Here is a 123945-nt window from a genome sequence, read left to right on the forward strand (position 1 = left end):
ACCAGCAATGCCTTGAAACTCAAAACTCTCCTCAAATAAAGAGTTTTATTGTCAGGATCTTTGACTCTTGTGAATAAAGTACAAAGCAGGTGAAGGTGGGTGAACTGGCCCAATGCCAGAGCACCGGGGTCTCGCCTTGAAAATATTGGGCAATAATTGATTTTCAGCATGGAAAACTTGGCTTGCACAAAGAAGTTTTCAATTTTATTTTCTTCCTTTGACTATTTTTGGTAAAGTCACACCCTGTAAAACAAAGGGGGAAATTGCAGGGACAAAGTATGAAATAAAATGCTGCCTCCAGCCCATCATTAAGGACCCAGCAGTTTATTTCCCTCTTTGATTTCAGGCTGCTTTTCGTGAAGAGGGGCTGGTTGTCCTGACAATTTCTCCCCAGTCTGTGCTCAGGAAGGGAAAATAAAGGAATAAAGGAGTGTGGAGGTTTTGGTCTCTCCTAAATGAATTTCAACTCGGTAATTTGCAGACATTTTGCAAACTCTCCAAGGCTGTTGTGAACTGCTGCCTTGCTCTCCGGAGGGAGAACAGGCTCCCTCCTCCTTCCTTCCCCTGCCAGCCTCTCTGGGGATGCTGTGGGTGTCACTGGACACCCTCTGCATTTCCCTTGCTGTGTTTGTCCCTGTGCCTGGCCCAGCTCTGGCACTGCAGCTGCAGTGGAGCTGCCTGTGGGGAGCAGGGGACTGCCCTGAGCAGGAGACAGCTGCTGAGGAGTGCAGGGGAAGGGACCAGGCTGGGACGGAGCCTGGGCTCTGGAAACCTCGGAAATGAAGGAGAAACGGAGGAGTATCAGCTCCAGCTGAAGCATCAGGAGCGGGGATTAGGAGTTTAGACTTGGGACAGTGGAAATGAAGCTGAGTAAAATGTCCCACAGACAATGGGAGCAGGAAAGAATCTTAAATGCAAATCCACGTTTCACAAAGGATTTATCATTATCCAGCAGCGCTTTGAGAATTAAGTGTTTCCATCAGAATTCTCGTCCCAGCGCACTAACGCGACAGACGGCGTGAGCCTTTCCAGATGTGCGAGTGCAGATGGGCTCACAGAGCTGCAAAGCAAGATTTCCCCTCTCCCAAATGGATGAATGGGACTGTTACACAACCTGGGAGGAATTATCACTGCCGAGAAACCAGCGCTGCAGGAACAGACAATGGGATCTCCAGAGCAGAATCCGCTGAGAAAACACACAAAACACTTGCAGAAAGGTAAACGGCTGAAGAGAGGGAATCTAGATCATTGAGCAAAATATGGCCCTCAGGCTGCACCCCCAGTTTCATCACCATAGAACCAGAGGATCCCAGCCAGTGGGATGGAAGGGACATTAAAGATTACCCAGTGTCACCCCTGCCACGGCAGGGACACCTTCCCCTGTCCCAGGTGCTCCAAGCCCCTCCAGCCTGGCCCTGGGCACTGCTGGGATCCAGGGGCAGCCACAGCTGCTCTGGGCACCCTCTGCAAGGGCCTGCCCACCCCCTGAGGTGGTTAACTTGTGTTATTATTAAGTTGTAGGTGTGAAGGTTAAACATTATCAGAGTTTTCCATGAATAAATGACAGGTCTTTGTGATGAAATCAAAAGTGTAACATTTCCACAGATAAATGACTGCAAAGATCTGTTACTCCAGGTCAGTGGGTACCTCAGGGGAGCACAAACCCTCCCCACACACAAAAAGCATTTTAGTGTTTCTCCCACCCAAAAGGCTTTTCTGGCCCAGTTGCATCCAGTCCCAGCATTTTACCCCACTGCAGGAGTGGATTTCAGACTGGGGCTGCTTTCAAGAGAACGTGTTTTCCAAATAATCCCAGACGCTTGGCAGGGAAATTGCCAAAGCTGCTTGTAGGCTGGATGTAACTTTTAACACTTTTAACACACAAAGCAATTAGTGCCCTGGTTTCTCTGGCTCTGCAGAAGGATCCCCTCGGTGTGCTGGCAGAGGCAGAGGCTGCACCAGGCTGGTACTCAGCAATGTGAACTCCAGGACAGTTCTGGATGGAAGGCTCATCCCTGGGCTCCTCCCGCATGGAGAGCAGCCCTTGCCTGGGGACAAGGGGCAATATCACACACAGAAACTCCTTCTTTGGACTAGGCACAACCAACTCCCCCCTGGTAATGCTGCTACTACTTTATTAAAATGCATAAAGCATCCAGAAGCAAAGACACCAATAAATTCTTCTGTAAAAGCAGAAATGTTTTTTTCAAATGGCTCCCCTAACACTAATAATCACAGCTCTCTTATGTGTACTTGACTCTGGTTAACCTTTTTCTGGCACTTTTTAACTTCTCCAAGTCAGGTACTAATATGGAACTAATGTGGGGTTTATTTTCCCTATAGGAATAGCAGAAAGAGCAGTGCACATTAGCGTAATCACGCCGGCTCCTTCCAGAAACTGCAGGACTTTACATCAAAGCAGCCGCATTATGGCACAGGAAAAGAATTTAATAACAATTGGGGGACTAAGCATTTTTTTAATGTTAAGGGGGTTTTATTGAATATTAATCCTATAAAATGCTCCTGAAAGTTGGCAGGAGGAAAACTGATGTCCCAAATAGTTACCATGGCCTTCCTCAGTGGCGGCACGCAACTGCAGTGTAATCAGAATTCATCATGCCATTAGCAGAAGGACAACAGCAAAGGAGACACTTCCTGCTGCATCCTGGGGCTTGAACAGCCAGAGCTGAGAACAGGCTCAGCATTTACAGCCCCAGCAAAACTCTCAAAGTTTACATGGGTTTGGGTTCAGAGCTTGCAGCTTCTTTCAATACAACTTGATATTTGGACTCTGGATTTTATATTCTGCTAAAGATTTCCATTATATTTTCCTCTCTGAAAGGTTCAGAGGTGCTGGAAACATGTCTGTAGTGAAAAGGAACAAGAAGCATCCAGAGCTTGGTTTTTTCCCCCTATTTCTAACTGCTGTATACTCTCCTTTTTATTTTCTTTTTTTTTTTTCCAGGAGGAGGTCACTCCACTGCCCAGCATGGCTGCAGCCGTGCTCCAGCCACATTAATCCCTGCCCTGCTGAGCTGCTGGAGAAACAGGAATTCATCTGGCACCAGCAGGGGAAAGACAGAAGGAAAAATGAAGAGAGGAAAAATGAATAAATAAATAATTCAGGCAGAGGATGAATACTTGAACAAAGCAGGACCTGTGTGCAAGGGAATGCTGGGCTGCTCTGGAGCAGAAGAGCAGCAGCCCACAAAGGTGCAGGTTTATCCAAGCAGGAGCAGTGCTGGGCAGAGCTGTCCCCTGCACCACCTGGACACACTCAGTGTGCTCCATGCTCAGCTGAGTGCCTGGCAGAGCCTCCTGTGGGCACATCCTGGGTTTGTGCCAGGCAGCTCAGCTGCTCCTGGACAGACACTCAGCACAGCTCCTCCTTTCCCGAGTGTCTGCTGGCCTCCATTCCAGGCCTTAGGATTTTTGGAGTAACTCCTGAGGCTGGGCAAAGGACCCACATGTGGAAAAGGCTCCATCTCAAACACCCCTCTTCTCCCTTTTTGCTGAGCCAAGCTCTGCAGGAGTGGCTCTCCCAGTGCCCAAGTCACAACAAGGTGAGGAGCACAGGAAGCAGAGCCTGGTGCAGGAGGGCAGGGCAGCACAGAGCCACAGGGCCCCACACACAGACAGTGCCTCAAGTCACCCTTGGTGTCAGTCTCTTGCTCTGGGATGCCTCCAGCCTGTCCCTTGCTGGAGAAGGAAACTCCTTCATTATGTCTCACAACAGTGTGTTAACAGCTCACAGCTGAAACAAAGCAAGTGCAGAAAACACTTTCATCACCATTTCCTTCCATCACTTGGGAGTTTGCTGGCGCTGTGGAGACGTTTTCCCACCCATTTACCATTCAGATACCCCAAAACAATGAGTGGAAGAGTTACTGACCAGGTGCAATGCAAAAGATGAGCTGTTGCCCCAGTCCCAGGCCCATGGTCAGTGCCAGGAGCTGCTGTCACCAGGAGCTGCTTTTGGTGCCTTTGAGCAGCCCCAGCCCCGCAGTGCTGACACCTGATCGACCTGTCAGGAGCATCAAGGCCAGGGCAGAGCAAAGAACACATTCATAAATCTTGATATCAGTGTTTTATCAATGTGGTCTTGTAAGTTTACGAGCATTTGGCTTTGTTTTACACCAGACAGCTCCACACTGCTCCAGAGCAGGCTGCCAGATGTGCAGCATTTCATTGCTTGTGACTGGTCAAGTCCAACAGGAGCCTCCTGGGGAGCCCAAGTGCTCCCCTGCTGCCCCACAGCTCCTCTGGGCCCTGCTCTCCCCACAGGCTCAGCACACTTGTGACCTCTCTGGGAGTTACTGTGCAGACAATGTGCTGCTGCTGCCCAGCACCTGGGCCTGAGATGCAAACTTGTGGGTGAAACATCTGAAAGCCCAAGGAGGTGCTGCAGTAGGGAGGAGCTGCAGAGGCAGTTTCCATTCATACCCATGTACAAATTTCTCAAGATAGAAGAGTTAAGCTCACCCTCCTGCAATACCAAAATAATCTGTGTGCTGTCAGGTGCCCACAGGAATCTCTGCACATTTGGCATTTGGGAATGGTGGGAACATCAAATAGTTATGGAAATCTCAGCAGCATCCAGCAACCTAAAGGTAAGCATTTTATTGTAGTGGGGAAAAAATCATCCAAAGGGAGATTGCCATGTTGGCAATCTATTACAAAAACCATCCCAAGGGAGAGTTCTTGCCCAAGTCCCTGCTTCAGGTGCCATATAGCCCAGCTGAGTTACAGAAACAACAGACCCTCAAAAGCTGCCAACAGCTGAGGAGTTTAAAGTTGCTGCAAGGCAACTTTTTGGCAAGTGGTCATACAATAGTTTGTTCTGGACACCTGCACTGACTTCAGGAGTAGTGAACACAAAATTGTAGGAGTTTTGCTTAAATATGGAGCAGAGGGCAATGAATGGTCTCTGTTTCCGAGCAGTCTGTCCCAGCTTGGGCTCAACTACAAGAAATCTCTATTTTCAGAAGTAAACTTTAGTCTTATAACAGGTGTGTTAAAGCAAAAGCAGGTGTTGACTATTGCCCTTTTCACAAGGCCTTTGGAGATGCCCAATGCCACAGTGCTGAACACCTCAAGGAGAGGAGGGGACTCTCTGAGCAGACCCTGGAGATGGGCAGGGAAGAGCTTTGATGGATATGTGCATCCATGGAATGTCAGCATCTCCAAACTGCCTTTTCCAATGACAGCTCCAGACCAACTTCTGTTATAAGGTGTATCTTTTGTTATACCTCCTTATGTTAGAAGGAGGGAAAAGAAATGGGAATTAATAGAGTTGTGGATGTTTGAGCTGTCAGTCACTGACAGAAGAAGGCAGATGTCAAAGTCTCAGCTGCCCAGACTTTGGACAGCAACGAATGTATTCAGTATATTAGGACCAAAGGAAATTCCAAGAACTGGTTTATTGTTGGGTGGATATGACTATTTTGTTAATAAAGAAGCAGACAGGGCAGAAGTGGTCAATAAACATTTTGTTAGGAAACTCAACCAGTGCACTCAAATCAGATGAAGACTGTGAACCTATCTGAGAATTTCTAGGCACAGGGAGCATTAAACAGTCTAAAATCAAACAGCCTCTGAGTGCCTTGTGCTCCAGGAGAGATCCCTAATCTGTCAATAGGAATGGAGAAAAGTTACCAGAGCAGGAAAATCGTGGAACTCTGGAAATGCTGTAGATTATATCCACACTCAACCAGAGCAAGCAGGACTTGTAACTACAGGTTACTTAACCTGACATCAATCTCAGCAGAAAGTCAGGGAAGTTAATATAGAATTTGATCAATAAAATATTAGAGGATGGGAATAAAATTAACTCAAGTCACAAATGTTTTGTACAGAGTCTTGTTGAGCAAACATTGATTTTTTTTTTTGGTTTCACAGTGTTGTTTCAATTGACTGACTCAGAGTCAGAGCCTTTGGGCTCTCTGTGGTAGTGAGGGCCTGGTTGGGCTGTGATAACCCATGTGCTGTCTGGTGGCCATATCTCAGCCCCTGCACTGGGGACAGTCACCTGCTGCCACTGGTCACCTGGGCCAGGGCAGGGAAACCCCTGGGAGGCTTTTGCTGCATGGAGCAGCCCTGTTTGCCCAAAGGCTCTGACACTCAGATGTGAGGGCAACAAATCCTGCCCTTGCCTTAAGCTGATGCTCTCACTGAATCACAGGATGGGGCAGGGACATCGGGTCCAACCTTGCTGCTCTGGCACAGGACTGCATCCAGATGGTTCTGGGATATCTCCAGTCCAGGGAGACTCCACAGCCTCTCTGGGTGATCTGTTCCAATCCAAGCAGACCTCCAAGTACTGGGAGCACCACTGACAGAAGCAAGCTGGAGCTTTATCACTAATTGCAGCAGGGAACAGGTGCTGGTGGAACACTCCTCCCAGCCACCGCTGTGTCTGTGCTGCCCTCGGACCACAGACAGCGCAGCCAATCCCACAGAGAAAACAAGGAGCCAAACAGAAGTTTGGCCTTCATCCACTGAAAGCAGGGGCTCATCTGTAAGTGTTCCAAGGTGTTCCCATCATGGCCAGACTCCAACTCATGCAGAAGCTGAAATCATGGCTTTTCTAAAGGAGGCTGAGGCCGGTCCTTGGCTCGCTCCTGCCTGAGCTTCCAGAGCAGCAGAGGAGGGATGTCACTCACAGCACACTGGAGCTGATGGAGCCACAGAGCTGAGCTTCCCCTTGCCTACATAAACCCAACTTGAGCTGAAATTTGATTGAAGTTAATATTTACAGGTGATCAGATCAAAATTGTCATTGCAAGCAGAGAATGATTGAGCTGCTTCTTTGAAAGGTAAGGCAGAGCGAGCCCGGTGGCCTCGGGCAGCACTACAGTGGGACAGAGCCTGGGCTGGCACTGGGCTCTGCAGCAGCCTCCATTTGGGCAGCACAGCAAGGACAGGCATCTGCTGCAAAGGCTCCAACACTCTGCTGGGCTTCCAAAGCCATTACTGCCTGCAAAGCAGGGAAAGCTGGGGCAGCCAGGGGAGCCCTGCAAACACCAAGTGTGGGGTACCCTGAGGAGCCGTGCCCTTGCTGGATGGGAGATGAGGGCTGAGTTTTGGTTGGGTTTTCTTATTTAAGAGCATTTTCTGATGCTGCAAGGTCATATAGTAATTTAAACCATAGCACATTCACTGCACCCACTATTGCCAGGCTATCTGTAAATTATATAATAATAATAAATAAAAACTGCTGTGCAAACTCCATCCCTTCATCCACTCCCTTCACCTCCAGCCTGACACAAGACACCCACTCCCAAACAGGCACAAACCCCCAGAAAACGAGATCCAGCAATTGTAAGATTCAACTTCAAAGACATTAAGAGACATAACATTTTATTTGCCTTCTGCTTTTTAACTTTTGGGGTCCACTCAGGTAATGGTTTTGAATTTTAAATTAAAAATAAAAGCACGGCTGCTTCTGCTGTCATTTCACTTTGAAGTTGGACATTTAAATATAAAATCTGTTACCTGAAGACTGCTAAAGCTAAGAGTTTAGGAAAACTGCCCAAAACATATGTCTCAGCAGATCTGGACACTTATTATGGTTTGAGCCGGTTTTATTTTGCCTGAAACTCTTCCTGTACATTCTTTCAGCAATTTTAAAGTGATTTTGATTTCCATGCAGTTTTTCTTTCTGCATTTTAAATTTAAATCTGAATCATAGGATCACAAAATGGTTTTGGGTGGGAATGGACCTCGTTGCACACCCTGCCATGGGCAGGGACACCTTCCCCTGCCCCAGGCTGCTCCAAGCCCCATCCAGCCTGGCCTTGGGCACTGCCAGGGCTGCAGGGGCAGCCACAGCTGTGCCACAGGGAGGGATTTATTACATTTAATTCATGCATTAAATAAACAAATATCATGGGGATGAATTGCCTCCACCTCTATACAGTCCCAACCTCCTTCCCTTGTGGTGTGACAGTTCCTGAGGTCATGGTTCCATTGACACCTGGGACAAGAGGAGGCCAGGGGCTGGGCTTTCCTAAGACCTGTGCTGACAGGTGGGGATGGATGCCCACCTTGACAAAGCCCTGCAGGTCCCATGGGCCCCTCCCCAGGCCAGCAGGGCTGGCAGCAGTGGCTGAGAGTGAGCACAAGCCCCTTGTTCCTGTCCCTCTCCAGCACTGCAGCTGTAATGGGATCCAGCAGCAAAACGCTCTCTGCTGTATTTCATTGCTCAAAGAACTCACAACTTCTGAAGCCTCTCCTTAATTTTCAATGAAAAGCATTTGGTTCCAGGGTGACAGACGAGGCTCTTAAGAGCTGTTACCACCTCAGGTAATTATAAAATGACGGAAGGGAAAGGGAAAAAAGCGAGCGGGTGCCAGATTAACACCCGGTGTGTTTGTGCAGGGCGACAAAGGCGCTTGCACGGCTACAACAGCTTCCACTTGGAAAGAAAACTGAAGGAGGGTGGAAGTGAGGAAAGAAGAAATTGCAATTAAAAGCTGAAATGAATTCCAAAATAACACATGAACTGGAACGCTACAGAATACTTTAAAAAAAAAAAAAAAAAAAAAAAGGAAAAAGGAGACTTTTGTAGCAAACTGAAACCAGCCCAGATTGGAAAGAAGAGTCAAAAAACTCTTGTGTAAGATTGGGGCTGGCTCAGGCCCCAGGAGCTGGAGGAGAGCTGTCCTCTCCCTGGGAAGTAGGTAAATCTCAGCAAATTGGAATTTCACTTTGACACTTCACTTAATATACTTTATGTATAACTAGGAGGGGAAAGAATTAAAGCAAGACAAAACCAAGCAAACAGGCTGAGCAAAGCCCTATGAAATGAAATGGTTCTAGCAGTAATAATTAGTTCTTTAACTACTGAATCCCAGAATGGTTTAGGTTGGGCGGGACCTTAAACCCATCCTGTCCCCCCCTGGGGACTAGCCCAGGGTGCTCCAAGCCCTGTCCAGCCTGGCCTGGGACAGTGCCAGGGATGGAGCAATGTGGTGAAAGCCAGTGCAGTAAGAATACACAGACCACATAAGAAACATGTGGAGAAGAGGCACAGTCCTTTGGTAAGAGATAAAGCACAGCAGCTCTCAGTGACAAGAGGTGAGCCCTGAGGTGGGACCACGCACCGAGTGACTGAACAGGGCAGCAGCAGCAGACAAGGGGCATCCCCACGTTCAGTAGCCTTCAACTTTGGATACCCTGCCCCTAAGTCTAAATTAAACCAAAATAAAATGCAGGATTACTAGCCTATAGGTCCAGATAATAAATTCCTCCTGAATTCTGCCTCCTGCCAGCAGAGCATTTATAGCACTGCATGGGGAAAAGTTTGGAAATTCTGTATTTTGAGCGGCCGTGCCCAGCGCCAGCCCAGCGCCCACAGACAGCAGCTGTGCCACCCATCCCAGCCAGAGTGTGCACAGGGGCTGGTGCCAAAGAAAGGGCCTTTAATAAACCAGCAGCATAATCCAGGACTCTGTCCTCCTTATTTTTTAATAGAAGCCTTTCACGATATGGAACTAATTATCGCCATCTGCCGTCCCCGGTCTTATATTTCCTCTCTCACAGCTCATTCTTCAAAAACTCAGTAGCTTCCTCCCCTTACATTTGTAAATGCTGTTGACTATGGATAAAATCCATGTTTACTTTGTATTCAGGGCCCATAGGAAAGCTTGTTTTAATCATCAACAGATGTTACATACTGCTCTGCTGTGCTTGGCACACAACTTCAGAGGGAAATAGAAGAAAAATCTTTATTTTAAATTTAAATTGTAGATTGTTACAGACTAAATAAAATGCCAAATTGTTATTGGAAACAACATGGCCACTGTAATAACTGTAACTGACATTTACTTTTTACAATTAGGGTTTTTTGGTTTTTTTTTGGTGCTGTTTAACACAAGATGGTTTCCACATTTTGCAAAGGACTTTTTTTCCCTTTGCTCTGAAATGATTTGCAATCAAGCCACAGACATTTGTAATTTATTTTTATTTAATGTTTTCCTACGAGTTTATGAAATACAGGGATTATTATGCTATATGCAGTAGATAGTTTTTGAATACCTACTCTCCCTCTGGACTCATATTTCAATACACATTATCCTCACTGCTCACCCACTGACCAAACCACCCCTTGCCTTCAGTGTCAACTTCTCATTTCAGTTTTATTCCTGTGCCACTGCAGAAACTAATGATCAGGTTAATTAGAGGTTTGGTCTTGCTCAGAAGCAAAATGGAATAAAATGTTTGAAGAGGACAAACTGAAATATTAGGCAGGATGGCTCCTCATTGTACCTGACTATGACAGCGATTGCGAGGGGACATCTTCCACTAGACCAGGTTATTCCAAGTCCTGTCCAAGTTGGCCTTGGACACTTCCAGGGATGGAGAAGATGGATTTCATGCCAAAAGTTGTTTTAAATGCAAGCTTTGTGCAGCCATGAGCTTATGCATCAGAGTGTCCTGGAGTTTTTAGAGCAAGTGTGTAAGGGAGCAGAAGGAGCTGTGCTAGACCAAGATAACATAGTGACACTGCTGGGGCTCTGAAGGATCAGAGGTGGGGGCTTAGATGCAAGAGAATTAATTTACAAAAACACAACCATGCACACCAAGGTCAGACGTTGCACTTATTTGGGCAAATAATAAGCACAAACAATTTTTAAAATTTTTTCTCATGAAGCTTTGTCATCTAAAAAATAAATCTCAGAAGGGAATAAATTCTTTTCTTTTAAAAATTGCAAACTCCAGCACAATGCAAACCAGCTTGGAAAGCATCAGATGGCTATTTTACATCGCTGCTGAATACTGTTATGAATTAACAGCTCATTAAGAAAAAAACCTTTGCAAATCATGAATCTCAAAAGAAAGTCAGAGAAACTGTCATCTGCAATCTCCAGTGTGTGAATAAATCTAAAATCCACCCAGGGACGGAGTTCTTCCGAGAGCCAAACAGACAGGTGTCCCCTGGCCTCCCGACCCCGACATCAACAGTGCAATAAAACTCCTGCAGCCCAGGAGCAAAGCATTTGGTACCAGAGCATGGATAATACCTGCTGCTTGAACCACGGAAACCTGGATAACAAATGCCTCTGAAGGCCCAGAAGAAACAGAGACGTGCACTGTGAAGTATCCCCCCAGGAATCCTGTAAATCATACCCAAATTTCACTTGTCCTGGAACAGGTTTGAAAATCTGTTTGTGGTTTCTCCTGCATATTTTGAACTGTGTCTGGTCAGTTCAGAAATGAAAGAGTCCTTCAAACTCCAGTGGAAAGATCTCTGAACGTGTTATTTTAAAATAGCCTTAAACTGCAGACAAATTTGCTCTGCAAACTCAATTATTTTTATGGTTTTAAAAAATTTACTCCTTTTTTATCACACTTGATTGATCTGTGCAGTCAGATGCCATTGCTTCATCCATTCATCCCTCTGTGCCAGATGTGTTGGCGCTGGCACCCAAAGGACAGTGCCCCAGCTGTCCTGGGCTAGTCTCTGCTCCCTGAGCTCCAGTTCCCCAGCACAGCTCCAGCCATCTTGGGGCAGCTGAAAGCACCATGAGTTCTCCTGTTGGCTTCTCTGAGCCTGGTCCCATCTCAGCACCAGAGGTATGGAAACCTCTGCTCATGCACAGGGTCACCCATATTTAATTTCCCTGACTACCTTTCCATCCATCGATTTCTCTGCACCTGAAATGCAACACCAGCTTGGAAAGCTGTCCCAAGACAACCTTCAGGGGCCCTTCCAAAGCCCCTCTCTGGGGCTGCATCTTTTTAACTTGCTGGATTCACTTGGCACTGCAGCACAGCTCAGCCAGAGGAGGATTTTTAGCAGCAGTTTATTAACATGAAACCCTTTCTCTCCATTGTCCCAGCTCCTCGTGCTTTATCCCATCTCTACCCTAACACAGCGTTCACACACAGGTGTGGTAAACACCAAACAATAAAACACACAAACCATAAAACACACATTGGGACATGCACAGAAGGCAGCAGGATCAGAGCTGGGAGTGTCCCTCCAGCCCTCCATCACACCACGTGTGACATGGGGTGCCACCACCACATAAAGCATGGCAGATTTAACAGAAAAACAGATAGGAATATACCAAAAGGCAGAAACATCAATCATTTTTTTAATGATGTTTTCCTGACAGCTCCTCACATTTATTTTCTGTACTTTGTTTCACCACTGAAGAAATCCCTGTTTGGACAATTCATAATGATGGACTAACACATCATGAAAAACTAGAGCTGGTAGGACTGAGTGGTTCAAGAAAAAGGAAATTATTAGAGGTCGTGTTTATTCAGAAACAAAAGTGCCTTGTTAATTCACAGGACTCAAGACAATGATTTGATGATTTGATCCAACACTTAGCATAATACAGGCCACCAGAATTATCTGTATTACTTCCAGTTTAAAGCTCAATAGTTGCACTTGAACTACAGGTTTAGAAAATCATCCACTCTCAATATTAAAATATCCACCCTAACAGCCATTAAGTTGTTCCAGTGATTAATCACCTTCCCTGATTAACACATACATTATTTCTACTCAAATTTTTGTCTACCTTTAATTCAATTCACTAAATCTCTTTGTATTTTTTTCTTCTACTTTTAAGAGCTCTGTATTCTCTAATTCTTTTTGCCTGTGTAGGCACTTACTGACCAAGCTCAACCACCTCTTTAGTGCCTTTCTGATAACAGAAGAGGCATGATTTTTATTTTTTAATCTGTCACCATAAGATAAATTTTTCACTTATTTAATCCCCTCTGTGGATTTTCAGTGCATCTGTTTCAGTGCCTTTTTTCCAAGTGTCAGGCCAAGAAATGGACAATAGCACATGAAGGCACCAGAGGAGCTGCAGGGACTCCCAAGATTAACTAAAGGGAAATTATTAGCATACAAAAACTTTTCAGCAATTATTTTTAATTTTTCAAAAGAGCCATGTACTTTTAAAGTGCATTTCAACAAAAGACAGTATCGTTTGTTTTATATAAACAGACAACTTTGAAATGCATTCTCCTTAAAAATTATACCACTTCTTCACATCTTAATTAATGCCAAAACTTGGTTTTCTTTCTTAGCAGTGTATTAGAAAACTGCTATTAATGTAATTTAATTTTTGTAAGGATCAGCATTTGTTTTTTATTTTAAAAAATAGGTGGTTCTGAAACATTGGTCTGTCAACATCACTTAGAACATTCCCATTCCATGCCTCTATGTAATAAATTAAATCAGAGTTTTAATTGTGCCCATGCTTTGTGGTTCCTGGCAGTACAAAAAGATCTTCTGTGAATTCACGTCCCAAAAAGTCCTACTGAGTGATTAATTAGTGGTCTGGAAGATATAAATATGCTTTTCAGGGAAGTGAGTATGGGCTGCTGGAAGCTTTGGTCTCATATCTGGCTGTAGGTGTCTCTCACCCAGCAGACATCAGCCTAATTCAAACAAGATCCCAGTTCCAATATTTACTGGCAGCACAAACCCCTTCCTGTCCGCTTGCCCGAGTTAATTAATACAAGATCTAGAGATCTGAAAATGAGGAACATCAGATATGTCTATTCACATTTTAGATTTCTCTGAGTTTTCCTCAGCCTGGAAGAAGCCACCAGCACAGTGTCTTCAGTCCTGCACGTTCTGGCCAGCGAGGTTCCTCCAGAACATGGTTCTGGTCAGCGTGGGAGTAAAGCCCAGCTCAGCTGTTGGTCCCAAACCCATGGATCTCTTTCCTCCCCACGACTTAGGGCTGTCACAGCTGGTGGCTTTGCTCTTTCCTCAAACTCTTTCTGTGCTCCAAATCAGTTCTGGGGGTAACCTGTGGTATTTGCAGTCTGCTCCCATAAACACACAAGGAGAGGAGTTTTATTTTCCTTCCCACCAAAGCAACATCAATATTAAAACCAAAACCATCCCACCTGCACATCTGGAGCAAGTCAGGGCCACCTCAGCCAGGTGATAGGGTCCAGCTGGAGCTTCCACCAGCCCAGGGGAACATCTCCCAGCAGGGTGAAGAGCAGCAAGCAGATCAGACAGCAAAAGGAAAACTGATCAAAACAAGCAGTGATTTAAAGGACCTGGAACCACTGCACTTCTCAGAGCTGGCCCAGCAACACGAGGCACAGCAGCCCAAGTGGAGACTGCTGCCTAATGGCCTGGCAGAGGCAGCTGGGGATCACAGTCCAGCTCCTTGCTGCAAGGAACACCATTCATGTCAGTACAAGCAAGAACAGGACAAACAAAGACAAACAAAGACTGACTCCATCCTTCCTCTTTGAAAAGGTCTGTCCATAGTCAAGGAACAGAGTGAAATGTGAAAGAGAAATGTGTTCCTGTTTGGGGGATAGAAGACAAGAGCTTTGCAATCCTCTGAGCACCAAAATTCACTGAAATCACCGGGGCCATTGTGATTGCTCATTAACAATACACATCTTCCAGCTGACATTTTTCACTTGGACCTTGTGAAAACCACAAATCAAACATACATAAGAAGGTAGCCAACTTCAACCGAGGAAAGGTCTTTAAAAAACAAGAAAGAAAATAAACCTTTGATAAAATAATTGCTTCTACTGTTATTTTTTTTGCTATTGCTTCAAAAACAATTTCTCTTTCTTTCTTGTTCATCTATCTGGTGTCCTGCTGGTGTGCAGATGAAAGGTCCAGTCTCTTTAAAATTTCATGCAGGGCTCTTCAGAACATCTCAGTTTTAAATGCCCATGGCAAAGACAACAAAATGTACCAGTAAATGGGAAGCAGATGAAACCCCTGTTTGTCCACTCCATAAAGGTAACGTGTGTGACAGGGTCTGTTTGCACACCCAGGCAGACTGGCAAGAACCATCCTTAAAAACCACTAAACCACAAACCAGTCCTGACCACAGCTCAGCATCCCAAAAACTACTGAGACTTAGCAAATCCAGGTGGCTACAATTCTATCACTTGGTAAGGAAAGGTTTTTTTCTCTTTCTGCCCTTCCAATACCTGAAGGAGCCTACAAGAAAGATGGAGACTATTTCCAAGGAATGACAGGACATGGGAGAATGGCTTCACCCTGCCAGAGGGCAGGGCTGGATGGGATACTGGGCAGGAATTCCTGCCTGTGAGGGTGGCAGGCCCTGGCACAGTGCCCAGAGCAGCTGTGGCTGCCCCTGCATCCCTGGCAGTGCCCAAGGTCAGGCTGGACAGGGCTGGGAGCAGCTGGGACAGGGGAAGGTGTCCCTGCCAGTGGGACTGGATGAGTTTTAAGGTCCCTGCCCAACCCAAACCATTCTGGCATTTATGGTATCACTGACATTTCCTTCAAGTGATTTTGCCACTCACTAAGAACATGTTCTGACCAAATTCAAGACAACATTCTCACAATGTACTTCAAGTTTCTGCAGCTCATGAGCCAGCATGGTAACCACTACCATCTATGGCTCCAGTGTTCAAGTCTGACAGGTTTGTGTGGGTTTATAGCACCTTTTTCCCTCTAATAAGTCTAAAGTATTTTGCCAGAACAGTCACTGAATTTCCAACCGGAAGCCACAGCATCTGTTTCCTATCTCTCTGCTGTTGCTGCTCTCATTTACACTGTTCACAACTCTGAGCACTCGTGAGGAGATATTTCTCAGCTCACTGTGGAGTTGAAGCAGATGATTCACATCTGTGGTGCTGGAGCAGCTTGGGAGAGACCAGTGGACTTTCTGCTCCAAAGTGGAAATATGTATAATTAAAAAAAAAACAGAAAAACCCATTAGAGGGACCAGCTGTCAAATACTGAGACATTTGAGGAAGAGCAGAAATTTATTGACTATTTTTCATAGAACTGTTCCAATATCTAATGGCAATGTAAATTCCCCTTAGGAATAGGGTAGTTTTAGGTGCATAAATTCATTATGAGTGGAGTTGTGTTTTGTACACTAACAATGAAAAAAAATAAAAACTGTATCAAAATAGGTGAGCTAGAAGGTTTGGACTCTCAGCATCCTGACACAGAAAATGTTACCCTGCAGGAGTCACTTGCATTAATCAAAGCACTCTGGCAGTGAACTGCACACTGAGAACAAAGGGCAGCCACTCAGTGGGCCCAGGTGTGTGTTGGAGATGGCTCCAAGTGAGGAAGATTCAACCACAATACATCTCTGCTGCAGCCCAGGGTCGAGTTTGGTGAGCCCTGTGCATCACCAACAAGGAAACTTTTCAGGATCTGAATGAAGAAGCTGCTATTGAACAGGCTCATCCTGGATAACATTGTGCCAAGGCAGTTCCAAGGAGACAATCAAAATCATCAGATGTTCAACAGAACAGCCTTGCAGATGAAGGAGTGACACACCAGTGAGTCAGGGCTACTCAATGTGCTCTGGCCACATCCCTTTGTCACACGGTGCTAATAAGACCAAACCCCCCCTAATTGCATCAGCCACAGCAGAGGAAACCATAAAACTCCTTCAGCCAAGCCTGAGCTCCTACATCCAGAACAATGCTACCCCAAGGGATTTCACAGCCTTGCTGTCAGGGTATGAACAGGGACATGAAGCACAAGCCACTTTCTATATTACCAAGTAATGACAGAGGTAAAAAAGCTTGGAGAGCCCCTCCTGGGAATGAGTCCATTGTGATTTGCTCCACAGGATTTAATACCCACGAGCCCTGCAGAACCACTCTCAGGAGTCTCTGCCCCAGCTGGAGTGGACACTCTTCACTTTGAGTTTCTAAGGCTGAAAATAGCACAGATAATTTTACATGAGAATCAGACTGGTGCAATATTTCCACCCAAAAGGCATCTGTATGACTATAATGGAAGGTGTAAGTAAAAGGAACCTGTTACTTATCCCAGAATTTAATCCAGTGAGAAGGATAAATGGTGTTTTCTTTGACAACCATGTTTGTGGTACACGACCTGCTGTCACACCACAACAGCCTTAATGCAAAATTAAAAACTCAGGGCTATCTTCTGTAAGTACAGAAGTAATTTTGGGTTATCCTTTTAGCTCACTCATGCCTTATGGGCTCAATAGCCCAGTCTTGATTTTTCATTTGTTACTACTAATTAGACACGGTGTAGCCAGAGGCAGAAAACAATCAGAAGAAGCAGCAAAGATGCAGAGTCAATGTGTCCCCAGTCCTGTGCCCACTCCTGTGCCCAGCAATGTGCAGCCCATGGGCACAGGGCTGGCAGGAAGGCAGCAATCAGCCCACCTGGGCACAGCCACCAGACCCAGGAGCATCCTCATTAGAATCCTCGTTAGCTGCTCTCTGTAATTAGCTCCAGGCAGTTGAAAGCACATTTTTGCTTGGCCTTTCTACATCTGTGTTTTCCCCAAAGACTTAACTACCTGGTTTAATGCTCAAACACTAAAACTCAGCTCTCCTTCCATAAAGTATTTTAATCTAAAAATAATTTGAACCATGTTTATTTTTAAGAACTTTTACCCTCCCAAAAATAATGTTTAAAAGAAAGCAACTTTAACCATGAATACAGAGTAAATAATTGCTGTTGCTTTCCTTGCTAATAAATCACTTTTACTCTGATATTTTTTTTTTTTAAAGATCAAAAGTAACATTAATCATGCTGGCCAGGGAGCAAAAGGACATTCCCAGACATTAACTGCCTTCCAAATATGAAAAACATATTAAATATCTCTCTAAAACAAGATGTTTTCCTCATGTTTCCTTTGAGGGAAAGCTGCTGGGCACATTCCTGCCGGGCTAGGCTGGAGGGGCACCTGCAGTTTGCCAGCCCTCAGCACACCTGCCCCCAGGCCTGGCATCCAGCAGGCTCTGGCCCTGTGATGAAATGCTCTGGTGGCACCAGGCCACCTCCCCTTTACACAGGAATTCTGCACTGACAGTCGTCCTGACTGTGCAAATTGATTTTTTCCCAAACTTGTGCATGGAAACTCCCACTCATCTGGCTGCCACCACGGCACACGTGGATCAAACACCACAGATTGTGCACTGATTGAATCATGACCTGTGATTTCTGTTGCTGTGGGACTGGAGGCACAGGGCAGAGAAACCTTCTTGGGCAGTGTAGGAAATACAGAGTCAGACCCAGAAAAGACCCAGGAAAGCTGTTTTCCCTCAGCCCAGGCTCCCCCATCAGTAACTCCTCTTCCCCTCCATTTCCCTGCTCCCCCCTGCAGCAGCAGGGACACACAGACAGGGAGCCTGAGGAGCAGCAGCCAAATCTCTTGTTGGATTTGCTGTCTGTGTTTCTTTTTTACTGAAGTATCCCTAATTACTTTGAAAGTCTGTGGATTCTAGTTGCAGGAATGAGGGGTTTCTGTCAAAGCAATTTTCCAGAAAAAGTTGTTTCTCTGGAATAAGCTTCTCATCTGCTAATCCACCAGTGCTGCAGTTGCTGGCTGGCCCAAAACAAAGGAATAAGGTTTTCCTCCCAGATACCCTGAGGAAGAATTTTATTAGCAGCATACATGTATGATTAGAATAACAGAAAGAAGAGTCTATTTGTGAAAGAATTGACATCAAACCAATATCCAAGTCCTCAAAGGACAGGGTAGATGCCTTTAAGCAAGAAGCTTTTTTAAAAACTACCAGAAAGGACACAGGTCCCTCACTTTTTCCACTGAGCTTCTTCTGCGTGTCTTACTAAAATCCTTTTCTTTAAAAGCAATATATTTGAACTTGTACCAACTCCTGAAACACCCCTCATAAGCAGAAATTCCCATATATCCAAGTGGGGAAACAGCACACAAGACACAGCGACAAAAGCTCAGGAGTGTGACTCTTTGAAAGGTTTCCAGTGAAGGAGCCGGCAGTGCGGTAGCAGAGGCAGTGAGTGAGCGGGCTGGCATTTGGAACATGCCGGGTTCAGCACCTGCCAGGCAGCAAGGCAGCTCCTGCTCCAGCAGCAGCAGCAGCAGCGGCAGCGGCAGCGGCAGCAGCAGCAGCAGCAGCGGCAGCGGCAGCAGCAGCAGCAGCGGCAGCGGCAGCAGCAGCGGCAGCAGCAGCAGCGGCAGCAGCAGCGGCAGCAGCAGCGGCGGCAGCAGCAGCAGCAGCGGCAGCAGCAGCAGCAGCGGCAGCAGCGGCAGCAGCGGCAGCAGCAGCAGCGGCAGCAGCAGCAGCAGCGGCAGCAGCGGCAGCAGCGGCAGCAGCAGCAGCGGCAGCAGCAGCGGCAGCAGCAGCGGTAGCAGCAGCGGTAGCAGCAGCAGCGGCAGCAGCGGCAGCAGCGGCAGCAGCGGCAGCAGCGGCAGCAGGTAGCAGGCAGCAGCGGCAGCAGCAGCGGCAGCAGCGAGCGGCAAGCAGCAGCGAGCGCAGCAGCAGCAAGCGGCAGCAGCAGCAGCAGCGGCAGCAGCAGCAGCGGCAGCACAGCAGCAGCGCAGCAGGCAGCAGCGGCAGCAGCGGCAGCAGCAGCGGCAGCAGCGGCAGCAGCGGCAGCAGCAGCGGCAGCAGCAGCGGCAGCAGCGGCAGCAGCGGCAGCAGCGGCAGCAGCGGCAGCAGCGGCAGCAGCGGCAGCAGCAGCGGCAGCAGCAGCGGTAGCAGCAGCAGCGGCAGCGGCAGCAGCGGCAGCAGCAGCAGCGGCAGCAGCAGCAGCGGCAGCAGCGGCAGCACAGCAGCGGCCGCAGCAGCGGGCGCAAGCAGCGGCCCAGCAGCGGCGGCAGCAGCAGCAGCAGCGGCAGCAGCAGCAGCAGCAGCGGGCAGCAGCGGCAGCAGCAGCAGCGGCAGCAGCAGCAGCAGCGGCAGCAGCGGCAGCAGCGGCAGCAGCAGCAGCGGCAGCAGCAGCAGCAGCGGCAGCAGCAGCAGCAGCGGCAGCAGCGGCAGCAGCGGCAGCAGCAGCAGCGGCAGCAGCGGCAGCAGCGGCAGCAGCAGCAGCGGCAGCAGCAGCAGCGGCAGCAGCGGCAGCGGCAGCAGCGGCAGCAGCAGCGGCAGCAGCAGCGGCAGCGGCAGCAGCGGCGGCAGCAGCAGCAGCAGCGGCAGCAGCAGCAGCAGCAGCGGCAGCAGCAGCAGCAGCGGCAGCAGCAGCAGCAGCCCCACTCACCTGCAGCCCAGGCGGGGCACGGCTGCATCCTTGGCTGTCAGTGCAGCACCCACCGGCCTGGGAGGGGTTTGGGATCGGGCAGCACAACCCGACAGCGCCCGCCCTTGGCTGGGTGGGCGCTCAGCCCTGAGGGAACCAGCCCAGTGCCCAGGCTGCCGGCATGTGTGCCCTTCACTGAACTGCAGCACCAAAAAAGGAGCCTACAGAAATATTGTTTTCTGATTCACTCTTAGACTAATGCTCAAAGATATACAATCTCAAGTTATTTTCCAAACAGTAGGAGTAGAAAAAAACAAATATTTAATAAATTGATTAAACTTCTGTTGGGCAAAAGTACTTCAGAGCGTGCCCTGAGCTGTAAGGTGTGTCTATGCCACCTCCAAAACTGCCAACAGACCTCGTGCAAAAGTGCTACAGTGAAAAAAAAAAAAAAAAAAAAAAAAAAAAAAAAAAAAAAAAAAAAAACACCACCCAAACAAAAAGAGAAAATATAAATACATGAGGCTTTTTCTCAACCTGTTTTCCTTTCCTAGGAAGGAGACAGTTATCCCTGCTCCAGCAGGACAGAGATAAGCACACACAGAATGCCCACAGGCTACAGTTTTTCATTTTCCTCTTGGCCGATCTACAACTAAGCTGCCAAAATAAACAAACTTCGCCTTCCAGTCAGGCTCAAAATGAACCAAACTGAATTTTTATATCATAAAAGGAAGAAAAAAATAAGCAGGAACAGTTAAAATGCTTAAAATATCAACACTTTTTTCCAGAAGGGAAAATAAATTTCCAAAGACAAGCTATTAAGCACTGATTTGAGACACTAATTACGCAGTCCCAAACACATCCAATGCAGTATCTCAGTCACAGCTGCCTTCCTAAAGTCAATGAGGTGGGAAAGCTTGGCCTCATGACATCAGGGACCAAACCCAGACTTTTTAGGTCAGAAGAGGATCAAGCACATAGTTTGACAGCTACCTCATCTAAACTTGCTCTTTGCAGAGAAACAGCTTCATTAAATGACAAGTTTTTTTGAGTGACATTTTTGTGGCCCAATGAAAGCTCCAAAAAGAACTTGGAGAGAAATCCAAAGTCTTCTCACTGATTTAGAGCAGCAGGAATGCCCAGGGTCACCTGAGCAGCCAAGAGCCAGCTCAAAGAGCTGGTGTTGATATTTTCTGGAGACACTGAAATTTCTCCAGAGGACCCAGACTACTTTCAATTTTAGACCTAATATGAACTTTAAATGATTAAACAATGTGTACTGAAGACCTGAGGGATGAACTTTTCTAAGATGCTGAAAACACAATAAGCACTATGAATACATAGACCTGGGGACTGCCCCAGTGCCCTGCCATGCTGCCATCAGTGCATTTCCCTGCTCTGCCCAGCTCTGCCTCTGCCAGGCCAGGAGCCACCAGGAGAGCTCAGCCCAGCCTGTGCAGCTCAAACATCCTGCAGAGCCAGCTCCAGAGGTTTCCCTCAGCTGCTGTGTCCTGCACTGCCTCCATCCACCTGCCATTAGAAACTGTTCCTTTGAATTACCTCCTGCAAATGAACTCTTCTTCAGAGCTGGGAGGGCCAGTCCCCAGGAGGAAATGTCCATGCTGGCCACTCCATCAGGATCAGATCCCTGTGCTTTTGGCCATGGGACAGGGGGAGAAGATTGCTCCAGCATCCCTCTCACCTTATCTTGGAGCAGCCCAGCAGTGTTTAACTTCCCAACACCTAAGGCACCAGGGAAGTTGCACACAGGCAGCAGGTTATTTTGTAGGATATCAAGGAAAAGGAACCCAAGGAGCAGCCAAGATCTCAGAGAACCGTTCAGAGGCTTCCTGTTCCTGTGCTGTCCCCAGGCTCCACTGACCTGGCAGTCTGCACCAATCCACCACAATACCACATAAAACAGTGCAAAAATACCTATTTTAAAGAAAAGTCCATTTTGTGAGTCACACAGAAAAAAGTACAAACCACAAGTACCTGCTGTGTCATACAAAATACATAGAGCACAATCAGAAAAAAACACAGGAAAAATGGGAATGCCACACAAAGCAGTCTGGAGGAGTAACTTAAAATGACTGATGGGCTGCTTGTCACTTCTGTGTGTATTCTTACCGTTCCTCCACTCACTACACTCATTTCCCTTTTTAAAAAACCCTTTATTCAGTGTCTCTGATCCTTTCAGAGTATGACACAACATTAATAACAGAGGTAGACAAACATCCAGACCAAAACAGAGCGTGCAATCTATCACACTTGGTTCCTCACAAAGTACAATCTTTAACTAGAATCTGTCTGGCCAGCAAGACTGAATTATCAAATTAATTCACATGTTGCAATTTTTTTTCCTAGTTATTCTAAAAGAAAAAAACAAAAAGAGGAATTATTTCCACAACGTATGACATCTGCAGATCCAGACTGATCCAGTGGCTCCCCAAACAGGAGTGTCCAAAGCTTTGAGTCACACTGGCAGGATAATTTGCTATTCAATCTCATGAACATTCCAACTGACCCCTGCTCCTGACATTGCCATAATTAGAAGCATTTGACATTACACTTTGACAACATTCTTCTTAGTTGGCATTTTTGCAAGCAATTAATAACCTTGACTAAAAATAAAATGTATGTATATATACACTGTGCTATGAAACCCACAATATTTCAAAATAGTGTTTCATCTGGATGCTTTCTTGAGGTCATGTGGAGCATCTATCTCTTTATATGGATAACTAGAAGCAAAGAGGGATCTGTGGTGATAACATGCAAATAAGTACGGTGCATTCAGACGAGACCAAACGCTGGAGTAATAAAAAGGAAGGAAAACTACACAGCAGGACAGATATTTCCAGCATTAATGTAACATTTTCACCTGCTGTGCAGACACAAATTCTGTGTACATGAATTAACACTTGCTCTTATTTGTTTTCTCACCTCCTTTATAGACTAGAAGCCCTATGTGCGTCTTTACTTTCAACTAATATTAAGAAGTATCCATGGCTGCAAAGATTATTTCCATTTATTCATGTGAAAAATGGGGTTGTTGTGTACACTTCCTGAGGGAAAAAAATTTAAATAGTTATGCCAAAAACTAAGACGAAAATTCTGTTAGACTCTCATCATTTTATCACCAAGATACCTTTTAATAAATGACTCTTACATCCAAGCCTTGGTCACTCTATTGCCAATAATAAGGGCTAAATCAATTTAATCACAGAGCTCCTGTACTTGCTGGCTGTGCAAAGCTCAGCAGGAGCTCCTGGGCTTCATGGAGGTAGAGACTGTCCTCTGATTTCTTATCTTAATGTTTTACATTAACATTCTTTTAATATTAACAGGAGCCTGAAAACAGCCCTGCATGTGCAGCTGGATCATGTGCTTATTTCCACCAGCGTTCCTCTCGCAACCAGCTCCTTCAGATAAGATTGCTAAAATAATTAATACTCTGATGGAGCCAGCTATGTTTTAACGTCAGAGACACGCAAGGAGATGCCTCTGAGGGAAAAAAAGCCATTACCTAAACAGGTAATATTTACTGAATTCCCGAGGGGCTGCAGCACGCGGAATTCCCTCAGCTGTGCTGTGTTTGCTATCAGAACATATACACCTCACTCAGCTTGGCTCGTAAAATCTGAGTGTGTTAAATCTCTGGTGATAGAACAGTCCTGATTGCCTTTGTTCTGCTAATTAGCAGGGAAAAAACGCTTGGAACAAGTTTTTCCCAGCGAGTGCGTTAGGGCACACACAGCGCAGTAATAGCAGCACAAGAAACTTGTGTAACAGAATTCTGGCTTCCTGCTTTCTTAAGCCTGACACAAAGCTGGAATAATTAGGGTGATAAAGTCGAAGCAGCCCGAGTAAATTCAGCTAAATCTGGTATCACCACAGTTGGGACACTTATTTGCATGTTTAAATTACTCAAGTGACTAATTTTATAATTTCCTTTTCAATTGCTGAATGCCTTACGTCTCAAACGAGTCCCCTGGGAGGCAGAGGCACAGCGCACGGTGTGTTAAACTTACCAACATGTTCTACTGCACCAGATTAGCATAATATTGCACACGTTATTCCTTATTTAATAAAAATTTAATTGTGCATATAATTTGATAATTCAATACCAATAATTTGCCATACAAATCTAGAATACACTCATTTGGTTTCTTCCTTGGAAAAAAGTTACCTGAGAGTTCTCTGTGACTAAACATTCTCACTAGAACACCCAATTTTGCCGTATTTTACCTGCAGCCTCCCTACACAGGGTACAGCTCACAGGCAGGGAAATCCAAGCCTTTTATTGGCACTCAGATGTCCTTAAATCCAGCCCCGAGGCTGCGGCTCTTTGTTAATGATGTTCTGATGCTACTCCCCGGGCACATCCCTGAGATAAACCAGAGGATGAGCAAGAACGTGGCCAGAACATTCTGTGGCCAAGTTCTCCGCACAGTCTGGTGCCATGTGAGGATTTCAACCACAGACTGCAAACAGCCACTGAAAACATCTTGAAAATCTGTGGAAAATCCCATCTTTACGTCATTCCCAATTAGCATCCCTGGCAAATCAGCCTCTCCACTGGTTTGTTGACATGCAATTCGGTTTTCCATGTCCTGGGGGGAAACGGTGTTCTTGGGAACCTCCTAATGAAAGTAAAACTCACTCAACAGGATCACAGGAATGACAAATTCGTTCTCTTCTGTAGAAATTGGCAGCAAATAGCTGTCTCAGGTGTTCTCCTAACCTTTATTTCTTCCGTTTTCTAGCCTGTCCCTCTGGAGCTTATGCAAAGCTTGTGACCCAGACAGGACAGCAGAGAGCAGCTCTGCAACCCCCTGGCAGCCCTGGGGATTTAACACCCACTCACCCTCCCCGGGGGCCCAGATCCCAGCAATGCATTTTAATTAAGAGCAATCATTCCACTGATAGAGGAATGCCAGAGAATGCATTTTTTCCATTGAAAAATAAGTTCTAATAAACAGCCACCTTCACACAGGTGTTAAACCCATTAACCCCCAGAGCGGAGAGAGGAAAGAGTTCTTTCTCTCACATGAAAGCAAACTTTTTAGAGCAGGCAGTTTTCGCAGAGCTGCATTAACGTGCTCCCACAAAGGTCAGAGGAGCTCAGCCCGGAACCTGCTGAGAAACCCTTTAGGTCTGCCGAGCCTGTTTGCAATCTCAGAGCACCGCACAGGTCACCTTCCTAAGCTTCTCTACCTTCTCTGCATTTCAATTATTAGTAGCATTTTATTTAAGTTTCCAACTTGCCGTGGTGTATTAGCATATTAAAATTAACTCTGCTGGCTGTAATCATTTTACCTTAATAAAACAACTTACCAAGGCAAATTTGATAAAATTATAGTACCCCCTTGTGGTGTTACCTTCGTGCCCCAATCGAACACCTTTTAATATTATATTTTTTTAAAAATCCTTTTTTTATCAAGCTCAGTGGAGAATGAATTAGCCTTTTCTAGAATGCAACAGGAGCAAAGTGAAGTAAAGGGATTATCACTGGAATCCAATAATGGATGAGCTAAAATACCACTTTTCCATGAACCAAGGAAGGAGAAATCTTTACTAAAACTAATTCGTTTTTACATCAACAAATACAGTTTATGTCACTTCCATATGAAAACATCACTTGGGCAATTGTCTCCCTGATGTAAAATCAGTAAAGAATGATTTCCATTAAAAAAACCACCAAACTCAACAGCCAGAACACAATCAGCCCAATCAGGTTACCAATTAAAAAGTCTTTTGGGAGTTCACCAGTGATTACACCCCAAGGAAACACCCCCAAACTGTACACACAGATCTCAGAGGCAGCTTCTCATAGCTCCTGTATCCTGAATATCCTGTCCCATTGCACCGCTGCTTCCAGCACTGTAAAACCTCATCTGGGGCAGGTTTAGTACCCAGGAGCTCAGGTGCCCTCCAGAAGCTGGAGATACAGGAATGAAGGTACAGGGAGCATCCAAGAGCCTGCTCAGCAGAATTCCAGAGTCAGGGAGCCTCGCGGGAGAGCCTGGGCACAATTCACAGCTATTCCAAACCCATCACCTGCCAAGCACCACCCATAACCTTCCACCACAACATTCAAAAGTGACTGTCTCCTGTTCATGACAAATGGAGCTTTGTTAACACAACCTTCCCAATATTTGGCTGCAGTCTAAGAATGGAAAAGAGAAAAAGTCTGGCAAAAATATGCCTAAGGAGATTTTATTCGGGGAAGGGAGGACCTCCTGCTTCACACACACAAGCGATTAAGAATTTTACAACCAAATCATATGGAGCTGCATGGCCAGAATCTGTTCCTATTCCCTTCCAGCAGCCCTGATAAAGGAGCCTGGCTCCAGGCTGGATGTGTTTCCTTCTGCTTCAGGACTCACTCTGCCTTTCTTTTTCCTACTGCCTTTCTGAAATTCCATGGCAAGCTATTGTTGTTAAACAGCAGTAAGTGTTACTCTCCCAGCAGTGTACACTAACAATAATTCAGCCCTGTGTCAGGGGAGGCTGTGAGTTCCTAGCTGAATTTATTTGAAAAATAAAGTTTGTTCTTTTTCTCCAAGATCTTTCCTTAAGCCAGCATGGAACTCTTATAAAAGAAAAGTGCCTCTAAGTACCAACTACCCAAAGAACAGCCTTTTTATTTTATTTTTTTATTCCTTGCTCACCATGACAACATAATAAATGAGCCCTGAGAGACTTGCAGTGCTTAACTATTTAAAATTGTGTATTTTATCTTTCACTGTAGGCTTCCAGACATAACATCCATGATCTGTTTTTCAAACCCTCTTCAGTGTCTCTGAGTGAAATGCACCAATTTTCACCTGCAATACGCAGTGATCAGAGGGGCACCTTGAGCAGGGACTCTGGTAACACTTTACAGAGCTACTTTCACATTATTTTTGTGATCTCTTAATAATTACTTGCTCCTGTAAAAGAAAGGCAACAAGGCAGTAGTTTCACCATCTGCTTTTTCCATTTTTGTTTGGAATTCTGCTGGATGGCTCTGTATTCTTTCATACATGACTAATAGGAAAGATACAAGACTAATAGGAAACACAACTGCAACTTCACTTAGGGTTGGTTTCAGTTAACAGATGGGCTTTAAACTATCCAACATAAAAGCATTCATTTCAGAAAAACTGACCCCAAAACTGCTTCATAAAATGAAGTATTTCCATTTTTTTCCCCCTCAAAGCTTTAGGATATTTCATGACACTACAGTATAAGAGGCCCCTGGGTTAAAAAAAAAAAAAAAGCACACACACACTTACAATTTCTGACCTTAAATATCAGAGACTAAAAGTTTTGCAATAAAAGTATCAGCAGTAACATACACGGCTCTACAGAAAGCCTCCAAGACCACAGCTTTCCTTGCTAAATTTCAAGTGCCAACATAAAATTACATCAAAGAGATCCCCAAAATCCCTTTTTTGGGTCTAGTGAATCTTAGTTGTCCAGCAGCCATCCAGCAGCTGCGGTGGTTTCTGTGGATGAGGAACTCCTGAGCGCAGAGCCCTCGGTCACACGGACTGCGGGAGCAGCACCGTCCTGCTGCCAAACAGTCGCACATTTCAAACTGTACTCTGCTATTTGCAGCTTGGTTCTCCCACTTCTGTCCCAGAGGTGCCAGTGCAACCCCCCGGGCTCAGAGGGACGGGGCTGCCCAGAACTTCCAGGCAGAGCCCGTAGGTGGCGGCATTTTCGTAGGGAAAAACCAGAATTCCCTTTTTACAGTCCCTGTACTGTCAGATTCTGAGCCCGGTGGTGACAGAGCAGGATTCTCCCCGGGGCCGGGCAGTGCCCAGAAGCAGCAGCATTTCCCTCTGGACCAGAAGCCAAACTTTCCTCTTCACAGCATCCCAGAAATCACCAAAGCACAAGTTAGAAGCAGAGAAAGCAAGTGAAGCTTTCCAAATCTCACTGTACCCCATGAGCATGGCTCTTCATTTTGAATACTTTTATTACTTCCTAACCAGAATTCTCTGAGCTTTGCAGAGAGGTAAAGAATCACTCAAAAATAATAATAATAATAAAAAAGAATACACCAAACAAAACTCCCCAAAGCCTGTAGTTTAAAAAAATGCTGTTAAAATTTTATACAAGAATTAACAATGAAAAAAAGTTAGCAAATAATACTAAGTAGAAAGTAAGTTTCTGTGTTTCCAACAGTGGCTTTGCCAGATGCATCATCACATCTGCATGTGAGCAATTTTTCATTATTTATAAATGCACTAAAGGAACATGGCCAAGCTACAAACCAAGGAGTTCAACACACATTAAAAAAAAAAAAAAAAAAAAAAAAAAAAAAAAAAAAAAAAAAAAAAAAAGAAAACCAGGGAATGTGTCTTGGTTATGGAACAAAAGAATTCATTTTATCACTTGGCTTTAGCGCTGGAGAAAATGGCTCCTGGTGTGCTGAACCCCGTGATGAATGTGCCCCCTCCAGATCTTTATTGCCCCTGTAAATCACAGCACTGACAGCACTTAATAAGAAAGCTTTGGAGTGGGTTTGAAGTTTTGCTTTGTACAAATAAAATCTCATATTAAAGAATTTGCTAGTCCTCAAGGTGTGGAAAAATAAGTATGACTAGAACCTGTTGTGCTTGCTTTTTTTAACTGTTTGTTTCCACTATAATTTTTTAAAAAAACATTTTGTAGCAAAGGGACCTGAATAACATAAGGAAAACAGTCTGTATTAAAATAAAAAAATTAGAGTCAGGACTTAGCTATTAAAACCCCATATTTCTGATGTTTCTATACCCTGTGATGTCTGGACAGGGCAACAAAATCAGAGGCATAGAATATAAAACATTAAATATCTTCCATGGTGTGATATGACATATTGACAATACTCCTGGTTTTTAACTAAAGAAAGTGAGGATTGGATGTCCACAGTTATCAGTCAAAATCCTACTCTCTGAGAGAGGGCAGGATTATCTGAGTCACCTGCTACCCCCCAGGTGGGAACAAAAGGCTTTAAATCCCTTGGCAGCAACTGCAACAATATTCACAGATGTGCTCAGTAACAACTTCTACTCATATCATGTATATATATATATATATACACACAGACAGCTTTGGTCAAGCACCCTATAGGGAAACAGAGAAATAATAAATTACTACAACACAAATATTTAAAGTTCATATCAGAAAGTGAATAGATTGATTCATAATTACAAATGTAAACATTTGCTTTAGAGATGACATTCTAGAACAGATATTTGAGGGGGGAAATGGTGATTTGGAGGTGTTCAGGAGCAGCTCAGGCCATCATGCACTGATAGACAGTGTCAGCACATCACTGAATTAGTTTAACCAAAAGAAATCACAATTCATGTGCTGGTGGCTTTCAGTTCTGCTTCCATGGCTTGTGTTATCCTTGCTCAATCCCAGGCAGCATCACTCCCTCTAAACCAGTTTATGGCACACCCTGGCTGAGGAAATCTCAACAGGAAACTACAGTTATTTGGACAAAGCTAAATGTATTTTTAGGGAAATAAATGTATTTCCTGTTCAAGCTGGGAGCACAAAGGTATTATGTGACAGACTATCTGGAGGTCTGGAGGAAGCCCAGCTTCTCCTGATGGAGAGGGCACGTTTGAGAAGTTACTTCAAGGAAAATGCACGCTAGTGGACATGGTGTGTACGTGTAGGAAAAATGAAGGTTTTCCCCTAAAAACAAACTCAACCAGTATTAAAGGAGCACATTAGTAAGAGTCCTTTAGGATCCAAAGTATCAGGTATCAATCTTTTCCAGCTGCATGGATCTCTCCACGGATCTTTTTGTGCCTCTCACCTGGAAACATCTGCAATGATGTGGCCCCTGTGCCACCAGAAGGAGTAACCTGGCACTTGGGGCCAGTGCACAACCCCAAATCGAGCAAAAGGAAGAGTCGGGGCAAATGGAGGAGAATCAGGGCACACACAGCTTTGGAAGGAAGCTCCAGGCTCATCATATTCCCCTGAGCTGGACACGGACCCAGCACAGCCCCCTCCCCTTCCAGGGACATTGCCCTGCTGCCCACTCCCCCTGCAGCTCACCGAGGCAACAACTAGAGCCTGCTTTAACATTGAGAATCATTTCTTTGATTTTTAAACTACTTTAAAATGGTTTAGTCTTAGTTTCCAAACCGGAACTATTCTTAAACCTCTGAGAACAGTCGTGTGTAACTTTTGGGGGGTGTGTATGGGTTGGGTTGGGTTTTTTCCAACAAATACTGCAGGAATCACTTGTTCCATTTGAAAGAGCAGGTCCCAGGTGCCCTCCTCCTTCCATGCCCACTGCAGGTGAGGTGCCAGTGCTCAGGGACAGTGCCAGCCCAGCACTCTGGAGAAGGATCCCCTCTCCGTGTGGATATTTGCCACTCCACCGCTCAACCACCTCATTAGCTGCTTTTTATTACTAACTTCAGTTCTCTGGTTAAGCACCACACTGCCAGGATCCCCAGCCTGCATCTGCCAGCTGATTAGCTGAGTAATTCTGCTAATCTCAAACCCAGAGGGCTGGGAAGAGGAGGAACTGCAATGCCTGGGAGCTGGCTCCTTTCATACCTTTGTGTACAGCACCAATAGCCCGAGCTGCCAGCAGCACGCCAAGCTGGAGGTAATTTCAGTGAAGAGCTACAACAGGTTGTTCAAATGCCCCTTAATGGTGCGTGCAGGGCAGCGCTGCTCTGGCACCCCGTGCAGGTTTGGGAGCTGCAGGGGAGCCCCGAGTGGCTCTGGCACAGCCCCTGCCCTCTGCCCCCGTCACCGCCTGCCGTCATTTAACAACTGTAATTCCTTATTTAACGATGTCAAAGGTTTTTAGGAAATTGACTGTATTTCACCAACGATATATTTCTTCTCGATGACAGAGTGGTTAAAATGATTTTTAAACCAAGACAGCAAAATAAAGCAGTAATAAAATCAATAAAAGGTGCTTAAAACATTCCTTCTATTAGGTAATGGCATTTAAAATATCCGTAGCTTGTAATGGCACTTAGGATATGCCCGAAAATCAATGAGCTAAATTACTTATTGAACTAGTTAATTTGAACATTGAGTTTTATATGTATATTGATAAAACAAGCGACAAGAACCCTGGCTGTGTTCGAATTCCACGGTCAGATATCTCCCTCTGCCGGGAAAAAACCTCAGAAAACTCCACTGGAGACTCTTTTTTTCTTTTCTTTTTTTTTTTTCTTTTTTTTTTTTTTTTTTTTTTTTTTGTTTTAAGCAGGAACACTAAAGGATGTAACTGAAAACTCCACGAGAGGTCTGACTCTGCAGGGATTGTAAATTATGGTTGTTTTTACCAAAATCTCTGAAGTTTTACGATGCTGAATAGCAACACAAAACCTTCAATTGCACCCAAAATACCATTTGGTATTTTGAAATACCAAAATATTACCACTATATACAGAAATATACAAAAACCATGTGGAGCAGTGTCCAAAATAAGGGGATGTAATAGTGCTTTAAAAACTGTAAGATCACCCTCAACAACTTTGATATGTTTCGTGCTCTCTGTAGACTCTGAAGTAACAGCCTCAGGTAATACCTTTTTTTTTTTTTTTTTTTTTTTTTTTCCTAGAAATAAAGTGTGAAAGACAAGTTCTGAGTCAGCTTCTGCTCCTGAGGTGCAAAAACCTTTCTCCAAAGTCTCACCTGAGCCTCTTTCACCTTTATACACAGCAAAAACCTCTACGAAATCTGAGAGTCTAAAGGGCTTTGGCTTTACCTGACACGGTCCCTGGAAAGAAACCAAACTAACAAAGATTTCTACCTATTTTCGTGAGCTTTTATGGCTGCTGTACGGGATTCCTGCCGTCCCCTGAGGCGCTTTCCCGGAGGGAGGATTAAAGTGGTGTCGGCACTTTCAGTCTATGCCGGGCCCCCACCCCGTGAGGGACGGCGGGGCTGGGACGGACACGAGGGGATCTTCACCCCCGGAGAGGTGCCAACCCTGGGCAAGGAGAACACCGCCCTCATCTTCAGGGGAACAGGGGCCCCAGAGCCCGGCAGGACTGGGGACACTTGGGGCAGGGACGGGGGAAAGTGAGGGGAAAAGGTGGGGGAAAGAGGGAGAAAACTAGGGGAAGAGGAAAGAGAGGTTTAAAAAAGCGGGGGAAGGAAAAGAGGGGTAAAAAAAACTTGGGGGATAAAAAGAGGAGAAAGGAGTAGAAAAGAGGGGAAAGCGGTGAAAAAGAAGGGAAGGGGGTTAAAAAGAGGGGAAAGGCAGAAAAAAGCGGGAAGGTGAGGGGAAAGGGAGGGACCCGCCGCTGAGGGCCGCTCCCGTCCCGCCCTTTCGTCGCTTCGAGGCGGAGCAACGCCACAGCCCCAAGATGGCGACGGCACCCTCCCAAGATGGCGCCGGAACCCTCCCAAGATGGCGAGCTTACCTTCTCAAGATGGCGGCTGTCACGCCCCCATGTGGCGAATCCCCTCCCAAGATGGCGGCGGCCCCGCCCCGCCCGCGCGCTGCACGCCGGGCGCTGGGCGGGCTGAGGGCGCGGGGCCGGTCGGGCCTGGTGCGGGCGCGGCGGTCGGAGCGAGCGGGGCCGGGCAAGGCGGGCGCCATGCCGGAGCTGGCCGTGGACAGGGTGGTCGTGCACCCGCTGGTGCTGCTCAGCGTCGTGGATCACTTCAACAGGTGCGGCCGGGCGGGAGCGGCGCCGCGGCGCTGAGTCACGGCCGGGCCGGAGCGGGGCCCTCACGGAGGGGACGCGGCGGGGAGGGGACCCGCTCCGTCCGCACCCCGGTAACTCGGGCCTCAGTCCGCTCCCTGCCGCCGGTACCGAGCGGCTTTAGCTGTAAATAAAGCCTCGGTGGCAGGAGGTGCCGGTCGGCGCTGGGGAACCGGCTCTGGTCCCGGGGCACCGAACGCCCTTTGTGGCTGTAATCAGCAGCGCTGATAACACAGTCAGATCCCCTCTCTTCCACCCCCACGGGTGGCGGCTCCTTCTCCCTCCTCCCCGTTCGTGGCACGCACTGACAGGCGGTTTTCCTTCCAGAATAGGAAAAGTGGGGAATCAGAAGCGAGTGGTTGGAGTGCTGCTGGGCTCCTGGCAGAAGAAGATCCTGGATGTGTCCAACAGTTTTGCAGGTGAGTTCAGGTGCCCTGCCGTTCTCCAAAGTCACTGAATTATTTAGTGGAAGGATTGTGTTGGAGTTTTCGAAGAAACCCTTGATCCATCCATGCACAAATCACCCCGTATCCAACAACAAATGCAAACTGCTGTTGACGCCCCTAAGCAAGCCTCACTCTCCTTTAGCAGCCAAAAATACCCAAACCCAGAGCATTTTGATAAACATTTTAATTCAGGAAGTTATACTCAAACGCTGGTGTTTTGTTTTATTCCCAGTACCTTTTGATGAGGATGACAAGGATGATACCGTGTGGTTCCTGGACCATGATTATCTGGAGAACATGTATGGAATGTTTAAGAAGGTCAATGGTGAGTTGAGATCTGTCAGTCAGGGATATGCTCCCAGAGACTTTAAGGGAAAAGGGAATTCCTATAAATCACAGAATCCTTCACCTTGGGAATGACCTATAAAATCATTGAGTCCAACCATCAACCAGCAGCATTGTGTTCTCCACTACCCATGTCCCACAGCCATGTGTTTTTGAACACTTCAGGGGTGGGGTTTGCATCTCCAGATGTGAGAGGTGCAAGCTGGCCGACCCTGAGAGTGACACAATTAACAAGCTGTTAATTACCCAGTGAAGTGCCAGGGGAAGAGCTGTAGGTCAGGAGGGGTGGTGAGTGAGTGGGTCACTGCTCAAGCCATCTCTTGCCATCCACTTCCCCCTCCCCACGGATCAGACCCACCCAGTCTCTGCCCAGACTGTCTGCTGGTTCCCCACGCTCCTGATTGCAAATCCTTTGTGCCTTTGCTCAGCCAGAGAAAGAATCGTGGGCTGGTACCACACGGGCCCCAAGCTGCACAAGAACGACATCGCCATCAACGAGCTGATGAAGAGATACTGCCCCAACTCTGTAAGTGGGGCCACCTCTGGCCTCTGGGGGTCTTCTTCTCTCACCTTCCCTGGAAGGGCCATCTGGGAAGCCTTGTCCCCCCCCTTTTTGCTGGTGACACAGCATGGTGGCTCTAAAGTGATTGAGCAACTGGGATCAGGAGTTTCTTGAATCATTGTCTCAGTGCTTGAGGTTGCTCCTCTGAGCAGCCTCGTGCTGGTGCTGAGGAGGGAAGAGCTGACTTGGGTTTTTTTTTCCTACTCCTTGACCAAAATCCCATTTTGTTTCTCCCCGAGGTGCTGGTGATCATTGATGTGAAGCCCAAGGACCTGGGGCTGCCCACAGAAGCCTACATCTCTGTGGAGGAGGTCCATGATGTGAGTGTTCACTCTGTGAAGTGTCACAGCCACGGCTGGGAGTGCTTGGAGCTGCCACTCGTGGGTGTCACTGGCTGCAGGTGCTCCCAGGTGTGCCCAGTCATTGTGGGCCTGCCCTGAGCAGCTCACTCCCCACTGAGCCCCGTGCAGACAAACAACAGCCAGCAGTGAGTCACTGTAATTACTGCATTTTAATTAATTCTGGATGCCTGTAAAGTACTGGATCCTTTTGCCTTTCTGGAGCCTTCGCTGCACAGCAGGAGCTGCTCTCCCAAAATGCAACGAGGTTGGATCAGGGAAGGGAGAAGTAATTGTTATATTGCTCCCCACTGGGCACAGACCAGCAAAATGCAGAAATGGGAAGTTACCCAGAGCAGGAGAGATTGCTGGGCAGTGGGTGGCACTGATTAAATCAAGGACATCCCAGCTAGAGCTGTTCCTCCCAGATCCCTCGTGGCCTGTGTGGGGCTGTTTTTCTGCTTTCCTCAGTGCAATCCCTGGTCCCCTGGCTAAAATCCCCTGTTTGTGTGTCCCTTTAGGATGGCACCCCGACCTCCAAGACCTTTGAGCACGTGACAAGCGAGATTGGTGCTGAGGAGGCCGAGGAAGTGGGAGTGGAGCACCTGCTGAGGTGAGGGGCAGCTGTCCTGGGGTCCCAGCAGCCCTCAGCCCTGTCACATGGAGAGGGAAAGGTCCCAAGGGACGGTGGCCAGCAGGGGGAGGTTCTAACCCCAATTCTCTCTGGGTTTCAGGGACATCAAGGACACCACGGTGGGCACGCTGTCCCAGAGGATCACAAACCAGGTCCATGGCTTGAAGGGACTGAACTCCAAGCTTCTGGACATCAGGAGCTACCTAGAGAAAGTAGCCCTGGGCAAACTCCCCATCAACCACCAGATCATCTACCACCTCCAGGATGTCTTCAACCTGCTCCCAGATGTGAACCTGCAGGAGTTTGTCAAGGCCTTTTACCTGAAGACCAACGACCAGATGGTGGTGGTGTACCTGGCCTCACTCATCCGCTCCGTCGTGGCCCTGCACAACCTCATCAACAACAAGATTGCCAACAGGGATGCCGAGAAGAAGGAAGGACAGGAAAAAGAAGAAAGTAAAAAGGAGAGGAAAGATGAGAAGGAGAAGGACAAAGAGAAGAGTGATGGCAAGAAAGAAGAGAAAAAGGAGAAAAAGTAAAAGGTGTAGTTTTTTTTATTTGTAAATTAAAAATCTTGTAAACTAAATCCCTGGTGCTGAGTCTCGTATGTTGTGCTCAGCACTCTGCTCGTCACCCAGGCAGGGGTGGGGGGAGCCCATGTGGAGCCTTTTGACCAATTTGATTATACTGTTACTGAGCACTTTTCCTTCCCCTGGTGTGTCTTTGGGGGTGCTGTGGCCTCAGCTCACACACTCTGCTCTCACTGAGCATATTCCCGTGTTCAGGGTAATCGTTTGCCATCAGCCAGTTTCGTGCACCACAGCCATCCCTGTGTTTGACTGGCTCCGTGCCTCAGCCTCTGGGGGTGTGGCACAGCTGGGACATTGTCACTGCTGTCACAGCTCAGTGCCAGCAAGGCCCCAGTCCCTCCCTGGGGACAGTGCTGGTGGCCCTGTCACCCCTGGCCAGGACGAAGCTGCTCTAGGGGCTGCAGGAGGCTGCGAGCCCGGGGAGGCACTGGGGCCATCACCACTGACACAGGGCAGGCAGGGACAAAACCCACGGGATTTGCAGTCCCGGTGCCATTATGGCCCTGGAGCCCCTGCACAGACCCCAGCCCGGGAGCCAGGCACTGAGCCAGGGGGCACAGACGGACCGGGACACACACAGGGAGCCGCACACAGGCAGAGCTCGGCAGCTGCTTTGTCGTTTATTGCACAGGAAGCCGCGCGGGGAGGCGGGGCCGGGCAGAACCCGCCCTTCCCAGCCCGGAGCTCGCAGGGTCCCAGCTCCAGGCCCCGGGCACACGGACACAGCCACGCGGCTCTGTCACCCACACATCGGGACAGGTGACAGCCTGGTGATGCTGCCCTCAGTGCAGCAGAGGGAGCACAGGAGGTGGGCAGAGCCCAGGGTCTGAGCGGGGCCCGGAGCCCCCGGGGCTGCTGTGGAGCACCAGCTCCCAGCAGAAACCTTAAATCACTTAAATACAACTGCCCAGGGGCTGCACAGCCAGACATGCCACTGCCACCTCAGCCAGGCTCTGCTCCAGTGGCTGCGGGGCTGCCTGGCAAGGGGCTCAGATGGTGCCCAAGAGACCCTCAGAAGCATTGGGGGTCCCTGTCACTGTTGCTGAATGCTGGGTGCAGGATGGGGCCCAGAACTCAAACTGAGAGCCACCTTCCCCCTCACTTGCCATGACCAAAATGCCATGAAAAGTCAGAAAACATGAGGAGGAAGAGCAGCCTCTAGCAAACAGAACTGTGGCTGTGGGGGAAGCAGGGAGCCCCGTGCCCCCTGTGCTGTCCCTCAGCCCAAGCCAAGCCCTTGTGCCGTCCTCTCCCTCACACCTCGCATTTCCTTAGGGAAGGGAGCAGTGCCCTGTTCCCCCAGGGCCGTGTCAGTGCAGAGCTGGCCCAGAACAAGAGCCAAGTGTCCACAGGGGCCTGTGCCCATCCCTGGGCAGTGCTCCGGGAGCCCCACAGCTCCATCACTCCTGGCCAAAGCCTTCCGTCTCCTCGATGGCGTAAAGCAGCTTCTCCTTCAGCTGCTCGTAGCTCTTGTAGGGAGGGAGATCCAGGCGGTTGAAGCTGGGGAGAGAGCAGAGGCTGCAAGAGCAGTTCCATCCCATGGGAGTGAGAGCCCCTGCAGCCCCACAGAGTCCCCATGTCCCCACCTCCTCCAGCCAGGCTGAGGAGCACTCACTCACCACGTGTGGCTCCGTGGCAGCCACGTCTCTTTGCCAACTTTATCGATGCAGAATTTCTGGGGCCCGTTGCTGCCTGTTAATGACAAGCACAGCAAAGGTCTTTACACCAGGAGCTGAAAAAGAAACCCCTCCCACACACACTGAGATCCACCATCGTGGCCCTACAATCCCAGGGGCACACAGGGCGTAAATCCATGGCATCAATCCCTGCCTGTTTGCAGACGATGTTTACAAAACAAAGGAGAAAGCAAAAAGCAGATTCACAGCACAGAGGGGCAAAAGCACCATCTCTGAGCATGACGGTTCCGTATCAAGTGCTAAAACTTAAGTGATCTGTAAACCCTCAGGATTGTGCAGTCTGTCCATCCAAGAGTTTTAAAGGATCTGGCACAGGAAGTCTGAGTCACTGAGGTGGCTTTTTAACACATTGGGAATGCTGGAGAGGTTCCAGGGGGTGGGAAAAGCTAATACGCCAGCAAGAACAACTGAGTGGGTTAAGCAAGCTGGTTAGTTTGAGATGAACACCAGGAAAGGCTGGTATAGGCTCCCAAAAGCAGTAAATTATAGAATGAATGAAACCACACTGCGGTTTTCTGAAAGAGGCTTTGTCGCACAAGAATCAAAATTGAATCAGAAATCCAATCTCCCTCAGACTGAGATCACAAACCAGCCCCACAACGTTAACCCTGGCAGGACGGTCCCGCCCAAGAACGTGTCTGGAAATGGCACAGCACCAGCTGGGAGCACTGATCACTGTGCTCAGACCTTGCAGCTGCCTTCCTGCTCACGTGCTGCATGTGCTCTGTGTGGGGACAGGGACAGGCATAGGGCCAGGGGGTGGCAGCCCTGGCCCCTGGACGCACCGATGAGCTCGGCGAAGCCCCCGACGGGCAGGCGGCAGGTCCCCGTCACAAACTGCAGCAGCCGGATCCTCTTCTCGTTGTCCATCTCCTTAACCACCTGCAGCAGGAACGCAGCAGCTCAGGGGGATCCCGTCCCACCCTGCAGGATGGCTCCTGCCACAGCACCCCACACCCTCGGCTGGGCTCACACTGACCTGCCAGAACCACTGGATCTGTTTGCTGTTCTTGGTGTAGTGCCTGTAGATGGTATTTTTCTGCCAGTCGTTCATGTCGATCTCCTGCATCCCGCACAGCATCAGCTGGGGACAGGGGACACTCAGCAGGAGACACACGGGGCCCTGCACCCACACTCTGAGCACCAATCCCTCTGGTGCCAGCCTTCACCTGGCCCAGGCACCAGCACTGAGGTGTCTGGCACCAACTCCTCCCATCCAACAGGATGTTCTCTTGCCAATGGACCCACCGAGCCACCCCCAGACCCAACCCTCAGCAGCAGAGCTGATGGGCACAGAGCACGAGCAGGGTCACCATGTGCCACTTTCCATCCACATCCCCAGCCCATCCCCAGCTCACCTCCAGCTCTTTCTCATCGAAGTAGCGCAGCCACTCCAGTGGCACCACCTCGTTAAAGCCATCCAGGAACGCCTTGGTCTGCTCCTCCACGCCCCGTGTGAACCTCCAGTCTGTCAGCAGCCTGGGGAGGCACAGGGTCAGCACACAGCCAGCACTGCTGGCCTGCCACAGAGAAACTCCCAGGATATTCCCACCAGCAGGGAGGACCCCAGGACTGGGGGAATGGGAGAGGGGCTGCCTCAAAGCACCAGGGCTCCCCTCTGTCTCTGCCCCCAAATCCATGAGCAGCACCCAGACCCGACAGTGGCCTTGGGAGCTCCAGGGGTGCAAACCACATCCCCTGGCTGGAGCTGAGCTGGCCCTGGCAGCCCCCGGCAGGCAGGGGGAACAGCCATGGGACAGGAGAGCCTCAGCCTGTCTCCCCTCTCCTTTTTCCTGAAAGTACTGGCAGCTGCCCAGCCCGCAGCAATCCAGACTGCAGCAGAGCTGGGCCCGTCACAGCCACGTAGCCCAGGGCAGCAGCCACGTCCCAGGCCCCACGGTCCCACCCCTGCAGCCACTGGGGGTGGGTGCCTGACGGGACCCTGGGGACAGCCACTCACATGATGTACTCCTCCTTGTTCTCCTCTGTCACACGGATGCTCTCACCACCCTCCTTCAGCTCGTGAGTGGTCACCTTGCCCAGGATCTCCATGTCCTGGATGAAGTACAGCTCCAGGCCACACTCCTCCAGGCTGTTCTCCCTGTGGGGACACCAGGATGTGATTCCTGTCAGAGGCACCCAGCAGCAGTGAGGGGCTTGGGGAGAGCTCTGCAGCAGGGAGTGCAGGCACTCACTTGGTCCAGACAATGGAGTTGTAGAACTCGGGGTCGATGGACTCCAAGTCCTTCAGCGTCGGGCGCTTGTTCAGCATCCGTTTGTAGAAGGGCAGCGTGAAGCCGGTGTCGATGAACTTGCCGTGGTACAGAGCCTGTGGCAGGGCAGGGAGGGGACACCAGCTCACAGGGGACCCTGGGACACAGCCCTGGGGCAGCCACGGGGCACAAGGGACTCATTTGGGGTTCCTGAGCCGTGGCACTTGCTCCTGGCTGGCACACGTGGAGGGGAAGGGTGGGCTGCCCCAAAAGCACTACCAGGGCTGGGTGGGCTGCAGCCCCTCTCCCTCCCCACCACAAATTCCACTGCATCTCCCTCTCCCCTCACAGCTCTATTAAGAGCACTTGTTTAAACAGAGCTGCGCTGTGGCTTCCCTGAATCCCTGGCTTCCAGGAGCCCCGAGGCAAAGGCAGCCAAAAATAATGCAGACGCTTGTCTAGAACGGCCCAGCGGTGAGTAATAGTCTGGGGTTTTATTGGTATCCTGCGAGGCGGGGCAGGGCAGGGCAGGACAGCGGGGCCGGGCCGCCCCCGCTCACACCCCGCGGGGCTGCGGGCCAGGGACCCTTCCCGGGCTCTGCCAGCCCCCCTGCCAGCCCGGCCACACCGGCCCTCAGCAATCCCAGACAAACGGGAGGAGCTGCTCTGGAGCTTGGGCAGCTGGAAAATCTCACACTGCTGCGACTAAAAATAGTCCCCGGAGCTGCAGAGCCGACAGCACCTGGGGTGACAGCCAAAGACCTGGAGCCATCCATCCCTGCCACAACGCCTGGGAAAGCAGGTCTCCTCTGGCCCCACAGCCATTCCAGGGATTTAAAATGCATCACCCCACAGCACACCCTTGAAAGCCCATCTCCCACTGACCCACACGTGGGCAACAAGGGGCTCAGGGAGGGCAGCAGTGCCGAGCCCCGCACAGCCGTGGCACGCAGAACTCCCCTTGCCCTGCTGACCCCCCGTCCCTGCTCCCCACGGGGACACCAAGGGACACCAAGGGACACGTGGGGCCAGGGCACCCCCAGGCTCTCACCATGGCGATGAAGCGGCCGATGAAGCGGAAGTAGGTGAGGTGGTCGGGGTTGATGGAGGAGGCAGGGTTGATCTGCAGGCAGTAGTTGTTCTTGCCTGCGTACTCGAAGAGGCAGTACATGGGGTTGAGCACCTCATGGGACAGGAGGAAGAACCATTCCCTGGGATGAGACAAGGGGAATGTGGTGACGAGCAGCTCAGGACAGTGTGTGTCCCTGCTCCAAGCGGGTGCCCACCTCCTCAGGGTGCCAGGCAGATGCTGGGCACTGCTGTGGCTGGGGAGGCTGTTCCCCTTCCCAGGGTGCTGTGTGGGGTTTGTGAAGGGTTTCTGGAAATGCTGGCAAGTGCCACACACAGTCCCAGCTGGGCTGTCCCACACACACACCCCCCCAGTGCACCCAGCCCCTCTGCATATGCAGCCCTGGGAGCCCCACACCAAGCTGGGGACAGCAGCATCCTGGCTGTGCTCCCCCGGCCGTGCAGGCAGACAGGAATCCTCAGACGTGGAGGCAGCCCCGGCATCCCGTCCGTGGTTCTACCCTGTGGTAGAACAGCATGACGTAACCTACCATAGGGTAAAACCACTGGCAGGACACGGAGAGAGCTGGAGCAGGAGCAGGAGCCAGGGCAGCAGCCCCAGCAAGGGCACCAGGCGAGCGTGGGGTGGCAGCGGGCAGGGACACGCCAACCCAGCCCCAAGGAGATGTCCCAGGTGAGCCAGAGGGGGCCCAGGGACACAGCACCCCCTCCAGCCAAGCCACAGCCCTGTGGTAACATCATCCCAAGGCAGCAGCAGAGCTGCAGCAACCACATCACACCCTGTCTGCCCTGGCACACGCTGACTGCCTGGGAACACCAGGGCCTGCTTGCTGCAGGGAGACGAGGCCACTCAGCCCATCACACCCACCACTGGGGGTAGCAGGAGAGCCCCAGCTGGGCCTCCTGTGCTCTCACTGCCAGGGACAGCCTGGTGCCGTGCTTTCAGGGTGTTCCACCACTCCTAAAACCCAGTTTCCCATTTGAATGGCCCTGCACTTCTCTGCTCAAGGGCTGGGAGTCCTGAGTGCAGCTGCCTTATGCCTGTGCTGCCCCCAGGACACAGAGCACAGAGAGAGAATGGCCCTGTGGCCCGCAGGCCACGCTCACCTGGCAATGCCCCCGTAGTCCAGGCCCTCCTCCCCTCGCATGATGATGTACAGCCGGCGCCGCAGGTCGTACGGCTTCATGTTCATGATCTGGGGACAAGCAGGGCGGGGTCACCATAGCTGGGACCAGCTCCCCAGAGGAAGGCCAGCTCCCCTCCTGCCCAGCTCCCCAGAGGAGGGCCAGCTCCCCTCCTGCCCAGCTCCCCAGAGGAGGGCCAGCTCCCCTCCTGCCCAGCTCCCCAGAGGAAGGCCAGCTCCCCTCCTGCCCAGCTCCCCAGAGGAGGGCCAGCTCCCCTCCTGCCCAGCTCCCCAGAGGAGGGCCAGCTCCCCTCCTGCCCGGCTCCCCAGCCCCAGCACCTCCCTACCTGCTGGAAGGAGTCCTCGAAGAGCGTCTGCCGAGACACGCTGATCTTCACGTGGCTGGGCAGTGCATTTGACTGCAAACCAGGCAAAGGCACAGGGCTGTGTGAGGCTGGCACGGCTCTCCCCACCCACACTGCCCACAGGGCTCAGGGCACCCACCCAGCTGCCCACAGCCGCTCCACTCACGTGGCAGAGGAAGCGGAACTGGTGGTACTTCCAGCGAAAGCTCCGGTCGTACGCGCCCGGGGAGCCGCCGTGCTTGCTCCTGCCAAAGCAGCAGGGCCTGGGTCACATCCCAGCACCAGCCAGGTGGGATGAGGTCCCTGGGGTGCAGCTCTCCTCTGTCAGAGCCCCCAGAACCCCCAGAGCCAGAGCTTACCCAGACTCGAAGCCCGGGCGCGGGTCCTTGAAGGTGGTGGTGCGGGTGTTGTGGTCCACGAAGTAGCGCACGCTCTCGTTCGTGTACTTCATCTCCCAGCCCGGCGGCAGCGGCGGCTCCTGGATCATCCTGCTGGCAAGGAGGGGCTCAGCACACAGACCCCCCTCAACTACAGCTCTGTGCCAAGCAAACGAGCATTCATGGCATGGGACTGGCCAGTGACTGTCTACACCCCGGGAGAGGAGTCCTGCCTGGGCGGCGCTCCGGCCACGGCCCTGTCAGAGCTTCACTGTCCACCTGTGGGACACGCAGCCCCAGTGCAGGCCAGCTCCCTGGAGAAGTGCACCTCCCCAAACCCTGCTCCCCCAGGCCCTACCCCTGAGTGCGAGGGTCTTCCCACTGCGTGGTCCTGGTGTTGTGGTTCACGTAATACACTCGCCCATTGTCCTGTCTCTTCTCTAGGAGAAAAGGGAGAGGAAGCGTTAGCTGGAGTCCTGGGGACAGCCCTCCCCTTCCCAGCTCCCCCACTGCACCTCCCTGGCTCCTTTGGAAAAGGCAGGATAAACCCCACATTCCTTCCACGTGCCCCAGCTGCCTCACCCTGGCAGTGCCAGTGTGCAGGAGGTGCCACTGCACAGCACAGGGGCTGTGCCCAGGCACACAGCCCCACCTGGCACACACACAGCCCCAGGGCACACACACAGCCCCACCTGGCACACACACAGCCCCAGGGCACACACACACAGCCTCAGGTCACACACACACAGCCCCACCTGGCACACACACACAGCCCCACCTGGCACACACACACAGCCCCACCTGGCACACACACACAGCCCCAGGGCACACACACAGCCCCACCTGGCACATGCAGCAGGGACCCTCCACATGCACCCACAGGTGCCTCCCCAAACTCCCTGCACTGCTCCAGTGCACACATGTGTGAACACACACACCCTCCTCATGCTGCACACAGGCACAGAACAGCTCCAGCACACACCCCCTGCCCCCCCAGCACTGTGTGTGCCCCACACCTCCTCCTCCTCCATGTGCAGTGTCATTCCCACATGCTCAGCCCTGCATCATGCAGCCAGGAACACCTTGTACCCTCTCTGTCACTCTTCTGGCCAGTGCCAGCCCCTCGCTCCATCTCACTCCTGGACTTGGGCAGCAGCCCCCAAGTGATGGCCAGGACTGCATCCATCCCAAGGATCTCATCCTGGGGACCCCCACCCCAGGGTGCTCAGGCCCATGCAGAGCTGTGCCTGCCCAGCTGGCACTGGGGATGGGCCCCTTCTCCTTGCTAATGGGAGGTGGGGGACCCAGCAAGGGCTCCATCCCCATCAAGACACTGCCCCTGAGCAGCCCTGGCCCCTCTGTATTGCTCCAAGCCCCCACAGTTTTAACCCTTCTCTTGCTCTCTCTGGCACAGCCCAGCCCAGCCCAGCTGCACCCCCAAGCATCCCAGCCCTCCCTCTCCAGGGATGCTCTTGCCACGGAGGGGATCTCTCTGTCCTGGGGGTGGCACAGGGACTTTTCAAAACATCCCAGCACACAACGCTTGGGCCATGTGGGGACAGCCACCTCTGCTCCTGCCAGCTCCAGCCCTGCTCCAGACCCAGGCAGAGCATCCCAGGAGGCAGCATGGCAGTGGGACAGTCCCTGCTCACCACAGCAGGGACAAGGGACAAGCAAGGACTTTGATCCCCAAGCTGGGGAACTTCCCCAATCCAAAGAACAATCACAAGCACTTGTACATTCAGCAGCTGAGAGAGGCTGGGAACTCCTCCAAGAGAAGGGGAGAAAAGGGGGAAAAAAGCTGAAGTTCACACAAGAGATTGTGCTAGTCACAGACAGAGTCAGCCCCACGTGCAGCTGAGCACAGGGAGCAGTGCTGGCTCCAGGGCCACCCTTCACCCTCCCCAGGAATGGCAGGGAAGGGGCTGCAGGGTCCTGCTGCGGGTGACAGGAGTGTCCCCTGGGGCTACGCAGGGCAGGTGAGGCAGTGCAGTACTTACCCCAGCCGGGAGGAAGGGGCCCCAGAGGATCATTGTCCGAGGGGGCTCCGGAGGACTAGAGACAACAGAGAGAGCAAAAACACGGAATAAACCAGAACACAGAGGTGAGCCAGCCAGCCCCGCTTCCACTCGCCTCTCCTGGGCCCACAGCTCCCAGAGAACTAAAAAAAAACAACTTGCACACTCGAGGGGGGTTAAAAAAAGAAAAAAAGAAAAAAAAAAAAAAAAAAAGAGAAGATAAAAGTAAAAGTATTTAAAAAAGAAAAAGCCCCAGAGCTCAGGCTGAGCAGGGGCAGGGCTGTGCTGGCCGGGGGCGGCGGGACCGGCCCGAGCGCTCCGGACGTGCGCGGCTGCTCGGCGTCCCCTCCACATACACCTCCAGCCTCCTCCAAGAACCACACACAAGAGGGGAAAAAATATCGCAGGCCTTTCCAATGAAATCATTCCCACAAGCGCTGTCCACGCCCCGCGCTTCCTGGCGGGATGGCGGCCCCCTCCTCCCGGCAGGGCCGGTGCGGGACGCGGCACTGAGCCGCATTCACCCCGCACAAAGCCCCTTTCTGCCCGGCCCGGCGCCGCAGACCCCGCCCGCGGCGCTCCCGGGGGAGGGAGGGACCCCGGGGCAGGAGGGGGCTTGGAAGTGCTTTTAATGGCTGAGTAAGAGAAGTTCCCCAAAAGGTAAAAACCCATCTGCTGGAGGGGAGCTGTGTCCCAGCTTTCTGTGCTGGGATGGATCCAAGTTACCCTGGGCTCAGGAAATGCCACCCCCAGCCAGACCCAGCCCCTCTGCCTGGAACCAGGGGCAGCCCCAGCCCCCGGGGTGCCAGGGCCCCCCGCTCCCAGAAAGGCACCAAAACCTGGCTGGGTACAGCTGATGGCAGCCCAGCTCCCCAGGGATGGCCTGGCACAGTCTGTGCCCCTCCAAGCTCTGGTACCCACCCCCTGTGCCAGGACAGGCATGGCCAGCACAGCTCTGACTTGGGGCAGTCAGTGTCCATCCCTCCCTACAAGGACAGGCTGCCCACACACACAGCTGAGTCGTGTCCAGGGGTGCCACCTCACTGCCACCTCAAAACTGCTAATTAAAGTCACCAGGGCAGAGCTCCTGCAGCTCCCACAGCCCCTGGGAACAACCTGGCCCCCACACCAGAGACCCTGCAAGGATGGGGCATCTGCTGGGAGAGTGGTGCCAGGCTTCACCTGAGCCCCCCAAACTGTGCCTTTCCCCCACTGCTCATCACCCACCCAAGGAGGGCAGGAGGCAGAGCAGGAGCCATCACTGCTGGCAGCAGAGCTCGAGACAAAAGTACAATCGTTTCATCAGGCTAAATTTGGAGCCTCAGTGCCTCCCTGGCAGAGCATGGCCAGGGCAAGATGCAGCTGCAGCAGCTCCAGGGCTGGGCTGGCAGGGACAGAGGGACAGAGGGACGGGCCAGGAGCCCTGCTGGGCATGGGGGAGCCCCTCCCAGGGGAGCCCTTCCAGCACGGGAGTGGGGATCAGCTCTGCCTGTGAGGCCTGGAAGGGCTGCAGAGACATCCAGAGAGGGACAGGCAGGGGGAGGAGAGGGGCTGAGCTGCTCTCACAGCCCTGGGGATGGCCCCAGTTGTGTCCCACACAGAATGGACTTTGCACTACACCCCCTCCCAGAGAGAAGCTGAGCTCCTCGATGGAGCTCTGAGCTCACCCCAATTCCAGCTGGGACTCCTGGCATTCTCTGAGAAGATAAAAGTCAATGAGAAGCTGGTCCCTGCATGCTGCTCACCTTCCCTCCACACCTGTTCACCTGCCTCTGGCACGAGTGCAGTTCCATCACTGCATGGGGCCAGATCACTGCTCATTCCCTGCACTGTCTGGTCCCTGGCTTCTGCAGCCCCCTCCACTTGTACCCAGGCCTGCAGCTCCTGCTGCACCCAGGACCAGCCACACTGTCCTCAGCCCAACACCCAGGGAGGGATGAGCTCAGGCCCCAGAGCCTGCCCTCCTGCAACACACCAGGCTGCAATGGCTCCCTCAGCTCTGACAGCAGGTCCTGCAGCCCCACAGCTCAGCAGCAAGGCTTGTCAGATGGCAGCCACAGGAGAATGTGTGGCTGGCCACATTGGCACTGGAGAAACCTTGGGGACAGGCTGCTGAGGGACACCTCCACCCTTCAGGGCCATGCAAACTGGTTTATAAAAAGCAAGTCACTCCCCCAAGGCCTCTGCAGGCAGCTGAGGAGTTTGTGAGCTCCCACCCATGCTCTGAGCTCACACAGACCCCACACAGCCCAGCAAGAGCCTTCCCACGCTCCATGGCTCCCGGGCAGCCCCGGTGACACCAGGCAGGTGAGAGCAGCCAGGTGAGCCCCTGCCACTGCCACGCCCAGCCCTCACCTGGTAGAGGAACCTCTGGCTGAAGTGCTGCATGGCCCCCTGCAGCTGGCTGCGCTGGGACTGCCACTGCTCGTAGTTCCTGACGTACTCGGCCGTGGGGCGCTGCCACGTGGTGGTGCGCGTGTTGTGGTCCACGTAGTAATACCTGCCCCGAGGATCCACGCGCTTCTCCCACCTGCAGGCACCCAAGGGAGGGTCACTGTGTGCCACACTGCCTGGGCTGGGTGAGTGACACCCCCCAGGAGGGCTCCGTGCCCAGCTCCAGCACAGCACTGCTTTCACACCTGAAGGGGCTCCTTGCCACCAAGAGCAAATACAAAGGATGAGTAACTTTGAGTTACTTTCCCTGCAAGGGCACACGAAGCCTGACAGGCTGCTGGGACACCAGTGGAGCTCCCAGCAGGAGGAACACCCCATCTCTGACCAAGCCCCTTACCCTGGAGGAAGGGGTCTCTCCCACGTCGTGGTCTTGTTGTTGTGATCTACATAGTAGACTCTACCATTGGGCAGCTCCCGCTGCTCCCACCTGCAAGAAAAGGAAAATCCTGAGGCAGGTGATGCTTGCTGACCCAAGACATCCAGAGAGTGGCCCCTGCTGGGTCAGGGAGCCCAGCCCCACACACCCTTGCCATTCCAACCTTTATTTGACAGGTCTGGGCAGCTACTGGACCTCCTGGATGGAGACTGGGAGAGGGGCTGCAGCACTCTGCTTCCTCAACAGGCAGAGCTGGAGCATAAATCCTAATTTCCCCCAGAAAGGTCGGCACAGGATTTCACATAGGATCAGTTTTATGCCCTGTGTTTCTGATGTGTTTGTTTGGTTTCTCCTAATACATCCTCAAAGGAGAGCGTTGGAGTTTGGGCTGGGTTCTCTCCCTGGGCTTGCTGCTGACAGCTGTGGCTTAAACACACGTGTGGCCACGGCACTGGGGCTGGAGTGGCCCTGAGGACAGCCCGGGTGACAGCGAGCCTGGCTCCACAGGGCCACACTGCAACCATTCCTGGTGTGAATTCATTCATGAACTTACCCTGGCAAAGGTAAATGCTCTGTGGAGCCTGTGCTTTCTTGTCAGCTTTTATCCTGCAGCAGAGGAGACGAGCCAGCAGCTGCTGACAGATAAAGTGTTCTCCTGCCACACTTCTGCTCCCACAGGCCTCCCTCCCCATTCAATCATCTGTCTCACTTAATCACCACAAAAAGCTCGAGGAAATTAATACACCAGCTTCTGTGTGACAGCAAGGGAGCCAGCCCAGGCTGGCAGGGACAGGCAGCCCTGGGATGGAGCTGCTCTCAATGCTGGTGGCCCACAGCCTGGGCTCATCCCAGCTCAGCCCCACAGCTCAGGGGACAGCAATGGCACAGTGACCTCACCACAGCCACAGCTGCAGTGCCACAGCTCATGTTGCTTCCAGTCAGCAGCACTGGAACAGCTCAGAGACACCAGTGGGCATCCCTGAGGGACAGTCCAAGGCAGGACCTACACCATAAGGGTGAGGGGCTGCCAGCCTGACACTGCCTGGTTTCCTGGGCACAAACCATGAACTTGGTGCTTCATGTGCATAAAAGCAACAGGACAGGTAAAACAAGAGTGAAATCTCTAAAGAGAAAATCAGCACAGCTGGGGTATTCTAAGACATGAACAGGTCTACCCCATCAGATGGATGGCAGAAGGTGCCAGGCACGTTTAGGGCAGTGGAATTGCCCTGGACAGCTCCTGCAGTCTCATTAACAACAGATTATCTGACCCATAAGGCTCTGAGGACTTGGTACCATTCCTGTGGCTATAGAGACCAGAATTCCCATGATGAGAATTCCTCCACATTTCTGGATCCCTCTGGGTGCACCCATGACTGCAAAGAGCCACGTGGGACTGGGGAGAGCTGCTGGTGGTGGCAGCTACTGCCTGATGTCCCCTGTCCCCACCTCATCCCCTGTAAAAACACTCATGAGCTCACAAACTCCTCACCAGCAGCTCCTGGATGACATGAGGAGCAAATCTGACACTGAGTCACCACCAGTGGTGATGCACTGTGGTTACTGCTGCCACACAGAGATGGGGACACTGGGGACAACCCGTCCTCATTCACACCACCTTGCCCAGCTCCACAGGGCACCCAGCACGGGAGATCCATGGTTTTGGGAGCCCTGGATGGTGGGAGCTCTCCCCACAAGCACCACACTGCAACCACAGAGCACCCAAGGTGCCAGTCCCTGCCAGGCCTCCTCCAGCTGCCCACAGGCCATGGCTGCAGGGAGCCACAGGCACTGGGAAGTGGCAGAGCTGAGGCAGCCCTGCAATCCAAACAAAACGCCCTCCTTACGTAAGAAACCACAGGCCTGGTCCTGCCAGGCAGCATAAAGCACCTCTTTGTGCAGGCAGGACACCCCCCACCCCGGCTGCCTGTCCCACAGGGGATCATCCCTGACAGGATCCAGATGCAGCAGCAGCTGCCCCCTCCCTCCACTGCCAACCCACTCAGAGCCCCAGAGCAGAGCTGGGACCCCGAGGGCTCTGCAGCACCACACACGCTCCTGGCCCCGCAGGGTGGGAAGCAGCTTTTGGGCACTGCCAGGGCTGGAATGACTCAGAACTCCTTCCAGCCCTCTCCAGCCCTAGCACAGACTCCCAGTTGTGTGAGGGATGCCTTTGAGCCACCACACCTGGTGCAGATGTTAACACACAGAGATCTGAGCACAGCCAATGGCTCAGGATCCCCACATGAACCCAACTGCCTGTCACAGCCCAGAATGAGCAGGGGCCACCTCCAGAGGCTGCAGTGAGGGCTCCCTGTGCTCCCCAGGAAGGAAGGAGACACTCAGAGAGCAGGAGGTGTCCCCATGGGCCCCGCAGTGCTCTCAGCCATCCCAGCAAGGGGCCATCCTGCATCCCCATCTCCCAAACTGGGCCCCAAACCACCAGTCAGAATAATTCTGTGGTGAGGTGAGCCCGCCAAAAGCCAGCCTCTCTGATCAGGGCTCAAGAGAACTGCAGCAGCTCATTACCCCACCCCAAGGACACAGCTTTGTGCAATCCCAGTTCAGCAAACCCCTGTTAGCCCAGGACCTGCTCTGGCAGCTCTCTGGAAGGGCTCACACCCTGGAGACCTCAATGGATTCAACTCTCCACTCTCCTTCACTGGGAAGCCCTTGGTCTCTGCTGTCCCCCTGCCTGACAGCACATGCTGTTCTCTTTCCCCCTACAGATCCCACAGCATGCACAGAAGGTGCTAATCAAAGGTGTCTCCAGAGATCCAGATTCCAGGAACTCAGCCTGGAGAACGCCTCACTGCCCCTCCAATGTTCCTCTCCATCAATCTCCCAAAGCACAAGAGCTTTATCCTCCTCCCTGCTCTGACAAACTCTGGTGAATGAGCTCCACAGGAAGGTGGGCAAGGAGAACATGACCACCTTTCTACCTGGCTGGGCCAGGTAAACCCAGCCTGGTGTGTCTTAGAAAGCAGTGCCTGCAGCCTCCCAAGCCTTTGGAATCCTGAGGTATCTGCAGACTTCTCCATCCCAGCAAAGAAACAACAGCCTGTTTCCAACCCCAGGTGGGGAAAAGGAGACCTTCAGTCTACCTGGTAGGAGCAGAAAGGGGCATGAGCTCTGGCTGGAATAAAGGCCTTTTTGAGAGCACTGGACTTTTCCAGCTGCCTGGAAACAGGAAGCGCCCAGGCCAGGAGAACAGAACCCCTCACACACCCGAATAAAGGCACAGTGAGCCATTAACCCTAATTACCTGTGACTGACACACGAGCACGCCTGACCTCGCAGGCATCGCCTCAGCCAAAGCAAAATAAACAGCTCCTTCATCCCAACACAGGCCATTTCACCCCCAGCACTCAGGGCTCTGACACAAGGGGAGAATGGTGCAGCTGCAGCACACTGGGGGCTGAGCCCAACCCCAACTGCTGCCCCCACCCCAAGCCAGCAGCTCCCACTCCCCTTCCCCATGTCCCCCGAAGGAGGAGGAGGATGAGCAGCATCCACACCAGGGAGAATGAGCACCACAACTCCAGGGTCCTGTCCCTGTCCCCAGCAGTGGCCAACGCCTCTGTGGTGTCCCTGGAGCATGTCCCTGCCCTCCTGCTCAGTGGGAGCTCCCTGAAAATCCACACTCCTCTCCTGGGTGTTTTCCCCTGACTGATCCTGTGAAAGAGGAGGGCTCTGCTGCTCCATGGGCACAGATGCTGAGAGGCTGCTTGGCACAGGTATGCCACAGTGGTTTGGTGCCCCAAACACCTAGCAGGCCCAGACAGGCAGGACAGGGAGTACCAGCTGTGCCAGGCAAGGGGCACAGGACCCCCAGCACTTGCCCCAGGCCCTCCCTGTTCTGCTGAGCACCAGCATCTCCACCAGCACCTTCCCTCCCTGGAACAACCTCCCATCCCAGCACACAGCAATGCCCCAGGTGGTTCCTGCCCCCCTCCCTGAGGCCACAGGCAGAGCTTACCCGGGGGGCAGAGCATCCAGGGCCAGCACAGCTGCTCGTGCTGGGGGGGCACTGGAGCCTGAGGCTGCCTCCTCTGCCTCTCTGGAGCTGCTCAGGGCAGCAGGGGCAGGAGCAGCGGAGCCGTCGGCCGCGCCCGCCGCCGGGGTGGGAACGCTGGCACCTGCTGCTGGCCTGTCCTCATCCATGTCCAGGGCTGCCACAGTGTCCCCGTTCACTGCAGGGACAGAGGGCACAGGGTCAGTGCCAGGGAGGGGCCAAGGCTGGCTGATATCCTGGGATGCAGAGCACATGGGGGGTGACAACCCCAGCACAGCGCTGTCGGTGCCTGCTCCACCCACACCCCTCTGGGAACCCTGCCTGGGGCCCTCTGACCCACCTGTGCCATTGGCCACGCTGCTGGCCGTGCCGGTGGCCGTGCTGGTGGCTGTGCCATTGGCCACGCCGTTGGCCACGCTGCTGGCCGTGCCATTGGCCATGCTGGGGTGCTGTGAGCTCTTGGCCTGCTGCCTGTGCCGGCTCCTGGCACTGGGACTCTGCTCTCCACTCCCCGTGCCTGCCCGGGCTGCTCCGGCCGCGTGTCGGTGCGTCCTGCGAGGGAAGGAGCACAGCAAGTGACACACCACAGGGAAAATGCCACTGCTGTCTCTTCTCAGCCAGATCTTCTGCTGCTTGCACCCAGCACAGCCAGTGCTGTCCTCTGGGCAGGGCCAGGATACAGCTCCATGTCTCTGCTCAGGACAGTGCCTGGGGTTCCGTGCTCAGACCTGCCCACAGTCCTGGCACACACCTGCTGCACAGACCCACAGAGGAGTGCTGGATGACACCATCTTGCTCTGCTCACAGGTGGTCACTCTAGGTGCCAAGGAACGGCCCTGGATGCTCACAGCCAGACACCTGCTCCCCACACTGGATCCCAGCTTGCTCCGTGCACTCCTGCAGATCCCAGGAGATCCCACACCAGCCCCAGGTCCTGCACCACAGTGAGGACCCTGTGCTCCAAGCCTAGCACAGAGGGAGGTGAGGAAGGGGCTCCCAGGACAATTGTGACCTCCAGAAAAGGAGGGAACAAGCAGTCAGGAAAGATGGGAGCTGAAATCACAGAACAAGTTGTGACCAGCTCAGGTGCAGCTGCTCCATCTCTTGGGGGCCACTGCCACCCTGGAGCTCACCTGCCACCCCTCTCCATGGACAGGGCAGCCCAGCCTTCACTGGCAGAGCACCTGCAGCTCCCCCGAGCAAACTCACTCCCTTGGACCATCCAGGACCCCGAGGCAGCACAAAGGCATTCCCAAAAAATCTGGGTTTCACCTCAAGAAATCATTCCTGCAAGTGAGGAGGGGGATGCTGCCATTCCAAATTTGGGGGGTCTGGGGAGCAGAGGCAGAGCCCAGGCACCTCCACCCAGGCTGGCAGCCAGGCAGCAACCATGGAGGGCAGAGAGTGCAGGGAACAGGAAATCAGTTTCTCCCAGCCAAAATCTACCTTAAAAGGGCAAAACCCACAAACTGTCCCCAAGTCTCAGGGCTGGTCCTGGGAGGGGACAGCAGCTTGGCAGCAACAGGGCACAGATCAGTCATGCCACTCTCAGCAGCTCCAGCAACTGGAACCCTCCCACTGCTCTCCTTGGGGAGCAGCTCATGGCAGGGCTGGGATCAGGAGGAGACATGGGAAAGCAGGAGATGCTTGTTGAAAATAGATCAGATGAGAGCCATGGGCAGAGCAGGAGCTGCTGTGACCACTTGAGTGAGTCACAGACCCCTAGAAGGGCAGCCCCAGCCAGGGGGAACTGGGGAACTCAGGGAACCCCCAGACAGGGCTCCAGGCTGGGGTTTGCTTGGGCCACCAGCACCCAGGAACATGGAGCAGCTGTGGCTACAGAAGAGGCTCCTCTTCCCCATGAGGAGCTGAAGGGGCTGTGGCTCAGCAGGGCACACTGGTACCAACTCCCAAAAGCTGGCTGGGCCTCTCCCCACAGCCCCATGGAGGAGCCATGGCCAGAAGGGAGCAGGCAGGTGGTACCTGTCCCACAGGGAACACACTCTCTGGCACAGGATAGGTCTGGTCCCTGCCCTCCTCAGCACAGATGAGCTCAGAACTGCCCAGGGAGTTTTTAGAAACCAAAACAGGATGTTTCCAGGCTGCCAGCCTGCAGCACAGGGTTACCAGCCTGAATTAGCCAGCCTGCCCAGCCCAGCCCAGCCCTCCTACGAGTGCTCCCATCTGGGCATTGTCTTTTAATAGACACTGGAAACAAACCCAGCAAGGCCACAGAGCACGGCTGGATGGGAGTGAGTGCTCAAAATAGGAGCAAGGAAAGAGCCAGGCAGAGCATGGATGGAGCAGACAGGGGTGGATGGAGCAGGCTGTGGGGATGGCAGCCCCTCTCCCGTGCCAGGGACAAGACCCTGCTGTCCCACATCAACCTGGGGACCTTGGCTGGCTGCCCCATTGTCCCTCCTGAGCAGGGGAAGATGATGCTAAAGAGTAAAATGGCATTGGCCAGCTGACATCAACCTCTCCTCTTCCCCTTCTGCCAAGGCAGAGTCCCCTCACCATGGACCCAAGCCAGGAAAGCCAGGAATGGCCAGTTCCAGCAGCTGAGATGGCCAGGAGGTCCCTCATGAGATGCAGCAGAGGTGGCAGCAGGTCTCAGTCTCACTCAGCACATCAGACCCTGAGCTGTGGCTGAGGAGGAGGCAGGGCAGAGCCAGCACTGGCTGTGGGGAGCAGAGCACCATCTCCAGGGAACATCCAGGGGAACCCCAGTGCCATGCAGGCAGTGAGTGCACAGCTCCCAAAACATGGAGCTGAGAAATTCCCCCTGTCCCTGCCAGTGTGGGGGAGGCAGCCACATCCCCCAGCACCCACATGGGAGAACCATGGAACAGTCTGGGTGTGAAGGGACCTGAAAGCTCATTCTGGTCCAGCTCCTGCCATGGGCAGGGACACCTTCCACTGTCCCAGGGTGCTCCAGGCCCCATCCAACCCGGCTTTGGACACTGCCAGGGATGAAGCCTCCACAAACAGGGCTTGTGGCACCCATGGCCTCAGGTCTCTGCCAGAGCTCCCTCTCTCCCTGCACAGAGGGCTGTGGAATTTCACACCCAATCACCAAGATTAGCAGCAAATCCCAAGATGACATTTGTTCAGAAGAATAAAGAGAAGCCCTGACCAAGCAATTTCCCTTGCAGGGACAGTGTAGAAATAGCTGAGGAGCAAAGAATGCCCCTTTTCTTCCCATCCTGCCACTGATGACTCTGCCAGCATCCATCACCAAGCCCCAGAAAATAAACACGGCTCTGTGTATAAACACAGCAACCATCAAACAACATTCCCAAGTGCAAGGGACTCACATTCCACTCTGGAGCATGCAGCTGCCTCCACTGTGGGCACTGAGAGCAGTGCCCTGCCCCACGGAGCAGGTATGTCCACAACAACCCCAAATTCAGGTGAGTGCAGCATGGATCAATAACTAGCTCAGAGACTTCCATACCAGGGGATTTGGCTGATGGCAGGCACACCTGGCAGGTGTCTGAAGGTGCCCTGCACAAGTCCTGGCTTCACCACACTCAAGGTGACACCTGAAGCACAAACTCCTCACAGCTGATGGGAAAGTAGCAGGGAATGAGCAACAAGCAGTGCCCAGGCTCAGCCTCTCAAACCAGAATTTTCTTCCCAGGTTTTCTAGCACCTCCTGAGAGCTGCTAAGTGCCTGCCAAGCCCAGCTCAGCCAGGTCACTGAGCACTTCCCACCCCTGGGGAGGCTCTAACACCTGGACAACAGCAATCAGCAGGAGCATCCACCACAAAAGGCACAATCTGTGTTCACAAACTGCTCCCCATTTCCAGCCCTCTCCCTCCTCGGGTGGGAGATGAACACACAACCTGGAAAGACAAGGTCACTTTTTGAGCCAAAAACATCAACTCTGGTGTGTGTCCAGCAGATAAAGAAGGAGCAGAAGAGCTCGAGGTGTGGAGCTTGTAGCTGAGAGCGCTCCTGAGCCTGGGCCACGCAGAACCTCCCACAGACAGGCTGCAGACACCCTCTCCACAGCCACACTGCTACCAGAACATCTGCACAGGCTGCTGGGCCACTGCCATGCTCTGGAAATATAAATAGGTGTTAAATTCAACTGCATGTTGACAGTGTGACACGTCTCTCAGTAACCACAGCTCCAAAAGCAGCAGCCTGAGCCACTCCAGCCCAGCAAGGAGGCAGGGCAGGGCAGGGCAGGGCAGGGAGCCAGCTGCAGGATGGCCTGCTGCCCAAGCATCTCACTTCCTTTGGAAGCAGCTGTTATTTCCCTGCAGCTCTGCTCCTCCTGCTCTCCCTGGACCTTTGTAAGCATCTCCCTGTGGCCATTGCCTGGAGGGGCATTGTGCTCCCCAGCCTTACAGCTGCTCTTCGAGGGAAGAGCAGGGGATCCTGTGATCCCCATTTGAAGGGACCCCACTTTGCTGGTTTGCCTGGTCACAGCCTGCCCCACTCCCAGACAGAACATTTTTTCAGCTGCCAGTGGAGCAACTGGTGGAAACTCTCTAAGCCATCACAGATTTGATATTCCTTGAGACACCAACACTTCAGGAGAGGCTCAGGCCAGCCCCAGCCTGGCTGTGCAGTCACCCCTCTGCACTCCCAGCTCTGCTGTCCCCCAGCACAGACCACCCCTGCTCCAGACCTCCCATGTGCTGCGTGCCAGGGGCTCACTGAGAAATCTGGAGTGGGGTGCACAGCACAAGGACAATCCAGACACAGCCACAGCAACCCCCCAGTAATGGGCACAGGTAGGGGACCCTCACCTTGGTCTGCTGCCAAAGCAGTTGGTGCTGGGAGGTTGGTGCCTGCCCTCCGTGGCCACAGCTGTGCTGGAGGGGTCCCGTCCAGGCACCTGGGACCCTGCATGGGGGAAGAACAAGGGGTGAAGAAAAGGACTCAACCACCTGTAGATCCACCCTCCCTCCCTCCAACCACCCAGGAGCCCCAAAAGCACAACAGCCCCATCCCTTGCAGGACAGAGCCCCAGTACCCAAGGACCCCCCACCTCACACCCCACAGCCCAGCACAGCCCAGCCAGCACCCCACAGCCCCAAGAGGGACACAGGACTCTGCAGAGCTGGCAGTGTCAGGAGAGCTCTGCATCCACAGCTCCTAGATTTCACAGGTTTTGTCTTCCAGCAGCAAAGACAGGGAGCCAAGGGAAAGCAATGCCCCAACCCCTGTTCTGTACAAGCTCTGCCCCCCAGGCAACCCTGAGAGATCAGATCAGCCACCAGCCCATGACCCCACACAGGCTCAGCCATGGGGAGCTCTTGTGGGAGCAGCAGCAGACACTGACACCATTTCCCCAGCCCTCAGTCAGCCAGGGAAGGGGCTGATCCAGCCAGGGAAGGGGCTGAGCCCTGTGGAAGGCTGGAGAAGGGCTGCTCCTCCCAGGCTGCTGGGGTGAGCCTGGGCACCCTCCCATTCCACTCCTGCCCCACGCTCAGCCCCAGGGAGCCCACGGGGCTGGGGCCAAACTGGGGACAGGGGAGAGTGCTGGCCCTGGGACACCGTGTGGGACACTCACCCTTGGGCAGGGCCACTCACCCTCAGCAGGGACACTCACCCTCGGGGCAGGGACACTCACCCTCAGGGCAGGGACACTCACCCTCAGCAGGGACACTTACCCTCGGGCCAGGGACACTCACCCTCGGGCCAGGGACACTCACCCTCGGGCCAGGGACACTTACCCTCGGGCCAGGGACACTCACCCTCAGCAGGGTCACTTACCCTCGGGCCAGGGACACTCACCCTTGGGCCAGGGACACTCACCCTTGGGCCAGGGCCACTCACCCTCAGCAGGGCCACTCACCCTCAGCAGGGCCACTCACCCTCAGAGCAGGGACACTCGCCCTCAGGGCAGGGACACTCACCCTTGGGCAGGGACACTCGCCCTCAGCAGGGCCACTCACCCTCAGCAGGGTCACTCACCCTCGGGGCAGGGACACTCACCCTCAGGGCAGGGTCACTCACCCTCAGGGCAGGGTCACTCACCCTCAGCAGGGTCACTCACCCTCAGCAGGGACACTCACCCTTGGGGCAGGGACACTCACCCTCAGCAGGGTCACTCACCCTCAGGGCCCGTGCTGCTGTCAGGAACGCTGCCCAGACCAACAGCCGGCCCGTCCAGGAAAACCGTCAGCTCTCCTCCCGACACAACGCTGCCTTTGTTCTCTGCCTGCAGCTCCAGGGTCAGCTGCCTGTTCTCCACTGTGGCACACGGGACATGCAGAGACCCCAGTCACCAGCAGCACCAGCCCTGCCGGGGGTGGCCCCACTGCCCCAGCCCCTCCAGCCTCCCCCAGCCCCAAAGGACAATGCGCTGCTCCTAAGCACCACCAGTGATGGCCACACACACACCCCTACACACACACCTACACACACCCAAACACACCCACACACACACCCACCTACACACACCCACACACACCCACACACACACCTACACACACCCACACACACCTACACACACCCACACACACCCACACACACACCTACACACACCCACAATACACACCTACACACACCCACACCTACACACACACCTACACACACCTACACTCACCCACACACACCTACACACACACCCACACACCTACACACACCCCTACACACACACCTACACTCACCCACACACACACCTACACACACCTACACACACACCTACACACACCCACAATACACACCTACACACACTCACACCTACACACACCCACAATACACACCTACACACACTCACACCTACACACACCCACACCCACACCCACACCCACACACCCAGCAGTGCTGCTAGGGCACCCCAGCCAGTCCCACCCCCCTCTCCTGAGGAAGATCCTTCTTCACCAGCCCCTGGGATCCCTCCACCCCTTCACTGGGGCTCTACTTGGCTGTGACACTGACACCCCCACTGCTCACAGATCCAGGAGCTCACGCTGTAGGGCAGATCCTGGCAGGAAAGCCAAGAGATTTCACAGAATCATCAGGCTGGAAGGGACCTTCAAGATCATAAAGTCCATTCCATGCCCTAATATCTCAACTAAACCATGGCACCAAGTGCCACATCCAGTCTTTTATTAAACACATCCAGGTGGTGACTCCACCACCTCCCCAGGCAGATCATCCCAGTACTTCATCACCCTTCCAGTAAAAAACTTTTTCCTAATATCCAACCTATATTTCCCTTGGCTGTGTCCTCTCATTCTGTCAGGGCTGCCTCGAGAAAGAGACCAACCTTCCTAAAACATCCTTCCAAAACTGAGGGGCTCCTTTAAGATGACACAAGGGGCAAGAGAGGTCCTGCATGATGGTGAGCATCCCTCCATCCACATCCCCTCCACTGAGCCAAACCAGCACAGAGGGCTGTCCCCAAAGAGGAACACTGCTGCAGCACTGGACTGCATTCACAGAAGGTTCTGGAGAAGGTGCCATGGGCTGGGAGGCTCCTGGAGACAGCTGCCAGCTCCATTCCCTCCTGTGTGAGCCAGACTGGCTTCATCAGCTTCAGCAAGGTTTTGCTGGTCCCTGGGGGCAATGGGGGCACAGCACAGCCCTCAGCACCCACCCCATCACAGCAATACCTGCCAGTGCCAGCCAGACTGAAACACTCGGCTCCCTCACAGAAGGCCAGAAAAATTTGGCTGCACCAGCCTGGGACACCGGCCCAGACGCTTCCTGACTCATTTGCTCAAATAATATTTTTATTATACACGGATTGCTCATGACACAATGGCACCATTTTTTAGGAACCTGCTTTGTCCCGGTGTGACGTGGGGACGGGGTGCGGCTCAGGCCAGCAGGAGCAGGATGGCAGCACATCCCCATGGAGTCCCTGTCCCACCTCCAGCTGCCAGCTGTCCTGCACTGGGACTTGGCACTTCCTTCTCCAAGGCCCCCAGAACCCAGTGACACAGGGTCTGCAGTGAGCACTTTGGGATCTGAGGGAAGTCTCCAGCTTTTAGTGCCAAGGCAGGTGCCTCCTGAACAATGGGCACAGCTCTGTCACTGATCACCATCATCCAACAAGGGATTCTGCTGAGCCTGGCCATCCCCTCTGCCTCAGAGCTTGCCTCCCTGGGAAACCGACCTCACAGACAGTTTTAAGAGCCTGAGACAGAAGATGCTACTGAGCACAGCCAAAAACCAGAACAAATGCAGACCCTGTTTCCCCCCTGGCTCCTCCAAGCCGTAGGAATCCACATTTTCTGCAGGGTGCCTCCATCCCCTGCACGCACGCCGCGCTCGGGGCCGCACAAACCCTCATTGTGCGGGCGCCCAGCTGAGGCGCAAAGACAAGGTGTCTCCAAGTGGAGGATGTGAACATGAACCTCCCAGCCGGCTTCCTCCTCCCCCCTCCACCCCCTCCAGCTTTTTTAAAGAAAATAAACACTGGCAGAACCTTCCCCTCCCTGTCCCCGTGCAGCGTGCGGGACGCACAAAGGGACATTGCTGCGGCGGCTGCCCCGACGGGCCCGGCACAAAGGCTGCCTCTGTCCCGCCGCCTGCCAGAATGTCAGAGGGATTATTATTATTTTGGGAGGGGGTCGGGGGGTGATTTGGTCCTGAATAAGGTCTCAGTTCAGCCACTTCCAGTGCCCTGCACGCAGCATCAGAGCTCCCATTTAGCAGAGGTGAGCTGGAATTCCCACCCAGCCCATTAAGCGGATTTACGGTTCCACGAAACCAGGCTGGGAGCAGCGGGCGTGATAACGGCCCCGGGCTGAGCCCCCACCCTGGGACCCCAGGAACCACACGTGCCTGACCCCAGGGAGCTGCCACACAGGATGGGCAGCCCCTCTGGGACACCCTGTGTGAGGGGGCACCATCTCCACGGCTGCATCCCAGATTTTCAGCCAGCCAGCCAAAACGAGCTTCCCAGTGTCCCAGCTTCCCAAACCTACTGCCAACTCCTCACCCAGTCCCACTGCATGCAGAGGCCAGTTCCCATTCCAACAGCTCCATGTGATCATCCAGGGGTTTTGTCTGGGATGGATCAAAGCTCTCTGGTGCCAAGCAGGTGAAGACTAGCTCAGCCTTTGTGCATTCCCACAGAAGAAATGACTCTGTGCCATGGCTACAGTCCCTCCAGGAACAAGCAAGGAGCAAGTTAAACCTTCCACAGCCATTCCCAAACCAAGAGGGAACCCAGAGTTTAGGGGAAGGGATAATCTTTAGTGTCCCATGAAAGTCTCCCCAGAGAAGCTTTGCCTTTGCTACTGATCCAATCTCAACCACCAATGGCTTAGAGACAACAGTGTCCCACTCCATTTATCTGCCAGGGACAACCAGGAGGGCCTCAGGTTTTTGTGTCTTTCCTCTAAAAAGTAATGGGCACTCTCCAATCTCCTTGGTGACCCACTGGTTGCATCACCAGTTTTGTGGGATTCCATCCCAGCCATGGCAGGGCTAGTTGACACACAGCTCCTTTGGCATCACAGCCACAGTGGGGTGGAGCTGCAGTTTTCCAGGGGCTGGGAACTGCTGCTGGTGTCCTGGAGGATCCCAGGAGGCAACAGCTCCAGCCACAGCTGGGGCACTGCAGCAGGGACTCTGTGGGATCTGTAAAGCCCTGGCACGTGGTGCCACTCAGCACACAGCAGGACCAGCACAGCCAGCAGGCCCATATGGCTCCCACAGAGCCCAGGATGCCAGACTGGCCAGGGCAGTAGAGAGGAGCTCCTGGAGCTGGGAACAAAGAGGTGCCTCTGCAGCAGCAGCAGCAGCAGCAGCAGCTCAGGGGCCAGGCCAGGGGCCGTGCCGCGGCAAACGAGCTGTTTTATGGGAGCCCAGGGAGCAGCCCGGCTCCGGGCAGGCTCCAGCCCGTGCCGGGGATGGGGGCGGTGCTGAGCCACCCTCCACCTCCCCGGCCAACCCCGGCAAGGCGGGAGGAGCCGCTGCCAGCGAGAGGCCCCGGGCGCTGGGTCCCGCCGCCGGCTGCAGCCCTGCTCGCAGCTCCTGCAGCAGCCAGTCTGTCCCTCCACAGGCTCCCACTGCCCTCCCGGGAGCTCAGGACTCACCACACAGCTCTTCTTCCATGCTCCAGGCCTCAGAGCTGAGACCTTTCCCCTGAAGTGAGGCATGGAGCATCCTGGCACACACTGCCACTGTCCTGCCCACTGAGGAGAAGGACAGGAACATCAACCCAAGGCCACGGCTACACTCACAAATCAGTATCTATCACAAAGCCTCACCAAAACCACAACAAACCCAAGGAAGAGAGGGGCTGCTGCCTCAAGAGCTCACTCTTGGCTGAGCACTTCCCAGCATGGGAGAGGAGGGCCAGGCCCCTCCAGCAGCAGGGGGCACATGCATTTCACTGCCCTTCACATGAAGTGTCCGACTCAGGATGGCTTGAACTCCCAGCTGCCTACTGCCCAGCCCCTTTCTCAGGCCGGCAGGCAGAGGGAACACACACTCCTGTTCCCAGGAGGCCAGAAGCCCTGAGGAAGGGATCTCTCAGGCTCCCATGGGACCCCCAGCACCTGCAGCAAAGCCCAAAGGCTGAGCATGAGCCTGCAGAGAAGAGGAGGGAACAGATGCCAGCCCAGACAAGGAGGGCAGACAGGAGCAGATGGGAAGCATGTTCCCAGGCAGGGCAGGGCAGGCTCTGCAGCTTTAAGAGTCCTTCCTCCCTCCCAGCCCACAGTGTCAAGGAAAAATCTGACACATTTTTTCTGGGGGATGTTAATGGACAAGCTAGAACAGCCAGTTGCCTTTTCCATTCATTTTCCACACAGCCCCCCGGGATGGCTGGGAATGAAAGAGCCAATTGTGCCCCGTGGCGGGGCAGGTAGGGCGGGAACCACGGCGGCCCCGGAGCCCAGCACAGCCTGCACACCTCTGCAAATAACGGCTGAGGGGAGGCTACCGGGGCACAGCCCCACAGTATGGGCTGGCTACAGCTACAGCCCAACAGAGCCAGCCCAAGGCACACAGCCAGGCCCCCACAGGCTCTGTGAGAGACAGCAGCAGCAGCACAGCTCCCGCGTGTCCCTTACAGTGGCACAGCAGGGACACCAGCGTGGTTTCAGAGCTGGCTGGACCAGGGGAAGCAGCTCACCCAGCCCCCAGCACCGGGGAGGGTCTGCAGCAGCCCCGAGTCCCCGGGGGCACAGGAGGCCCCTCTCCCCGCTCAATACCAGCTCTGTGTCTCAGAAGCTTTGCTTGGAACAGACAGAGGCGGCGCTTTCCAGCCGCGCGCGGCCCCAGCTGAATGTGGCCTTTATGTGGGAGCTGCTGTCACGAGCGGCGCTCCGGCAGCCGCAGCCAGGGAACAGCACAGGGGTTTGTGTTCCCCGGCTGACGCAGGTACGGCCGCGGGCACGCCCGGCCGGGCACAACGGCACCTTGTCAGTGCCGGGCCAGCAGCAGCCACTGTGCCCGCTGCCCTGTGCCCCCTGCCCGGTGCCCCCTGCCCGGTGCCCCCTGCCCCGTGCCCCCTGCCCGGTGCTCTGCCCGCTGCCCCCTGCCCTGTGCCCCCTGCCCTGTGCCCCCTGCCCTGTGCCCCCTGCCCGCTGCCCCCTGCCCCGTGCCCCGTACGTACACTTGCCGCCGCCCTTGAGCAGGCTGCCCAGGCTGACGGAGGCGGCGCCCAGCAGCTCGTTCCTCAGCGTGTGGCAGATCCACACCTTCAGCTCCAAGTGGCTCTGAGCTGTGACATTCCTGCAGAGAGCAGGGAGGGAGATGTCACCATGGCCTCATGCCTGCTCCGTGTTTGGGGAGCAGGCAGTGCCACAGGCAAGGACACGGGGCAATGGGAGACCCCCCTCCCAGCCTGGCTGTCCCTGGCAGTGTCCTCATGCAAAGGGCAAAGCTCTGTGACACCTGAGTGTCCCCAGCTGGTGGCACAGCAGGGCACACGGGGCCAGCCCTGACCAGCCCCACAGCAGGGCTCACAGACTCACAGGGTGAGGATCTCGTTCCACAGCAGCTCAGAGACGCCCATCTGCTTCCCCGTCTTCTTGGTCTCACTGGGCAGCCCGTCACCAGCCACCTCCACGTAGCAGTTGATCCGTGCTGGGCGGCTCTGGGCCTTGGGCTTCACAGACACAACTGCAGGGACAGGCACAGCGTCAGGCCTGCAGGACACGCTGTCCCCTGCCCTTGTCCCCACCCTCCCCCTGCCAGCTTGGGGTGCCATGACTCACAGCAGGGTGCTGGGAGAGGAGCAGTGGGGACCAACGCTCCTGGTGGCATCACCAAGCCCTGACCATGCCTGTCCCCAGCTTCAGCCCTCCGAGGGTGGCAGGACTGTCGCTGTCCCCACAGACACCTCCCTGCCCCAGGGCACGGGGCAGGAGGGGCCGGGGCGCCCCAGGCCAGCAGTGCCTGGAGGGGCAGAGCTGGATGCGGCTCCGGGAGCCACCTCGCGGCCACGGGAGCAGCACGCGGCCCCGGCAGCGCCCCCGGGCAGGGGAGGGGCCCCGCAGTGCCGAGTGCCCGCCCGGGCTGCAGGCGGAGCACACAGCACACGCTCCGGCAGGGGCGATCCCAGCCGGGCAGCAGCACCCACCTTTGACGGAGAGCGGGGACTTCTCGCAGGGCAGCCCGGCCCTGGCCCTGCTGGAGCTGGCAGCGGCCATGGCATCACCCCCAGCTGCAAGCACAGAGAGCAGACACCTCAGCACTGCTCCCACGGCCCCCAGGGAGCCCAGACACAGCCCCGTGCTGCCCTGAGTGCCCGGCATGGCAGGGACACGGGGACAGGGCTGGGACACACCGGCTCCCTCTCCTGAGAAACCAGCCCTGCACCACAGGCAATGCTCTGTCCCTGGGAGAGCTACCCCAGCACAGCAGTGCCACGAGCTGAGCTGGGCAGAGCCACCTCCAGACACCCCTCTGGGCACCTGAACTGATCCACAGGTCAGGGCTGCTGGGGGACAGAGCAGCCAGCAAAGCCTTGCCCTGGGGGACACTGACTCACCACACATCACCAACAAGATGGTAACAAGAAGGTCTCCAAGACCATCATGTCACCCTCAGGACAAGAAGGACACACACTGTGACCCAGGAAAGGGTGTCAGGACACGTGGCCAGGGACTCTGCCCAAAGCAGCAAGCACAGAGCAGAGGGATGAGGTCACAGGTCACGCAGGAGCACGAGCTGGGAGCGTGGAGTCAGCCCTGGGAGCTCCAGCCTCCTCCCTGCCATTCCCAGGAGCTGCAGGGGCCAAGGTCACAGCTCAGCACCTGTGCCAAGAACTGCCTGAACAGGACCACTGCCAACCTCCCCCCTGCCCTGCTCAGGGGAAGCAGGAAACAGTGGAAGCAGCTCCAGCCCCTCTCCCTGTGCAGGAGCCTTTTCCCTGCCCTCTCTCTACATCCTCCTCAAAGTGAGCTGAGCTCCATCCCATGGCAGATTCCCTGTGAAATCTCCTCTCCCAAGGCAGCACAGCAAAATCTCCTCTCTGCACCAGCACAGCAAACCTGCCTGGCACCCCAGGGCCTGGCTGTGCCTCGTACAGCCCCCACCTCTGCCTGCAAGTGCTCATTTGGCACTGCCTGACCGCTGTCCTGGCTCCATCCATCAGAGCCAGGGCTCCTGAGCCCATCCAGCTCCTGCCCCTCACCGTGAGGGGTCACTCACCAGACTCACTGTCACACAGTCACTCCCGTTCCAATTCCCACCCACAGATCACCGACCTCCCTTTAGTACATTGATACTCCTGGTCCTCATGTCCGCAGCTCCACATCCCACAGATTCCATCGGGCCCTGCCCCTCCTGTGCCAGCCCGTGCCCAGCCCTGGCCCGGCTGGGCTGTGTCCATCCCTTTTCTTTCAAGTCCTGACTCTTCTCCCCGCTCTTTCCCTGACTCCACACCGTTTCTGCGCCCCTCGCTCTGACCCCGCTCACGTCAGCAAACACCTCCGGGCCCCAGTGCCGAGTGCCAGTCCCCGGGCACAGCCTTCCTGTCCCTCGGCCCCTCAGCCGGGCCGGGCCGGGCGCTCCCGCACCCTACACATGGCGGGACCCTCCTCGGCCAGGCCGCGGCCTCCCTTCCCGCCCCGGTTCCCGTTCCCGACAGCCCAGCCCGGCCTCCGGCAGCAAACACCGAACCCGCCCCGGAACCGGCCCCGCAGCTCCGCACAGGACCGGCCCGGGCGCTGCGGGCACCGCGCAGAGGCGGCGGCCAAGGGCCCCTCACGGCCCCGCTGTCCCGGGCCGGTACCGGCACATGCTGAGCAGCTCCCGCCGGCCGGAGCGTTCCACCAGGCCGTGTCCGACGGGCGGACGGGAGCGCCTCAGTGCTGGGCCGGGAAGCCAAGCCAAGTCAAGTCCAGCCCAGCCCAGCCCAGCCCAGCCCAGCCCAGCCCAGCCCAGCCCAGCCCGTCCCGTTACCGGCGGCCGCTCCACTCCCGCTCCCCGGCTCCAGCTCCCGCCGTCATGTGACCCCGGCCCATCACGTGACCGCGCCGGCCGGAAGCGCTCCCGCCGCACGGCCGCCGCTCCTGGCGCACCCCGACTGAACTACAATTCCCGGCGTGCCCCGGGCCCGGACCACAGCTCCCGGTGTGCTTCCCGCGGCGCTTCGACGGCAGCCGAGGTGGGCCATGGGGCACGCGGACATGGCGCGTGTTCCGCACGTCGTGGCCGACACGGGCGCGTTCCTGAGCGCGGCCCCGCTGCAGGTACCGGGGGAACCCCGGGGAGACACCGGAGGGCGGGGGGTACAAGGGGTTACGGGCCTGTGTCCCGCAGGACATCGCGGACGCGCTGTACACCGTGCCCGAGGTGCTGGCCGAGATCCGCGACCGGCCCGCCCGCCGCCGCCTGGCCGCGCTGCCCTGCGAGCTGCGCGTCCGCCGCCCGCCGCCCGAGCTGCTGCGCCTCGGTGAGTACGGGCCAGGCGCCGGTAGCGGCTCCTTCCCGGCGCGCCGGCCCCGCTGTGCCCGCCCGGCCCCACCGCCCCGCTCCTCCCGCCCGCAGTGACCGAGTTCTCCAAGAAGACCGGCGACTACCCGAGCCTCTCGGCCGCCGACCTGCAGGTGCTCGCCCTCACGTGCCAGCTGCAGGCTGAGATCGACGGCCCCGGCTGCCTGCGCTGGGAGCCGCACGACAAGGTAGGACGGGCCGGGGCCGGGGAGCGGGCGCGGGGCCCCGGTTCCGCCGCCCCGGTTCCGCCGCCCCGGTCCCGGCGCCCACGGCCCGCGCTCCCGCAGGTGCGGCTCAGCTCCACCCCGCGGCACCCCGAGGCGCCCCTGCACCTGGCCGGCTTCCACCTGCCCAAGGTAAGCTCGGCGGGAGGGCGAGGGGCTGCGGCCGCTGGGGGCCGCGGCTGAGGACGCGCCCCGTGCTGTGCCCGCAGCGCAAACCCGCGGCCAAGGGCCCGCAGCAGCCCGGCCCCGGCCCGGCCCCGGCCCCCGAGCGACCAGTTCGGATCCTTCCTGTATGGCGGCCGCCCCTGCCCAGCATCGAGGAGGAGCTGCGGGAGCTGCTGGTGAGAATCTTCCTTCTCCCGTCCTGGCTCTGCCATTTCTGGCTGGCCTTTCCCGACCCGGCTGTGCCACCCTGACCGTCTCCTTCCCCCCCGCACGGCCCAGGCCAATCTCTGGGAGCCCCGAGCCCCCCGAGGAGCAGCGGAGCTCTGCGGGGGGGGCCAGCGCTGGCGAGAGGAAGAGGATGAGGAGAGCGATGACGAAGGCTGGATAACTCCAGCAACCTGAAGCAGGCCCAGCAGGACACAGGGCACTGTGACACTGCTCCCATCGGTATCCAGGTGGGCTGTGTCACCACAGACTTTGCCATGCAGGTGAGTGCTGGGCTGAAGCTCAGGGCTGCTCCCACCAAGGCAGGGCTGAGTCCCTGAGCAGGGGAGAGCAGCTCTGGGACAAAGCTCCATGTGGCAAACCAGTGGGGCCTCAGTCCCCTTCTGCAAGGCCTGTTGGGCTCTCACTGCCCCAGCTGGCATGTCCTGGTGGTCCCTGCTCTTGCAGAACGTGCTGCTGCAGAGGGGCTCCACGTGCTGGCTGTGAACGGATGCTGATCCGCCGGGCCCGGAGCTACATCCTGCGCTGCCACGGCTGCTTCAGGTGCTGGGGCAGATCCCGGGCTGAGCCCCGTTCCACAGCCCCAGCAGCTCTGAACCCCCTGTGTCCCACCCTGCAGGACCACTCGGACATGACCAAGGTGTTCTGCCCCCCACTGTGGTAACAAGACCCTGAAGAAGGTGGCAGTGAGTGTCAGTGACGATGGCAGTCTCCACATGCATTTCTCCCGCAACCCCAAGGTGCTGAACCCCCGGGGGCTCAGGGTGAGTACCTGGACAGAACCTCAGTCACTGAGGTTGGAAAAGACCATCAGGATCATCAAATCCAACCTGTGACCTTTCCTCACCTTGTCAGGCAGCCCAGAGCACTGAGTGCCATGTCCAGTCAATTCTTTGCACACCTCCTGGGATGGGGACTCCAGCACCTCCCTGGGCAGCCCCTCCCCACATTTAACCCTTTCTGTGAAGGAATTTTTCCATTGGGACCCCAGGGATGGGAAGCCAGCCTGTGTCTGGCGGGCTGGAGGGAATCAAAGCAAACTGAGAACATCCTCCAGCTGCTGCACTGGGACCCCAGGGCTTTTGGGCTTCCCTGCTCAGTTCTCCAGAGGGCCGCGGTCACCCGGAGTCCCCAGGGCTGATCCCTCTGTCCCGCAGTACCCGCTGCCGGCGCCGCAGGGCGGGAAACACGCCAACAACCCCCACCTGGTGGAGGACCAGCGCTTCCCGCAGCAGCGCCTGTCCCGCAAGGCCCGCCAGAAAACCAACGTCTTCGACCCCGATTACCTGGCCGGGGCCTCTCCCTTCGCCGAGAACGACGTGCACAGCCGGGCCGCGCACCTGCAGCTGCGCGACGCCGCCCTGGGCGCCGGCCGCCGCCGCCTCAACCCCAACGCCGTCGGCAAGAAGTTCGTCAGGAGGAGGTGAGGGGCAGGACAGCCCTGCTGCAGCTGCCGCCTGCCCGGGGGTGCTGCTGGCTCTGCCATCCTGGCCCCTCTGCGCCACTGCTGGGACTGGGGCCGTGGTGGCTGCGGTGCCTTCCCTGCCCATCCCCGGGCACCCCTGGGCAGGGACTGTGTCACCCAATAAACTCCAAACCCCAGAGCACCGTGACTTGGTCCCGTTTCTGCAGCTGCCTGTGCCAGGGGGAGCCTTTCCCTGAGCCTCGGGGGCTGGGACAGAGGGAGGATTTCTTGGGTATTTTGGCCCGTGGGATAATGGGCTCCAGAAGGACAAAAGCCCAGGGCAGGGGGTTGTGTCCCACCCTGGTGCTGGGCGATACCCAGGGCTGAAGGCAGACTGGGGTAAAGCTTCTTGGATAAATCTGCTGAAATCTTTCACAACTGAGTGCTGGGCCCAGCTCTTGCTGCAGTTTCGCCTTACCCTGCTGAACTGTTCAAAACAAGGAATACCTGACACCAGCTGTGGCCCTGGTCCTGGGGTGGTCACAGTTGCAGGTGGGGGCAGCCCCCAAAGCACCAAGGCAGTGAGATTGCCAAGGACCTTTTCCTGCAGTGCCCCAGGCATGGGCCTTGGAAAAACCATCACAAGACTTTACACCGTAAAATGAAAACTTTGTTTATTCTCGACTGCAGCTGTTTACAGAAATATAGTTGCGAGTATACAAATGTCCCAATAGAAGCAAAATATTTTTTTTTTTTTTAATATTCAACAAGTTATCACAGGAGAGCTAAAAACATAGATGCAAATAAAATATCCCCTCATAGACAAACTGAAAACACCGGGAATCAGTGCTTGGAAAACCCACCTACGAAAGCCATATACACAGAACTGCACAAAGGAGTATCTGGTGCTACTTTCACATTGCAGGACACAGAAGAGGCAGCTCAGCGGTCAGGGGTGCACCCAGAACATCTGGCAGGCAGGGCAGAGCCCACCAGAGGTGCAGGGATAAAGGCTGGAGCTTAACTCAGCATCATCTTAGATGGAAATAACTCAAATTGCCTCCTTTTACCCAGAACAGAAAAGCTTCAGGGATGCTGCAGGTTGCTGAGGATACTGAAAGGGGATCCCAGTTGTGCAACACCCAAAGAGCCACTGCCAAACTGAGACCCCAAAAGGCAGCCATGGTCTGCCCAGGGCACAAGGCCATTTACTGGATCCTCCCCTAAGCCCAGGCCTGCAGTGGAATGGGAGAGGGCTGCTGGGTGTGGGAGCCTTGGAACCTGAACAGAGGGGGCAGGGGGCAGGGAACCCCTGGATTCTTTGTCCTGTCCCTGCACAGTGAATGTCTCTGGGCAATTTAATGAAGTGTAACAGCAAAAATGACAACTCTAGAAAAAGCAGAGTTCAGCTCTGCAAGCTCCAAGAGAACACAGGACACTGACTCTGAGTGGTGGAGGTGATTTAAGAAAACCTGTACCAGGGAAACACTGATCTCCTCATGACAAATTCCAGTGCAACACAGACTTGGAACTGGAAGTCACGTTGGACACAATACACACTGTTGATTGTATGACCTGATTTAATGGCTGGAGCTGTGTTGGGGGGGTTAGGGCAGAGATCAGAAAAGGTTCTTCCCCCAGAGGGTGCTGGGCACTGCCCAGGCCCCCCAGGGAATGGTCATGACCCCAAAGCTGCCCGAGCTCCAGGAGCCTTTGGACACCAGGGATGCCCAGGGTGGGATTGGACTGGATGATCCCTGTGGGTCCCTTCCAGCTCAGGACATTCCATGATTCTGTGATTCTTAGGGTTTAATTCCTCACACAACCTGCAAGAAAGAAATCAGCACGAGTCGTGGCAGGTTCCTCACTGATAGAATTCAAGGGGAGCTTCACTGGCTTTCAAGGAGTTCTCTAAATTTTGACTGTTGCACTCATGAGTCAGTTTTAAAAAAGGCAGTTTACAGATTCCTGCCCTCATGGGAATAAAGAGAAATGGCAGAGGAGCTTCCCCTCCCTGACCCAGAAGAACCTTTTGCTACACAATGACATCCAACACACCTGACTGGAGTCAGCACAGCCACCACCACTCCTGTCTGCAGGAAGCCCATCCTCAGCCTGGGTGTCAGTTCTATCCTAAACCACATCTGCAAGCATGAACTAAAAGATATAAAAGTACAAAAGTGGCCAGAGCTGCTTCCAGCCCACAGATCCCAGCAAGGTTCCCAAGCAGAGCAAGTTCTGGAGCCACATCACCAACAGGGCCACGTGTCCAGGACTGAGAATGTGACACAGCTACTCATGAGTTACTACAAAAACCTCCTACTGAGGAAAAGGAATATTATTTCATGTTTATAAAAATGTAAATATAACAGTATTGTATGCATGTGTCTACTATTATTTATATATAATAATCTGACTCCTCTATATACATATATATAATCCTAGAATATACAGGCAGTGCATATTTACATCCCTATACAGACTGGAGAGGAAAAGCCTCTCCTCCTGTGTAACCCCCCCGAGTGCCCCACTCCCCTAGAGAATTCCACAAGTTCCTTTTTGCAGGAGTTTGTCCCCTGCTGCATTTTTCCTTGTTTCTAACACGTTATCCCATTTCCATTGCTGACCTCGGTGCCTGCCCAGGGCACCACAGCTGGCACAGCTGGCACAGAACACAAAGTGTCCCAGGTTGCCACAAGAGACTAAACAAGCCCAAATTTAAACAAAGCCCCTGGACAAACACAGCATCCCACTGCTGCTTCCTTTGAGCTCCCACAGAATGGAGCTGCCCCGAGCCCCCTGAACACAAAACTCCCCAATTCCCTAAAAATCAGTTTTGCACTAATGAGAAATCACCAGTGACCAGATTTCCTGTTCTTGCCTTCCACCTACAGGAGCAGGCCAAGCAACTCCCTCTCCTCCTGCTCCCTCCACTCAGATCCACGGCTGTGCTCCCTCTAAGCAGAGGCACGAGAAAACAGGAATAAAAATCCATTCAGATGTATCTTCCTTCTAGAAATTAGATTCTAAATCAAAACAGGAATGGAAACTTTAAAAAATGAAGTTCAGCTTATGCAAGTGAGGGAAGCTGCCCAGACTTGGTGCTTCCAGTAAAAACCTGCCACAGTCATGTTTAACTGCTCATGCTTTGTTTTATCTCAAAACTACAAGGGAACCATCCTGTCAGTGATTAGAAGGAATCACAATCACTGATCACAGAGTGGACATCCACTTCAGAACAGCCAGCCTGGAATTCTTTCTTGAGCTAGATTTGTGTTAAAATAAGAGCAAAGACCAGGCAGTGAGGAGGCAATTAAAAACAAAACAACTGTTGATTAAGCACAAAGCAGCAGAAACTCCTGCCAGAGATGTTCAGCTCCAACTGTGCAGTCAGGGTTGGCTCTGGGGTTTCTGGGTGGGCTCTGGGCACACTCAGGGTAAAAGCTGAGGGGACATGGGGGGGTTGGCAGCTCCATCTCCCTCCACTCTCACCTGTGCCCACCAGTGGCTGCTCTGGGACCCCCAGGGATGCTGGAATTGCACAGGCTGATACCTCAGGATCCTCTCTGGCACCCAAAGGGCCCAGACACCAGCAGTGCTCTGTGTGTGCTCCTGGAACACAGGGGCCATTGAGAGGCTCTGCTGCCCAACCTCAGCTGCTAAAAATGTCCCAAGTGAATGCTGAGGCCCCTGTTAAACACAGGTGTGGCTGAGGCTGTGCTCCCTGCCAGGACACCCTGCAGCCTGTCCTTGAGCTCTGGTGGGGCTGATCCAAGCCCTGCACCCTCAGAGCCCGCGCCGACCGCTGAGCGACCTCTTCAGTCACACAAATACTTTTTGTAACCAAATCACATGTTCAAAGTCTTGTACATTTAAACATTGACCTAAAATGAACAGGTAAATTTAACACGAGGAAAGGAAGGTGTTTCCAGAAGGGAAAACTGGGATAGCACAGCCCTTGGTTGGTTTTTTGTGTGGTTTTTTTCTCTCTTCTCTTCGTAAGTGACCTCAAACACGCCCACAATTCAAACATACCCTTCCCTGGAGCTGTGGCAGGCTTGGGACGAGGTTTCTCTTCTGGGCACTCATCCTGTTCCATGGAGAATTGGTCCCTGGTGACTTGGCACTGACCAACAAACAGGTAGAGCCCTTCGGAACGAGGAGCAAACTGAAGCAGCACGCGAGCGAATCCGTCCCTCCTGTCACCCCTCCTGTGTCCAACGGCCCCAGGTGACACCAACAGCTCATCCTGGGGCACAGATCCTGCAAACACCTTTCCCAGTGAGTGCCTATGGGCTTCCACAGCCCTCTGGACCCTGCTGGGTCCATTGCTGTCAGCCTGAGCAGCCCCACGCAGCAGCCAGGCACTGCTGGGGGCTGCTGCTGTCGGGTTGTCAACCTTCACAAGATGTTGGTAATGTTTTGTCTTAGCAGGGGAAAAACAAATAAAATACAGCAAGAAAAAAGTCTGGGTCGGGGTTAAAGCAGCTCTGGACATGATGCAGCGGGGAATTCTTTCCGTCCTGATTAAAATTTCCAACGTTTGAGCATAATCATAAATTAGGAGTTTAAAACACAGAGGCGCTAATAATAATAAAATATTAAATAGGCAATGAGAGCGGAGGAAAAGCTGAAGGCTCATTCTGAGGAAACCCCAATATTTCATATTTTATATAATCCTAAATGCCTCTGGGTTTCCTGGCTAGGCTGTGAATGAGGGACACACCAAACACAGAGCGAAGCTTCTCGTGGCCAGCTGGACCAACACTGCCTGATGGAATGGCGAGAGATGAACACGTTATTTATGTTGCAAAAAGTACTTAAATACTCAATAAAGACATAACAAACCCCACCCCACCCCACTGTTATCAGACGCCACGTTGTGGTAGAACATCAGACAAACTCACAAATTTACCACAAAAATGTGTGGCAAAAAGAATATTTTATATATATGTATATATATAAATTTTTTATATTTATGCCAATGTACTCACTCAGTACAAATAGCAAAATAGTTATACCATTTCCTAAATACAAAATATAGCTTTCCAAAAAAATGAAACACACATTAGATATAAACCATCCAAAACTTGAACGATTGAAAACTGTATTCAAAATTAAATGACCCAGAGCAGGTCTCTTTCTGAAAAGTTCCCTTCATATCGGCAAGAAGCCTTACTACTGAAAACGTAATTCAATGCCTCTCAATGAGAGAGAGAAAGAGAGAGACAGAAAGAGAAAGTGAACGTCATGACAGACCAACAAACAGGGGAATCCAGGAAAACCAACAAAAACTCTACACGGCTCAACTACGCACACCAGTTAAGGGGAAAACACACAGTAAACAGACTCGAGGAACTTAAAAAAAAAACAACCAAAACATTTACAGACTGTTCTTTTGTTATTTCAAATAACAAAAATGAAAAAATGAACGTGATACCAGCTACTCTCTACCGAGGCGGAACGGGCGCCGCGGGAGCGGCAGCGGGAGGAACGCGGATCTGAGCCAGGCTCGAGGGAGAGATCACACACTGCCCACAGAGCTGAAGCACCCAAAAAAATCCACGTGCCTCACAATACACCTGCATGGTCTGGAGTGGGTTGTTTTTACATTCGGTAACATCAGTCAATGATTTATTCCTTAATTAAACATGACAATCTAGAAACCAGACTCGGGGCTCGGTGGTAGAAAAAGGAAAAATCACTTCAGAACCGTGATGAGCTCCATGTGCTACAAAGATGCAACAGCTCAGGATGAAGTGACCTTTTAAGAAGGCTTAAAAATGATGCAATTTGCCCCCTACTTGGAGTAAAGCCAAGCTGAAGATTTCCATCAGTCACAGCTGGAAGTGGCGGGTTAAGGGGGATTCCTGCGTTTAGGAGGTGGTGGAGAAATTGCTTCCTCTCTCCTTACGCCTTGATTATTTGTCAAAGCTTCTACTGACTAAGCAATTTACTGCCAAGGATTCCTAAAAGCTGTTTCTTTAGCTTTAAAGCCAGTAGGATAGTTATGTCTTTTTTTAAAAACACAATACAAAACCGAGGGAGAGAAGGAAAACCATGGAAAGAATGGGAGAAAAGCTGGTTTGGGAACAGCTCATGAGGCTTTACCCATCAGTCAGAATTAGAGACACAGAGGAGTCTCTTCCTCAGCCACAAGAATACCTTTCTCAAGCTGAAGGTGTTAGAGAAGATTTTAACATCAATTGGGAGTTCCCCTTCATTCTGTAGGGCCACCAAACCCTTGCTCTATGTACAGCTCCACATAAGAGATGTGGAAAACCCTGAATCCCATTCTCAGATGGGAACAGGTTATTTACAGCAGCCATTCTCTGCTTGGTTCTTACAGTTACCAGTACTTTCAACTCATACAGGGTGGGTTTGGCTCTCCTACTCCATGTCAATCGAGGGATCCCTTCACTGACTGACAGCTGAGTCACGGCTCAGGGCAGAGGCAGCTGCTGCTTCTGCTGCACGAGCTTCCCGAGGGAAAAAAGGGATGTGAAGAAGGAATAGGAGGGAAAAAGTAAACGTGGTAACATGGATTACCTTCCAACAACAATAATAACTGACCAGATATGCTTTTAAATTCCAAGAGCCCCCACTGTGATGAGGTTCATGAACCTGGTAACAGCCCAACCCCACGCCCCAGTAACACAAAGCATAACTCCTCAGCATTATTGGCTATGGAGCCCAAACTCCATGGTCATGGCCTCAGGTCTGCCACTGGCCACACGTGTGCTCTTTAAAGAAGCCACTTTTCCACAGAAGCAATTGGTTCCACGCAGCCTAATCCAGAGTTGGAAGGTCTGAGAGGATCTGGGGAATCGTCGCTTTTTTTTTCTTCATGGAATTTCTGCATGAGAAAACAAGCAGAGAAGTCAGGCAAATCTAACCACAGTCCCCTCTTCCCTCTGTGCACTGGCTTGGTCTTCAGGGTGTTCCTCATGAGCAGGCACTGAACTGGGGGTGAGGAGTAAGAGAAGCTCTGGAGAGATTCCAAACTCCATACACAAACCCCTTTAGATTAAAGAATGAAGTGCACCACTTCAGTGAAAACTTGGGGGGGGATTTAGGTCAAAACCAGCCCAAAGTTGCACCTACACTGGATTCCAGAGCCCTCCTGGTTCTCATTTGCAGTCAAAGGCTCTTGCAACCTCTGAAAAAGGCACCTTCTAAAAGCAGAATGTCTCCTAGCAACAGCTGATGCTGTTGGCTGTTTCTAACACAGCCTCAGCATGTGGCACACTCAGGGGCTGCCACATTCCACCAAAACTTGTTTTCACATTACATTACTGTAACCCGGGGAAGAGTTCACAACAGTTCAGATTTGAGATGCTATTGACTCAGTAATTCTCAAGGTTTTTAACTACAGTCACGTTTCTTAAGGTTTTGATCTGCCAAGCTGCCAGTGATCCACTCTCCTCCCTAACAAAGTACCAGACTGTCACAGCAGATGATAAAACGTAGGAAAAAATGAACAGTCTCAAATGTTTCATACAAGTTCTGACCTCTGATTTAATAACTTCACTCTGCTATTATAGTCTAAATTCAGCCTCGCTGATGTTTCAGCTGACCTCTTAAGGCACAGGCACACACTGCATGGTGTCAATGTACTGAGCAAAGCTCCTGTGTGCAGGGAGGAACCCAGGGACCCCAGCCCAGCACTTGCCTGATTAAAAGGAGCCGGCCATGTTGCTGCCCTGGTTCTGCAAGGACACGAGCAGGTCGTCGATCTTCTCCATGTTCTGGTTGGTGGCCATGGCGGGGGGCAGCGGGGGGGTCTCGGGGAGCTGCTGGGGCAGGAGGGGGGGCTGGGGCTCACCCTGGGGCTGCCCCGGCTGCCCCATGGCCATCAGCTCCTCGGGCAGCGCCGCGGGGCCGGGGGGCAGCAGCTGCCCGCAGTCTGGGGACAGAGGCACCTGTCAGAGGGCTGGCACCAGCTCCCAGCAAAGCACACAGCCCACAGCAGCCCTGCAGCCCCTGGCAGCTGCTGCAGCCTGCTGTAAGCAACACTGCCCCTCTCACTGCTGGGGCTCACAGACACCTCTGCACGCAGAGAAAGGCTCCACATCCCACAGAACTGCGGGTCCAGAGAGGAGACAGGGAAAAGTGTAGCTTTGTACAGCTAAGTACACTTTAACAGACACTTTTCTGGACTCTACAGCTTCTAAAATCTTTGTTCTCCCTCAGTAATGTGAAGAGAGGCAATATATATATTGTGGAAACCAAAACCAGCAAGAGAAATGCTCTCTTAAGAGAGCACAATCATTCCTAGATTGGACATTAGGGAGAGACTCTTCCCTGTGAGGGTGGGCAGGCCCTGGCACAGGTGCCCAGAGCAGCTGTGGCTGCCCCTGCATCCCTGTCAGTGTCCAAGGCCAGGCTGGACGGGGCTGGGAGCACCTGGGACAGGGGAAGGTGTCCCTGCCACTGGACGGGCTTTAAGGTCCCTTCCCACCCAAACCATTCCCTGCTCCTATGGCAGCTCCCTACACTGTGAGCTCAGCATCAGGCACTGGTCACTTACTGTTCTGGATGCCAAAGAGGAATATTCCTGATGTCTGCTGGGACGAGGCAGGGGAATTCTGCAGCTGGTTGATGGCCCCTCCCGCCGTGTTGTGGAACAGAGGAGGCTGCTGCTGGGGAGGAGAAGCAGTTCCTGGCATTCCTGCCATGCTGTTCTGGGAGGAGTACATGGGGGACTGCTGCAGCTCCTGCTGGCTCATGCTGTTCTGCACAGACAGCGCAGACATGGAAGCTGAGGAGATGAAGAGGGTGACTTGCTGCTCTTGAGAACTTGGGGACCCCTGGACCAGCTGGATCTGGGGCGAGTTATGGAAGATGGTTGGCTGCTGTGCTTCAGCCTGGCTGGAGCCAGGATTCTGGAGAGGAGACACTGTGGTCTGACTCTGGAATTGCATGGGCTGCTGCTCCTGATTCATCGAGGCCATGTTGGACTGGGGATGAAAAATGGACTGGCCTTGTTGCTCCTGATTGGTGACCGGGTTTTGATTTGGATTGAAAATCATGTTCTGCTTTTGGGAGGCCATGGTACTCATTGCATTCTGATTGCTGAACATCATGTTCTGCTGCTGCTGCTGTTGCTGCTCCTGAGATGGAGGGCTGCTCTGGATAGCAACAATCGAATGCTGAGGCTGGAAGATGGCTCCTTGTTGGTTCTGAGGGATGGAGCTGGACTGGATGGAGCCCAACGACACTTGGGACTGAAACAAGCCCTGCTGAGCAGGCTGAGTCTGGGGCTGCTCCTGGGGAAGCATGGAGCTCTGGATATGAGAGATCTGTGTCTGCTGCTGGAAAGAAGTCTGCTGTTCAGTGTTTGTTGCTGTCTGAAGAGGAGAAATGGGATTTGGGCTTGTAAAGAATGACATCTGCTCTTCCTGAGTGGCAGGGTTGCTCATGGAACTCTGGGAAAGGAACATGTTGGCAGACTGCTGGTCTTGAGGCACCGAGGAGCTCTGCAAGACACCCATGGCATTCTGTGAGTGGAACATCGGGGGCTGCAGTTGGTCAGAGGAATTAGTGTTGGTCTGGTTGTGGACAATGGAATTTGAGCTATGAAAAAGGGATCCTTGTGTTTCCTGGGATATGTTCTGAGCATCACCAATAGGGTTCTGAGAGTGGAAAAGCTGAGCCTGTGAGTGTGGAGACTGTTGGATGAAGCTTCCCGACTGAATGGACATCATTTCTCCACCCTGCTGGAACAGAGCCCCGCCCTGCTGCTGAGTCCCGCTGGCCTGGACGCTCATCATGCTCTTGGTGGATGAGAAGAGGTTAACCTGGGACTGACTCTCCCCACTGTGCTGCATCTGAACCATGGTCTGAAACACCGAGCCCTGCATCTGCTTGCCCTGGCCCGAGGGCTCCTCTCCCTCTGCGGAGCTGGAGGGCTGGAACATGGCAGGGCCGCTGCTGGCCACGGGCTGCGGGGCGGGGGCGGCCGGCTCGCCGCCGCTCACCGCCGGGGACGAGGAGAACAGCTCGCACTGCATCTGCATGTCCTCGCTGCTGGACAGCCCCCCCCATCATGTGGGACGCCTGCTGGTACACCGGGGACTGCTGCAGGGCCCCGTTCCCCGCCGTGCTGGAGGAGAACAGGTCCGACTGCAGCTGCGGGGCCGCCTGGCACATGTTCTGCTGCATCCCCATCACCATGGCCGACGTCTCCATGGCCTGCTGCTGCTGCTGCTGCTGCTGCTGGTTGGACAGGGCACCCTCGGGCTGGGAGTGAACGTTCTCTGCTCGCCCAGGCAAAAGGTTCTCCGCTCTGGAATGGACAGCTGTGTCCGAGGAGGAAAACATGCCGGGATTCACGCTGCTCTGGATCTGGCTGACCTGCTGAAAGATATCTGCGTTCAGCTGATCCTGGACATCCTCGCTGCTGTCTGAGCCCGAGAACAGGACAGAGGATAACTGCTGCTGAGCTTCCAGAACCTGCTGCACCAGGTCAACGTTCCTGCTGCTGCCCGTGGCCGTGCTGGTGGGGAAGTTGCCGGCCTGCAGCTGCTGGATGGTGTTCTGGAGCTGGCTCACGCCGCTGGCCGACGAGAAGATGCTGGAGGAAATCTGCTGCTGCAGGGCCTGGGCTGGCTCTGAGAGCGTGGGCTGCTGCTGCTGCGAGGCCTCGGCCAGCTGTGACAGAGTCACCACCGAGCCGTCCGACTGCAGCACCTCCCGCGGCTGCGAGTCCCGGGGCTGGAACTGTGCAGCCTGCTGCAGCAGGGCATCGCTGCTCTGCAGCTGGCCTGGCGTGGACACTGCAGAGAAGCTGCCAGGCTGGGAGATGTCCTGGGTCTGGATGGTGCTCAGGGGCTCGGGGGTGTACACCTTGGGCTGGATTTGCTGCTGGTTTTCGCTTTCGGAAGGTAAATGGGAAGCAGAAGTTGATATGCCAGACATGCTGTTTTCCAACGTTTGCTGAGTTGGTCCAACCACATTTGAAGCCTGAGAAGAGTAAGACATTCAGTAATTTATAAACTTGCTGGCGTTATGTGAATACTGTTTCCCAAAATCCCCGTGTCCAGGGAAGATCAGAGGGAGATGTGAGATGTGGAACCCAGACACACCCAAAGCAGCAAGCAACTGATTTGGAGTGGAACTGCCACTTCAAGGACACACAGCACAATTTAATGAAAGCAATGCTAAGAACTGATTAGAAGAATATTCTTAGAGTAATTTACTTGTTCTGTGTCACAGGACAAAAATCCCCATCTTAGGGTCAGTAACCCATCGATCTGTCTGGGTGCAGGAACTGGGTGAGTTATTGAAGGAAATTGTCTGTGTTACTCATGTTATGGGATTGTGTTTTGCCCAGACTGATCCTGGCACTTTCCCTGTCTATCACCCTTCCCCACTACTAAAGCATGGACCAGGGAGCAGATGTAACTCTGAGTCTGGAAGCTGCTGTGCTCAGCCCCCTCCAAACTCACCTGGCACACGGGGGGAGAGCATTCTTGTGCACTTACTTCCATTGGAGCCACATCTTCATTCTTGATCATACTGCTTGGCATGAGTGGAGTTATCAAGGCACTAGGAAGAATGTTCACCTTCTCCAGGTTACAGCCTGTGGCCTTCACTGCTGCAGCCACAAACAAAACAAGAACAAGAGGGGCAATGGTAAAACCCACCTTTCACACCCTAAGCAAATACAAATCTTACAGTAACGTGACAGCAAAATTTCTGCACATGTGTAGAGAGTGAGGAAGGACAGAACAGACCAAGCACATACAGCAAACAAAATTCCCTGACCTCTGGTTCACAGTCAGCCTGGAGCAGAACAGGTACAGGAAAGAAGCATCAAAGAGGAGCTGACACAGAAACCCCCATGAAAAGATAAATTCTGAATTATTGCATAAATTAATTGAGGACATGAAGGAACAGCAACAGCACACTGCATTCTGAGGAGCAGCAGCTGGGATCTTCCCTCAGTTAAGCTCCACACTAAATTAAATGGATGTCAGGCTTACTCTGTACATTAGTTTATATATTTGCATAAATTAGCACTATATAGTTTGCAATTCTTTGTATTAACTGCAATCCTAGGCTTCTTTTTTATTTTTCACTTGCAAACATACTAAATAAAGATTAAACTACAGAGCGCAATATAAGTAAAAAAAAAAAGTATTATTTTTTGCAACTTTTACATTAGATTGTACTAAAATAATCTGATAGGAATGCTGTTGTGAAGTCAAAGTTCCAGAGTCAGAAAACAAACCTCCCTGTAAGAATAGGGCCAGATTTCATAAGCACAGACTTATCACAGGATGTCTGATTCATTTCACCAAATCTGGGTAGGAATTCATAGTTAAATTATTAAGAACACTGATAAGAATCAATTTAGTACCTTTTATAGCCTCTTCAAAAGAACAATGTTGGGCTGGGCTGGAGATTTCCTTCTTCACATTAACATTCAGAGTCCCAGCTGCCGAGACAAAACACATTGAGAACTTCCTTACATTAAATCAGCAAACAAGCCAAAAAAACACAAAGCAAACCAAAACAATTCCTTATAGCTTAAAGAAATTCAGGTTCTTTGAAACCCACACAAACCTTTGCACTGTCTATTGTGATACAGATAAATAAACAAACTAAAATACATGAAGTGGGCAAATTGCAGCTTTCCTCAGGATAAAGCCTGGTGGGATTTCTTGGTTTATTTGCTGCATTGTATGGGATATGTTGATTCTTTTATCCTGCTCAGCTTCATTTTGATCCTTAAACTAGAAATGCATGCTGCTATATAAGAAGAGTTGGAATTTGAGGTATTTGGCACATGAATGAAAAAAGCAAAGCCTTTAGATTTTATGATGAACAGAGCAACAGTCGCCAGCAAGAGGGGTTTGGAAAGATCCACATTAGTGAGCATTGCTGCTACCTGGGCTGCAGGCTGTGGAGAGACACAGCCACCCCTCCCTCCCTCCCCCAGAGCACCCACTCACCTGGCTCTGGAGTGTAGGTGAAGGGCTGCACGTCGTGAGACCTGCCAGCGTTGGTCACCACGTAAATTCCCACTGAGACAGCTGAGGTGATCTGCTGGTCGTGATATGGTGGCACCTTCACAATAAGGTGATTCTGCAAGGCAAGAAATATCACATTTTATTATTACTGATCTTAATTCTACCTACTTACATCTAAAGAGAGAAACAGGCTGATAAAACACCATAAAGAATGGCACTTTCCTGACATCATTTGCAGCCAGGGAGTCACTAAACACACTTACTCGTGTCAAAAAGAATAAATATTCTGTAAAACATTTCCAGTTGGAACAAAAATCCAGCCAGTTATAAAGACTATGTGTACACACAATCTCCTTCCATGGAAAACTGCTGGGAAAACTGAATTAGGTCCTTTAATTTCATTGCATGTAAGGGCAATGACCTGATCACCAAACCCACTGTGGGATCCAAGCTCTCAGTTAGGAACTGACCAATTATACTGGTGCAAATCCAAAATTACATTCTACCTGACTCACAACAGACTTTATGTGAAGAAAATCAGTATTATTTCTAGAAATGCACAGAAAGAGAGAAAGGCTTGATTAATTTTTCTTTGGAAGGAGACAGTGCATTTTTAAATTAAAAACTTAATGATTATGATAATAATAATAGACATAATAATAATATTAATAATAGTAGTAATAGAGAAGTACCTGATGAAATAATTCCATGTCAATTTCAGCTTCTGCCTTCCAAGAATTCTCATCTAAATGAAAATTAAAAAGCCTAGGTTACTGCACATTCTGCAGAGCAATTTATTTCAGTGCCTTTGACTCTGGCCCCAGTTTGCTCTCCAGGACTGAGCCTTGCCCAGCAGTGAATCCCTGAGCCCAGGCTCTGCCCAGCACCCCCAGCCAGCTCTGCTTTCACACTCACCGGAAACATTCTCTTGGAAAATCACTTTTGTTCCCTTTAGGAAGTTCTTGCCAATCAGAAAAACTTCCTCTTCACCCTTCACTGAACAGCTGTGGAGACTTTTCTTTAGGATCTCTGGGACTCCTGCTGGCTGAGCTGCAAGGGAAAAAAAACAGAGTTTGGAATCAAGAAAATATCAACATTCAAACCAAACCACTTCTACTTACAGGGTTATGAAGGAAAAACTAAAACTCCTGATCTTCTTCCTTTATCATGTATTTCATGACACACTCTTCAGAATATAACCATTTTTATTATTTCCTCACTAAACGTAATGAGCTCACAGAAATCACACTTGGCTCAACAATCCACTAATAATCTTTTTCCTTTTCTCCTGCACTTAGTAAATCTTCAAGACAAAACTCCCAGTGTTGGAGCTAAAGCTCAACAAGTGCTCAGAAGAGAAGGAAATGGTTCTGTAATTCCCTGGTGTAGAGTGATTTCCAGAGGCATCAGCCCTTAGACACACCTGAAGTCCACCTCCAAATTCAGCCTCTGGGTCATAATTTTTTTTTTTTTTTTTGTGAACCTTATTTTGTTCTGCTCTGCAAAAGAGCAGGAGTAATTCTCTATTACCTGGGGGGCTTTGCACAGTTTGTTTTAGGTGACACAGTTTTCTGTCTGGTGCAAGAACTAACCCAGGGCTTGGAGCAACCTGGTGTCCCCTGGTCCCTGGGAGAGGGAGGAATGGAATGAGCTTCAAGGTCCCTTCCAAATCCCTGCAAGGCTCACATCTCTGGAGCTGGGAATTTTTGCAATTGGAACCAAATAAATAAGGCAAGAGGATGTAGTTTTACAGACACACATCCCTGGATGCCCCTGTGCCAGAGGTCCAGATGGTTATTTATATCATTCTTATCACAATCTTTGCTGCAAACCTATTCTTAAACCTTAAACCAAATAGGACCACGTGTGCTAAATGCAAATGAGCACTGCAGACAATTTAAACAGAGATACATTTTAAAATAATGTGCTTTGGCACATTTAATATAAAATAATTCCAGTTTCTAGCACAGGCTCCTCAACCACCTTTTCTCACTGCAGCTCCCCAGGGCACACACCCAGACTTGTGCCTCTGCACTTGCCTGGCCCACTTGGAGTGTTTAATAACAATATTCTCTGGGCTTACTACACAGCAGAACATACATCCTGTACCACTCCAAATTATTTAATGACCTTTCAGAAAGGATTTTTCTACAACTCTGGCTGCGGGTTCCCAGGCAACCGTTACGCAAGGAGTGAATATGCTCAAGGCACATGAAAAGAGTAACTGGATTTAGGTTTGCTAACAAGTTAACAAAGCCTATTTAAAACACAGCCCTTCAATAAAGAGCCTGCAGCTCCTTAATGCCTTTTCTATGGTTTCAGGAGCATTATAAAACACAAGGTAAAAAGGCTCTGAGGAGTGGAAATGCAAACCTGCTTGGGAAGGTACATTACACATCTGCAGTGAGGCTCATGTAGCAAACCAGCCCAGGGGAAGGTGCTCGAGGAGATGATTTGTATTCAATAAACACCACATTTCATGCCATTTTCATCAACCATGTGCCAGCACTATTTTCTAGGCCAAGCTCTACTGCAAGTGCCTGTAGCTTTGGCCTAAGTTAAGACAGAAGCACAGAGTCCTGGAAGGAGCCTCAGGAATTCCCCTTTCAACCTTCACACCATGATCAGCTTTACCCACATACTCCCCAAAGACACAAGCCTGACCAGAGTATTTTGTTTCTGTGATCTGAGACTTCCAGCAGTGGAGACACTGTAAAATTCCTGGGCAATCTCTTAGCAACTTACACAATTGAGATTATTTTCTTAGCAAGTGACCAAACCCCAGCCTGCCAAAACCCAAACCAATTTATTCTTTGCATCAAATACAGCTTTTTTTTTTTTTTAATCTCAACAGCTTGTTTTAAAATCAGTCTCTAAACGTTTCATCTCAGACTCTCAGCTTCTACTCACAATAGCAAGTTTTGGACTGTTAAAGAAAACATCAGGTGACTTCCAATCCCTTTTCTTCTATGGGTGAAATAATTTTATCTTTAACCAGAAAGTTACAAACAAAGATACAGGAATGGCTTTGTGATTTTATAGAAAATGTTTTTATCTTATACTCCATTACTGCAAGATACCACCATGGTCTACTGACTGGAATGGAGCTGCAAAGATAACTGTACTCCTAAAAATAGCCCCAAAAGAATCCTTTTTATCCCACAGAAAGAGCACAATAAGAGTGCCCAGGAGCTTCTCTACTCTCTCCATGCATGGACAAAGCTCTCCATCCCATTCATCAAGGTAAGGGGTGGAACAAGAGGAGCTTTAAGGTCCCTTCCAGCCCAAAGCATTCTATGATTCCACAATCCCCTTTTCCTGTTGGTCAGTGGAACCTCCCCAGCCAATGCAGCCATCTGTGCTTGTGCTAAACAGAGCAGTTTAATAAAGAGCTATAAAAAGTTTTGTTCTTGCACTGAACCAGAACAGATTCAGCCTCTGGCCCATGCAAGGACCACAGCTGAGAGAGCCAGGCTTGCTGACCTACTGCAAGTCCTGTCTAGCACTGAAAGCTGAGGCATCCATGTGACAATACAGAAAAGACTGCAAGTTGTATCAGTCATTTTTCAAAGCAATCATGACAAAAATGGTTACATTTTAGGAGGCAAATATTAATTTTACTGAAGATCAGGAAATGTGCAACTATTTTTGAATACAGGACAACAATTTGAACTATTATCCCCCACAAGAAAAAAAAAATCAATCCACTTGTTTTTACCTACAGCAACTCTGAAATTACCACAGACTAACACAGGGTTGGTTTTTTAACCCTCCCAAGTGATTTCCACAGAATCCCAGCATCATTTATGTTGCACAAGCCCTTTGAGACCACGCAGCCCAAGCTGTGCCCGATCCCCAGCCTGTCCCAGCCCACTGAGTGCCACCTGCAGGGCTGGCTGGGCACTGGGATCACACTGAAGGCCAGCCCTGCACTCTCCCTCCTGGCTGGACACTCACTGCACAGAATTGGGGAGGAAGGAGTCTGCAGGGTCAGGGTGGAGCCGTCCTTGCGCGTGATGTTGACGCGGAAGACGAGCCGAGCGCGGGTGCTTTTCTTCTTGGAGCCTGCAATTCCTATCCTGGCCTCCACATCAGCATTCCTCAGCTTCAGGATTCCCACACAATCAACCCTAACAACACAGAACACAGCACAATCTCACAGTTTAGTAAGTGCGGCGCCTTCAACAATCTCTCAAGTAGTTTCATAAGCCAAAGTCAAAAGCCTTGAGGTAATTACGGAAATGTTATTAGATTTCTTTTTATTTACATGAAATCTATGACCTTTTTCAAGTTTTCATTCAACCCTGCCTAATTTGGATGATGAATCATGGCAGAAAGGCATATGAAAGCATGAATAAAACAGAAAGTGCAATATAATTCTGGTAAGCGTTCAATTTAGAATCACAGCTCTTCATTCTTCCATCCCCAGGGCGAGATCTGTGTTTGTAGGATTATTGCTTCAAAATATTCTGCATTCACTTAAAGAAAGCAGGAGTAAAAGAAAACTTACTGTAGTCATATTATTTATGTTCAGTGGGACTTGGAAGTGACAGATAAGTCCTCCCATAAGTGTGGTCCTAGGGGAGATGTACAGGGCCAGGTGAGTGATGCAGCGCTGGCTTTAGACAGGCTCCATGCAAAATGATTCAAAGCAAAAAACAGCCAAAAAAAAACCCCAAGAACAGTAGAAGCAAACACAGCCTGATGTGTTAAAAAGAAGAACATTGCAATTTACCCAGGATCTGGGATTCTGTCTCCCAAAGCAAAGGGACAACCTGGTGCCTCCTTGCAGAACACTGAATTACCAGCAAGAGCGGAGGAGCCGAGCGCGCTGCGACCCAAGGGAAAAAGGCTTCCCAAACCCAAGGTGATCAGTGAGAACACTGCTGGCAAGAGCTACTCACGCCAGGGTCATGTTGTTGCTGGGGTCCAGCCCCACCTCGATGACGGTGGTGCCCTCGATGTCCACCTCCTTGCAGGGCGTGGTGTTCCTGCCCGTCACCCGGCACGCCTGGTAGAAGCCGTGCGGCTTCACCCGCCCCGAGTCGTTGCCCACGAACACCTGCAGCACCACGGGCTCGTTGTGGCCTTCCAGCTGCAACACACCAGGAATGGCTCAGCTACTTGTCATTGCTGTTATCTGCCTTTTAAAGCTGCCTGAAGCCTGTCTACCTTCAGGCAGAATTATCCCAACTGTGACTCTTGCATCTCTTATAACCTCATGCTCATCCCAAGATTCTCCTTCCCTCCCAACATCTACATCCAGCAGCCAGCCAACAAAGAGAACATTTCCTGGGGCTGATTCCAGAGGTGAAGAGGTTTTGCTGGTCATTCCAGGACCCCACCTCCATGCCAGATGCATTTTGAAGTCCTTGTGAGATCAGATTGGAGCTGTCCAATACTTGCAAAACCCCTGAAGGAGTCAGAATAGGATGAAAGGGAAGCAGAGGGAGAAATGGGATGACTGAATGGTCCAACCATCCAAGCATATAAATCCAGCTTTCCTTCAGACACCAAAATAAAAATTAAAAATGGTAACCTGACACCTCCTATTTAAAAGGTAATAATGTCAGGATTCACTGAAACACTTCATAAATAAGAGGTCAGACATTTTAACATCCTCCTGCAATCCCGTGTGCTACACATAATTATCCCATAACATGTCAGTGAAAAATACATTCATTTTTGTAACATCAACACCCTGGCATGAAATGGTTGGTGTCCTCTTAATGCTTTTTTTTGATTAGTGGGATTCCACTGGTGCCACAGACTAAAAATACTCTGAGGTAAAAGAAATCCTGAAGTAAATATGGACATTGAACTACAAAAGAAATTCTCCTTCCTAAGAAATAGTTAAGAAAAATACTCCAAGTGAAAAGAAACATTAGATTGTTGCCAAATTCTCAGGCCAGAGATGGAAATTCCTTGCCAGAGCATTCTAGGAGATAAAATGAGTGTTTTAGTGTTTCCAGTGAGACACATTTTTAGCTCAAGGATTTCTGGGTGACAGTGCTGTCTTTTGTCCCAAGCCTGGAAGCCCAGACAACACCTGCAGAAGGAAGCTCCAGTTTTAGTAGTGAGGAGATGCAAACGAGAGCAGAATTCCCTGGAGAATCTCTTGGGGGATTATTCCCTACACATTACTTAAAAAATGTAATCCTGAAGTTTGTAGCAAGTTTGAATAAAGGAAAAATATAAATAAACCAGCAAATACTGGTAAGATCATTGTGTGCTCATGTCCAAGAGGAACAAACAGCAAATGTGACTGTCAGAGATGAGCAAAGCCCCAAGATCTGTGGAGATGGCCCAGTACAGGCTGTCCCCTTTGTCCCTAACTTACTTTTTTTTCCACTAGCTCAGATTTCCTGAAGATTCCTGACTCATTTGTCTGTCCAAGCCTGGCAGAGTTTTATCTGCAGGGTATGAACTCCTCTGCCTACTGGTAAAGCAAACTGGAACTTCCAGGAATTCAGTAACATGAGACTCTTCCAAAGAGAATTTTCACTGATGGGTGCTAAAGGGTAACTGGGAAAGGAGTTAAAAGGAAATTCAGATGAACAAAGGCCATTAAGAAAGCCACATAAATGAGCACTAAATCCCATAGCAACAGGGTGATATGAATGGATTCTTTTCTCATGAAACTTTGCTGGAGTTCTGCATTACTCAGGAGGACTGAGTGAAGGGCTGCTGCTGTTCCTAACACTGCTGAGCAGGACTTTGAAGATAAGACTACTTCTGTATTCTGTCAGCAGCAGTCAGCACAAATTTTGAGAGCTGTGTCACAAACAAATATCTCCTTGTGGACCTGGAAGTTAGTCTGAGTTGAGAACTGCTTCGCTGCTTTCTCAAAGTGACGTAACTAAGAAAAAATATGAAATGAAATGTCTTTCACTCTCCTTATCTTTGTGATAACAAACCTAGCTGTCTACTCACTCAAGCTGCTGGCCACACTCCTCCCAGTATGCCCAGTATGCCATTTGCCATAGTGCCAGTGCAATGCTGGCCTGGACTCAGTTCCCTGGTGACTCTCAATCACTTTTGGGAAAATATCTGGCATCAGTTCCTCTGTTTGTCACCCTAAGTCAACCCCAGCCTTGCTCCTGGTAAACCTCTCTAGCATCTCCATTAGGAAACCTGCCCAATCCTGAAGTTCTCCAGTTGCTTTCCCCAGGCTACACAGGGAAGAAACAGAGACTGCCAGCCCTGGGGCTGCAGCTGCCCCGGGCAGGGCTGTGCCTGATGCCCAGAGATGCCAGCCCTGGGGCTGCAGCTGCCCCGGGCAGGGCTGTGCCTGTGGCTCAGAGATGCCAGCCCTGGGGCTGCAGCTGCCCTGGGCAGGGCTGTGCCTGTGGCTCAGAGATGCCAGCCCAGGAGCTGCAGCTGTGGCTCAGAGATGCCAGCCCTGGGGCTGTGCCTGTGGCTCAGAGATGCCAGCCCTGGGGCTGCAGCTGCCCTGGGCAGGGCTGTGCCTACCTTGACAGTGGGGAAGCCCTGCTGCGTGCGGTCCTTGACGGAGCCCCGGCTGCCCTCGGTCAGGTACCGAGCCCTGTGCTGGGTCTCTGGCTGCACCATGATCTTCAGCTCCTTCCCCTCACTCTTAGTCGGGTACTGACCACACAACATTGGGGTCTTCTTCCCTCCAGCTCCCTTCTGGTTCTCTGATGCTCTGAGGAGTCAAAACACACCATGGAGATGTTAGAAGCAGCTCCTCGGCAAAAACGCTCCAAGTCACAGAAAAGCTAAAAAGGCAAAGAGCGCGTATTAAGGGATGGAAGATTTGTAGCTGAGAGCAAACTTTGGAACTCTCTTTCTGCCAGGGGAGACCTGCAGGATGAAGAGGAATGGTGCTTCCCTGCCTCCTCCATCCAGAGCACGTGGGAACTGCTTTTCAGAGAGCAAACGTGAAGGAAGGGAAAAGCAATTAGCATTGAACGATGTTAACGAACAGGAGGCAGCTCCTAACCTGCTTTTTCAGAGTCTATGACACAGCCTGAACAAGCTGTTTTGCTGCTGTGACAAACACACACGTACACACACACTGGATGGATTTAAGGTTAAATGACAATTCTTTAAACAGGAAAACAGCCTCATGCCTGTCTCCACCTCAACTTGTATATCCATGCAAACTCCAGCTCCGATTTCTGTCTAAACAGATTGACCAATTTGTTATTGTAAAGTAACAATTAGTTATTGTAAAAGCTCTGGCATAATTGCACCCGTGTTAAATCAGTGTATGCACAAGGCCTTTCTTTCCAGGTGCTTGTAGTGGCTTGTTCTCAGTTCCATAATTAACACCAGGATGAAGGAGCCCTCCCAAGTCTAGCAGCACATGAGCCACTTTGTGTTCCCTTTAGAGCACAATGGGAAATAACCCTTGATCCTACTCAGACCAGGATTTGGTATTGAAACTCCCTTCCCACTAGGAAATGTCAATGTGCCACAGCACATGGTGCAGGCAAGGAAAGGGCTCCATGATTCATGCAAATGTCATATTCTTTCTTCCTAGCCAAACATGGTTTCTAACAGCTAATGCCTGGCAAGAAAGCAGTTTTAAATAACAGGTGTGCATTGCTTAAAAAACAAACCCCATTTCAACATGCAAGTTACTGAACTAATTTATCCAGGACTTTTTTCCTTCTCAAAAAGGGTGAAAACAGGTTTTTTTTTTTCCGAAATTGTTCCCTGGGAGCTTTGCCATTAGGCCTTCCAAAATCTTTGACTACACATTAAAAAAGGGTTAAAGCAGAGAGAGTTGGTGCTTTGGCTATTTCCACTCTCATTTTCTGTCCATGAAGATTAAACACTTCACTGTGGACTGCCCCAGCCATGGCCCTGGCTGCCTTCCACACATCCTCAACCAACAGTACCCAGCAGAGGCAGGAACTAGATAAAAACTTGCATAAAACCCTGTAAAATAATAGTATTATCATCTTACAATAGAACTATCTGCCTGCCAAGCTGTCCTGATTCCTCTGCTCAGTGGAGTCACTGGGCAGGCTGGGATACAGTTGAATTTTGAAGGGAAATGTTGGGGAGCTGGCATCCAACTGCAATTCACCTTCACCACTCCCAATGCCACCTTTCAGCAGAGTGACATCAACACTCCAGGAGACCTCTCCAGGAGAACTGTATGCTTAAATCCCTTAAATGAATTGTCTTAAACTACCTTAATTGCCAGCAAATTAATATTTTATCATTATCATATTTATGCAGAGAGGCTCCTCACAATTATTTTAGTATTTCCTCTAGAACCTTAATCATTATTTTCAATCAATTAGCCAAACCTGGAGGCAACTTAAAGCCTTCACCAGAACTTCTCAGTGATCTTTCCCCTCAAAATATGAGGAGAAATCACTTAATACATCCTTTCAATTAATGAATTACTTATAATTCAGTTTATTAACACTGCAAATATTCACACCTGTACATTTCATATGCACACATTTATTAATCTGATTGTTACCAGATAAAATATCCTCTAATGTAGCACTTCTTTTTTAAAAAAGAATAAATGTAAATCCCATGAATCTACTCAAACAGATCTCCTGAGTAGTTTGTCCTGGTCCTGCTCTGCCATCAGGGCTGCTTGCAGGGCTAGACCTGAAAGTGAAAGTGAGACCACAGAAACCTGAGTGTCTGCCCTGAATCACCACCAATTCATTCACTTCTAAAAAGGCTTTCACAAATTCCAAGTTTCCACAGGAATATATTCTTTCTCTTCCTGGCTTTTAACAACAACTGTCTCTTTGGGGGCAAATGCCATTTCCATTCACCACGGAGCATGGCAGCTTTCCTTGCTCTTTTCTTTAAGCCAAAAGTAAATGAACTCCCTTGGCTGAGCTCCACCAGGCTGGGAAGTTTAAAAAACTCCAGTCACTACAGTGACCCAGATTTGTAAGGCCAGATCTCCATATTCCAACAGCAAAAATAAGTTTTCTAAGATCTTGGCCACTCCTCATCCCAGAGCGTTTATTTTCAAGCACGGTTCTGAGAGTTTTCCTGCAGTTCAGTCTGGTGTGTGGCACAAAAGGAAAAACATTTCACCTTCTTTCCCTCTGTACTCCCAGAACCCATGGATTTCCCTGGTCAGCCAGTTTTTTTGGGGAAGACTTGTTCTGTTTTTAGACAGAGATCTCACATATTCTGTCAGAGTTTACAAAGCATCCCTGAGGTCACACTTGGAGTGGCACAGTTCTTGTCTATAAAGCTTTTCCCTCTCTAAGGGCAAGCCTGGTCCCTCGGAGCTGGGGGAGGTACTTTCCTCATTCCAAGCTGCCCAGGGTCTACCAGGTACTGATATTTTACTTTATTATTTATTATTACAACTCGATTTTGGCTGGTGAAAACCCCGAGGCCAGAGCCACCATGCCCAGGAAGCAGCAGCACACTAAGGACAAGTTCTCAGAACTGCTTTTGACAGTGAAATTTGAAGCATGGAACTGCACTGACCCTGGGAACACAGACTCCAGGCTCTTTCCCTTTGGGATATGAGAAGTTCATCATCTTTGCCATCAGTCAAATTTTAATATTCACCGCTGCTGTGATGAACGTCAGAACGTACTGCAAGCACAGACACAAAAGTGAAACCAAAATGCACTCCTGCCCCCAAAAAAAGCCCAAAATAAAAGAGCCAAATCTATCCATTTGACCACTTTAAAAGGACTAAAGAAGCAACAAGTTAAAAAAACAAAACGAAAGAAGAAATGTATCAACACACTCTTGCAAACTCATGGAATTGTCCTCTTTGAGCAGCTACTGGAATGCATTTAGTGAACAGTGTGAAGTGGGAGATGAGGGGCCACCACCCGGGCGTGCCCAGGCAGACACACGCACACGACCCAGAAGCACAGAGAGAAACAGCATTAGAGATTTATTTCTGAAAAAATCAAATACAGAAGTGAATTCACAAGGAAAAACCAAAAAACTGGCTCACCATATTGTCTTAACATTTCATTTAAAAGTAAAGCAAGCGGTCATTTAAATGATGAGAAATCTTAATGAGATATTAACCATTAACTTCTACTCCCATACCTATCTCTGGTTTGACAAAGAGAGCAGCAGGTGAAGTGTACAGACTGAAATCCTCACATAAAATCCTGAAAAAAAACATTCAGGGTGCACCAACTTCACTCTGCCTTTCTTTTTAAATACATTTTCACTTTCATTTTAAAAATGGAATTGTGTGGCCTTTTGGGAATTTCACTTAAAGAACAGAGGAGCTCATCAATGCTGCATTTAATTGCTGCAGCAAAGTTTAGCTTTATCTTCTAAATAAAGACTAACAAGTCTAATGAAAACTCATCACAGAATCATGGAGTGGTTTGTGTTGACAGGGACCTTCAAGAGATCCAGTTCCACCTTCTGCCATGGGCAGGGACACCTTCCACTAGCCCAGGTTGCTTCCAAGCCCCATTCTACTTGGCCTGGGACACTCCCAGGGGATGGGACAGCCACAATTTCTGGGGGCAGGAAGAACTTATCCTGGCCTAGGACATTCCAAGGACAGCAGAGAAGGGAGGGGTTTATGTGAGAACCTAAGCAGAACATTTGCCAGGGCACGGGGACACTTTTATTAATTTGGGTTTACATACGGAAATAGAATGTTTTTTCTTTTTTTAAAAAAAAACCAAAAAAACAAAACAGATACCAACCCATTTCCTGCTTTTGAGTTGCTTTTGCTGTCCGTGCTGAGCTGAGAAAGGACATAGTGAGGCGCTTTGGCACTGTCGGCATCAAAGATATCCATGTTGGACTCTTCGCAATCTCGGCGTTTGATCCCTGGCCTCTGCTTTGGGTTGCGCTTGCGCGATTTACGTGGCACCATCCAGTGTTATCATTGTAGGAACTGGTACTCATGTTTACTGAGTTGGAGGGTGAATCCTCCATCCACATACTGCAGCTCTGCTCTGACTCCAATCCAGCAGCCCTCATCCTGGCAGGACATCCGGCTGTTGTCCAGCAGTCCTCGGGAGGGTGGCGAGATGTAGAGGGACAGTGTGGCGCTTCGGCGTGGCCGGCTGCTGCTGGGCTGTGTACTGGTTATCTGCTGGCTCACTTACCCCTCGGGTACTTACCCCCACGGCCGAGGAGCAGCTCCCCTTGCATAGCCTTGCTGTCGGTGACTGAGGTAGAGTAAATGGTAGGGCTGGAAGAGGTGGTAAAGGAGCTGCAAGCACCGCCATGGAGGAAGAGGAGGGAGGGCGGAAGAAGCATCTGCGGTGTACAATTCACAAGTAAATACAGGACCCGTGGCGGGCGTGCGCTGGCTATAGCAGTCCCAGAGAGATCAAGGTGATTTAGAACCGATTGCTTTTCCCCCAACAAAGGTTTGGAATTTGGTTCAGTTTTGGAATGGAAGTGCTTAAAGCAATACGGCCTAGCCAATGCTTTGGAAATGTCCAAACGAGTCTCAGCACGATCCACTGTAATCAAATTTATTTTTTTAATGACTTAATGTTAATTCATACAAATGGCTGCGAGTAAACGGAGCTTTCGTTGCCTCAGCTGGACTAATTATTGGTGTAGAAGCCATTTCATCTAAAATAGCCCCAAAGCAAAGTGCTTATAATCCGCATTCAATGCCAATCAAACAATTTATTGTCGGAAATTTTAAATTTTTTTGTTCTTTTGAAAAAGATGGGACTGTGCTTAGCCACAAAATATTAAAATAAGTTTCTAACCTATGAAGCAGAGAACTACAGGTCATTTTTAATGCAGACACTCCCTGCTTCAGAGGCAAATCCTGGAATAAAAATATGAGAAAATAAATGAGAAAAAGAGCTGCTGATTATTCCATCATAAATGAGAAATAAAATATAAAATCAACTGAGTTGGTAGGCAAAATGGAACTGGTATCAGTCACTATGAGAGAGCTGTTGATTTTGAAGACTCAAAACAGGAATTAAATATCTGTGTTGGAGACACACTGATCCAGGGACTGGGAATTTCTGTAATTTGACTTGTTCAGTCACTGGGACCAATTTCTCTCAGACTTTATTGGTCCCTTCCACAGAGACAGCTTGGGACAGACCTCTGAAAAATTCCCATTAAACAGGAGATTTCCAACACTGACTGTGACTTCTGCAGAGGCCCCAGAGCTCAATTTGGTTTAGAAATGTGAAAATTATTAAACCAACCCCCTGAAGATTTCTGCAGAACACTGCAATTGTTGCCATTGAAGAATTTTAATGGCCAGATCAATGGGATACCTAAGTGAAACATCCCAGGGGAAGCAGGCCATGCAAACTTATGTATTTATTTCAATCAGCTGTAGCTCACTGAGGAATAACTGAATTTTATAGCCAGATTTTAGCTCCCCTTGGGGAGACCCTGTTTTCTGTATTTCTGCACTGCCACCCACACCTGATAAACCAGAAGCACTGAAATAACCTAACTTAGTAAACAAATTGTCCATTAAATATACATAAGAATACAAGATGTTTGTTCAGCCAGTTACTGCTGTCATACAGGTAATCCCCATTACTGAAAGGAACATGATGCTTTCCTTTTAGCTGCTTGGGATTTTTTAAAAATCCAAAGTATTGTAATAGTCTCTCAAGTCTAAAAGATTTAGAGACTGTTGGACTATTCTATACAGCTTTAGTTATTCCAAAGTAACAGAATCATGTTCAGCCATGATATACACATTTAATTAACAGCAACACTCAGCCAACTTTCCTATACTGGGAATTACTGGGAGTATCAATGACTGATGATGAAGAATTTTTAAATCATTATTGTTTCCTAAAGCTTTCCTGTGCTAAATGAATGTAAAAGCAAACTTACCACCACTTCAGACTGTCAAATTTAGAGGTCATTACAGTTTATCAATAAACTATTCTGCCTTCCCCAGCCTCCCAGTGAACCAGGAGCAGCTGAATGATACCAGTTCCATTTCCCAGCTTGTTCTTTGGCAAATACAGCGGCTGAAATTGGAGAATTCAGTCACTTTGCATTCCAATTTAAAGGCAAATTTCTCCTTTCTATATCATGCATTAATGCAATGCTTCTTTCAAAAACATTTATAGGATTGGCAAGAACTATTAAATCTAGATATTCATTTCAGTGACAATATTTAGGAGCTGATTTGCAGCCACTTTGAGTCGAGACAGCCCGTTGCTATTTGGGATGTTTGTTTTGGTAGAGGATTAGTTTCCATCCATCATTTATACCTCCAAAGAGAAGCACAAGTGTGAAGTGTGCCCTGGAGCACCCGGGTGACCTGCAGGACTGGGGCAGAATGCCAGCAGGGTTTGCCCCAGGACAGGTCAGAAAAGGAGCCCGGGGCAGCACCGGGGTCTGTGGGACAAGGACAAGCATGAAATCCTTCCAAACATGAACAGGCAGCAGGGCTTCGACTGCAGCCTCCTCCTCCACCAGATTAAAACCACATTTATCTCTGCACACCAGTCCTGGGAGTCTAAGAAAACCTTGGGCACTGCAGGCTCAGCTCTGCAGACACTGAGCACGGGCTCAGCTGGAGCTTCAGTGCCTCTCCTGGCCAGGAATGCAAAACCTGCACTGTGCCCTCACTTCCCTAGGAAAAAAATAAATATATCACTGAAACAAAGGCTTTGCAGCACAAAGCTAAAAGATGGTAGTGCTGTTTTAGGGTGCAGCATTGTGGAGCATTATCATTACTGCTCTCCAAAATGATTATTTTTCTGCCTTTCTTTCGCTAGAAGTTAAAAAGCACTTGAGTGTATGAATACATGTATGTGGGCTTTTCTAATTTTCAAAAAGTAAATAAACATTGTCCATTATGAACTGGTTACACTCTCCTCTATTTACCAGAGATGCCCCAGTGTAATGGTAAGATTAAGGCTTTGGAAATAAACCCAAACTGAACAGTAATGGCAAGAAAACCTCTCTTTAGCCTTACATAATAAATTAATGCCATTACCACCCATAAATGGAAAGTAACATAAATATTACAGCAAATGGAATAAACTGGCTGTATTGCAACAGTCAAATACACAGATTTAAAAACTTTGGGGACATAAATTAGATAAATTAGTAATTGCTTCAGTAACATTTTAAGTTATGAAAACACTAAGAAACAGTGAAATCTATTTTTTCTCAGAATATGTAGGCCTTGAGCCAACTCATCTTCCTTTGAACTAATAAATAAACTGGGTCAATCAAATAAGAATTCACCAAGTTACAGCAATGAATAAACAGTGTTCTACATGGCTCCCATTTGGGTCCAACATTTTATTCCAAAGCCAGTGACATTTGCATCTGACACCCAAAAGAGATTTCTTGGATGAATGTGCTGCATTTTGGGAAAATAAATAATTTTTTAATTTGAATTAACCTGTGTTGCTTTACAAGGTGAGAGCATACACACACCTTCCCCAGCTTTGAGCATTCTTTTTATTTTACTTTCTTTAGACACATATTAATGGGAATTGGTACAGGTGGCTCATGATTTGCAGTTTAACAGTGCTTGCAATGACAAATACATATATGTCTTTTGAAGTGAGCAGGTACATTTTGAAATAGAAGACTGAATATATTTCATTTAACACAGTCTCAAAACCAAACTTGCTTTCAGAGCAGTGACACTGAACAGAAGCCAAGTGCTTGTCATGGCAAGTGTGCAGCCTCAGGAATAGAAATGAAATGTGCATCAGCATCACAAGGTGGGGGGTTTTTTTCTCCATTTTTAAATAAAAAATAAGAGAAAAGAATATTCCACATTAGAGCAACTGTGATGACTGTTGAAACTAAACCTCCTGAATCTCTTCACTGCCATCACTGTAACATCCAAGGGAGCTGGAAGAACTGATTCAGATTTTGTTGCCTGTGCTACAAGTTTTTCTCCACCAGAAGAGGCAGAATTGTAGCAATCAGTCCAGCACAAGGACTAAAAGTAAGTGAGCACATAGCAGAGAGTCCCTGTGAGCAAACCAGGTCAGGCTTTTTCTTTTCAGTACCAATAAAAAAAGGAGAATTTATTACCTCCTGCATTAGCAACCAAGGCAATGACATATTTTCTATATCCTAGTCTCCTATGAAGTCAAACGAGGCATTCAGCCTCTGAAAAAAAAAAAAAAAAAGGGTTTGGAAAGGCAGGAGAGAGGAAAAAAAAAAATCACTACTTGGCATTGAGGGAGTCTTTTTAGGTAACACTTCTGTGGAGCCAATCCTGAAATCCTTGTTCACTCTTTTCAAAGTTTTTAAACAGAAACAGTGTCCTGATGACTTTGCTTTTTAATTGCAAAAGCAAGTCATTTCCCAGACTGGAAAGCTTAAGATTATAAAGACAAATAAATAAACTGAAGATATTTTTGGTTTCATAAGTTTACTAGCCACCTGTGTCTGGACAGGCAGGACAAAAAGCCATTAAAATAATAATTTTTTTCTCTTAAGCTCCCCTACATCCCATGGTATCCTCTATGTTTTGTGAAAAAAACTGGTGTCAAAAATGAAAACTCACCCACAAGATGAGGATTACATGGTGCATAAGCTAAATATGTGATGTACAATTTTTATAAATGTGTTAATTTAGCTAACATGTCATGTCCTTGGTAAGATTTTTTTTTTTATGTTAATTGGTTTATTTGAACCCCTGGACACAGAAGAACAATTTCAGGACAGACCCAGAAGGAAACTGTGCAAAATTTCCACCATCAACCTTTGTGTTGTCAAAGGTTTTAAAGGTAAAACCCAGAACTTACAAAGTGGCTGCAAACCTGCTTTCAACACCTCACATGCCAAACTTGGGGTTCTACTTTTCTTCTTCTTGTATTACTGATGTCATGTCAAAAACTTTTCCAAAAAGTTTAGTTTCAAATCAGTATCAATCCACTATTCAGAAATAAACAAAAAAATAAAAAAAATTTTAAAAAAAATTAAAAAAAAAGAAAGAAAGAAAAGAGACTTATGAAGAAGTCTGAAAACAAGACCGACCTATACCCTGGGTGAGATTGGATGGGTTAAGTGTCTCTGGCACTATTTGTCTTCACTATTGACAGACACTGTCACACAACCCACCACTCGATGCCTGTCTCTGAATGGCGAAGCTAGAATGCAAGTTAAGTGTATTAATAGAGAAAAAAACTAGCATCCCAGCAAATATCATAAAGCAATCCAATTCACCAGTTATTAAACACACTCAGATTCAAGATAGGTAGGTTAATTTAATTTACATTAAGCCCAACAGTGTAAATTCCCCTTTACATTCCCATGCTGACCCAAGCAGTGTATTATTAAACTTTGGGTAAATACATCAATCAATGGTTTTGTTATGACTCCCATTATTCAATTAACACTCAAGTTTAGGTGTCTGAGGAGGACTTTTGTTAGTGGCTCACACACACCAATTCCATGGATCTTAGATCCTTCCCACTCAGTGTCCAAGGCTGATTCCAAGCAAGCAGAACTCTGGGACCCATAGCTGCTCTCTCCAAGCCCTGCCTGCCTCCTCTCAGCACCTCCCTGAATCTATGGATCTGGCAAAGAACACATCCATTTAAGATTAAATTAACTATTTTATCTTTTAGATATAGGGGTGGGTATTTCCTAAGAAATCAAGAACTGCTCTTGGGCCTCATGATGCTGCTACAGGAGATGCTCAAGCAGGGGCACAATGGGATTGGTCTTGCCCCTTGATGCTTTGGTTTTCCATTATTTTTTATGGAACAGGGAATTCTCCTATCACAAAGTAGTTCTCAAGTCTTTCTGATCAAATAACAGCAGCCATTTAATGCAAGAAATTGCCATAAGAAAAAAAAAACTCATGGAATGATGAAACAGTTTCTGTTTGATTGAGCAGTTCTAGAAAACTGGGTGTACTGACAGTATGAAATCCACGAAGACTGAAAATAAACTTAATTTAGAAAAAAGATTTGAACTAGATGTGAAAACAATTTAGAAAAAAGATATGAACTAGACATGAACATCAATACAAATATGGAATTCTAAGGAAGCTCATGGAGCAGGAAGGCCCTAAACAGCTCCTTACAACTGGGATATTCCAACTCCATTTGGAGAGAACATACCTCAAATGTTTCCATAAAATGGAAACAGAAAGAACAACCTTAATCTCTGGCATTTCCCAGCAATGATGCCTCACAGAAGACCCTTTGGAATGATGAAGGAACCTCTCCAAGCTAAGCTGAGCCTCATCCCCACCTGGGCTCTACCACAGCTCTGTTGGGACATGAAGTGCCAGCAGAAACCTTGGGGACATGGAACTGCAGCAGGATGGGGAGCCTGGAACTGCCCTGGGCTCTGAGCTCACTGTGTGAGAAACAAACACTCAACATGTGCCTGCAGAGAGCAGGGGCAGACAGAAACCCCCAGAAGAAAAACCTCCTGGAAATGGCAGGAAGGCACTTCCAACTGGGAGGGTGGTGGGAAGAGGAAGGGAAAAGCCTACAAAGAAATGGAAGTTTTTACAGGCATGGGAGAACAACTACAAAGAAGAATCTTTGTTTCTGCTCATTTGTTTACAACGTGCAATAGTAAGCCTGGGGACAGCACTGAGATCCCCTTTGAAATCTCTGGCAATTATTTCTGTATCAACAGGAAAAACTGACTAATGACACCAGGAAGGATGATAACTGAACAAAATATTTTCAGTAAAAATAAAAATGAAGAAGCCTGAGAAGCCATTCAGGGAAAACTAAACCAAAACAAACCCATCTCCATTCTGAGGCTTCATTAGAATCTTCTGTTGGAGAAGGATGAAAAATCCTTATATTGGCAGCAGAAAACACAACCCCTTAGCACCCAGTCTCTACCTCACAGGCAATGCATGTATCTTTAGCTATGTCTCTAAAGTAGTAATTCAGAAGCAAAGCCTTATTTCCATAATTAAAATGACCAAAGATGCTCAAGGCAACATTTCAATTACAACTCCTATCAAAAAAAGCCAATTACACCTGTTTGGACAACTAGATTGTCCATTTAATTGAAAAATAAGGACAGAAAGAAGCATAAAATTGCTCACAAAAAGATGAAAGTTTCATCATTTACCTACTATTTTCCTAGGATGCAATTACAGGCATTTGGGAGAGAGAAGACTTCATGACAGATTTACTGTATCCCAATATGGAGAATGCAAAAGAGATCAGTAAATACAATTCACTAACACAAAACCTGTTCCCCTTCTGCTGGAGCAAGAACACCACTCTGGAGAATTCCACTGGAGACTGAACACTGGAAACTGGACAGCAATACAAAAAATATGGAAATATATATATTTGCCTGTATGGGAAATGGAAAGCAGTTCAAGAGATCATCAACAAGATGAAACATCTCATTCCAAATTCTGCTGCAGGAAGAACAAAGGATGGTGAAAAGGGAAGGGATTTCACTGGGATTCAGAAGACTTGAGCATCTCCTGGCACTACAGATAAAAGATGAAACAGTCATTTAAAGAATATGGTCAAAAATACTCCCCCAAAGACAAGAACCATGTGGTACCTACAATCTGGAATGACACCTCTGAGAAAGGACTTAAATTGGCAGAGTGAATTTTAAGCATTTCAAGGTTCAAGGTGTCTTGATTAACATCAAAAAATCGTTCAGCAGTTTAGAACCAAATGAGAAGAGACTGGAGAAACTGGGGCTCAGGAAGCCCTTGCAGGAGCACTGGGAAAGCTTCAGGCACATTCATTTCATGTAAAATCTCCAGGCAGAGCACACAATGACATTTCTCAGCATGACACCCTCATGCATTTCCAGAGTCTGGAGATGATTCATATTTAATGTGTTTATGGTGCTGCACCAGGCAAAATCCTCCTTTTCCTGTCCCCTGAACAAAGACACTGGAATTCAAGCAGCAAGAACAGAGAACAGTTTCCAGGGGTAAAAACAGATCCTTTCCCTCCCTTCTGTTTTCCAGAAGAACTACAGAATTAGAAGCTTGAGATAGCAGCTCAAAGTCCCAGAGTTCTATGAAATCATACTTGTCTCATATTCAGAGAGTGGGTAACACCTCTTTTGTCTAGATTAATGAATAGGAGACACACATTTATTAACAAATTATTGAAAATCCAATCAGCAACATTCCATTTTCATACTCTTACAACTGTTCTGTAAATCACAAAATAAATTTCCAGATGGAAGAACTAGAAGTCTGTCCCTGTGAGGTCATCACTGCTAAAACCAGCCTATCCTGCTCCTCCAAAAAAACCAGGAGTTAACTGCAGCAGTATTTCCAACATACAATATGATTTATATGGGACAAAATTGCCTTTACTCTGCTTTTCAGGAAGAAGAGAACAAGCTGTGTGAACTACTAGAGGAGTAGTGAAAAGCACTGAACACTTTGGATCAATCCCTGTCATGGATCCTCTCATTATCCAGTGTAATCAGATCTGCAGGGGAATTCTACATGGTGTGGCTAGCTGTTCAAATTAGCCCTTCCTTTTCAAAACAAGAGTAAATGAGATTACCTACAGCCCTGTGCAGACTGAACATTTCCCTCTCATTCCTAGAAAAGGAGGTTTGAAGGCAAGTAAGATGAAACAAAAAAAAAAAAAAAAAAACTAGAAAGGCTTGCACAAAACAAGGGGAAAATTTCAGATACAGAACAAGAGGCTGCTAGTCCTTCCTCCTTACCCTGCTCCTGTACAGTGTCAGCTCCCCAAAAGTTGCCTAAAGTCTGCTATCAAACATTTGACATATGCAAATGATAGTCAATCTCAAACTGTTGAAATGTGAGTGTAAAGTGGATGTTTTGTTTCCTTGTTCAACCTAGTTAGCACAAAGCCCAGGATAATTTTGTGAAGAAACCCCAGCCAGACCTGTCCTTACTACTTGAGGCAGGGTAACAGACTCAAAAGATGCTGCAGAAATCCCACAACAATTTTAAACAGAATTTTTAACATCTCTTGTCCATCCCTTGTCCCAAGTCCCTCTCCAGGTCTCCTGGAGCCCCTTTGGGCACTGGAGGAGCTCTGAGGTCACCCTGGACCCTTTTCTTCTCCCTGCTGAAGAATCCCAGCTCTCAAGTTGGTATCAGCTCAGTCTGTGGTCTCTGACATTGAGAAGTGTTTATAGGTGAATCACCATGTCTCCTTTCAGTGTTAACAAGAAACCTCAACATTAAATTTTCAAGTTTTTCATTCCAGAAACTTGTGCTGCAGTTTAACCCAAACACACCTAATGAATGCATCTCAGGTTTTTTTAAGGATCTGGACTGGCTGTTGGCAGACACCAAATACCTGGAGGCAACAGACTTTTAGTTCTATTCAAGTTTAAGTCTTATCTGTTAGGTACAGAATTAATTAGCAGTTCAGGTCTGTCTGTGGATTTAGAGTGTAACAGGGTTTGTGGGGTTTTTTGTTCAGTTGTTTTTAGGATACATATTTCTACAAGATTTGGTTGCTGCCATCTATGAACCAAACCCATCATTAAGCACTTTGATTTTAGATACAGATGCCCAAATTATTTTTTTTTAATAAGTGATATCAAAACATCAAATCCTTTTAATATAATAAATGCATCAAATTCTTTCAATGACCAAGTTCCACTGTGCACAGTTAAATCCACAGGTTCTCAGGAGAGGTCTGGCAAAACATGAATGGTGAGCAGTGCTGTAAAGTTTCTCTGACAAACCTACAACCACTTCAGGTTCTGATCAGGACTCTGGGACCATGCAAATCTGGGAAATATTCTCACACAAACATTTAATGCATATGAACTCAGAGAGAGAGAAAAAGGAATAATGCAGCTTTCTGAATCCTCACCCCATGGACATTTTTTTCTCAAGCAATAATTTAAGGCCAATTAGGAAAGTGGAACATGACCTTGTAAGAGATTTGGGGATCAAATTAAGAAAAAAAAACAAAAACAAACTATCTTTATCCAGTGAAGGGAGATACATCTATAATGGGTAAAATATTCTTTCCCTGTTGCACAGATGTGTATTAATATACACAAGTTACTGACAAGAATTCCAGATGCAAGCCAGCACTGAGGCTAATCTCCAAAATGCCCTTAGATCCTCACTTTTTATGTTTAATGAAGATCAGTGAGAGTCTTTAAAGTCTAGAACATGGTTGGGAATAAAAGGATGCAGATTAAAAGGTCATGCCTCTCTTCTATAAGTTGTCAATTAGAAAAATAACTACACTAGTTACTTACAGAGTTACAGCTGGTGTACACTATGTCCTCATGTATTTGAGGATTTTTTACCACATCACACTAGAGATGTGTGTGAAAGGAGTTTAAATACTACACCTCCTCAGGCCCTAATGGAAAACATGACCTTTTCTTCCTCCTCACATTTTGGTAAAACCTTCATGGCCCAAACTGTCATCCCCCCTTCCATTTTTATCCTAACTAGAATCTACTGGTTTACAGCCAGTCAGCATTCTGCCTTATCCAAACAGGGATTTATTCCCTTGGAAAACAGAGTGCATTCTAGGAGTTAATTGCCTGTGTGGCATAACAGAATAGAAGAACAGATAATTTATTTCTTATGGAGATGCATATATGAAACACAGCACCATTAACATAAACTTAATGCTTTTGATCGCTCAGCTAAATTGCACCACCTACATTCTCCTAGAATGAACTCTGTTACTTCTCCACAAGCTCTTTTTTACACTCACAACTTTCCCAGCACTGTTCATGTTGGCCAGAACGTTACAAACCTTAAGAAAACAGCAGAATAAAGGAGAGTCCTTACCAGCAGCAACTACAGCTGGAGGCGGCGAGCCGGCCTCGCCACCGCTTGTTTGGCTCATGGATGCTATGGATGTTTCTCTGGAAGGAGGTAACTGCAGCTCCTTTGGGAGAAGGTCATAGACAGATTCTGTGGAACAAAAAGAACTTGATCAAAAAGTCACCCGTGTCCTCCACAAGAAATGAAATCATGTTTTAGCCTAAAAGACATGAACTATAATCCAAGCTTTTCAGAAGCTTTGGAAAAAGTTACAGTAAGTGCTTGCAAATAACAGCATGAAAAAACTTATTTCAGAAAACAAGCAAACATTAAGATGCACATTCTGAAGACCGAAACAAAGGACACAAACTTGTTCAAACAAGGAAATCATTCATGAATTTCTAGAGAGCTGTTCCCATCCAGAACGAAGGGCTGAGGGCAGCACACCACATGAGAATCTGAGACAAACCTGGTGATTCCAACTGTGCAACTGACTTCCTAAGGAAAAAAAGCTTTATTTAGCACCATCATCCTAAAAACATCCTATGGAGTCTTAGAATCACAGACTGGATTTGGCTGGGAAGAGACCTTAAAGCCCACCCAGTGCCACCTCTGCCATGGCAGGGACACCTTCCCCTGTCCCAGATGCTCCAGCCCCAGTGTCCAGCCTGGCCTTGGCACTGCTGGGATCCAGGGGCAGCCACAGCTGCTCTGGGCACCTGTGCCAGGGATTCAGCACCCTGACAGGAATATCCCACCCAGCCCTGCCCTCTGGCAGTGGGAGCCATTCCCTGTGTCCTGTCCCTCCATCCCTTGTCCCCAGTCCCTCTCCAGCCCTTCTGGAGCCCCTTTGGGTGCTGGAATGGGCTCTAAGATGCCCCTGGAGCCTTCTCTTCTCCAGTGAACACCCCCAGCCCTCCCAGCCTGGCTCCAGAGCCAAGGGGTTCCAGCCCTTGGATTGATTCAGTGACCTCCTCATGGCTTGCTCCAACAGCTCCCTGTCTGCATTAACCCCATGGGTTTGAGCTCTCTCTCCTTGTGTGCTACCCAAGACATCTCCTAAGGTTCCCTCCTAAGAGCTTGCTCCATCCTCTTGTGTTTTCAGCTCTCAAGTTAATTCCAGCTTCCTGCACACCTGAAGCCTTAGGTGTGATCCCCAGGTGTTTCAGGACAGAGGTTTGGTATCATATTTTAGACCACATTTCAAGTAACTTGGTCTTTATCAATGAAGCATGAAATTAAAGATTTGCTCTTAATGGTCTTGTGATCTTTGGGAATGTACTTCAATTCTAATGCTGGCTTTTCCTTCCCTCCTTCTTTATCATATTGTTGGAATTATTCACAAAGATTAGAATTGTGGATTACTGCAAAAATCATGTGCTCCCTGAGAAAGAATTATCCTGTGGGAGTCTTGGATGTAAGCATCTCTCTAAAGCAAAAGGCCTGACAGAACCTTCACCACACAGTAGAGTCAAAAATAAACTTCTTAAACAAAAAAACTCCCCAAGAACCAGCCCAAAGAGACAAGCTCCCAATTACCCAATAACTTAGGGGTTGGAAAGGAGCTTCTGTAGTCAACTCTGAATATTAACATTGACAGTAGCAGCAGCTCTGAACATCAGCCTGTGATTTTCTTGTCCTGCTCCAGGTAGTAGTACCAGTGCCAGCTGGAGTAAAGGCTGGTGCACATCTACAAGGGCTTGTACAAACTGCTGCACTCATCTCTGAGGAAAAGCAAACACAGCTGCTCCTTGTAGTACAACAGCAGCAAAAGTGAGAACAAGCACTGCCCTCCAAACCATTCTGTGGATCCATGAACTCAAGGCACAAGTTTATGGTCAAATCCAAGCCTTCTGGAGTACAACAACTCTCCTGGTTGTTGTCACATCAGCTGCAGCTCCACAGTCCAAAACATGGTTAGTGAACTGCACACCAACACTCCCAGATAACCCCAAGTGCCTGGGTACCTGTAAGAACTCTGGCTGCCACAAACCTACTCCACACACACCCCACTTCAAATGAAACTTTGTGTTTTCACCTAAACACAGGCCAGTGTTTATATATGCTGAGCTATAAATAGCATTAAAGCAAAAACTGACAAATTCCAGAAACATGAGAGTTGTTGCATTCTTCCCCAGAGGATACAGCTCCCCCCATGCCCCACACTGTACTCAGTGTGTGCACTCATCAATAGGAGAACATGGAGTTTCCTGCTAGAATTTTACATTGATTCATGCAGAAAATACCCACTAAAGGGAAAGGCTGCTGCAGAAATGCACTATTACATGTGGAGGCAAAAATAGCATTTCAGCATCATTATGGATTTCTGTATAATTAGCAAGAAAAAAATGTGTAGACAGAATTCCTGCTTGGAGCAGCCAGTGCTAAATCAATGAGGAAGTTTAAGCTGTCTGACAGCACTAAGTGTCTTGTAAATTACTGCTGATTTAAATTCCTTTCATGAATTCATTGGTTGATACCAAGTTTCTGGGGTGGTTTTTTTTCCTGGAAGTAGCTCCATTTACACTCAACATTTAAACACATTTTCTCTCTCCCTACAGGAAGCAAGGAACACGTGTTTCAGGATTAGTGTTATTATAAAATACAAATAAGATAACACACAAACAAGATAAGCAAATGCTAGTGATCAGCCAGAAGTCCCACACACTCATTTCCCCACACAAACCCTCACCTGCAGAGAGTTAATCACTTATTAGACATTATCTACAGTAAACTTCCAAATCTCTTATCTTTCCCTAAAATATCTCGCCTAGACAAGCCCAGCTTCATAAATTCTCCTCCCCAAGCCAAGGACACACAGGGACACACAGATTTACAAAAAGTATTTTAAGTGTCAAATTTCTTCAACTGCCCTTTATCCGATTATCCTGCCCTTATAATCTCTCATCTGAGATCAGCTGCTTGGAACTTTGATCTTCCTGCCAGTTCTACTGGTAGTCCAGAAAATTCTATTTCACATGGTTATATGGACCAGAACCACACCAAACATAGGATCAGGATCCATCCAAGAACACAGCACTTGGAATGGGGAAAGAGAGGATTGCATTGTGTACTACTTGAACCTGCACAAAACTTTCTGAATTTGTATACTAGTAAAAAATAATCAAGAAATTTAGCAAGGGCTGGACACATGACCACCAGTCCACACAAAATACATCCTTGGGTCAACATGGGCCTGGATCAGTCCCAGCAGCTGGTGACAGGATCTGTCTTCAAGGGAGAGGGGAGAGGCTTTGGAAAGATTTAGGAAAAATAATGCTGAAAAGATAAAAAAAAACAGTGTGTGGAACTGATGTGGTGATGCTGCAGCAGGAGTCACGACAGGCTGGTGGTTCATGATGGCAAACCCAATTCTACAAGGTCCTTCACCACTTTTACTCTCTTTCCCCCAGAGAACACACACATTGCCCTCTTCTAGGAATGATTTTGGATTTCTACACACAACTAAGCAGGGTGAGTTACAGACCTGGGCCTACAGCAAAGTCCAAGTGCTCAGCTTCTCCTCTGGAATTCCTAGCCCATCCTCATCCTCACAGCACCAAAGGAACTTCAGAAACACAGCACACCTTGTGACCTGCAAAATCACATTCCTGCTCACTCACTATGTGACTCCACTGCATGCTGTGATTCCATTCCAATTTATTCTTAGGAACAGAGCAGCTAAGCCTACAGGAGCAAAGAGAACAGACTCCTGCACTGCCCCTGTGCAGGAATGCTGAGATGAATCTTGATGAATGTCCCCGAGATTCTGTGAGGAGTCACTGCAGCTTGGACATGACCCACACAAAGCCCTGCTTTTCCCCAAGAGGAGGAATTCCCAGCATGGAGAGTACTCTCTCTCCTCATGGAAAACATCTGCTGTAAAGCAGCAAACCAAGGACAGAGCAGCCACTATTCTGTCACAGGCAGCACCTTCTTCTTCTGGGACAGGAATCCTCCATGACTTTCTGGCTGCACTTACACAGACATTTCAGCTGCACAGATTAAAAACTGTGATTTCTAGAAATATAGTGCTGTTATCTCACGCCCTGCTAGTACTAGTTCAGGGTGTTAGAGAATCTTACTGTCCTCAAACTTTTGAGACACAAATTTAATTGAGATCCTTATGGCTGGTTGATCAAACTGTAACTCAGCACTTGGTGATGCTGGGAGCACAGAGACAAGGAAAAGAGCAGAGAATACCCAATTCCAATGTTTAAAACAACAGCAGTTCATCCACTTCAGACACCTTCACTTTGTAGGGACCTCCAAACACTTTAAACATCACGGAATTTTCTTTACACACAGAAAAGATACCCCTAAGCTGTGCTATTCCATACTAAAAGCCAATTCCCAAACCTGACAGAGAGGTTTGCTGTGGCCTGCAGGCAAATGAGGCCATACCTAATGCAAAGAGCCCTGGCTGCAGCTCCAACTCCAGCACCACTTCTCCAGGCAATCCCAAGCCCAGCCTGGAGGAGCTGGTTGGAACCCAGCCCCAGCTCTCCCCCAGTGCCTGTTCCACCACTGAGACCTGCTTCTGGCACTTCATCCCTTCACCCCTGGATAACAGGTGATGACAGGTTTCCTGCTCCACAGAAATCATGTGGAGAGGATGAGAACCACCCAAATTATCAGCATTAGCAGCAGAGATGGGGCATTTCCCACCTGCTGCTGACATTTTTTGCCCTTAAGGAAAGGTACATCCTGGAAATCCCTTACCACTTCCATGACCTCATGAACAGCAGCCAAGCTAATCCTTGTCTTTTAATAAGCTCCCTGCACTGAATGGCTGCCCATTTGATCCCCACTGCTACTCGTCTCCTCAGCATGGTTTAATACCCACACAGATTTGGCTGCTTCTTCCAAAGCCATTTCCTTGCTGCAGCACATGACAGTCACACCAGAGATTAGACAAAACCTTGGTGTCCTCCTCTAATCAGCTGGTGGCATCGGAGCAGAAATCTCCTCTAATGATGTTCACTAAGCTGATCAAAAAAACAAGCAAGCAAACAGGCCAAGAGAGTTGTTTATATGGAACTGAGATTAAAAAACAATTAGAAATCATGAAGCAGCAAGTAGCCTCAGCTACACGGGGGAAGTCAGTGAGGTGAAGTGAGCACACGTGCTCAGTGAATTAAAGAAAGTATAAAGGAAAAGTAACAGTGTCCATATTCCACCTCACCCTCCCTAGGGATGCAGATTCAGTTTCAGAGCACCTGCACACATGTAAAGGCCCTATGATGCTAATCTAAGACACAGTTTTGGGCTAAACCTGTATTACCAAGGCTCCAAATGTCAGATTGTCGCTCCTCACTCCAAAGGCCACTGCATTTTAATAAAACAATACATGTGACTTCATATATTTCAGAAACTTTTGTGGGTTAGGGACATTAAAACCAGAATCTACTCTAGACCTAAAAAATCCAGGCCTGTGCCAGAAGACCTTGTGGTTGGTTTATCTGTTTATCCTGAAGTTCAGCTCTACTCAGAATTTCAGTGTCCATGATAACCACCACAGCTTATTGGAGGCCACTGATTCCACCACAATATCTTAGTTCACAGAGAGTTCCTAGAGAATAAGGAAGGAATGGGGGAGCTCTAAATAGTCAAAACCTAATCAAAGCTTCACTTTGTTAAAAGACATTCATATCACATGGCCCTCAGGGATTTTTCTGTACACAAAGGCTTGGGTGTGGGAAGACTTTGAAGCAGACTATTTTGCCCATCAGGAAGAGCCTGTAAGAGCCAGCTGAGGAACCCTCCAGCTCTTCACCCCAAGATAAACAGGTTTTCCTGCAGACCCCAGGAACAGCATTAAGTGAGTTTAGTTATTACAACACAGAGAATTCAGAGCATCACAGAATCCTGGAGAGCTTTGGGTGGGAAGAGATCTGAATGCACATTTTATTAAACCCCCTGCCATGGGCAGGGACACTTTCTGCTATCCCAGGTGGCTCCAAGCCCCTTCCAAGCTGGGACACTTCCAGGGATGGGGCAGCCACAGCTGTTCTGGGCACTCTGTGCCAGGGCCTCTCCACCCTCACAGGGAAGAATTTCTCCCCAATATGCCAAGAGAATTCTTAACAGAATTAAGGATACACTTCAGAAAACTTAGGCCACCCCACTAGAGAGAGTTCACATCTCACAGCAGGGCTGCTCTCCCTTCCTCAAGGCTAAACCAGAAGTAACCTCAGGACCCAGTGAGTAACTCCTGCAGTGAGAATACAACAGTATTTTAGTTTTAGAGGGAGCAGACAAACTGTTCCTCCAGCTGCCCTGAGACAGCACAGCCATTCCTGACAGGGAATGACAGGGAATCTGTCCCCAGCCCACGGAATGTTTTAGGCATTGAGATGGCAATGCTGATAACAGGGCTGGCACAGGCACTGGCACAGGGACTGCATGGATGGAAGCCAAAGAAGGATAACAAGGATTCAGTAAGAAGCTCAACAGAGGAAGCTCTGAGAGTCTGAGAAAGGAAACTAGGAGAGAGGCAAAGCTCAGTGCATAAACCAGAACAGAAACAGACTTGAGACTGGCACAGTCCAGACAGATCAGTGATCACTAAAGCACTTCCTACTTCAGTGCTGAGGGTTTGTTGTTGTTGAGGTTTGGGCTTTTTCCTTTTTATTCGTTGGTTGGCTTTTCTGAGTACTCCTTAGGAGATCCAAACTCTCACTTGCAGAAGTGAGAATAACCCACAACAACTGCAGCCCATGGCAGTTCTCCTTAAGGGACAGCAGAGATTTTCATATTATAAAGTTACAAGAAAAATATATTTGGAAGATGGAAAGAATACACAAAAAATTAGTAAATCAACTTTGGTTCTCTATTTCTCAAAAGAGGATTTAGGACACATTACAGACTATCCTACTCCTGCCTTTTCTAACATCATTGCAACTTCACTGATTTAACATCACAAGGCAGAGAAAACAAGACAAACACTCCTGAAAACAGGTTTAGGTTTCACACAGAGGAAAGGTAAGGAAGGACTCTGCTTGAGCATACACAGAATAGATAAAATACAACAATTGTTCAAAGAATCACAGAACCACTAAGGTTGGGAAAGACCTTTAAGAACACTGAGACTAACTGTTAACACAGCACTACCAAGTCCTACTAAACCACAAGGATACAGATTTTGATGGGATATTGAGAAAAAATCCTTCCCTGTGAGGGTGGGCAGGTCCTGGGTGTCCAGAGCAGCTGTGGCTGCCCCTGGATCCCTGGAAGTGTCCAAAGCCAGGCTGGACAGGGCTTGGAGCAGCCTGGAATAGCAGAAGATGTCCCTGCCCCCTGCAGGGGATGGGACTGGATGGGCTTTGAGGTCCCTTCCCACCAAAATTATCCTAGGATTCTGTGACACTTGTGACATTCTGTGACATAACTACATGAGAGAGCAAGAAGCAGCCCACAAGCAGTGAGGCCAAGCAGGAGGACAACAGACACTACAGAACAGTCTTGATGTAGACACCCTAAAACATTTTACAGTTACTGATCTAATCACTCCTATTTTTGCAAGATTTGAAGCTGAGCTGTAGTAAGATCATAACCCACAAGGCTCCCAGTCCTGCCTTACCCCAATGCCAAATCCACCAGGTTACACTCACTAAAACATTGCTTTTATTTCATACCTTTCAGTATGTCTCAATACAATTGAACAAAAAAAGAAAAGAAAAGTTCCCCAGTGCTGTGAGGTCTGTCAGAAGAGACTGGCCATGCTGTCCTGACTGCAGAGCCCTGTTCCCTCTCCTGCCACACACCCCGAGTGTATCTGTGCTGCTGGAGCAGGGCAAGACTGGAAGCAGCTCTTCCCGCCAGCACTCCTGTTATTGTCAGCCCTGGCAGGGCTAGATGGCTGCTACAGCAACAGTGGCAGATTTTCAAAGAAACTGCAGTGTATACAAGGATGTTTTACACAGCCAAACAGAAAATCTTCCTTCCAGTTCCCCCTGGCTTCAGACAAAAGCAGCAAACCCTAAACCAACAGGCTTCACGCGGCTGCTGGGGGCTGCCTGTGCTAGAAAACCTCAGGATGGGAAAGCTGCTGGTGGTGCAGCTCCACTCTGAACAATCTCCACAGGACCCGTGCTCATGATGGAGCACTGGGCACCAAAATTCAAATATTGCCTGCAAATGCTGCCTGAAATGCACATTATAGTGTGTTAGTGAAGGAGAGACAGGCGCTTTCTGAAAGGCTGTTGTTTTAGAGAAAGATGATCAGTAATGTATTATTAAAAATTCAAGTTATAGACATTTGATCACAACTCTAATGTCACAGAATCCCAGACTGCTTTGGTGGGAAGTGACCTTAAAGCCCATTTCATTCCAACCTCCTGCCATGGACATCATCCACTAGACCAGGCTGTTCCAAGTCCCATCCAACCCAGCCTTGGACATTTCCACAATATCATTATTTCTTGTACTTGAAAATTAAAATTTAAGCTAAAAGTTGTTTCTTGTATTTTTTTTAAACTACAAGTATTACTACCAAAAATAGCAGTATGAAATAGGTAATTTTGCAAGCAATTCATAACTATCTCTTGCACTATATGCCACCAACCTTCAGAAAAGTTGCTAATCTCAATATTCAGGATCCTGCACAGTAGGGTAGAGTTGAGAAATTAATCCTTTTAAAGTTGAATTTCAACAACTGACAAAGGCATGTGTTAGCTGAATTCTATTTATGGCATTCATCCAAATATCAAATAAAGCTCTCCTGGCGGTGTTTCAGTCATCCCCATTCACAGCTCAAAGAGGACTTTTATAAATGTAGACAGGCAGTATAAATCCTGGATCTTGTTTGCATCCAATTTTACACATCTCAGAAGGAGAGAACAACATTATTTAGGAATTGTCACGTCAAGGAACGGACCAGTAATGACTTAGTGAGACATCTGTGCTCCAGACAAAAACCAGAGAACACAGAAATACTCCTAAATACCACTGTGGACAAGGCAGAGCAGCAGGGAGGCTGACAGGGCAGTACATGCATGAACACAGTCATGGAATCACAGAATCCCAGACTGGCTGAACCTGGAAGGACCTTGAAGCTCACCTCAACCCACCTTCCATGGGCAGGGACACCTTCCCCTAGACCAGGCTGCTCCAGCCTGGCCTTGAAATGTTTGAAGAAACCCAAATACCAAGCGATCAAAGAACATCAGTAATAGCTATTTATCAACCCTTTTAAAACACCTGTGTTGTTTCAAAAATCAAAGTTCACCAGAAACAGAGGTAATCAGGCAGTTCCTTAGCTACCACGCACCACCCAAATTCAGGGACACATAGAATCCACCTGACCAACAGTTTACAATTGTCTCACAACACTTCTCACCCTGTACAGGTTTGCACCTTTTTTATGACAGAGTTATTGCTGTCATCTCTCACATTTGCTGTAAGAAACACAATAGCAGCAATGAAAGATACAACATTCTTTCTTTTGAGGCTGTACCATGGTATGTAAGGTGAAGAATGAAAGGCATTCTGACAGACTTCCACCTCTTGGGTTCAGTATTTCATTATAATCATGGAGGTGCTCCTGAGACCTGACCTGTCCTAGTAACTCTCAACATGACATTTAGCATTTCCAGCCCAAAAGCACCTCCACACCTCCCTGCCTTTACTCCCATTAAAAGCTATGTTCTTTCATCATCACCAAAGCTGAGAAATGTTTGTTTCCAACCATCACTTTGCTTTCTCCTGCTAACTCAACTGTTTGATGATAAGCTCTGTTCTTCAAACCACAGGTGATGTTCAATACAGAGCAATCCTGGCACAGTTACACAGAGCTCTGACACCTCCAGTGCTTCCAAGGGACTGACTGATCAGGGGCACAAGGACCATGCTCAGGTAAACCTGTGACAACTACTGCACCTGGAAGGGATTCCTCAGGGAAATAAAGATGGAGAAGGCTCAGGGGGATCTTATCCATGTGTGGAAGTTCCTGATGGGAGGCAATGAGAGGCTCCTCTCAGCCTACCCCATGACAGGACAAGAGGCAATGGGCACCAATTAAAACACATTAAATTCCATCTGAATTATCTTATCCATGAAGACAGCCAAGCACTGGCCCATGTTGCAGAGTATCCAGGACAGTCAGACCCTGCTGGGCATGGTCCAGCAATGATTCCACCAACTCCAGAGGTCCCTGCCAGCCCCAAAAGGCTGAGACTGAAAGCTGGCACTGCTTCCAAAAGACTCACCCAGATCCTCTCCCACCACCAGAACATCTGACTGCTTTCAGAACTTTAACCTAAATCAGATTCCTGGGCTCTGCAGCATTTACTTGTGAGATAAAACCAAGACTATTAGAAACTGTAATTATAAATTCCTCAGTAAATCTGCTTTAATAGGGATACACATTCCAAAGAAAGCTGCCTTTTCTCCTCCCTAAGAAACAAAACATACTCAAATATTAACAGACCTCCTCATTCCTAAACTCAAAACAGAGAAAACTTTAAATGAAGTGCAAGTATTTCTTCACCAGACTGTGGGATCTCTTGCTGAGTCTAAAAACAGATCGAGACAAAAAAGAACTGAGTTAAAGTCTAGATACTCCTATCCTGCCCCACACAGGCAGGATTTACACATCCCCACACTACAGGATCCTACTGCAAAGGCAGAGAACTCTCAGTTAACAGAAGCTCTGAACTCTGCAGCTGATTATTCCCCAATCACCCCACAGTGCTCCTATCCAAACTCACTGACTCTTCTGCTGAGTGAATCCATACACACAGAAACATCAGGTCCCCACACAAGGAGGGACTGAAACAACTGCATGTAGTGTCAGTTTTTGTGAATGGGAATGGAAACTCCAATGTTTGGAAACCTTTTAGGACTGTCTTTAAATCTTTCTTCCATATCTTCACCCTGTCTGAGCACTGACAGGAACCACTGTCCATCTTCTCTCTGTCTGCCAAACCTCCTGCCCTTCATCACAACTCAACCTGCTTTTAGGATCAAAACCTCATGTTTCTTCAGCACATCCCATCAGTTTCAAAAGCTTTGTAAGGTGACCCCAAATTCTATCCAGTTATTTACAAAGCAACCATAAAACCTTTCCAGATGCTGAAGGGACAAGTGATGGAAGGGAATGGAGGATGATTACTAAGTGTATTTATGTAAACAGTGACAACATTCCTCAGTCTGGTTAAGTGACATTCACCTCACAGATGCCTCAGAGCTACACAATACAGTGAAGTTGGACATTTACATTTTAAACACTGCAGAAGCACTGCTTGCTTTGCAAACAGCAGTTACTGGAGATTTTACTGCCCGTCCATTAGCACTTGCTATTACTACACAGCTCAAAGTTGGATCTGAGAGTTTGTTCAAAGCTGGATCTGAGAGTTTGTTTCAGTCAGTTCCTAAAATAATTAATGATAAACTGGCCTGACTGTTCAGCCTCATCAGTTTACTCTCCACATACTCACTGAGATATAACACACGTGACAACTGCAGAGACATGACCACACACCTTACTTCACCTGCACTTTGGCCACTCACCAACTCCTGCTGGCATTCACCAGCACTTCTACACTTCAAAATTAATTCAGGCCATTGCCTTTTTGTATAAAATGAAGTAGTATTTCTCTTTCATTTTCACTATTCCTGGAGGTGTTCAAGGAATGACTGGACATGGCACTCAGTGCTCTGGTCTGCTCAGCAAGGTGGGGATCACTCAAAGGTTGGACTCAACCTTAGAGATCCTTTCCAAGCTAAATGATTCTGTGAAATACATTTCAAATAAAACTACATAACCTGTGTACCAGTGCAAAAGTCAGATCAAGGCTCCAGGATGCCAATAATTTTTAGTTACAGATAGCAAAAGGTACTGTGCTGCTGAAAATCGATAAATATAGATCAGATGCTTCAGAAAAAATGAACAATCTTAGCCTACAACCTCAGAAATGTATGATGAGAAAATTCTTCTTGACAACACTAATCTGCAGTACAGAATCACAGGAGCATGGAATGGTTTGGGTTGGAAGGGACCTAAAGCTCATCTCATTCCACTCCCTGCCACGGGCAGGGATACCTTCCAATAGACCAGGTTGCTCCAATCCTTGTCCTTGAAGTGGCCTTGGACACTTCAAGGGACAAAACAATTGGGCAATATATGGAGATTCTCTAATAGGAAAAATTACAACTTTCAGAGAAGGACAAAGTAAACAAAACAAGTAAAAGTGATAACCAAAGAAGCAAATTAGCCTTAGAAGCAAAGAACCACACATTTCTTCATGGAAAGGGCTGCCCAGGGCACTGGTGGAGTGTTCAAAAACTGAGTGGATGTGGCACATTCTGCTAACACTTAGGCTTAGGGATCTTAAAGGACTTTTCCAACCTCAACCATTCCATGATTTACACTTGGGTACACACAGAGAAGCACTGGGAAGCCCAAGGCAGGAGCAGTCACTCCTTCACCACCACCTGTGGCAGGGAGCCTTTGCTGTGTCCTGCCTGGCCCTCCAAGCTCCAGAAGCAGATTTCCACACCCATTCCCAGAAAGCAGCCCCAGCAGGAATCCTGTCTGTCCAGGTCTCAGCACAAGAGCACAGCAAATGCTACAGAAGGCTCAAGGCAAGGAGTGTTTCTCTCCATGGCAGAGCCAGTTCAGCAGTTTTAGCTCACCTGCTCCCACCTCCAACAGCTGATCCCAGTGCTCCAGAGCCCCCCTTTCCTGCTGTGGCCACCCCTGTGCAGCTGCACAGAAACCAGACCAGGAAGCAGAACAATGTGAGAAAATCCCATCAGAAGTACAATATCCCCATTCTAGATCAGTTTCCCAATCCCATTCATCTCCCAGCCACAAACAACAATTGTGCTGGCACGATTCAGAGCATGGGTGAGAACAGACGGTGAGGAGAAGGGGCTGTTCAGACAGCTCTGCCACCGGAATATTCAAATTACACCCTGGAAAGCTGTGAATTCAACGTCCTCCCCCTACCCCTAGCACCACACAATCATCTTGCAGCAACACATTCCAGAGTTTTGTTTTGAAAGCCAATAAAGGAGGAAGATTCCAAGGAGGAAAGGACATTTATGAGGCTGACGCACAAGTTAAGGAACTTTGGTTGAATCCATTTTGGTTAAGTCAGAATGTCCCGGGGGCAGCTGGAAAAACTGCAAGAGGTGGATGTAGGGATCCATCCCTCACTGAACACTCAGCACCTTCTACCAGCTACAAAAAGGAGATAAAAATTGCTACAAAAAGAAGCCAAGTCTGATTTCTATTCCTAAAACCTGCTAGTACTAGTTCTAAAGTTCTAAGCTATTTTTTATGAAGCATCTTTTCCATCCCTGTTTGATAATTTAGTCACTGTCTTACTAAACTTATCTCTGGGATCACAGGAAGAAAAGAGTTCTGGTAGGTAAAAAGAAAAATCACCAAACCTCATGTTTTGTATCACAATTCCCAGCAAGCACAAGTGGATTACAGTCAGTTCATATTTACACATGAAGAATGTTAGAATTTTGGTTATATGACGTTTTTAGGGCAAAAGAGCTTTTTATCAAACTACCAACATTCTTCTTGTTGCTACCAAATTCCAGGATGTTTCACAGTCACTCCACTGTGGAAAGCAAAATCTGGGACATGAATAAAAACTCCTAACTGCATTTGCTGCAGTGCAAAAATGCCATTTTATTAGTACACACACATTATTGGGTAACTCAAAGTGAATGTATTAGCACAATTAATCCCATGTTTAATCAGATTTGGCACCTGACATCTGATGAACTCCTTTAATTACAGGTTTTCACCTCTGCCTGTTGCCAACAAAGATCCAACTTTGCTCTATTTGAATGCTGCAGATGATATTCAACCACAGGACAACCAGCCTCGAGGTTTTAGGTTTTATGCTCCAGTGATTTTTCTACTACATTACTAATCTGTATGCACATTTGGGTTGGTTTATTCCAAAAAGGACAGTGTGTTATGTAAAGATGGGAAAGGAACATACTACAGCCTAAATATTTTCAGCATGAAGTGATGCATATTTTCTTTATATCTCTATTAACCTCTTAGCAGAAGATGCCATCCTTCTGCAATGGTTATAAAGCATTTCTTAATTGATTATACATTATTTAATATTGACTATACATTAGAAGACTGGTTTTAGTCCTTCCCACAGGTCAGCTCAAGGTCTGTGGGACGAGCTCCAGCAAAAAGCCTTGGAATCCACACTACCCATTTCTTTCACTTTTACCACCTACAACCAATATATAAAACATTTGGAGATCCTATAGCAGAGTTTCACTATCATTTTAAGCCAATATAAGCTGCTGAAAGAACTAGTCCCACCTTTCCCCAAGGGCAGTTTCCACATGCCCCTTCCTTGAGTCAGCACCAGCCATTCATGAAGACCCACAGCAAACACAGGACACTCACCCCATTAAAAAATCAACATTTCTCCTCCCCTTTTCCTTTGGGAAGGAATAAGGGAGAAGCTGAGTTAATTTTAACGTGAGCAGCTCCCCAGTCCAGCTCACAGTGGCCACGTCAGAGTTGGCATGAGCAGAGCCACAAGGAAAAGAGGAGCACACACCACAACTGCCTGAACTGTGCACGTGGGAATTCATCCTGGCTGGAGCTGCTCCTGGAAACACCTACAGGGGCAAAAACTGCAACACTTGGTATTTAGATACTCAAAGAAAATATTCCCTGTCCCAAGATACATAAATGAAATTACTCAAATGGGTTATCAGAGCAGAGTTTACATTATCGACTCACTCTGCGGGTGAGTTTGTGTTACCCACTCACACTCACCTGAGGTGTGGAGGCTTTTTGAGTTTTGTTTAATTTTTTTTACGAGAATATGAAAACAAAACTCTTAACTGAGATGGTGATGCAAGCTAAAACTTTTAATACATGGTGCAGAGACAGGCTGATGACATAACTTGGCCTGTCCAGAGAAGGGGAGAAAATACACCAGAAAAAAAAAAAAAAAAAATCACACTACTAAAAACTCCAGTTACCGGGGTTCCAAACGTAATTTCGCTTTTTTTAAATTGGCTCTGCCACTTTAACTCCAGCAAAGCAAATCCTGTATGTCAGAAACCCCAGAGCCCCCCAGGCTGAGCCCATCTCGGTGGCTCCCAAGGCCAGGATGCCACCAGCCACCAGCACAGGAATGTGATTCAGAGCACAGGGACTGGCCCCAGTTCAACCTGGGGCTGGATTCCACCCGCGGGGCGCCGCTGCTAAAAGCAGAGCAGTTAGAAGAAACTACCCGCTCCAACACACCCTCATCGTAAATGCATATTTGTGGTTCTCTCACTGTGTTCAGACCTTTCCCTTTATCTCATCAGTTGTACTTGTACCCTGAGCCAGAGCACTTGTGCACGGGATAAACTTATCTGTATCTATCTAGGAAATAAAAAAAAAAGGTAAACTGAAGCGTGTTCTGATCGGTCAGAGAACCAGTAAAACCTTTTCATAAATCCAGCTAAAATCATACTCAAAATCACTTCGCTGTTCATTCTCAAGCAGTATATTCATTGGTTCTGAAGTTTAAATTGCATTTCAACTTATCATCTCCTTAATCTTTTGTTGTGAAAAAATGTGAAAAGCAAAACTTGCTTTAACCTCTGTATAACCCTTCTCTGCATTATACACCTCTGCCGTGGCATCTTGCTGGGATCGAGCAGCTCATGGTGACCACAACATCCTTCCCTCTTCCAGCTCTGAGCCCACATCCATGCACCGGAAGAAAAATACACTCTTGATAAATCCGTTTGAGACTCTTTTCCAACCTGAAACACTCAACCAGTCCATTAAATAAGAAAAAATAAGAGAATTCGCAGTAAGATTAGGCAGTTCAAAAGTTCTGCCCAATTAACAAGTCCTTGAAGGAATTTTGCGACTTACACGGAACCTTTTTATTTTCAAGTGCTACAAACTAACAGTGCACACTTCCCAAATTTCCAGTAGGATAAAATATAACTTCAATGGGGTTTATCACCTGTATTTATAATTGAACGACCCTGCTCCAAAATACTCTTCCTACTGCCAGCACTAATACTGAAACCAACTGGAACACAATTGTGTTGGGTAACCAAAGAGCCTTGACCCCTCCAGTAATATCCTAAAAATTACTTACAAGCTACCAGTGATAACTTTAAAGACAGAGACAATACTCTGAGCAGTTTGAGAGGATCCAATATGCACTTTAATTCATTAAAGTATTTTTATTTCTTATACCTTTATCTCTTACCAACACACAGCTCGAAGTCAATGACAATAATATAGTCCTAAACAATTAAATCTTTCCTGTAACAACATTAAATTGGTTTAAGCCTTCACTTACTGCCTACAGCCCCAAAATTGCTCCCCTCACCAGCTGTACTGTGAGCAGCTAAGTTCAAAAAACTACTAGTAAACAACTAACAGGTACTTCTAGTATCACAAACTAATAGTAGTGGCTTTTAAGTCTTTTAAACATGAGAAAATTAGTTTAAAAGTCTGTAGTACGTAACACTTGCCCTGATGGACTTACCCATGTTCACATGCACTTGTCAGAGCTCAAATTCGGTATTATGAAAACACAAGTTAATTTAATTTACTTTTAAGCCCACTTCATCCCCTCCGGGTCCGATTCTCCACAGACGATGCTGCTTTACGCCGGTGCACGGGGATAACGCCCGGAGATGCTCCGAGCTCCCGGCACCGGCACCCAAGACTCTCCGCTTGCCGGGCTCTGCGCCCGCTTTTACCCCAAACCAGGGCATCCCGCCCCAAAAATCCGAGCCTTCCTGTTCCACTGAACCGCCTTCCCGGGAGACTTTACTGAGCAGCTTTGGGGGTGCCCACCCGCCCGCGCGCCCCGTTACTGCCGCTCCAGGCCGGAGCGTGTCCGTCCCGCCGGCCGGGCAGAGCCGGGATCGGGGCCGGGGCCGGGCGGGAGGGATCCCGGCAGGGACCCCGTGCGGGCCGCAGCCCCCCGCCGCCGGCCCCGCCGCCGGAACCTGTCGGGACACATTCTTGCGGCGGCCGCGGCCGGGCCAGGAATGCGGCCGGGGGAGCCGGGGCGGCCCCGCGCGGCCCCGGGGCCCCTCCGGACGCGCATCCCGCGGCGGGGCGGCGGGCGGGCGATGCCCCGCGGGGCCCGGGGCGGCCCGGAGCGCGGGCCCGGCGGTACCGGCGCTGCCCCCCCGCACACAGCCCGCCGCGGTCACTCACCCTTGGAGTAGAGCGACTTGGGGGACTCGAGGTCGAGGTCGGCGCTGAGCAGAGAGATGAAGTCCGAGGGCATCGCAGCTCCGCGGCCCGGCGGGGGCGAGGGGGCGGCGGGAGGAGGGGGGGGCCGGGCCGGGGGGGGAGGCGCGGCTGCCTCCGCCGCGCGCGGAGAGGAGCGGAGCGGAGACACGGGCCGGGGGAGCGCGCGGTGCGCACGGCGGGGCCGCGGCGGTGCGGAGCGGGCGGGCGGGCGGTCGGGCCGGGGCTGCGGGAGCGGGCGGCGCTCGCAGGGCCGGTGTGCAGCGGAGCGCGCCCGACGCCGCTCCGAGCCCGCTGCGCCTGCGCGAGCCACGGGAGGGGCCGGCGGGGAACGGCGGCGGCGCGGGCGCTCTGCGCGTGCGTGAGGGAGGACGGGGACCGGCGGGGGCGGACCGGCCGCGCGTGCGCACGCGGGGGGTGCGGGGGAAGAGTCTGGAACGGGGGGGGAGCGATGGACCCTCACGGGAGAGCCCTGCGCTGAGGGGAGCCGGGGTGACGGGAGCCCCTCAGGGCAGACCCCCGGGATCAGGGCCTCCGGGAGGGCCCTTCAAGGGCAGCCCCGGGATGGACTCTGCGGGGAGCCCCCCCGGGTCCCTCAGGGGAGCTCTCTGGGGAGCGGCCCGGCCTGAGGGCCGCAGATCCTCGCGGGAGCCCCCGGAGTGAGAGCGGCAGCCCCGGGGCCCCCAGCGCCGGGACTGTGCCTCGGGGGCTGTGCCCGACTCTCCTCGCACCCCGCGGGTCAGGGCCGGCTGTGGTGTAACCGGAGCTCCATCCACCCCCAGGGCTCTGCCATGGAAACCCACAAGGCAGAGCTGGCAATCCCACTGGCCGACATTGTCCCAAAAAAACCATCTATTTCCAAGTAACATGAAAATGCAAAATCAGTGTCAACAGTGTATTATCATTGACACGGATGGCAGCTGCCCTAAGAAAGAAGTGCCACATATCGGTAAAAGGGAGAACACGAGCGCTGAGTTCTTGAGAGTGAGTTTGGGAGTCCCTTTCCCTGGAGGTGTAAGAAGGGGGAGGAGGTGTGCACAAACGTACAATTACTTTTCCAAAGCGTCCAAAATCTGTTTTGAAAGTGGGGAAGGGATGGGAAAGCAAGAGGGCTTGTGTGTGAGTGGATGGAGGTGCCAGGCAAGTGCTTAAGCTGTGAAAAATGGAGGCGGAAGGAGCTGTGAACAGCTGCCGCGTGCCTCCGGCGCCGCACAGGGTCCAGTTTCCCTGGGACACCAAAAGGTTGGCTCCTGTCCCTCCTGCCGCCAGCTCCTTGCCAGTCTGCTCTCAGATCCCAGAGAAATCTCCCTCTAAAAACACCCAGTAGCTTCCATACCCAACAGTGAACAACCCTCGAGCCCCATGCCCCGCCAGCCGGGCAGTCACTGTGGGATGGTGTCCCCACCCAGCACTTGAGCACTGTCCCATGCTTGTGACACCACTGTCGGTCCTTGGAGCACCGGTGCTCTGTTCTGCCACATCCCCTGGGTGGGACACACATGGTGTCCGTGTCTCACAGCCCTGGCAGAGCAGTGGCAGCTGCACCGTGCGTGGTTGGTGGCATTTGAAGATGGCTTCTCTTTCATCCCAGACAAGCTGCTGTAATTCCTGGAGCTGCCACGGCTTTTCATCTCCTCCACCTGACTTCATTCATTGTGTGGCAGGAGGGCACAGGACTCCAGGGCATCCATTTCATCCCTGTCCATCAGCCATCCCACCTAGTGAGCAGTCTCTGTCCAGAGTGTGCCATGGAGGTCTCAAGGCCCTTCCCTGGACAGAGACAGCCAGGATGCAGGTGTCCCACTCCCCAGGAACACTCCATCGTGGCACACCACAGTTCTGCTGCTGTTTCAGCACAGCTCACCTGCCTTGCAAGGGAGGGAGAGCAACTGCTATGCTGGCACTACAAAACTGAATTGTTTGGGAAGCATCCAGGGAAAACAATGTAAGACTGTGCTACACTCACCTTCTGTCTGAGTGATGAGGGAGACAGAGGCTCTTGGAGAAGGTGACACCACCAGATGGGCTGTGGTGGGGAAGGAAAACAGATCTTAGGCCTGAAAGGGAAGTGGCTGAGAGAGCACTCTGAGAGACAGAGTGCTCAGGGATGGAGCAATTCGGGATAGAGAAGGTGCCTTTGAGAGGCATTCGTGGCTGGGCAGTAAAACAACAGCACCCAAAGCCCAGCAGTAGCAGCTCCATGACAGCTGCTGGAGAATGTTTGGATGTGAAGATCTTTACAGGGTCCTGGGAAGGGCAGAGCTGGGAGAACACAAATAGCAACACAGAATGGGGTCTGAAAGCAGAGAAAAAAGGAGTCCTGGTGCTCTTTGGAGGGTGGCAGGAGCAGCCTGGCTGTGCAATCCCACCTGTGCCCTCCCAGCCTGAGGGAACTTCCAAAGCACTGCCCTGGGAACAGCTGGAAAGGAGAGAGGCCCTGGTGCACCCACATTCCAAGACATGGAGACTATGGGCAAAGGCCAAATTGGGAGAAAGAATTAATTTGGTTTTTTGGGAGGACCAAAGAGTCCTGGACAATTACAATTTTAAAGGACTAAATAAGTGATGAGTCAGTCCATGGTGCAGCACAGAGCAGCAGGGCTGGGGGGAACAACCACACCGAGGGAGGTCAGCAGAGCACATGAACAAGGTTTCCTGGGATCCAGTCAGAGCCATAAAACCCCTCTTGTGGGCCCCAGAGCATGGAAACCGTGGGAGCAGGCTGCAGCAGTTGTGTGTCATTGAGGCATTTTCTCTCTTTATTATAAAGTTCCTCTTCCTGCAGAAGCAGCCGGAGAGCAGCAGGTGTGAGGGGGAAGGAGCCTAAACCGGGATCGTGGGGACAAATTAGCAGAATATCGCTCACCCCGTCTGCCATTCCGGAGCCTACGGAGGTGTTTTATTTTCTAACCGTGTTAGAAAGACTGTCAGAAAATAATTAGGCTCTGTCAACAGTTCCCCTATTCCCAGATTACTTACGAC

General features: G+C 50.1%; 4 protein-coding genes across 7 annotated transcripts; 2 read left to right on the forward strand and 2 right to left on the reverse strand.

Annotated features, from left to right (window-relative positions):
• The first annotated feature begins 32392 nt into the window (after positions 1–32392).
• PSMD7 (proteasome 26S subunit, non-ATPase 7) lies at positions 32393–35518 on the forward strand. The gene is made up of 7 exons (XM_079315817.1): positions 32393–32573; positions 32935–33026; positions 33286–33378; positions 33827–33924; positions 34200–34280; positions 34820–34911; positions 35033–35518. Exons 1-7 carry the CDS (start codon positions 32500–32502, stop codon positions 35469–35471), a joined length of 969 nt encoding a protein of 322 aa, XP_079171943.1. The 5' UTR covers positions 32393–32499; the 3' UTR covers positions 35472–35518.
• Positions 35475–65699, reverse strand: WWP2 (WW domain containing E3 ubiquitin protein ligase 2). Of its 4 annotated transcripts, none has more exons than XM_079315815.1 (24): positions 65589–65699; positions 63763–63846; positions 63155–63302; positions 62794–62912; positions 57327–57464; positions 56015–56111; positions 51591–51802; positions 51215–51428; positions 47197–47286; positions 46761–46935; positions 44388–44442; positions 42746–42827; positions 42370–42498; positions 42177–42255; positions 41993–42064; positions 41629–41717; positions 40484–40643; positions 39415–39548; positions 39180–39320; positions 38578–38698; positions 38199–38303; positions 38005–38101; positions 37142–37214; positions 35475–37022 (listed from the first exon to the last, which is right to left on the reverse strand). In XM_079315815.1, the coding sequence occupies exons 2-24, from the start codon at positions 63830–63832 to the stop codon at positions 36923–36925; spliced, it is 2700 nt and encodes an 899-aa protein (XP_079171941.1). In that variant the 5' UTR covers positions 63833–63846; positions 65589–65699; the 3' UTR covers positions 35475–36922. The 4 variants fall into 4 exon arrangements, 3 of the variants coding, with proteins under 3 accessions (XP_079171941.1, XP_079171940.1, XP_079171942.1); XM_079315814.1 differs by having other exon boundaries at positions 36123–37022; positions 42370–42501; XR_013775552.1 differs by lacking the exon at positions 65589–65699 and having other exon boundaries at positions 36369–36729; positions 36783–37022; positions 42370–42501.
• On the forward strand, positions 65664–68175 carry NOB1 (NIN1 (RPN12) binding protein 1 homolog). Its single transcript, XM_079316304.1, is given in 16 exon segments — positions 65664–65878; positions 65949–66081; positions 66177–66310; positions 66410–66478; positions 66556–66609; positions 66611–66635; positions 66638–66687; positions 66791–66793; positions 66795–66855; positions 66858–66902; positions 66905–66999; positions 67184–67196; positions 67199–67225; positions 67228–67385; positions 67387–67500; positions 67894–68175. Coding segments are annotated over 16 exon segments (1329 nt in total). The 5' UTR covers positions 65664–65800; the 3' UTR covers positions 68164–68175.
• A 728-nt stretch (positions 68176–68903) lies between these two features.
• NFAT5 (nuclear factor of activated T cells 5) lies at positions 68904–121086 on the reverse strand. Its single transcript, XM_079315821.1, is given in 20 exon segments — positions 68904–76047; positions 76672–78184; positions 78186–79106; positions 79628–79740; positions 80506–80583; positions 81101–81233; positions 81811–81863; positions 82034–82168; positions 85076–85248; positions 86023–86213; positions 88592–88784; positions 92770–92942; positions 92945–93037; positions 93039–93107; positions 93109–93217; positions 93219–93300; positions 93303–93315; positions 93318–93331; positions 103767–103892; positions 120928–121086. Coding segments are annotated over 20 exon segments (4485 nt in total). The 5' UTR covers positions 121001–121086; the 3' UTR covers positions 68904–75817.
• Between the last annotated feature and the right edge of the window lie 2859 nt (positions 121087–123945).

Source organism: Erithacus rubecula, assembly GCF_903797595.1.
Source record: "Erithacus rubecula genome assembly, chromosome: 12".
Taxonomy (NCBI): domain Eukaryota; kingdom Metazoa; phylum Chordata; class Aves; order Passeriformes; family Muscicapidae; genus Erithacus; species Erithacus rubecula.

Coding starts and splice junctions, on each gene's coding strand:
- WWP2 (XM_079315814.1), bottom strand. CDS start 63,832: ATGGCCGCTGCCAGCTCCAGCAGGGCCAGGGCCGGGCTGCCCTGCGAG. Junction 51,803..56,014: donor TGCTTTGGCAGCAGACCAAG/GTGAGGGTCCCC, acceptor CTTCCCTCGCAG/GACGCACCGACACGCGGCCG. Junction 37,023..37,141: donor CTGCCACGGAGCCACACGTG/GTGAGTGAGTGC, acceptor CTCTCTCCCCAG/CTTCAACCGCCTGGATCTCC.
- PSMD7 (XM_079315817.1), top strand. CDS start 32,500: ATGCCGGAGCTGGCCGTGGACAGGGTGGTCGTGCACCCGCTGGTGCTG. Junction 32,574..32,934: donor GTCGTGGATCACTTCAACAG/GTGCGGCCGGGC, acceptor TTTTCCTTCCAG/AATAGGAAAAGTGGGGAATC. Junction 34,281..34,819: donor CTGTGGAGGAGGTCCATGAT/GTGAGTGTTCAC, acceptor GTGTCCCTTTAG/GATGGCACCCCGACCTCCAA.